The sequence below is a fragment of the Argiope bruennichi genome, chromosome X1 (assembly GCF_947563725.1).
Source record: "Argiope bruennichi chromosome X1, qqArgBrue1.1, whole genome shotgun sequence".
Lineage (NCBI taxonomy): Eukaryota > Metazoa > Arthropoda > Arachnida > Araneae > Araneidae > Argiope > Argiope bruennichi.
The window spans coordinates 70722129-70866307 of record NC_079162.1 but is presented as its reverse complement, the minus strand read 5'-3'; the positions used below and the strand labels follow the sequence as shown (position 1 = coordinate 70866307).

The following is a 144179-nucleotide window of genomic DNA, read 5'->3' as shown; positions in this document are numbered from 1 at the left end:
GAGGCTAGCTAAATATAATTGATCATAGGTATTTCATAGTAACGATTTTAAGAGATTAAATTTTAATTAAGACATTAATAATATATGGAGAAGTCAATTTGACTCTTTGGATCAGATTTCACTTTTCAATAAAATATATATCAATAGTTTCCATTTTTAAAAGAAATTTACTGATTAGGATCTTTGATAAAAACAGATACATTAATGTCTAGTCAAAATTAATGTAAGTCAAAAATCTTGAATGATCGAAGAATTTGTAGATGTCTCTTATTAAAAACCTTTTTGGAGAAAAATTTTGACAGAACAAACCATATTAATTTGTGATTAAGATTAGGTTTGCTCTATAAATTTGTTCAATAGTTTCATATTATTTCAAATAGTTAAAGGAAATACGATCATCGTCGTCCTTTTCCTAGTAGAAGGAATGTCAGTAAGGGTTGTCATCCAGTTCAAATTTATTTAGCAAGACTGGAAAGGTAACCTTCCAGGTATAAAATGGAAGGAATATCCCCTAAAGTTTCTTGGTTCTTACTATTTTAATAAGTTTGGAATATATTTTGATGATAATATCTTCAACTATAATCCTTTCAAAGTACTGGTTCAACTTCGTGGTCATTTTTGCGTCAGTATCCGCCTTTTCATTACAGAAAATATTGAATGCCCAGGAGTTCAAATTAATATGATATTTTGGTTTATTTTTGCTCTAATTAAGATTAATTTAGCCATTCTCGGTCATTTGATTAACTTTTCAAGGATTGAAGGTTTAAAAAAACTACCCATAAGAAACAGTATCCCTTAGAACTATAGCAAAAGCTAAATTAAAATGTCCGGGAAAAGTTCAACAATGGCAAAAGCACTTGAGTGATAGAAGTAATTAAGACAGTAAAATATTTAATATTTTTATGGGAAAAAAGTTATAAAATGCGTTTAAATTCATTTAAAAAACTTAATTAAAATTGGAAAAATAGACGTTTAGAAATGAAATTCATCACACTGAAAAGCTAATTACTTAAATCTTAAGATGGTAAAAAAATTTGAGCAGTGATTTGTTCAGATGTTATGACGAAATAAAAAAAAAAATCAGAAAACAAATTCTTCTGGCTGCTAAGGCACATGTGCATCAAGTTTCGATTAAATCCGTCAAGGGGTGAGCAATTGTCTAAAGTTCAAATAATCAATACAAATTAAATAGAAAATCTGTTTAATAGCTATTGCGAAAAGCATGGTTACGGAAAAACTATTATAAGAAATAGGAGAAAAAACAAAACAAAAAAAACAGGGTTTTATCAATATTCTAAATTTCTTTTATACGATAAATTCTGTTGATGAAAACAAGAAGTATTCATACATATGCTAAATTAGAATTTCGATGACATTCATTACATATTTTAATTTTTAAGGAATGTTTAAGAATTTTTCTTTGTTTATTTTTTTCTTAATATCCATATTACATCATATTTAGTTTTAAGTGCTTCACATTATTACAATTTTTGCTTTGATCTCGAAATGATTTTAAATCACATTTTAGAACTATTAAAAACGCTTCTTAAGAGTTTTTTATATTTTAGAACTATTTAAATGTATTTTTAAGAGTTTTAACGGTTTTTTCAATTCATATTAAATTACAAGTAATCTATTATGGTAGTTTCGTTCGTCGTGTGCTATGAAACAAAGAAAAATGAGACAGTATATTATATATTCTATATACTGACGAAAAGGTTGATTTCCAGACTTAACCTTTTAATTACCAACGGGACATATACATCCCACTAACTTTTTAAAATCAGTTAAAATAGTTCTAAGTAAAAGTTAGTTTTTTTTTTGGTGGGGTGGGAAAGTGTATTTGGCCATCTTGTCTGAGCCACAGGGGTTTAAAAACATTTGAAAAAAATCAAATAGATATGTCTAATACAGAAGCTATTATCTTCATTTTCTATGCGATTGCAGAGAAAAAGATTATAAAAAATTGGCAGTCAAAGGTTAAACTTTGATTACAAACTTGCTTTGATAAGGAGCCGAGATATAGGCAAGTTACTCCACTAATTCATAAAAAATCTAGTTTCCATCGAAGTGGCTTGGTGATCTTTGATAGCAAAGCGGAATGCTTTTTTTTAAAAAAAAATTTCAAATTTACATCAGTATACATTGTATGAACCCACTTTGACACTGAAGTTATTTGTATCAAAGGGTTTATCAAAGGGAAAAGAATAAAATCTCTGAAGGGTTATCTATAATTTGTTTCAAAAATAACAATAAATATCTTAATTGCTGTTGACAATTATTCCTTAACAGTTCACTTATTTGAATATATTATTAATATATGTGAATATTCTGAATAAATGTGAATATATTAAATACCATTCTAATTTTTTTTTAATAAAATAAAATTTGTCACGCGGAACCCCTAAATTTTTTCGTGGAGCCCTAGGGTTCCACGGAACCCACTTAGGGAACCACTGCCTTAACAGTTCACTTATTTATTGTTTGTACTTGTACTGTTTAAAATTTTTTGAGCCGGTGTCCTGGCATAGGGGTAGCGCGTTTTCCCAGTGTTCTGGGCGTTCTGGCTTCGAGTCCCGGTACGGGCATGGTTGTTCTTCCTCCGTTCTATCTGTGAGATGTGTGAATGTGCCCTCCTGTAAAAAGGGGTTGTGCAAGCGAATGAGATGTGTGAGTAGCTAAGACGTACTCTTGGCCCTAGTTGGCACTACTAAAACAAGAGACGCTCCCTTGGCTTAAAATCGCTGACTTCGTCAGCGAGCTTGTGCATGGCAAGTGCCATTATAAACAACAACAACAAAATTTTTTGAACGATGCAATATGCAGCATTTCGAAATATCAAGAGCATACCTCATTTCAGTGTCCGTTGGAGGCGTTCTGCAACATAATGCTATAGTATATAACTTATCCCTACTTTTAGTATATTTCAGACGATATTTTATCCTCAAATGTTTAAACAAAAATCAGAGTTCCTCCACTGATGCAGTTATGGCAATTATCAAGACAGGGGAAAGGGGGATCATTCTACTATATTTTAAAGTGAGAATTATTGACATGCTTCAAGAAATTATATATATATTTTTATCTTCTCAGATTTTATTCAAAGTCGAAGCTTCTTAAATGTTGAGTAATAACTGCAAATAAGATTAAATTTTCTACTATACATTTATATACAGGCTGCAAAGTGAGAAATTGATGGGAAAAAAAAACCTTTTGAAAACCTTAGCAAAAAATAAATAAATAAACTAAATAAATAAATAAAAAGCATATCTATAATATCTCCAGCCATACATAAACCTGCATATGTTCTAAGCAAAGGATACTTTCTATTTTATGATAATGAAATAATTTTTTAAAATTACTTTAAATGTGTATTCTTTAAATTTTAAAATTTATTTCTGTATTTGCACAATGTCTTTTATTGCACAACAAATTATATCTTTTTGGTTTTGGCAAAAAGATCATAAAAATTTAAAAAAACTATCAATACCAAAAAATTAAGTCAACTTAAAAAAAATTAACAGTAAAGATCTGTATTCCTTAAAATAACAAAATACTAGTTTCTTTAAATAGACAGTTCATTTTGGAAAATGTCAACATTGATGTAGAAGCATAGCATAACCAAATAGTTTGTATTTCATTTTTATATCTGCAACAATAAATAAGGTTCGACATAGCTGGGATGAAAGTGAAAATTTTCTCCTGCATTAACTCGCTATATTTAGAAATTTTAGATGCAGTCTTATAATGCTAAGAACTAAGCATTCCGGGATGCTACTATCATAAAATTGATAAACTACCATGAAATCGATGATAGAACAATAATAGCATGCTCTAAATGAATTTTTTAAGTCATTTTTTTTAACAGAAAAAAATAGCAGTGTTCAGAAATGGTCAAACTATTAAAAAAAAAAAAATTGTCTTATCGCTTCTTACTTCTAAAGTTTAGTAAAGGCCTTTTTTTGAACGTTTAGCTTTCCGAACATTTAATAAACTTTCTTCATATATATATGTATAATGCTGTGAAGAAATGAAAGCGCTTTAACAAATTCTAGTTTCCATAAATAACAGAAATAAATTCGTGAAGTTAAAAAAGAGCAGTTCTGTAGTTGGAAGCAAATTGAAAAAAAAAAAAAAAAAATGCTAGTTGAAGCATTTTTTAAAAATATTTTTTAAAGCCAGAGCTAGATAGTATATCGCATTGCTTCAAAATTTAATAAAATTAACCAACTGATTTTTATCCAATGAACAGTTTTAAAACCTTTTAAGTTTCAATTAAAGCGAAGAAAGCCCTTTCCCCTTCTATCACGACGTTAACAGCGGTAAAATAACGTGACTAAACGATTGGAAGAAGCAATGAAATTGTTTTGAATATCATAATAATAAAAATCATTGTTACAAATTATGTCCGAAACTAATTTTTCAAAAATTACTAAAACTAAAGGGAAAAAATGCATTCATTCAAACAAAATTGGTTTAACTGAAGAGCTATATTTTTTAACTTTTAAAACTATGTAAAAATAATTTTTGTGTGATGCTTTAGCGTTACAGCAACAACACGTCAAAATTCTGTTTTTAATTTTTAAATTAAACTTGTAACGAAAATTTTGAAAAATCCATTCTTAATAGGCTTTTAATGTCCAAATTTCATGCTCCTAACTTCAATGATTTACGCTGTGCATTCCTCCGTCAATCAGGATAAACCTTTATATGTAAAGAGATATTTCATTGAAGGAAAAAATTCTATAAGAGTTATAAAAAAAAGAACAGGAAAAATGGTTATAAAATGATATAATCTATAACAATAAAGAAAAAAAAAGTTTGATTTTTTTTTATTTCTTAAAAATTTATGCGAAATAAAGCGAATTCGCAAAATAACTTTGTATCCCGGTTGCTAACGCCGAAGAACAAAGTTCCTAGATGAATTAAAGTTCTGGTTTTATGATTCACATAAATATGATTCGCAAATTATCCCCCTCAAAGAAAAATTGACATTAGAAAAAGATTACAATGTGCTCATAATCATATATCGTATGGTGATAAATGGATGGATGTCTTATACAAAACAAAATGAAATCTCGATAGACTTGATGGGAAAATAAAATATTGACATGATTTACGACAAGAACCCAGAACCTTTTTCAGTAGACAAAGTGGTGTTGGTGCTGTGAAAATGTGGGCGGCTTTCGGTTTCAATTGTCAAATGGGTATGGCCTTTTAACATGACAGAAAGAATTCTCCTATATACATAGAAACTTACAAAATCATTTATGCCATCTGTAGATTACATAGCAAAACGAAATTAAGAATATTAACATGATAATGCTCCCATTTGTACTAGCAATGCTAAGAAGAGTTATTTAAACTCGAAAAATGTAACGTTTCTTAACTGACCACCATTGAGCCCTGATCCATTGAGAATATGTGACGCATTATGTTTCGGAAGATAGATGTGAATTGTTATATTTAGTTAATGCTTTGAAGACAACCTCTGAAAGTGCATGGAACAACTTGGAACCAGACATATTACAAACCATGATTATGTTCATAGAAAAATGTGTATACGATGTCATACTGAAAAATCGAAAGACTTTAAACTATTAAACACACTGTATAGAGCACTTTTTGTTGAAATGTCATATATTCTATAAACTTTCGGTATACCTAATATTTCCATTTTGTTTACAGGGTGCGTAGTGAGAGATAGATGCAAAAATTAAGCACATTTTAAGCCCCTTAGTGAAAAATATTAAGCACTTTTGTACACACTTGGGTATATAAACCCACGTATTTTCGACGCATAGGATTTTTTTTTCTGTTCTATAATAAATTATAGCTTTTTTAGAAAAAAATTTAAAAAAATATATTTTTGGAAGTTTTAAATATGTGTTTTTAAAATTTTAATCTTTGACAAGAAACTCCTTTTTATATTTTAATCAAAATATTCTAATATGGTATGACAAATTCTAAAAATGGTTATAACTTTGGTGATTGAATCGAACCTCATCACTTATTCAGACTGGCAACATTATCTTAAAAAAAAGTAATACAACAAGGAAATTTTGAAATTTGAGCTATGAGCAAACAATAGAATTAATATTAGAGATTTAAATAATAGCTAAAGTAAATACATAATGGAAAAAACAGGGGGGGGGGGTATTGCACAAGTCATACTGGAAAGGGACCTCTACCATTTCCAAACAAGAACGTCTATGTTAATTGCTAGCAAACACAATTAATCAGTTAGGAATTAGTTAAGAACACGTAATATCAGATAATACTGACAGAGTTTTAAAACTATAAATTTAAGCTAAGAATGAAAAATAAATAAATAATTTTTGTCTTTATGTGTACAGTTTTTAAAAAATTGACTCATAAGAAATAACTGACTATTTTTTTCTAATCTTAAAATCATTTTAAAAATAAAATGACAAACATCTGACAGAATCATCTGATATTTATAAATTTTATTTAATGAAGTAATGCATATCACTTTTATTTTGCCTTTATTTTTATTTAACAAAAACTAGGTTATATAAATATTTATGAGAACAAATATAATAAGCAGAAAAACAAGAAAGGAGTAGAGAAACACTATTATTACAACTAGCTTTAATTTGTTTTTCAAAATTTTTCATTGGCGATTTTAGATTCTATAACTTGTACAAGTTTGTTTCTTTCAACAATTATTTTCTCTTATACGTAGTATAGTAATTGTTAAAAAAATTCGAACCCAAGCTGTTGAAAGTTTAGTAATTGTTAAAAAAATCGAACCCGAGCTGTGACAGTACAGTAATTGTTAAAAAAATTCGAACCCGAGCAGTGAAAGTACAGTAATTGTTAAAAAAAATTCGAACTCGGTCTGTTTACAAATCTCTACATTTAGATTTTCCCCGAGTTCGAAAAAAATATTTTTGGAAGATGCCCATCAATCTATCTATCTATAACAAAGAAACTAAAAAACGCTTTGAGGTAGACTGTTGAAATTTGGTATACGATCTTTACACTAGATAAGCGGATTTCTGTCAAATTTTAATTAAAATTAGTTCTGAGAAAGTCCGTCCGTCCGAATACTAGTTAATACAATAACTATAAATCGAAGAGAGCTAGATAGATAAGATTCAGAACCGAGATTTAACATCTATAGTGTAGACACATGTCAAAATTTGAAAAACGGGTTGACTGTCTGAAAGGTCTATACTTTCAGAAATATGTGAATGCGACAATTCACAAACGCAATGTCTTAAATACATTAAATTAGGTATGGGATTTTGTAATACAAGTGCAGTTTTATGTCAAAATTTTTGTTTCAATCGATTGAGAAAAATGTCTCTAAAGCCAAATTCCATTTATTATTATTATTAATCGCATGCCAAATATAAATCGCCAAGGATGACGAAATATATTCGGTAAAAATGCTAAATTTCCATCAAAATTTAATATTTCGTAAATATTTATTGCATGCCAATGCCATGTAAGGTGTTCTCTGGCAAGACAAATTTATAAAAGAGTATGCGAGAAAGTTTTTTGGGAGACCACTACAGCTGGTTTTTCTTTTAATGCTATTGCATTTTGCTAAGAGTGAAAAATCCTTTGTTTTATCAACTTTTTGTGACAATTCTTTAATTTCTCCTTTCATGTCAGAAATTTCTTTTCCTAAGTACCTTTTTTTTTTTATCCCAAAGAGCAACTACATTGTATGAATAAAATGTATTGTACTTAGTAAAATAAAAATATTTCAAATAAAAAAAAGTAATTTTTAAAAAATGCAAATTTATTTGTAAGAAATGCCACACATCTGAAATTTATTTTGAGTGGAATTGTTGAAATAAATATTATATACATATTTGCAAATCCACAGTTTACGCAAAACCAGGTTTAGTTTTTTTTTATCTATTCTTTTATTCTATCACGTATCTCTCTCAGTTTACCTTTCCTGTAACTTTTGAAAACTTAACTCATATTTCCTATGGTGTACTCTATTGTGTTGCAATATCAATTTTCTATGAAATATAATTTGCAACTATTTTACGAGACATTTAAAAAATATACCACAAAAGAAATCGCTGTTGCTGAAATGTTACGGCTTTAAACTAAAATTTCGTAACAATGATCGAATTTAACATGAATTCATGGTAATCAGAACAAAAACGTCTAAATATCAGATATATTTTTTATTAGTGTGTTTCTCCAGTTTTCGATTCATTTTGCTCATCAGACACATCTTATTTCATTCTCATTTTTCGTCAGTGGGAATCAACCTGCTTATTCTTATAAAAACCTATAAGGTTAAACATGAATTTACCAGATATGGCTAAAATAAATTCTTCGCTATCTTGAATACAAAAGAAGGTGGAGTTGCAACATGTTTGACATATTTCTTTCTATTTCGCCTCTTGGAAATAATCATTTCAATACACGCCGATGCCCACTGGTGAAGAAAGAAGTGAGGAAAAAGTTCATTAAGCATTATCTTAACACTAGTTGAAACTCCTGGATCCCTACCCCGAATTCTCTTCCTTCGTGGGTTTTCTGCCTTCATACATCCGATAAACAAAGATTTATGACTACGTTTTCGATTTATTGTACTCAATGTCTGCGGAACAAAAAACGTCTCCGGAAATAAATATTTTCTTTGGACTTTCGAGAAAATTAAGCAGTTTTAAGGACATTTTTGTCGAAATTAAATACTTTTAAGGTGATTACAAATGATTTTCAAATTAAAGCACTTTTCATGGCGCTACGCAACCTGTATTACATAATAGAAATACAAATTGTAATTTTTTTTTTTTGAAGTATTTCGTTGAAAACAAATCATATATGGTTTGAATAAACATATTTGCAATTAGCTTTTTCATGACTTTTGTTTTGCGAAAACATATATTTTATTGGAGCATACAAACTCTTGGAACAGCGTATAATATTCTGTAGTACAAATTAAGTTTAAGAGATATGATAAGGAATTTCTACAATTTTCTTTTTGAAAGTAATTAATTTGAAATGTAATACAAAAAATTATTGTAAAATATTACAAAAATCAACTTCAGATAGAAAAAAAAAAAAAAAAAAAAAAAAGAGTGCACTTTAGGATAATGGCATATATGATATTAGTAAAGAAACTGCATTGAAATTTTTGAAACAGTAATTATTTTTATTAAAATATAGTCCAACAACACATTTTTCACATTTATTCATGGTTATTCTTTACAATTTGGAAATTTGCACCTCATCTTTTTCCCTGCATAGAGGCAAATGCGCTTCAGACAAATACATTTTTCGAGCTATTAGGGAAAAAGTTGCAGAAAATATTATGGGAAAATATCTTCGATAAACACACACAAACACTTAAACACAGGAGATACGAGTTTAGATATCTCCAAAAACAAATTCTCAGATTTACATATAGAAATATAATTCGTTTAATTCAAATTTAAATCAAATATATTCAATGAATACTGATTATCTCTTACAAGGGGTGTTTAAATGAAAAAGGTACGAAACGTCGTAACAAAATAACCATTAACATATTTGCCTATGCCGCTAAGGGAGAACGTAGCGAGACATCTAGGGATGCGAGTGGAGCGTAGCCGTCGAGATAAGGCACAACCCCCGATAGACAAGGCCTCTGCGGGTTTCCGTGACGTCACGACGAGACGACACACTCCATTCCCTTAACGTCAAGTCTCTGCTCGCTAGAGAGTGAAGAGAAATTACTTTTCACTTGTTAATATCATTTCATATACTTCCATATCATGCAATTCAACACACATATATTGTAGAATTCATTAATAATTAAAATGCAGCCGCTTTCCACATCACCCTGGAGGTACGGTGCTTGGTATGCATTACCTTTTTTGCATTAAGTGCAGGGCAGGTTTCCCAGTAGGTGTATCTCCCTTAGATTTAAAACTATTTTCTTCATTCACTACATCATTAAAAATTATATCTGTTGCAAAATATTTTTGATTAGAAAATTTCAAAATTTCTTCTTCATATATGGTACATAAATTTTTAAATTATAATATAAAAAATACATTTGCAATGCTTTTGTTGATTAATTTCAAAACAATTCCATACAATAATGGTTTTATGAATATTTGCCGTGGCGTCAACTCCAAGAAAGCAATAAAAACAATATTTCACGAAACAGTATTCTATTCAAAAAAATATCCAATAAATCTTTGAAACATTAGAAGAGCTTTCTTATTTAACTATATATTTTATCATTACTTTGTTAGAAATATCTTTACTAAATTTATCAAATTTTCTTTCCTTTCCGGTTTTAGAAGAGCTTTTCAAACTATCATGTAATTATTCAATAATGCATTGACTGCAGACCAGATTGCCAATCTATAAACATTTTCCGGTTTATGTCCTGAAATGCCTTTGCCATAATGATGTACTTCTTCTTCATTCACTATATCATTAAAAATTATATCTGTTGCGAAATATTTTTGATTAGAAAATTTCAAAATTTCTTATTCACATAAGGTACAGAAGTTCTGAATTATAATCAGAGCCGGCCTTAAATATAAAAGAGATTGGGTGCAAGAAACCATTTGGAGCCGCAATTTTTTTTTAAGTAAAAAAAAAAAATTACAAACATTATATATAATGCTATTGCGTGTATATTTGTTAAATGAATTTGTTTTTGCTTTTAATTACTTCAGAAAAATCACCATTTTTTTTCGATGATTTGTATAGCAAATGCTTGTAAGCTTCTTCACGCCTTGACCAACTACACTTCTTCCTTACTTTTAATTTGCTGAATTTAATTTGAAATTTTTTATATTAGTGATTAAATTGAAACATTTTTAAATCTACTTTATCTCTGTACAATAACAGTATCAATTGCTGTGATATTTTTAATACCCAAATTCTTTAACTTCATCTTCTTTTATTTCGGAATATGATCTTTTTCTTTTTCAAATTCGTGTTTTAAGAAAATTTTCAGAATTGTTCAAATTGCATTCTATCACTTTTAATTCATCTAAAAATGTGTTGAATTTTGTACTTAAATTTTGAACTTCAGTTTTAATTTTATTGATCAATTTAAAAGCCGAATAAAAAACAACTGTTTTTAGTTGAAATAGTTCATTGGTAGTGTTAATGTTGGGCAATATTAAAACTATACTATTAAGTATAAAATAAATGGCATTTCTTTTATTGATTCCAATATTTTTACTTCGCATACCGCTGTACTATCTCTATTTACCTCAATAAATTCTTCTAGGACATTACAAATTTTTTCAAACTGTGTATACATTGCTTTAACTGAATTCATTCTGGCTTCCCAAAGGGTATAAAAAAGCATATAGAAGTTGTAATATCCAAAAAAAAAAAAAAAAAAAAAAATTACAATATATACTGCTGGAAATGGTATCACAAATTAATAAATTTAAAAAGTATGATGTGCAAGACATATAAATTGCATGTGGATTTAGAGCCACTATTCTAAATTGCAAAACTTTGTACTTCCGTTTCGTGTTGCTATCTTTGCCTTACGCCTATCCTCTACAATTCATAATATTTAAATCCAGCTCACTTAATCTTTTCAACAGAGGTTTTGCTAATCCTTCTCCAGTCACAATGATTACTTTAATAACCCCTATAAACGACGCATTTATATTTAATCTTTTCTCTTCAATATTTTCATACCTAATAATGACTGAAGTGCGTTTGTTCTTAATGGGGAAAATCAAGATTATATTCCATTTGGTTGCTGCTGTACTTGGATGATTTTGAATAGACTTTAATTTTGCTAAGGATTTCATTTCATAATGCATGAATATTTTGTTCATTTCATCGCAGTGCTAAATGATGCCCAATTCTAATTTTCGAATTTTTAATTCTGTTTATATGATTTATTAGTACAGTTTGTATTTACTGAATTATTCGATTAAACATACAAAAATTTCTATTATTAGGAGTTTCTATTATTTTCATGGTTTCCACGAAATGAAAGGTTATTGCATGATAAATATATGGAATTGCTCCAATCACTAGTCTCGGATATAGTGACGGCTATATAGTCTAACGGGGGTCGTGGATAAGGCCTCAGTTCTGCTTCGTGACGTCATCATCACTAGGGTTATTCTCTACCGATTCGGGAATAGCGAACTGTTGCATAAATCGTTTTGTCTCCATTTTAGATGGGGGATTCATTTCCTTTCATTTTCAAAATTTGTTGGAAATTTTAATTTAAGTTCAAAGGAGATATACTAAAAGCATAACGTTCCTTTTTCATTGATATTAAAAATGCTAACTAAATGGAAATAAAAACTTACTTTGAACTTTAACAAACATGGGAGTTTTTTTTATTGTCTATCTTTAATATTCCGATTATTTAAGAAAAAGGGAGTACTTTTAATCCTTTAAAGTAAAATTTTATGATAAAAGTATCTCTTCAGAATATAAATTTCAAAATTTTCAATGCATGTAAAGAATTTTGCCTGTTTTCTTGAGGGGGAAAGATAACAAATTTCTTCCATTATCAATTAAATAAATTGACAACTAAAAATTATTATAAATATTTGTTCTATTTTATTATTAAAGTTTTATTTGATTTCAAATATATTTTTTCAGAGAGAATAATTACAAATCTGATAAACATATTTAAACTATTATTGATTAAGAGTTAAAGACCAAGATCTTGAAGAAAAATAACAGAAGTGTTTTCTTTCATTACCCCCTCAGATGCTTAACAAAAACAATCACACAGTTTACAAATTATCAGATCATGACATTCATGCAAGCTCTATAACTCCCCATGTCAAATGCTATGCCTTAAATAATGCGTAAGTGAAAATTTTTACAGCATAATTTTATTAACTTCAAAACATCAGTGAAAGATTTTAGATTTTCTCATTGATTTTACTATATGCAACATTTTAAAATTATTTCTAATGTCAACATTCTTTTTTTTCCCTGTCGAACACAAGGTCTACAGTGACAATCAGTTGATATAGCTTTTTTACCAACCTCTTTAAAATAGAAAAATAAATTAAATAATTTATTTAAATTTCTCAAAAAAAAAAAGGAAATTTAAACATAATATACAAAGATTTATTGTAAATATAATCTTTGATAAATTGTCTTTATATTTCACTAAAGTCTATATAATTTAATAAGAGAATAAAAATTCACTAACCTTACAAAAAGCCAGAAATTTCTGCTCAGTATTTGAAGATAATAGAAATGATAAGTCCTAAAAGACTAGAGCTCAAGTGAAAGCCAGATATGCCTGGTCTATCACTTAAGCCAGACCATTGGGACAACATTTCTTTCAAGCAGCATATAATATGTAACTAAAAGTATCTCCTGTATAAAAGAAAAATTTACATAAAAGCTAAACTGTAATTTCTTACAAAACAGACATGTCTTCTATATATGAAATAATGTATGTGCAAAGAATTTACAATAATCAGATTATTATGTCAGGAATCCTAAATTTTGCTTGAAAGAAAACTATTAAAACCAAGGACAATCTCTTAAACCATGGGGAATTTTAATCCCTTTATTGTAACTTTAAAATTTAAACTAAGTAAACAAAATTAAATTTTTTTAGATACAATTTATAATATTAAAAAAAAATTACTTTAGAGTTTGAAGTTTACGATTTTTTTTGTTTTGCAGTTTGTTTCCTACACTGATTTTTTTTTTATTTACAGTAATTATTTAAAAATATATTTGTAGATGACCACAGTAACATTTTGAGAATTTTTTCATCACTATGTTTATTATCACAATGTTCAAATAAGTTTTCAGAATTTAAATAATTTTCAGATAGTCCCAAAGCAATCTTTCTTGGATTTTCAGATGCAATAAAATCATCTTCAAAATTAAAACAAAGTTTTTTAATAATAATATAATTATGTACAATAGCATTAACTACATTTGGTGTAGGACTAAGAAGCTGGCCCCTGTCTAATTTAAAAATGAGCCCATAACTTTCATCAATTCCATTTCTTATTTATCTCTCGTCGGCTACGAGTGGAGTCTCCGGCGAAGATCGGAGCATGCGCAAGAGAGAGCAGAGGCTCTTATAAAGAGCGCCATCCAACTGACGTGGCAGTGCAACATCGAACCAAGTTTCCACTCAAGCCCCAGACTTCATCCACACCAGCGAATCTACCAACCCAGAACTCACCATCACTAATTGTGGGTAACAGCGCTTCGCGCTGTGGATACCACAGAATCTTTCGTCTACGTCTATGTGGCAGTGCATGTGAAGACAGGATGTCGTTCCCATTGCAAAATTCGACGATTGAGGAGCAACGCGGCGTTATCCGATTTCTGACAGCGGAGGGTATTACAACGGCCGCTATTCATCGCCAGATGGTCACCGTATACGGAGAAGACTGCGTTTCAGGCAAGTCAGTGAGAAAATGGAGTGCCCGTTTTCGTGCATGCCGAGAAAGTTTGTTTGATGATCCGAGACCAGGCCAGGCAAACACAGTCATTACGGCCAATCTCATCGACACGGTGGACGACCTAGTGAGAAGTGACCGGTGTGTCACTTTGCGAATGTTGGTGGTGAAGGTGGATGTCAGCGTTGGAACAGTGTGCACAATTGTTTACGACAGATTGCGTTATCGGAAGGTGTGTGCACACTTTGTTCCGAAGCAGCTAACCGACCAGCACAAGGAACTGCGTATGCACTTCAACATCTGTTTCGGTATCATGAAGATCCAGCTTTCCTGGAGCGGATCGTCAGAGGTGATAAGAGCTGGTGCCATCACTACGAGCCAGAGACAAAGAGGGACAGCATGCAGGGGTAGCATACGTAGTCACCTCCCCTAAGAAGTTCAAAGCCGTGACGTCAGCTGGCAAGGTGTTGCTCACCGTCTTTTTCGAAGTCAAAGTTCTGCTACTTCTTGAATTCCTCGAGCACAGAAGAACCATTAACTCCGATGTGCACTGTGAGAGACTCCGAAGACTATGCAGGTTCATCAAGAACAAAAAACCGGGGTTGCTCGCGGAGGGTATGGATCTGCTCCATGATAACGCGCGTCTATATGTCTCCAGGATCACACACGTGGAACTGGAGAAGTGCAAGTGGGAGAAGCTTGAACATCTACCCTACAGCCCGGACATGTCACCCTGAGATTTTCATGTGCTTGGTTCCCTGAAAAAACATATGAAAGGGAAGCGCTTCAACTCGGACGGGGAACTCAAGGACGCTGTGAAGGACTGCGTCTCGTCACGGCCACAAGAATTCTGGGAACAAGAAATCCTTCGGCTTGTTAATCAATGGGATCGTTGTGCTCAGGCCTATGGTGTATGCTTTGAATAAAGTCTTCATTTATACCCACAGTGTCGTTTCGTACCTTTTCATTTGAATACCCCTTGTATTATCTAAAACCAAAATGGCGCAGAATAGTTTTCTGGGCTTTAATTTTAAGTTTAATAATACCAACTGCTAATACATACAAAATTCAATTTACAACAAATATTTCAGGGTGAAATGGCCAAAGGCAGTGATAAATATAGCCTTAAATTCCTAACTTTTCAAGTAAGATTTTTTTATTCAGCAGTGCTGAATTAAATATGGCATTATCTAGCATACAAACAAAACCAAAAGGACATGAGGCCACAAGTGAAACACCAATTTATTTTTTTATCAGCACAGGATACTATGTTTAGTTTGATAAAATTTTTAGTACATATCTCATTGGCAACAATAGCCATTAGATTTTCAATTTTATTTTCATAATATTTTAGAAATTGGTTACGTTGTTTAATGACAAAAAAAAAAAAAAAAAAAAAAAAAACCTAGGAAATTTTAAATATGATCATAAATTTCTGTACAATTTACTAAAAACAATATTTCTACTACCTTGAATTACAATATTCAGAATGATGGAGTTACAAGGTCTAAATTAAATAATGATTGACAAGTTTTGTGAAACTTTAGAAAAGCGGGGAAAAAAAAAAAAAAGTTCTAAAATATAATTCCATTGCTTTCATATATTCTCTTTCATATGATGAGTATATTTATGATCACTGGATGCAAGAAAATATTCAAGGAGTTTGATAATAAAATTCTATATATGAAATTTGCAATTTCTAACGCTTCAAAATAAAAATATAATTTTCATGCTAAGAATTCCACCTATTTCTCTAATTTCTCACTTACTAAATTTTTGCAAACAAATCTAGGAAATTCCATTTCAGTTTGAAAATATGTTTTTAACATGTTATTTATTAATTAAGAACATGTAATGCAACAGAGAAATTAGAATTTTTAACTCCCACTTAATATAAGCATTTTACTAATTTTTCAGGAGGGGAAAAAAAAAAAAAATTCTTATATAATTTTCTATTAATCTCGAAAACACCCCTAAAACTAATTAATTTTCAAAAATATCCAGAGCTTAAAATTTTTTGCATCAGTTTAATGGTACTTCATTAATACTGCATATCTTAATTGTTTATTACAGTATGAAATTAAACTGAGAACTCTGAGAATGCAGTAACTGCCGATCAAATTAAAGGGAGAATAAAATACTTTAAAACGTAAAATACGAAAACTTTGGCAATATTAGCAATAATACAACTACGTTTTAAGTATATAATTCAGAGATATTTAATTAAAACATGGTGTCCCTACTTCACATGCCTACTGAAAAGATTAAAAATATTTTAAAAATATAAAAACATTTTGACTGAGAGTTCAAGTAAAGTAAAACAGCAAATGAAAACAAACGAAAAAAATTCATAATACATATTTTTTGTATGTTCAGTTCATCAGTATGTTTTGTTCCGTTCATCCAATATGTTTACAATCACAGATGAATTAAATTTCATCCTGATAAAATAAACAACCGCATTAAAACAGAATTTAATGTCATGTTTTGTGCTCTTTACATATTGCTATGAAACAAATCATAAATCTAGCATGTCATAAACACATACCTGTATTATTTTCTTAAAATAAAAGTATTAATTTTCCATACATTAGAAAAAGAGTAGAAACACAGTCTCAGCAGACATTTAACAGTGACATAAATAATATTCGCAAAGATAATTTGCGTCATTTTCCCACTTTTTGACTATCAAAAATCATTAACTATTGAAAATTTTGATAATACAATATGAAAAATTGCAATAAGTATTTTATCTCTTATAAATTAAAAAAAAAAACGTTTGAAAATTATTAATCCAGGAGTTCTAACAATGCAAGTACAATTAATAGACAGAAATAATGAAGCAAAATTTGTGAGATTCTAGATAATTTATAATGTATGCTTTCGATAAATAGTTTGTCATATAATCAAATCAAAATGATATTCATATTTCATAAAAGAGTTCATATAACTTCACTCACTTGTAAATAAGTCCAACAATACAACCCCAAAAAAAGGTATTGAGCAAAAGAATTTCTGAATTTGAATCATTATCGTCGTTTCCACTAATTAATAAAAAGGTTAAGTGACGGAAAGGCATATTTTATTTCTACGAAATTTTTCCGCTTTGTAAAAACGTTTAATGCAATTAAACCGCTCTGTCGTTTAAATATGTTCTTCTATAGAATTGAATAAAGTATCGTTGCCATTCCGATAATTATGAAAATTATCATGGTATGGCGCTCGTGCCGTTTATATTATAAAAGCATGTTATATATAACTAAACATTATTTTTCAGGATTGGTGATTTTTTTTAACAATTTGATGGCTGCGAAGAATTAGGAAATCATTAAACAATATGATGTATTTTAGAAATAATAATAAGTTCCAAAAGTTTTAATACTATGGTATGTTAAAGATCAGTTTCAAACACTTTAAAAAAACTGGATACGAGAACTTCATTTATAAAATAAATATTTTAAAAAAATGAGGATATAAACATATAACTACATTTTAGCTTCTGTATCATTTGAACAAGAGTCATATTACATAAATTAAGGTAATAAAGCTAAAATCAAAGCAGAGGTTCGTTAGAGAATGAAATTTTCAAATTAATTTAGAAGGGGAGAAACAATTCAGCGGAAGTCATCTTTGATTTAAAGGCAAACTTTGAAATATATAATTCACATGTACTTGATAAACTTCCATAGCAGATTTGCATAAAATTATATATCAGTTCAAAAACTTCACACTTTTCATGTTCTTCTTTAAACGGTTTATGTAATGTGAAAATTGCACCCGAGCCATTTCATTAATAGAACCTTTCGATTTAATTACTTGCATGATGCTTCCATCTATTGAGCTATAGTTGAAGCATGCTGTACTTTTAACCTGGAGTATTGAAAACATCTGTCCCACTTCGGTTCTATACTAAATCTTTTACGGTAACACTAAGAAACATGAAAAAACATGGACACTGCAACAATGATATATAAAAAGTAGAATTCGGAATAAAATGCTGCTTTTCTATTCTTAACAATGGTATAACTAATTTATGTACAGATAATAATTTGCTACAATAATTTTTTAATAAAAAAGAAGGAAATGTTGTTAATGCAGAGAAGAATGGCAATGAAGTAAAAGTATTTAAAAAGCATTGATTTCAAAATAATAAAAACATTAAGACCGCAAGATCAATAATACAACAAGGGTTTACGTTTATAATTCATAGATATTTAATCAAGGCATCGTGTCTAAATTTCACATATCTATTAAAATCCATAATAACATTTAAAAAATATAATTTTAAGCTTTTGCACTGAGAGTTCAAACAAAGTAAGACAATAAATAAAAGTAATCTTTATGAAAACGGAAAGAATTCATAAAATTGTAGTAAAATGAACTATATATATTTTATATGTTTATAGTTCAGTTCATCGAATATGTTTACAATCAGTTTTTTTTATATATTTAATCCTCATAAAATAAATAATTACGTGAAATTTACTTACCACGATATGGTACTGTTACCGTTTGTATTATAAAAGCATGTTTCATATAACTAAACCTTATTTTTCTGGATATATAATGTGTTAATAATCTAATGGCTGAAAATAATTAAGAAATCATTAAACAGAATAAGGTATTTTGAAATAATTATCGTTCCCAAAGTGATTTCTTTTTACTACAGTATGTTAAAAATCAATATCAAACAGTGATTTTTTTTAAAAAAAACTGAATACGATAACTTAATTCGTAAAATGAATATGAAGCCTTGAAAAAATCAAGTATGTACGGTGGGGCAGATAGGGCAAATGTCCAGGATGACATTATCAAGGGATGCAAAACTGAGAAAAAAATTTTTGAGTTCTTTTACATTTTTTATTTTTCATACTTTCAGTGGAAAAATCTAATTTTTAGCCATTGTCAAGGTGTCTTTGTCCAAATCATGGTGAAAGTAACGTAGGTTCAAGAAAAGTAAGGAAAAAAACAGGAAAAGGCGACCGTGAGAGGGAAAAAAAAAGGTTTTGAATTTATATTGGTTCAGAAAGGAATTTGTCGATTCGGCGTTTCGATTTCGTGAGAAAACGCATGGCCCGTGCAACTTAGAATTTATAGTTACAGATATGAAGTAGCTTACGTGAACAGAAAATGCTTTTAAAACCATATCTAAATTTGAAATTATTACATATATATTACTCTTACTTTCTAAATTCATAAAAATTAAAAGCGTTCAATCAAATGAGGAATATCACACACAATACAGTACTTTTAACAGGTTGGTAAACAATTCAAACTAACCTGAAAAAAAAAAATTAATAGAAACCATTAACAGATATGTAATGAACAAAACTTTATCCCTGAAAATCGAAGATCCTTTAACAAAGATGATGAGGAAGGAAAGTATATTTGAACGTGATCAGATATTTTTAGAAAGGAGAAGATAACATATTTAACTCCATTGGAATTCTCAGCGTTTCTAATGGCATATATACGGATAAAATATTATAGCTTCCATGTTCAAATCGATCGAATACTCTCTTCTTCTGAAGTTCGCGACAAATCAGGAATAAAGTATTATTCTTATTTGCAAAGAAGACGAAACAAAGTACTTTTGCTGTGTCTGTAATCAGTAAAGGAAATAAATTCTAAATTCAAAATATTTAAAATTTCTGTGGATACAAAAATGGTGTATGCAATTTTAACATTACTATTCATGTTCATAAAATTTTTTTTACAAGGTTAAATGTAATTTATATATATTAACCTAAGTTGCTTAAGTACGAGTTGAATGTAAATTTCCACAATAACACACAAGTATTCGAATAATTTCTTATTTAAACCCTTTTCATGCAGTTAAATTTATAATGTATCAAATTATCTGAACAAATACAGAAAAATTTCATAAGAGATTTTCAAAATGATTTTATAAAATTTGATTTTTAAACATTTTTGTGATATTTCCTTACACCTTTTCGATTGAAAGTCCATCTGTATTTAATATCTATTGTCCAATTATCTATGCAAATATTGAAAGACAATCCAATGTCGGAATACCAAATTCCATCTATCTAACTCAAAGCGGTATTGAGTTATCGTGTCCCCAGCTAACAGACATGATGACAAAAATTTATTTTTCTAGCTCCGGGAGTTCTGAAACGTGGAAAGTCATCCAAATTTCCACATCCAAATTATTTTTGTTGGTAATACGCGAAAAAAGAAGGGGGGGGGGAGAGATAAAGAAACTACTGACTTAGTTCAAGCAGTGATGTCTTAATACTGTATATATGTATACAAAAAGTAAACAACACTGTTTCTATATTCAGTAAATTAATAGCCATTTAAAAAAAAAAAAAGAATTCTCGCATTTCTTTTAGTTTTTGATAGAAATAATCTTCATTAATTTTTTTCCCTCTGTCATCCTATTCGAATCCAGCCTCTACTAATTCTTAATTGTAATGTAAAATTATAATATGTTTGCTATCAAAAAATCTGAAAGTGATACTGCATTTGAATCAAAATAACATTGATCGGAGATTAAACAAATTACATTCGCCGATATTAAACGTGTGCAGTGACACCTGGATCAACGTCATTCTATATATCAACCATATTATTATAAAACAATAACATTTTATTATAATACTAATTACAATTCCTGTGTAAAAGGAGAATAATATAATATATGCTGAGTAATTTTACTGTAACTATTAGGATTTCGTTATAATTAAATAAATCTTTGAGTATTTCTGTCTGTGTCTTACACTTCTGCGATTTATTGTTTTCAGTTCGAGATTTCTGATTAAATTTTTCTTTTTTAATGCGTTAATGAAAGTGGCTTTTTAAAAGTTTTTTATATTAATTTCTTTTTAACATTTCCGTAAATTTCCGAATTGACATTCTTAAGACGGATAAGAACATCTTCTATAACATTGAATTTCTCTCAAATGATAATATTTTTAAAACGTAATATTACACTTTTTTTAACCGGTTTCAACTAGACATGACTTGTATATGTTCCGTTTCCATTTCAACTTGCCTTTGGTGAAATATCCGCACGTTGGTAAGGCATGAAATTGGGTGGATATCATTATGAGTTATCGTCCTCAGCTGACATTTGTTGAAAAATAAGAGGCCTCTCCCTAACAGCCAATTGAAACGTGGTTTTAATCGAACGAAATTATATAACATGTTTCAGAATTAATTTTGATATTTAAAATTAAGTCCTGCCAAAAATATTTTGATGAGCAATTAAATTATTTTTCTTTGTAACATGGTATGATTTCTTTTAAATATCACTTGTATTCTGAGGAATATTTCGTGTTAAATAATAAAAATTTAGTTTTCAAATTTATGAGTTTCAATAAATGCTAATATTTAATAAAATTTTAATGTCCCAGAAATTGCAGCATATTACCTATTACAGATTATCTACAGAATTTCAAAGTGATTATTTTAAATGCTTAATAGAAAGACATGTTCAATTTAGTTGAAAACCATTCTAAACTGCTTGGTTGTATCTATAAAAAAACCATGATAAATTTTGAAGAAGGGAAAAATTACGAGCCAAACTGTATACTTATTTAAAGTTACTCTTTCAAGAAGGAAGCTATCATTCTTAAAACTATTATTGTAGCAGGATTTTAAATAGAATTTTAAAAATTCCACAGGTATTGCTTTAAGAAGATATCCAAAAATCGTTTCTTTTTAGTACTTCTCCAGAATAAAGGCTTTAGCATATAATTTCTGCCTTTTATGTAGTTAGTCATTTTTAGTACACTAATAAGTAATGTGAATTTTATTACTTGGCTACAATATTATTCTCCCTTTTCTAGCTTTTTAAGTAAGTGTGTGAAACTATTGCTTCAAAAAGAAGTACAGAAATAGATTAACTTCTATACAAAAATAGATAAATTTCTACAATTATAGATACTATTGTAATTCAAAAAGTATTATAAATTCTTATGATGCAAAAGCTGTTTTGGAATTTAAAAAGAAATAACTAAGAAACTGATTAAATTTCTAAAATGGTTCAAAATACGCAATGAAATATTACCCTGGTTTTCTTCAGAGTAATTTCAGTTATTTATAATTTTAGACATCTGTAGTATAGAGATAATTTGTGAAAATGTTATACCTAGACAGCAATATTATACTCTTTAATCTGGCTTTTAAAGTAAGCTGCTGCAGTTATGGATGCAAAACGAATACACATAAATTTAAAGACTTCTACGAGATTGATTTAAAGTCATTGATATCCAAAAAGTATTTTAAAATGGATAAAATAATAAATATTTAGGAAAAAATGAAGAAAACATAATTTTCACTTTACATGTGAGTTAAAATTAAAATTTAAAAATTAATTAATTTACTAACAATTACATTAAATTATTTAATTTCATAAAACTTTATAAAATAAATATAAAATTGGGATTAAAAAATTAAAATTAAGTAGTTATAAAATGTGAATATAATTCAAAATTTTCATTTTTTGTGCAAGTCGCGCAATTTCTTTTGTGAAAAATTATTAAACTGATTAATCAGCACATTCTCTTTTCTACAAAACTTAATTAAAATTCAATTTCAAATTAAGTTTTTACATCAGAACGGTCGAACTGTAGTTTTAATGCCAATCTCTATCAATAAATTTTATTTTATTAAACTAAGGCTTGTTTCATAAAGAGAAATACATCAAAAATGTAAAACTTATATGTTTTTACATAGACAAATATGACATTAAAGCTCAATATATCTAGATTTTAAGAATTCTCAGAATCGTGACGTTTCAATTTTGAACGAAGGATTATATTCAGCAAAATAAATAAAATAATTAATAGTTTCCCGTTTTTTTCTTTTTTTTTCTTGTAATTGAGAGCAAAATCCAAGAATTTAAAAGAAATAGATCACTGGAATGAAATAATATAAAAATGAAAGTGAGGCTGTTACAATTTCTAATTTTCTGTTCATACAGATCAATCTGAAAACGAAACTGATCATTTGATCAACTGATCATCAGTATTTTTGTTATAATAAATGAATCGGCATAATTCGTTTATCTTTCGAAATTTTGATTTCACCTTAATATTTTAAAAAAAGTTAAAAGTCTATTTCACTAGTACTTTAAACAGAACGATAAATATCTATTCAGACTTTTTCCATTATGAAATTCAATTATAAAGTACTATAAAAAAATGTTAGCAATGAAATTTACCCTTATTGTGATATTAGAATAGGCATTTTAAAAAGATCTCTGAAAAACAGTAAAATATTTCCTTTAATTTTCAAATTAATCACATATTTCAATATTATTCAGCGATTAGCAATTCATTATTTTCATATTCATTAAGTAAACATTACATCGATAATAGCAAAAGGGATACGACATCTAACTAATGCATTTGTGACATTTAGGAAACTCACTAAAGATTTTCCGGTGAAAGATGCTAGATTTGCTTTTGGTTTGCAAATATATATATATATATATATATATATATATATATATATATATATATATATATATATATATATATATATATATATATATAGTAAACTGGACAAACAATTAAGTGAGAAGTATATGTCAACGCAATGCTTTTATTTAAAGATTAAATTAACAGCATTTTAAAGCAGAATTACACGTTAAATATTGTTTTCGATTCCGATAGCAGTTATTGGAAAAGGAGATTGATTTATTGAAACAGGCAAACAACGCGCAGATTTGAACAATGTTATACATTCATTGTTATTCATAAATATATCATTGCATTTAAATATAAAACTGCATGATATATTTATAAATGAATGATATATTTATGGGAAATATTGTATTTATCCCAGAATATGTTCAAATAAGTAAAAAAACAAATAAATGTGAAAAAGACTGATTCACGAAAACGGGCAAACAACTTGCAATGAAAAAAAATATTTGAACAATGTCATACTTTCATTGCTATTCATAAGTATATCATTGAATCTCATTGCATTTAAATATAAAACTGGAGCTATTTATGAGAGTCGTAAAATAACGTTTGCTTTATTTTCAGCCAACAAATTTATTAACAAGTTACAGTATTCCTTCCTAAAATTAAATCTACTTGGTTTTGCAGAAATAAAATGGGAATATGTAGAAAAATTCCACCGGAAATATTCTTATAATATCTATCTATTGGAGAATATGTACAAATAAAACAACAAACCGGTAGGTTAATGTTCACTGTTTCCTTTTCGCACTGATCACCTCAAAACAAATTAAAACATTTCGGAGTATTTTTAATATTATATATGGGTAAATTTAATGCATTTGATTCTCAAATTTAAGGTGATAAATTTACTTTTAGATATTAAATAAAGTTTTATTTTTATAGGATTTTAAAACGGAATGATATAAATTTATAACTTTTATTTTTCATTTTCGCACTCTATAGCGAAATACTAAGAGAAAGACGCTCAAATGATAATTTTTCTTATTACACTTTTAGAACATGTATTTATAAAAACAAGCACAAATCATCCAGCATACAGAATAATTTTTTTTCAACAAAATTAACAAATTCATCTGAAATTAAGTTATTTGTTAAATTTGAATGGCAACAATATTCGAATAAAGTTTCTCCAACGAACGGCTAGTATTGTAATGTTGACACTTATCATTTTGCTGTAAATTTTTAAAAACAATTACATAGCTGAAATGATGCGTTGCTTGAATTTACTCAAGTATAACTGGAAATTCGCAATCGGTTTAATAATGTTGCTATTGCTTTCACTTGCTCTACTCATCTGTGGATGTATCCGGTAATACAATTCTGTTTATTAAGTTGCCGTACTACAAAACATTCGGCGTGATTTACTTCAAAATTTCACTTACCTTTCGAATCGAATTTTATGTATTTATATTCTTTCTGCTGTTCTTTCTTTGACGGCATTGGACAATTTTTTAAAATTTTTCATACTATTTCATGTATTGTAATCAGCTAGCGGTAAATCTCATATGTTACTGATATTTAATGGCTTGTAATTCCTCATTTCTTAATTATATTACTGTTTGACGAGAAATCAAAAGCAGTCGTTCAATATTAGTGTTTTATCTTCATTATTAAAGTACATATTTTGTTTATAAAAATACAAAAAATTCTTATATTCATTATTTTGACTAATTCGTTCTGTATTAGTCAAAATATTGCGAAGCGTATTTAATGTATTCATTTTGTAGGCAAATGCCAAATATTTTCTACAAAAAATATCATATATATTAGTATATTTTCGGCGCACTATGCACACAGTAAACAAATTGGTATTCAATACTTCTTTGTATACTCAGTTATATGTAGCACTAAAAAGTCGATTTCAGAAATTATATGAAAGCGTTGTTTCTTGAATTCACAGAGAACGTATTTTTGCTTTTACTTCTTTTATTTCATAAATTATTTAAAGCATTTTGCTTAGTTTTCTTCTGAAGTCTCATGAAGTTCTGTTGCATTTGGGATTTGTTGTTTCCTCTGAGATAAAAAAAAAAAAAAAAAAAAAAAAAAGGAAGCATATATACATGCATCTATTGTAGCAAGATTTCCTGATTCTAATGTTTTATTTATGTATATTATTTGAAGTTAATTTATATCTGAAAAATATAAGCATATAAGTAAGAAAGCTTGGTTTTGAATATAATAAATGGCAACAGGATAGGAGTGATGATGTTTAGTATTTGTATTTAGTGAAAAATGATTTTTGGTTTTCTCTTTATAAATACGTGTAAATTAGATAAATAGATGGCATACATGATTTTAATTTAAAAGGTTTAAATGAAATAATTTCAAATATTGAATAAAATTTCAGTCCTCCCCCTATCACTTTGTATTAATTTTTATTTTGTATGCAATCTTTCGCCAATAGATGGCAGTACCGATTTGCTTTTTACTGAATAAATACGGCAAAAATATCCGTAGATAATGTTTCTAGAAAAATTAGGTAATTTTTTTAGAAACATTATCTAATTCTTATTATTTATCAAATCCTTCTCATGGAACAAATTTTGAGTTTCATAGAAGTACAAAAAATAAATTCATGTTTATATTTCCAGAGAATGTGCATCAATAACCCAAATGCTCACACTGTTTTCAAAAAGATGTTTTAACAAATCTTCGAAAATTCATATATCTCTCTTTTATTTTCAGAATTTGGCGAAGACGAAGTCGCCGAGTTCAATTATCAGGCAAGGTGAATCGGCGAGACATAGAGGATGAAGAAAAAAACATGAACAACCCCGTGAATAATTCCGATGATGCTAGACCAAGACAAAGATCAAGCCATAGAAGATGGAGGAGATCTCAGAGAAGGCGACGAAGGCGATAATTAGTTTAGACTTCTTTGTCTATGTCTACTCGAATATTAGACATATTTTTATATTTTGATGTTAAAAATTTTTAATATGAGTAGTCGATTTCGTTTCACCTGACAAAAATATACCTTAAAATTTCTTCAGCATACATTTCCTTCATGTATTTTTTTTTTTTTTTTTGTATTTAATAAATTTTCTTTCTCATATCAGCCACTTTTTTCAATTCTCACCCTCCCTGTATATATTTATATATCTTGTTCAAATTTTCAATCGTTAATAAAAAAAAGTTTTTATTCATCCACTTGAGTTCAAACACATTTTTTAAAAACATGATGTTAATACAGTTTTTTCAAATATTAATTAATTAATTATTAAATTAAATTAATTTATAATACTTTAAATAGAGTTTTAGCAGTTTGTAAGGAAAATTGAAGTCAAAAGCAATAGCACAAGCGGTAAAATGCAAGGATTTCTGCATTTTTCACGTGAAGTTGAAGAATGCGAGTTCAATTCTTGTGAAAGTAAGAATTTACTTAAAAAAAAAATTCTATTACTTTTTAATAAGTAAGCAATTTTTTCAACAGCTTTAAATAAATGTAAAATTTTAGAAAATGTTATTGTCTTTAATTACATTTGTGCATATTGCCTTTGATTTTAATACTAAACTAATTCAGTTCAAAACATTAAAAAAAAAAAAAAAAAAAATGTATGGAATTTTCAAATATGTTATGAAATGCTAAGAGAATTTTTGAATTGAAAATATATTATTCAAAAGTTGAAATTTCAAGATATTTAATAAATACATTTCTATTTTCAATTACCTTTCAATTTAAAACTCAGCTACTAAAAATAAATCGAAATTGATATTTCACTTTAAAAATGTATCATCTTTTGTTATATATGATTTTAACTAAACTAATATTCAATTCATGTAAGATATAAACTCTTATATAAAAATGTTTTCAATCCTTCATAGAGTACTTAAGTTTATTTTTCTCCTCTTTAAAAATTTCTCTTTAAATATCAGGTGGCATTCCTTTCACTGTTACCTGCAGTAGATACCTTACATTTTTTTGAAAATGTTTGAATTATTCAAATTGTTGGAAACTACTTCAAAAATATTTATATATTATATCATACTATTAGCATCTTGAGCTATATAAGATGTTAAGTCAGATGGCATTTAGCAAAGGCACAACTATGAAGAAAAATTTTCAACTGCCTTCCTGCTTTTTAAAAGTATTTTATATTAATGGTAAGAAAAAGTGTTTAAAATGTGAATGAAGACAGATCTTACCGGAGTTTCATCTATGAGTTTCATCATCAAATATAAGATCTCTAAGCTTTCTCATATACAACGACTCCTTTATGACAGACACCATGTTTCTTCAAACTGATAATGTCGCACATTTTAAAACAAATTGAGAGTTACTACACGAGGAAGATACCCACAAATGTTTTGTCTTCAAATAAATCTAGAAAGTTAAAACAGGGTAGCGTACAGATCAACTAAAGAATGTAGCTCTAAATAAGAAAACTTATTTATTTTTTGAGACTGTTTCACAAATATATTTTAGAAATTTTATTATCAATACAAAGAGCTATTCAAAATATCTGATTGGTGATGTACCAGAAAAGGGGTAATTAAGATAAATTTCTGTAATCATAATAAACATTTTTTTTATTCATCTGTTTCAAAAGTATATCTCAGAAATTATACCAAATATATAAAGAATATATCATGAAAACAGAATATTGATGTATTGAAAAACAAAGAAGAGGAATGCAAGTATGTCAAATGCAATAAATCATAAAGTAATTTAAAAAATGAAAGAGCATGTAATTCACTTCAAATTCTTCAGATAAATGTTAAAACACTATCTAAATAAGTATATACTTTCTGATTGTTTCAGAAGTGCATTGTAGAAAAGAAATAAGGCCAAAAAAACATTGGAAAAAGAGGACAGCTTAATTTTTAAATCAATAATATACATTAAGTGAGTATTTTGAGGCAGGATTGCACTTCTAAAAATAATTGAAGTTTTACTTCATAAGAGAGCAAATAAATATTTTCTTATTCATTTATCCGGTAAAATTCATATTTTGTGATACCAAATGAAGTATTAGAGGTTTGAAAAGAAACAAATTTCTAAAAATGGAGGTATTTGTTTCAGACACAATTCATCAATTTAAATGTTATCCTCTTGTTAAGTTTCTCTCTTTGGGTATTTTTTTTTTTTTTTTTTTTTTGTTAATAACAGACACATAATAGTAAACTTATTCAGCAATTCCTGCAAAACTTAAAAAGAGAGAGAGAGAGAAATAATTCTCTGCCAAAAATTGTAGGCTGACACTATTGAAATTCAAAGAAATATTTTGAATTGATAGAATGTAGAAAATGTTAAGAATTATAAATAGAAATCTTTGAAAAATTTACTCAATTGAAATACAGTCTTCTAAATTATGCTGAGAAACGTTGCCTCACTTATATTCAGAATAATTTTTGCTTTTCATATTATTATTACTTATTTGTTGTACAATCATAAGTAATGTAAATTTTATGTCTAGTCCATAATATTATCCACAACTACCTTTCTTTAAAGTAAACTTCTGTTGATATTACTGTAAAATCAAAGCACAGGCATGTAAACAGTCTACACAAAAAGAGTTGATTTGGTATCTATGAAATTGAAAATGTGTTAAAATTTGATAAAATATAGAAGTTGTTTAAAATTATAAATACAAATCACTGAAAAATTTATTAAATTGAAATGCAGTCTTCTATAATAATTCAAAATATGCAGAAGAAGGTTGTCTCCATTATAATATGAATAATTTCTAACTTATAACATGTTAATAATTTGTAGTACAGCATTTAAGAATGTAAATTGTATGCCTCTAACTGAATATTTAAATGTCTAATTTACATTTACTGTAAATATATCTAGCTGCTGCTTGAAAGCTAAATTAAAGAGGGTATGTACTTTTAAACTAGATTAGATTAATTTGATACTTCTGAATTCCAAAAAACATTGTTAATTGATATTATTTTTAATTCTTATTAATTTCTACATTACGATTAAAAATTTGCTAAATTGAAACATAGTCTTCTAAACTCTTGAAAAAAAAAAAATTATTACCCATATTATTTATAAGAATAATATCTGCCTTATATATTGTTGTTTTTATGTAGCATAATGATAAATAATTAGGATTTAATGCCTAATTCTAATATTATCTTCTCTTATATCATTTAACATTAAACTTGTACAGGTATTGCTTTAAAATTAAAGTAGTGAGATAGAAATAATATTATGCAGAAAAAAAGATTACATTGATGTTATTGAAAATAAAAATATATTATGAATTGCAGGTATGATGCAGAAACTGTATAAAATTATAAATAGAAATCACTAAGTAATTAATTAAATTAAAATGAAAACTAATTCATATTATGCAGAGAAATGTTTCCCTAATAATTTTCACAATAAATTCTCCTTTTACATAGTTGGTGATATGTAGTATAAGAACAAATAATTCATATTTTATATCTAAATAATCAAAATATCACATTTTAAAGTGAACTTGTGCAGTTATTAGAACAAACTCAAAGGACAGACATAAAAATATTCCTTGAAGAAAGAGAGAAAGAAAGAAAAGATTGATTTAATTTTACTGAAATTTTACTAATTATTATGATATAATGTAGGAACTGTTCAGGATTTTAAATAGAAATCAATAAAAAATTTATAAAATTGAAATTCTGCCTTTCAAACTAATGCAAAATATACTGAAAAATATTATACAAACTATTTTCAAAATTATATATATATATATATATATATAGTTGGTCATGTGTAGTATAAATTTAAAAAAAGAACTGAAAATATTAAATCCTGTATCATATGAAACATCAGGATTCTTAACAAAATTCACACTAATATATTAAAATAATGATGTTCATGTTATGAAATTTGGCAAACTATACAAAGGCAATTTTAAGTGAAATGATTCACTAAAACATGCAATTGTGGAAATGAGATTTCAATTAACCATTATTCTCCATGCTGAAGAATTGGCTTTTAATAGCAAGAGATAATTTTATTTTAGTAATTTGAGAGTTTGCTTCTCTAGTGTCTATTTATCAGATTTTTTGTGATTAACAAAAGGATGAACATATAATTTAATTTATACTTTTTAAATTCCTGTGTTTTCACAAGAAAATCGTCAAAAATTCCGGAAAACAGTACAATTTTAATTAAAAGAATGATTTATATTAAAAGCACTTTTTTTTATAGATATTTTTGACTTCTCAGCTATAAATCGCAAAATTAAATGAAATTAAAATCGTTTAAATTAATTGAAAATATGCTGAAGAATGGCGCCTTTACCATTTTCTGGAAAATTTCTGTGTTTTATATTATTAGTCATTAGTAATTTAATGTAGTTATGTAATTTTATGGCCAGATAACAATATTATCCCTCCCCCATCTTACTTTTATTGTAGCTTTCCAAAGTCACTGATTCAGAACAAAGTACACAGACAGAAATATCTTTGTTAAAAATATATATTGGAGGAATAATACTAAAATTCATAATGTATTAGTAATTGACATAATGTATAATATGCTGCAAATTGTAAATAAATATAATTGAAAAATTCCCGAGATTGATATGTCGCTTTCATAAATGATTCAAAACACGTACAAAAATGCTACCACAATTGTCTTCAAATTTCTGCCTTTTATATTTTTAACTATCTGAAGTATAAAGTGGGTTATCATTTTGTGATGAAAACTAAAAATATTAAATTCTGGTACACCATTTCTTTTTTTAAAAAAAGAGGGGTTTTAGGGTAAGAACGAATATCTAAAAGTATAAAGCATTTTTCTCAATTTTTAAAATTATTTGTAGTATGATGTAGTATTTTGAAATCCATATAAAAATTGAAGTACATTTATTCACCACTGAACTGGGTAATCTCGAATGCCATGAATTATTTAAAAAATGAAATCATAACAAGACCTCAAATAACTATCAAGATCCTATGCTCAAAAAAATTGTGCTTCTTTAGCATGCAGAATGGTAATGGTAATCATGGAATAGGTAATTTTATTTTAATAACTAGGCAATTTATTTATCTGTTGATTAACCATATTTTTTCTGATTAATAAAGGACGAAGGTACTTTTGACATTCTGGTTTCTTAATTCGTGTTAATTTAAAATGAAACAAGTCAATGATTTCACAATATTGTTGTACTTTATTAAAATAAATTAATATAATGTAACAGCTTTTTTTTTTTAAAAAAAAGTATCATCAAATGTGCAATTTATGAAAAACAATTTTTTACTGTTCACCTCTAAATTGTAAATTCATTAAAAATATTTTAATATAAAAAGTTAAAATAAATACAATGAATTTATTTAAATATTCTATGATTAGATGATAAAATAATTTATTAATATTTATAGCTTAAATTATTCTCATTAACGTTAAGAAACAAAATCTCCGATGATTTACATTGAACATTTTATTATTCTTTAGAAGCCATTTAAATTAAAAATTTGCATTTCTTGATGGGGGGGGGATTTTTTTTTTTTTATATGTCTGAATATTTCTTGAACACCAAGATTTGTTAAATACAATTTTACACTTATTTTATCCAATATCAACAAGAAGTTTTAAGCATATTGATATGCTTTCATTCAAATTCGTCTCTGTTGGTGTGGTGAAAAAGAGTTAATAAGTGAGGTGCTGGTATTGTGTGTGTTCCTCCTTCATTTTCTTTGTTTCAAAATTATGAGGCTCATATTCAAACACATTCACTGACATAGTTTTAAGCTATAGAAATCAATACACAAGTTTTAAGTTAATTTTAATTGTTAAAATTTTAACTCCGAATTACCCCCCCCCCCTTTTTTAACTGAATTATGATACGGGGTCTATTTAATTTCCTTTATATTATTGAAGAGTATGAAATTTTTAAGGATCAAAATTTGAGGTTTAAATGTAATAAGTTTAAAATGACAATAAAATTTATTTAATTAGTTACATTTTTGAATCTTAAAAACCACAGTATAGCAACCTTTATCTTGCCTGCACACCCTGACAAAATCTTTTCAAATTGCTTTATAATTATCATTTATATTTCCATATCACATGTTTGAAAAAAAAATTACAATCTAACGGATTTTGTATTACCCATCGATAGGGGAAACTGGATCGGAACCCGAGGTTGTCGAATCTTTAACCCAAACTCTGCTATCAGTCGACCAGATTGATATGGTTTTTGCTACTTTTGTCTGGAGAGCACTGTGAAAAAAAAAGTGTTGTAATATTAAAAAAAAAAAAAAAAAAAAAAAAAAAAAAAATAACGTAGAGGATATTAAAAACATAAGCCGTTGAGCATAAAAAGAAAAAAAATTAACTCATTTTTCAACGCGTAAATTTATTGCCACAAGTTATATAATTGAGAGTTTGAGGTGATTTCACTTTATGACATAGTGTTAGTTAAAATCTTAATATTCAAATGAAATGTTGAATATTATGTTCCATATAATATTACATTGCTTTATAAAGTCTAATCTGGGAAATTCAAATTTAACGACAACATAAAAAAAATAAAACCGGGTAAGCAATGAAATAGTATGTCACTGCAATGCATTGTCAAAATATTCAATTTGCAGCATTTTACAGCAGAATTACAAAGGAAATATTGTATTTATCCCGGAATAAGTTCAAATAAGTAAAAAAACAAAATAAAAAAATAAATGTGAAAAAGATCGATTCATGAAAACGGGCAAACAACTTGCAATGAAAAATATTTGAAATTAATCACATATTTCAATATTATTCAGCGATTAGTAATTCATAATTTTCATATTCATTATCAAGTAAACATTACATCGATAATAGCAAAAGGGATATGACATCTAAGTAATGCATTTGTGACATTTAGAAAACTCACTAAAGATTTTCCGGTGAAAGATGCTAGATTTGCTTTTGGTTTGCAATATATATATATATATATATATATATATATATATATATATATATATATATATATATATATATATATATATATATATATATATATATATATATATATATAGTAAACTGGACAAACAATTAAGTGAGAAGTATATGTCAACGCAATGCTTTTATTTAAAGATTAAATTAACAGCATTTTAAAGCAGAATTACACGTTAAATATTGTTTTCGATTCCGATAGCAGTTATTGGAAAAGGAGATTGATTTATTGAAACAGGCAAACAACGCGCAGATTTGAACAATGTTATACATTCATTGTTATTCATAAATATATCATTGCATTTAAAAATAAAACTGTATGATATATTTATAAATGAATGATATATTTATGGGAAATATTGTATTTATCCCAGAATATGTTCAAATAAGTAAAAAAACAAAATAAAAAATGTGAAAAAGATTGATTCATGAAAACGGGCAAACAACTTGCAATGAAAAAAAAATATTTGAACAATGTCATACTTTCATTGCTATTCATAAGTATATCATTGAATCTCATTGCATTTAAATATAAAACTGGAGCTATTTATGAGAGTCGTAAAATAACGTTTGCTTTATTTTCAGCCAACAAATTTCATAACAATTTCAAGTATTCTTTCCTAAAATTAAATCTACTTGGTTTAGCAGAATTCAAAAGAAAATATGCAGAAAAATTCCACCGGAAATATTCTTATAATATCTATCTATTGGAGAATATGTACAAATAAAACAACAAACCGGAAGGTTAATGTTCGAAATTTAGGTTTCGCACTGATCACTTCAAAATAAATGAAAACATTTAGGAGTATTTTTAATATTATAAATGGGTAAATTTAATTTGATTCTCAAATTTATGGTGATAAATTTACTTTTAGATATTAAATAATATCTTATTTTTATAGGATTTCAAAAAGGAATCATAAATTTATAATTTTCATTTTCGCACTCTATAGCAAAATACTAGGAGAAAGACGCTCAAATGAAAATTTTTCTTATTACACTTTTAGAACATGTATTTATAAAGACAAGCACAAATCATCCAGCATGCAGAATAATTTTTTTTAACAAAACTCACAAATTCAACTCAAATTGTGCTATTTGTGAAATTTGAATGGCAACAATATTCGAATATATTTTCTGCAACGACTCGCTAGTATTGTAATGTTTACACTTATCATTTTACTATAACTTTTTACATATTGATAAGTATAGGGATGAAATGACGAGTTGCTTGAACTTTCTAGATGATAACTGGTAATTCACAATCGGTTTAATAATTTTGATTTTACTTGCATTTTCTCTACTCGTCTGTGGTTGTATCAGGTAATATAATTGTCTTTATTAAGTTGCCTGACTACAAAACATTCGACGCGACTTACTTCAAAATTTCACTTACCTTTCGAGTAGAATTTTATTTACTTATATAGTCTTCTGCTGTTCTTTCGCAGACGGTCTTGATAATTTTTTTTTAAATTTTAATATTACTATTAACTATTTCATGTATTGTAATCAGCTAATGTTAAATCTCACATATTACTAATATTTAATAGCTCGTAATTCCTCATTTCTTAATCATATTACTGTTTGACGAGAAATCGAAAGCAGTAAACTAATATTAGTGCTTTATATTCATTATTAAAGTACATAATTTGTTATAAAAATGCAAAAAATCTTATCCTCATTATTTTGACTAATTCGTTCTGTATTAATTACAAATGTATTTAATGGGTTCATTTTGTGGGAAAATCCCATGTATTTTCTACATAAGATATCATACATTTCATTGTACTACATAAAAAGTAAACAAGTATTTAATACATCTTTCTTTACTCAGTTATATGTAGGAGTAAAAAGCCTATTTCAGAGTCTATACGAAATCTTTCATGCCTGACTTCATTACGAGATTTTTATTTAGCATATTATCTAAATTTAATTCATATGTAATATATGCATATAAATAATAAATCTTCCTTTTAGATAATGCAGATGGCAGCAGGATAGGAGAGTAATGACATTTAGTATTTCATTTAAAATAAAATTTTTTAAAAACAATTTTCGAGTTTAATATAAGTACAAAAAATAAATCCATTTTTGTATCTCCATTTAATGTACATCAATAACGAAATTTTCCCATTTTTTTTTCCTTCCAAAAAGTGGTTTAACAAATCTCCGAATATTCAAATATCTCCCTTTTATTTTCAGAGTTTTGCGCCGACGAAGACGAAGAGTTCGATTCACCTTGCCTGATAATTGGCGAGACGTAGAGGATGAAGAAGAAAACACGAATAACCCCGTGAATAATTCAGATGATGCAAGACCTAGAAGAAGGCGAAGCCGTCGAAGCAGGAGGAGATCTCGGAGAAGAAGTAGAAAGCGATAGTTATTTTTAGATCTCTTTGTCAATGAAATATTGAAAAATAATATTATTTTCTACGTCTTTGAAAATGTCTATTCAAATGTAAGACATATCAGTATACTTAATAAAATCTATTTCTTCTCAATAAATATAATGTTTTATATTTTGATGTGAAAAACTGTTAATATGATTAGTACATTTTGTTTCACCTGACTAAAAATCATCTTGAAATTTCTTTAGTCTACATTAACTTCATGTAATTTTTTATTTATTTATAGTATTCCATAAATTTTCTTTCTGATACCAGCCTCTTCTTCTTCCTTTTTTTTTTCTTCCCATATGTATTATTTACCACCAGATTACTTAAAAATCTAAGTAAGCAAATTTTTTTAGGTTTAAATGAATGTAAACTTTTTTTATAAAAATAAGAAAAATGTTTAATTCTCTAACAATGGAAATGAAGACAGATCTTTCCCTCGGAGTTATATCTATTAGTTTTGACATACAATACAAAATCTCCAAGCTCTATCCTAATCTAAAATAACTCCTTTATCACAGACGCTATCGTTCTTAAAACTGAGATTGTCGCATGTTTCAAAACAAATCGAGAGCCACTGTAAGAGGAATATTCAACAAATGTTTTTGTCTTTAAATAAACGTAGAAATTTAAAATAGGATTATGTTGTTAACTATAGCTCTAAATAAGATAAATTCAATTTTACTTTTATTTATTTTTTTGAGAGGGGAGGGGCTCACTGTTTCATGAATATATTTTAGATATTTTACTATGTATACAAAGAGCTATTCAAAAATACTTGATTGGGGGTTTACATGAAAAAGGGGTAATTAAGATAAATTTCAGTAATCAAAAGTAACTATTTTTCATTCATTTATTGCAAAAGCATATTTCAGAAATTATATTATCGAAATAAAGAATATAACATGAAAAGAGATTTAACGATGTAGTGTGGAGAGGAAAAAAAAAAAAAAAAAAAGGTAAGTATTCAAAATGCAACAAATCTTATAGTAATTAAAAAACACTAAATAAGTATGAATATATTTTCTGTTAATAACAAATATATAAAAGTAAACTTATGAAACTATTCCTGCAAAAATAAAAGTGAGAAATAACACTTTGCAAAAAATTATAAACTGACATTATTGGAATTCAAATAAATATTTTAAATTGATGGAATGTAGAAAATGTTAATAATTATAAGTAGAAATCTTTGAAAAATTTACTAAATTGAAATACAGTCTTCGAAATTATGCTAAGAAACATTACATCACTTTTGCTTTTTATATTATTTCACATTTGTTGTAAAATGATAAGTAATGCAAATTTTATGCCTAGTTCATAATATTATCCACACCTACATTTCTTTAAAGTAAACTTGCAAGAAAAAAAGGAAATTTTTGTTAATAAACAGTTTGAGTACATGTGATCAAATCCAGGTGGGATGAAGAAACTGTTTACCCAAAATTCTGCTGTGACAGGTATTTCCAGTCAATTTTACTATTGAAATTAACCTTGAGTAGTTTAAGACTAAGTTAATAAAACATTCTCCTTCTCTACAATATTAATAATTTTAATATATTCTTCTTAATAACAAAATTTTTTACACAAAGAGGATAGATTTTATAAATAATAAATTTTAATTCCAAATATGTGGTGGAAAAACTTTCTAATGGTTTGGGGAAGATTTTGCCTTAATTTTCCACAAATCAAAAGAAATGTAGAAATATTTCTTAATAATAAAACTTACTAATTTATAGTTTAAAAAAAAGAAAAAAATGCCAACTGTATAAGAATATAAAAATATAGAAATTATTGCTTAGGTATTTCTTTTGACATCTCAAGGAGGGGAAAAAAAAAAAAAAAAAAAAAAAAAAAAAAAAGAACAAGCATTGTCACATCTGGACAAAAAGTTAAATGATTATGTGTGTCAATAATTATTTACCCAAAATTATGCAGTGACAGGTACTTCCAATCGTTTTCATTATTGAAATTAACTTTGAATATTTTAAAAGCAAGATAATAAAATAATAATTTTAATACATTTTATAAATAATTTTAGTTTAAAATTTGATTTCAAGGTCTCTTTTTTCAATAATTTTTTCTGTGTTCATCACCATCTTTTACAGAACTAAAGCTGAACAGAATAGGCACAATTGCAGGATAAATAGAGGAAACTATTTTCAATTTTATTCTTTAAAAAATTTTAAGATAAAACATGTATATCCTATTTAAAAAATCAAGTTTCATTTAAGTGAATATTACAAAATGTTTCATTCCTTGAAACCACTGCAATAATATATAACTTATCCTCACTTTAAGTATATTTCAGAAGATACTTTATTCTCAAAATTTAGAAATAAATATTAAAGCCTATCCACTGATGCAGTTATGGCAATTATTAAGATTAGTGAAGTATTGGTGAACTTATTACTACTTGTTATACTACTTATGAAGATTGGTATGAAGATCATTATACTAAATTTTTATGCTTGCTTTGAGGTTTTTAAAGTCATAATTATTGACATTCTTCGAGAAATTATATTCTTATCTACCAAAATTTTATTCTAACTCAAAACTTTATAAATACTGGGTCATAAACTCAAATAAGATTTTAAAAAATAATTTCAAGAATCTAAACAAATTCAATATTCTTTCTTTCAGACCATGATAATCAAAAATAATTGAAAAAATCATTTAAGTTATAATGATTGTTATTCACATTAAAGTAGAAGAAAAAGAACATTCATATTTTATTTATCTCCTATTAAATCTTATTTTGAAAGATTATTCTAATCTTTTAATTTTTGTTTGTTTGAAAAGAAAACATTGGAAGTGAGAGAACAAAATGTGTAGAAAACACCACTGAATCTCTTAATGCATTGTTAACAGAACAATATTAAATTTAAATAAAAATGTATCTTATCAACATTATTTTAATTTTAAAGAAAGTCTTGACACTATTAAAGCTTTCATTTATATTTAACATATGCAAGTCAAAATTAAAATTTTTCCTACGCTTTCTTTTATTACTTCTCAATTTAAGTTTCCAATTAAAAGTAGAAGTAGCTTTTAAATTATTTCAAAGGTCGCAACAATGAAAAAAAATGGCTTCCTCTATCCTTAAATAGTTCATTTAAAATAGTTCAAGTCCTGTAAGTCATTGTAAATCAAAAAGCAGCTATTACACTTCTCAAAAACAGAACTTTCCATTCTCATAAATGTGAAATAAATTTCATTATTAGTAAAGAAATAAGAAAAAATTTCTTTTAATAATTCATTATTAGTTTTTCTTCTTCTTTTGGATTAATATCATTAATAAAATTCCTTTCTATTCCTCAATAATAATAAGCTTTTGTAATATATTTGAAACATCCTGTGTATTCGATAATAGAAAATGAAAGCTGATAAAAAGGAGAATAAAAAATAATAATGTCTTCATTTGTATGTTTTAAATAAATATAGATTCATTAATAGTATTAATAAAAATAATGTTATTCAATAATAATTTATAAAATATAAACGTTGTTAGGGGATAAGATATTATTAAGTAGCGATTTTAATTGCAAAACTTAATTTTTGTAATCATATATTTTTTTTAATTCTTAATGTCAAAATAATATCTATTAATAATATTTATAAAATTTATTTATTATTTATATATTTACTAATGAAAATTATCAGTATATTAAAAATTAGCATTCAACAAAGGAAAATTACCATGAAAATATCACAGAGAAAAGTCAAGTAAAAGTCGTAAATAATTCTTTGAATATTAGGACTCAAAATATTTTATGCTTCCAGCTCAGACACAGTTCAAAATAAACTGATTAATGCACATATAATCAAGGAAATTTAGAAGTTAGGGCAAATTTAAGTAAGTAAAAAAATCTCGTAGAAAATTTAATTCGAAGAGAGAAATTTCCAGAGCTTCGATCTCAAATCCTTCAGATATTCAAAAAAAAAAAAAAAAAAAAAAACCGAAAAAAGACGTCTGCTCAATTTTCCACTGCCTCTAATAACAGCAAAACCTTAAAAATAATAATAATAAATGAATGAATTTTAATAAAAAAACTGTTGTTAATTGCACAAAATATTGATATTTTATTTTTTAAAACTATTTTTAAATTAATTAAAAACTATATTAGTCAAATTCATGATAAGTATTTACTTAGGATAGCAAACTATTTCTTTAATCATTCCGGCAGTACATATAATAAAGAAATATTTGAATTGCATCAATGTAATAACCCATCCCAGCTAAATAGCAAATTATAAAATCTTTAAATATAATATAAAATATTATATACATCAATATACGAGATCAATAACTAATACGAATCTGATTATTTTATTTAGTACGCAAATGTTTTACGAGCATCCATTTTGTCCAGTCAATAAAAAAATAAGTGCCATTTCACCAAATTTTTATGAAAAACATGAAAATTCAAAACATTTACCCTCAAAAATTCGAAAGCACATCATGGCTAATGATAAGCGATTATTTATTAATATATATACAATAGTCTAAATAAACATAAAATTTATACTTTATTCGTATTGAAGATCAAAATAATTTTTAAAAAGGGTCGGTATTAATTTCAAAACTGTCCGCATATTCAGTCATTCCTCAGGGGATCAGGGCCCACAGTTAAGTAGCACTGTTATTCAACAACTTTTGTTTCAATAACTGAAACTCAAATGGCAACACTCCCTTTTCTTCATTTCCACAGAAGCTGTATTCGACATTTGAAAAGTTACTGTCATATTTCTTTGAAACAACGACTTAAAGTCAATAAATAAGTGAAAATGGCAAATGAAAGTAATTATAGAAGAGTTATTGCTTCGATTCGAGAATTTTTCCAACATGTAGGCCGTCAATTAACCTCGCGAGACATTCTCGTTTGTATGGCTGCATTTGCTATGGGATTTCTTGGAGCATGGATTGATAAGTAAGCATGAAATTGAAATATCCAAGTCATTTATATTTCACAGAAAATTTATATCTACATAAATCATGTATGAAAATTACCTACAATAAATTAATTTTTACTCCCTAATCTATTGTTGAAAGCAAAGTGTCGCTCTGTTTAAAGAATCTCAGTTAAAGCCTGAATTATTACAATTTTCAAAGAAAGCAATATTACATAAGGGTTTTTTTTTTTTTTTTTATTATTATTATTATTATTATTATTCAGTATACTACAAACTGACAACGAAATAGAATCAAACAGCCCCAACCTTATGAGGTTGAGTACTGAAATGGCAACTTATTCATCTACCATGTAAACAAATGTCAACTGTAAAATGGATAACATTCATATAAAAATATCGTGATATTGGGGATAACTTCGTCTTTATATTTAAGAAGCGCATTCGGAATCTGAAGTTTAATAAAGTTTAAAACTTCATCCATATATTGCGTTTTCTTTCCTTTTCTGTATGAATCTGAAAGTAGAGATTTTTGGTAAGAAAATTGTGGTGACAGATAGCACTCATAAATTGTTTTTTAAAAAGTTCTTTCCTCTTTTTGCAGCTATTTCGAGAGAATTAATCCAGTGGAAGGAAACCAATGATTACAAAAGACCCAGCTGAACTAAATATTTAAAAACATAAAGGACACTTCTTTCAAAATTAATATAAATATAAAATTGTTGCAAATATCAATGTCTTATCTTCAAAAAATATTATTTTTCTTTTGCTTTCCTTATTTGCTCATGTATGAATCTACAATATCTTTAACAGCTGTGGAAAAATAAAAATAACTCTCAAATTTTGCTGTCTTTCTTGTTTTAGTACTGTTGTGCATTCTTTTAGTATACATTAAGTATTGGTTTAAGATGTCTGACACGTGAAATACTTCACAAATAATAGCAATATCTAATTTTATAATACTTTTCACAGATGCATACATATCAGTTTATAGTATTTCACAAAAATAATTAACAAAGATATATAAACAACCTAATTTTGTAAAAAAAACAACAATGTGATATTAATATGACCTTACAAAATAGCCTGATAGGAAAATTAAAGAAAAATATCAATTAATATATAAAAATTTTGAAGAATTGCATATCCTACATGCAATTCGTTCTAAATTATTTTTAAATTAGGGTAAAAAATACAATTTATTTAGAATTTTCACTAATTTTTGAAGCACTAAACAAAGTATAGTAAAATTAGTACTGTTAGAGTTAAAAAAAATCAAGCAATATTAGAAAAAAATAAATGCAATTGATATGAGTGAAATAAATAACAAAAAAAAAAAAAAAAGAGCAGGATACAGAAATCTCATAACAGAACAAAACAATAAGCAATGGAGTGGCTTGGAACAAAATTTTGCATGAATCAAATAAAATTTAAAAATATTTCTTATTTATAAAATTTTTAATTTATATATTCAATGAATAAATAGTGCGAATTATATAGACAACAAAAATGCAGAAATTACTGCTTAGGCTTATTTTTTTTTTGACATATGAAAAAACAATGTCATCTCTGGCCAAAAAGTGAAATCCTTATGTAATTAAGTATGTAGCTTATAAAACACTATGTATGAAGACAAAAGGGAAATTTGTATTAACAAACAGTTTGAGCATATATGATCCAGGTGGGATGCAGAAACTATTTACCCAAAATTTTGCTGCGACAGGTATTTCTAATCAATTTCACTCATTGAAATTAACCTTGAATAGTTTAAGACTAAGTTAATAAAATATTCTTCTTCTCAACAATATTAATAATTTTAATACATTCTTCTTAATAATAACATTTTTTACACAAAGAGGATACATTTTATAAATAATTAATTTTAAATCCAAATATGGATTTCAAGGTGTATTTCAGTACATAACTTTTTCTGTGTTCCTCATCATCTTTTACAAAACTACAGTTAAGAAATAAAAAGAAAATCCCTAAAATGCTGGAAAATATTTTCATATTTATTCATAAAAAAATGTGTAAGGTGAAATTATATATATAAAAATGAATGGATGTTATTAATAGTATTTTTAAACATTATTCAATATAAAATCCATGATTTTCTTATTTAAAAAATTAAGTTTATTTAAGTGAATACTAAAAAAATCCTTCATTCATTGAAAACTTTGCTATAGTAATTAACTTATCCTCACTTATAGTATACTTCAGATGATATTTTAACCTTAAAATGTTAAAATAAAAATCAGAGTTCCTCCACTGATGCAGTTATGGCAATTGTCAAGACCAGTGAAAGGTGAATCATTCTACTATCGTTTAAAATGATAATTATTGACATGCTTCAAGAAATTATATATATATATATATATATATTTAATCTACTCAGATTTCATTCTAAATCAAAACTTCTTAAATATTAGGTCACACTTCCAAATAAGATTAAACACAGTAATTTTAAGTATCTAGACATTTTCATTGTTCTTTCATTCAGATCATGATAATGAAAAAGGATTGTTATTTAAATTAAATTAGATAAAAAATAAGTCAGATTTCATTTGTCTCCTATTTAATCTTATTTTTAAAAATTATTTTAGTTCTCTACTTCTTGTTTGAAAAGTGAACGAGGTAAGTCAGAGAAAAGAAAATATGTAGAAAACAACATTGAATCTGTTATTGCCTGCTACTTGTTAATAGTATGCATGTTATTATGCTACAACCTGAAACGAAAAATGTGTGTTACGCAGAGAAAAATGTGAGCAATATAATTTCTAAAATACAGGATAGGGGAAAAATTTAGATACTGTATAGTGATTTTTCAGAAACCATGAACAAAACATTGCAAAAAGTACACGCTAATAATAAATTTTAAATAAATCAAGAAACTTTGTCACAAATCTGTGAATTGGTATGTTAATATGTTATATAAAGAAAGAAGTAAAGATTATAGACAGGTTACATTAGAGACAATGTTCATATATTTTCTAAGAACTAAGATTATGTTCTTATATGTTTCTTTTTTCTTTATATTTTAAGGTTAAAAACTTATTTACATCAAATTATTAGAGAGTATTTCCATACATTTTTTAAAGTAATAAATTCTATTTTTAATGAAGGACATAAATAAATAGTTAATTTAATTGATAGTCTATTATTCATGTCTAATAACAGCATCATAATTTACATATGTTATCAAAAATCTCAATTTTTTTTTAAATGACTCACATTAAAATCATTCAAAGAAATCATAATAATTCTTACTTATAGCTATTAATTTGGGAATTCTATAAACAAGAAAGAACCAAGAGAGTGACAGTGAGAGATAAAAACAATATCACCTATAAATTATGTAACTAAGTTTAGTTTACTTAGTTTAACATTAATTTTGAAGCATCGCAAGTGCTTTTTCGAAATAATGCTCTAAACTAATTTGTAATTAGATGATGCAGACCACATCTGCACTGCAAATCAAATTCCAAAACACACTGTTAAGACATCGGATACAAGATTGATAACTGAATTTGCAACCAGAAATTCCTCACTAACAGGCCCATATGGTTTTCATATAGAAGATAAATAAATCATCTTTACAATTTAGGATTGGTAATGTTCACTAAGGAGTTTTTATTATTTTTTAATTGACCAAAGAGCAAGGATAATCATCTTGCACAGCAATTTAAAGGAAACGAGCAAATCTCATACAATATCCTTGCATAAAGTGTTACTCTGTGGACAATGATTATTAATAAATGCAAACACCATATGGTTTAGGCAGGTACTGATTTCTTCGATTCCTATATTTCATATGCTTATAAGTGGCGATTGTCTAAATAAATTAAAACATAATTCAGAGAAACGTGACGTTTTCGAAAATATAATGTCTTTTTTTGGTGTGTGCCTGTGCAATCATTTTTTAACTTGGAAATGCAAGAGATGTCAGTATCTATGGGACTAATTCTCCAAACATGAGATGTTAATAACCAATTTTTCACTATTCATCCATTTTCGAAAAAGTTCCTTCAGTGATTAAACTCTTGTATAAAACTATTTATCCATTTTATAATGTGATTTAATAAAACAACTGTGGAATTCAATGAATCATAAAAAATATTTCTTTCACATATATGCTACGTAATCCAATAATATCTGTTTCACACTGGTCGCTTTTAGTGATGGTTGATTTGCCAAGGATATTGGTTATATTTAATTTGAGTTTATTCGTTCAGATGCAATTCTATATCTATGATATTCCATCAAATTGTCAGATATTAATGTACTATCCTTTAAATTATGTTATACGTTTTTTCATTCCGTATATGAACCGTTCAAATGTAGAGTAACCCCATGTCATCATAGTGTTATTAAAAGTATAAATGAGTACTTCATCTATCTTCTAAATTTGGTGGTATATCAACATCATTTTTTATTCGTCTTGTAAACTATAAAAATATCAAACAGAATTCTTCTTTTTTAGCTTTAAACCATGATGAAAAGCATAAGATTATTTATGTGATGAAGCAATAAATATTGTTTTAATTTCAGTGTAACAATATAATATGTTTTTAGAGATTAAGCAAAAGAACATTTTTAAAAAAATTGCTAAAATTCAGAGAAAATTTAAATTTATTAAATTGGTATCATTGCATACGCATTGTTTAAATTATGAAAAGATATAAAATTTATTTTTGTTATAATATTTTTTGATGTCATTGCATAAAACATTCAAATTCAGCTTTATTTGTAATGTATTGGAAAATAAATAAATTTCCATTACCACCCGCTTAGGTTTATATGGGTCAAATTTGGAAGCTGCAGATCATTGCAAATGGTCTGCCCTATAGAGCGATAAAACACACACACAGGCTTCTTCACTTTTAGCAGAGATCGAATACAATGACTTATGGGTGTAAACGGTTAGCCTTCTTCTAAACTATTGAATTCAGATGACATTACACACATTTGCATTTTTATTTCAGAGACTCTCATAAGTATATATATATATATTTAAAGTGTCATTTCCTGAAAAATTCTCTTTACATTCAACAGAAAGTTTCACTTTAAAATCTTTTTCTTTTTTTCAGAAAATTCTGAGCAAATTTTTTAAATTACACTTAATACTGAAAAAAATACTTGAAAATTTTACGAGATGAAAAATATTTAGAAAGGCTGTAATTACATATGTAACAGTTCAATACTAAACTGAATTAACTTCTTTTATAAAGAAATAAAGAGCTGAGAAAAGCAATTATCAAACAATTTATATTAAATATATATTTAGAATTTAATTTGTTATTTAGATATTCACTGTTACTAAGCTATTTCACAGTGAGATTTGAGCTAATATTTTTTACTTTTCCACTTCACAGAGTTTTCGCAGAGTATACAACATTTATAAACTGATGTTGGAAGATTATTTTGCTACTGAATAATTCGCAATAATCAGTTAGCAGGAAATGAACTATATAGAAATTAAAAATCATAAGATCGAATAGGGATACCTGTGTTTCAATCGATTACAAAGTAACACATAAGAATTAAAAGTCAAAAGCAATAAAACAATTTCTTACTAAATATTTAATGACAAAGCTATATACGAATGGTCATTAAAATCTCTTGCAAATAACGCACAACCAAAAACACAAGACTAAATTTAAGAATCATGTTTTTCGAATTAAGACATAGGAATCAATGTTGCACTTTTGGAAACTGAACATAAAATAGAAGTATATTTGCAATTCTGCACAAGTATGATATTTCTGCACATTAAACAATACTAGAAATTAGAATAGATGTATTTATTTTGTCAAAACCAAAGTATTAAATCAATACTTTTGCATTAGAGGGACAATGTTAAGAGAACAATATTAAATTTAAATGTAGGTTAAAACATTCTGATTTTGAAGACAATATTAAAATTTTATTTATATTTAACATAAGCAAATAAACATAAAATTTTTTCAAATGCTATTTTATCAACTCTCAATTAAATGTCTAAACTTCATGTAAAACTGGCCTTCATGGCCTCCTGAAACTGCTGATTCAGATATAAAATTAAAAAAATAATACTAATAAATATACAAAGTTTGCATTATTTTATTTTCAATATGATGCCGAATGCAATGTATAGACGTAATAAATCCAACTGCCTCCACTTGAAGGAAATGATTAGATAATTAAAGAGGTGAGTTAATTTTAACAGCATAACTCCCCCCCCCCCGCTTCAATTGGTTGGTGCCTGAATCTTCACCAAACCAGAAAATGTGCTAACAATCCAAGACTTCGGAAGCATGTCAATGACTTTTCTAATTCCATAGTCGGTTTTTTCACCTTTTTTTGGTAGAAGGGTGAAAGGGAAGGAGCAGTGCAAATCTACCGTTGAATTTGCTACGCGCCCTGAAAGGAGTTCAACTCTTATTTGAAGAAGGGGAAGCACAATAAACGCACTTCAACAATGAAAGGGAAATGCGTTTAGGGGCGGCGAAAAACTTTGTTTCAAATCTAGCAGGCAAATATTTGTGAAATTCAGGCAGTCGAAATTTAATGGAATATTTGCCGTCGAATCTATATACAACTGGATCGCGATGTATTAGAAGTAGTAATCGATCACTGGCCAATGATATTTACCGTTATTAATAACGTGCATAAAGAAAGATATGCGTTAAATTACTAAATTTTTATGTTTGCGGGAAAGTAAAGATATTTGTGAGGAGTTAAGAGATTCAAAGTCTTTTCATCTACGCCAGACGTATCAGTGAAAAAAACAAATAAACAGGACTCAAATAATTCAATGTTTCTCATTTAAGAATGAATGAAGTGATATTATGTCTATACATTTCATTCGGCGTCATTTTCAAAATAAAATAATGCAAATATACAGGTAAAAGCAGGTCAAACTTTTAAAAACGCATCTGCTTTTAAAGAAGCACACATAATAATAATGCAATACTGGTAAAAGCAGGTAAAAAAATATATGCGATTAAGAGATGATGATGAAAATAGCCATTCATGCTTTACTCATTGCCTAAGCGATTTTCAGCTTCAAAACCTCCTAACCAAAACAACATCATGGTCTCACATGATAATAAATAAATAAAAATCCATTAGGCAAGCTCGATTGCAAAGGTAGATTACTTTTCATCTAAATTACTAATTCCAAATTCCTTTCAAATCTTAAACAAAAACAAAGGAATGCTAATTTTTAAGAAAACATAGAATTTATTGCCATTGTACAATTCGGTCTTTATTAGTACAGTATTAGGTTTGTATCAGTTGGCCAAAATTAAAAACTTAACACAGGATTTTAAACATATCTGAAGAAATAACTATTGTTTGCAATTTTTCTTCTTCCATTTAAATGCAGAAAATAACGTTTTATAACAAAAAGTATGAACTTATCGTTTGATTTTCAATTACAATGTAGGGAAATATCGTGCACTTTTATGAATTAATGTCTGAATTAAGATCTTATATGGTGCGGTTTTGTATATTTCAATTACAACTATCAACTAGAGTAAAAAGAAATTTTTGAAAATCATTACTTTTAAACAAAAAAAAATATATACTTCGGTGTTGTGTATGAATTGGGAATTGCCTTAATGGCATACGGTTGCTGGACATAATCAATAAACTAAAGTGATATTTTTGACGATTACTTGCTATTATTATTTAGTACAAGTACACAAACTTTGGTAAAAGTTATAATGGATGTCTTTTTAATAATACAGCATACTCTAATTTATGCGAAGCACATCAAACAAAAGAACTGTCAAATTAACAAAATCTTCGAAATAATAAATGAATTTTAATTTTAAAAAAACTGACGTTTACTGCACAAAATATGCAGATTTAATTTTAAAAAAAATTATTTTTCCTGAATAAAATATTGCACATTATAAATCAACATTTGAGCAGTAATTTACTTTATGCTTTGGCAAGATAAATGGCATCCGGTTACTAAATTAATTAATCACTATAATAGTCAAATTCATCATAATTTCTTAGGATAGCAAATTATGCCTTTAATCATTCCTGCAGTACATATAATAAAGAAATATTTGAATTGCATCAATGTAATAACCCATCCCAGTTAATTAGCAAATTATAAAATATTATATATATCAATATACCAGATCAATAACTAATACGAATTTGATTATTTTATTTAGTATTCAAAAGTTTTACGAGCATCCATTTTCTGCTGTCAATAAAAAAATAAGTGGTTTTTCACCAAATTTTTAGTACAGTTTATGAAAAATATGAAATTTAAAAATATTTACCCTCTAAAATTCGAAAGCATATCATGGCTAACGATAAGCGATTATTTATTAATACATATACAATAGTCAAAATAAACATAAAAATTATACTTTATTCGTACTGAAGGTCAAAAAAATTTTAAAAAAGGGTCGGTATTCATCTCAAAACTGCCAGCATAATCAGTCATTCCTCAGCGGATCAGGACCCACAGTTAAGAAGCACCGTTATTCAACAACTTTTGTTTCAATAACTGAAAGTCAAATGGCAACACTCCCGTTTCTTCATTTCCACAGAAGTTGAATTCGACATTTGAGAAGTTATCATTTATTTGAAACAACGGTTTCTAAGTTAATAAATAAGTATAAATGGATAATGAAAATATTTACGGTGGAGATATTCCATCGATTAGTGAACTTTTACAAGTTGTAGGCCATCAATTAACCCGCCGTGACATCATCATTCGTGTGGTTGCATTTGCTACGGGATTTCTTGGAGGATGGATTCTTTAGTAAGTATAAAACTGAAATATCCAAGTCATTTATATTTCACAGAAAACTTAAGTGCGCATAAATACATATATTATGCATGAAACGTACCAACTATAAACTCAATTTTTACTCCAAAAGCTATTGTTGAAAGCAAAGTGTCATTCTATTTAACAAATCTCAGTTAAAGCATGAATTATTACAAATTTTCAAATAGCTATATCATACAAGATTTTTTTTTTTTTTTCATTATACTACAAATTGAAAACGAAACAGAATCAAACAACGATAACCATATAAGGTTGGAGTACTGAAATGACAACTTATTTAGCCACCATGTTAACAATTGCCAACTGTAAAAGGGGTAACATTTTAATAAATATAACATGAAATTCGCGATAACTCCATTTTTATATTTAAAAAGCGCATTCGGAATCTTAAGTTTAATAAATTCATCCATATATTGCTTTTTCTTTCCTTTTCTGTGAAAATCTCAAAGCAAAGATATTTTGTAAGAAAATTGAGGTGACAGACAACATGCTAATTTTTTTTTTTTTTTTTAAAGTTCTTTCTCTTCTCTTTGCAGCTACGTTGGGAAAACTTTTCTTTTGGAAGGAAACCAATGATGGTAGATGAAAACCCAGCTGACCAGGACGCTCCTTTCAAAAACTGTGTCAAAATTAATATCAATACAAAACATTGTTTTGAAATATAAATGTCTTGTCTTCAAAAAATATTACATTTCTTTTTGTTTCGTTATTTGCTCATGTATGAATGTACAATATCTTTAACAGCTGTGGTAAAATAAAAATAACTCTCAAATTTTGCTGTCTTTCTTGTTTTAGTACTGTTGTGCATTCTTTTAGTATACATTAAGTATTGGTTTAACATGTCTGACACGTGAAATACTTCACAAATAATAGCAATATCAAATTTTATAACACTTTTCACAGATGTTTACACATCAAAGTTTGTAAATTAGTTTTGTGAAATACTATAAACTTATAAAAACAACCTAATTCTGTAGAAAAAAATCAGTGTGCCATTAAAATGACTTTACATAGTCTGATAGAATTAAAGAAAAATATCAATTAATATATAAAATTTTTGAAGAATTGTATATCCTACATGTAATTCGTTCTAAAATATTTTTAAATTCGGGTAAAAAATTTAATTTATTTAGAATTTTTAAAATACCCAATTGTCTTGTTTTTACTAATTTTTGAAGCACTAAACAAAACATAGAAAAATTAATGCTGTTAGAGTCTGGAGTGACTTGAAGAAAATTTTGCATTGCTTTTGCATGAAACAAATAAAACTAAGAAATATTTCTTATTTATAAAACTTTTTAATCTATATATTCAAAGAATAAATACTGTCAATTATATAGACAATAAAAATGCAGAAATTACTGCTTAGGCTTTTTTTTTTTTTTTTTTTGACATTTGATAAAACAATGTCATCTCTGGGCAAAAAGTGAAATCATTATGTAGTTAAGTATTATGTATTAAGTATTAGCTTATAAAACACTATGTATGAAGACAAAGAGGAAATTTGTATTAACAAACATTTTGAGTATATGTGATCTAATCCAAGTGGGATGCAGAAACTGTTTGCCCAAAATTATTCTGTAATAGGTATTTCAAATCAATTTCACTATTGAAATTAACCTTGAATAGTTTAAGACTTAATAAAATATTCTTTTTCTCAACAATATTAATAAATTTAATACATTCGTCTCAATAATAAAATTTTTTACACACAGGATACATTTTATAAATAATTAATTTTAAATCCAAATATGGATTTCATGGTGTAATTTTGTTAACTTTTTCGGTGTTCCTCACTATCTATTACAAAACTATAGTTAAGAAATAACAAGAAAATCCCTTAAATGCAGAATAAATGGAGGAAACTATTTTCATATTTATTCATAAAAAATTTGTAAGATGAAATTATATACAAAAAAAATAAATTTGAATGGATATTATTAATTGTATCTTGAAACATTATTCAATATAAAATCCATGATTTTTTTATTTAAAAAGTCAAGTTTTATATAAGTGAATACTAAAAAAAATGCTTATTATTTTTTTAATAACTTTAATATAATCCTATTAATTACATTTTTTAAACGAAGACGATACACTTTGCAAATAATTCATTTTAATTCCAAATACGGATTTCAAGGTGTATTTTTGTTAATAATTTTTTCTGTGTTCCTCACCATTTATCACAAAACTACAGTTAAGAAATAAAAAGAAAATCCCTTAAATGGAGGAAACTATTTTCATATTTATTCAAAAAAAAAAAAAAAAATGTGCAAGGTAGAATTATATATTAAAAAAATGAATGGATATTATTAATTGTATCTTTAAACATTATTCAATATAAAATCCATTATTTTCTTATTTACAAAATGAAATTTTATTTAAGTGAATATAAAAAAATTCTTATTATTTTTCTTAATAATATTAATAATTTTAAAATAATCGTATTATTAGCATTTTTACACGAAGAGGATCTTCAGAAAACATTACTTTTCTTTTGGTTTCATTATTTCCTCATGTATGAATCTACAATATCATTAAAAGCTGTGATAAAATAAAAACAGCTTTCAAATTTTGCTGTCTTTCTTGTTTTAGTACTGTTGTGCACTCTTTTAGTATACGTGAAGTATTGGTTTTAGATGTCTGACACGTGAAAAACTTCACAAATAATAGCAATATCAAATTTTATAATACTTTTCACAGATGTTTACACATCAAAGTTTGTAAATTATTTTTGTGAAATACTATAAACATATATAAACTACCTAATTATGTAGAAAAAATCAGTGTGCCATTAAAATGACTTTACAAAATAGTCTGATAGGAAAATTAGAGAAAAATATCAATGAATATATAAAAACTTTGAAGAATTGTATATCCTACCTGTAATCCGTTTTAAATTATTTTTAAATTAGGGTAAAAAATTTAATTGATTTAGAATTTTTAAGAATGGTGACATTGGCGATAACTTCGTCTTTACATTTAAAAAGTGCTTTCGGAATTTTAAGTTTAAAATTTATTTATTTGTCAAACATAATATTTAAGTTTAATAAATTCATCCATATATTGCCTTTTCTTTCCTTTTCTGTATAAATCTCAAAGCAGAGATTTTTTGCAAGAAAATTGTGTTGACAAACAGCATTCATGAACTGTTTTTAAAAACTTTTTCCTCTCTTTTCAGCTATATATGAGAGAGTTAATCTTAAGGAAGGAACTAAGGAATCCTGAGGACAGAAGACCCAGCTGAACTAAATTTTTAAAAATATAAAGGAAGTTTGTTATTAAATTTTTTTTTAAATTTATATAAAAAAAATGTAAGCTTGTTTCAAAAAAATTTTCGAAATTCGCATAAATACAAAAATGTTCAATTGTTGCAAATGTTTTCAGAAAATATAACTTTTCTATTGGTTTCGTTATTTGCTCATGTATAAACCTACACTATTTTCAAAAGCCGCGGATCATATAAAATTAACTCCTCAAATTTTGCTTGCTTTTTTTTGTTTTGGTACTGTTGTGCATTCTTTTAGTATTGGTTTAAGATGTCTTACACATGAAAAATTTCACAAATAATAGCAATATCAAATTTTATAATACTTTTCACAGATGCCTCCACGTCAAAGTTTGTTATTTATTTTTGTGAAATACTATAACGATATATAAATAACCTAATTCTGTAGAAAAAAAATGTGACATTAAAATGACTTTACAAAATAGCCTGATTTGAAAATTAAAGAAAAATATCAATTAATATATAAAAATTTTGAAGAATTGCATAACCTACCTGTAATCAGTTATAAATTATTTTTAAATTAGGTTAAGAAATTTAATTTATTTAGAATTTTTAAATATTAAATTGTCTTATTTTCACTAATTTTTGAAGCACTAAACAAATTATAGTAAAATTAATACTGTTAAGAGTTAAAAAAAAATCTAGCAATATTAGAAAAAAAGAAATGCAATTCATGTGAGTGAAATAAATGATAATTAAAAAAAAGGAGCAAACAGAAATCTCATAACAGAACAAAATAATAAGTTATGGAGTGGCCTGGAAGAAAAGCTTGCATGAATGAAATAAAATTCAGATATATTTCTTATGTATAAAACTTATTAATCTAGATATTCAAAAAATAAATATTCAAAATTATATAGACAATAAAAATGCAGAAATTATTGCTTAGGCTTATTCTTTTTGACATTTGAAAACAAATAAATGAAAACAAACAATATCATCTCTGGGCAGAAAGTGAAATCATTATGTAGTTAAGTGTGTAGCTTATGAAACACTATGTATGAAGACAAAGGGGAAATTTGTATTAACAAATAGTTTGAGCATATGTGATCTAATCAAGGTGGAGTGCAGTAACTGTTTACCCAAAATTATGCTGTGACAAGTATTTTCAATCAGTTTCCTCTATTGAAATTAACCTTGAATAGTTTTAGACTAAGTTAATAAAATATTCTTCTTCTCAACAATATTAATACATTCTTCTTAATAATAACATTTTTTACACAAAGAGGATACATTTTATAAATAATTAATTTTAAACACAAATATGGATTTCAAGGTGTATTTCTGTACATAATTTTTTCTGTGCTCCTCACCATCTTTTACAAAACTACAGTTAAGAAATAGAAAGAAAATCCCTTAAATGCAAGAAAATATTTTCATATTTATGCATAAAAAAATGTCTAAGGTGAAATTATATATATAAAAATGAATGGAAATTATTAATAGTATTTTTAGACGTTATTCAATATAAAATCCACGATATTCTGATTTAAAAAATTAAATTTATTTAAGTGAATACTAAAAAAATCCTTCATTCATTGAAAACTTTGCTATAGTAATTAACTTCTCCTCACTTATAGTATACTTCAGATGATATTTTATCCTCAAAATGTTAAAATAAAAATCAGAGTTCTTCCACTGATGCAGTTATGACAATTGTTAAGACCGGTGAAAGGTGAATCATTCTACTACCATTTAAAATGATGATTATTGACGAGCTTCAAGAAAGTATATTATATATATATATATATATATATATATATTGAATCTACTCAGATTTTATTCTAAGTCAAAACTTCTTAAATATTAGGTCACACTTCCAAATAAGATTAAACACAGTAATTTTAAGTATCTAGACATTTTCATTGTTCTTTCATTCAGATCATGATAATGAAAAAATAATTCAGATTTCATTTGTCTCCTATTTAATCTTACTTTTAAAAATTATTTTAGTTCTCTACTTATTGTTTGTAAAGCAAACAATGTAAGTCAGAGATGAGAAAACGTGCACAAGACAACATTAAATGTGTTATTGCCTACTACTTGTTAATAGTATGAATGTGTTTTTATGCTAGAACCTGAAACGAAAAATGTGTAGTATGCAGAGAAAAATATGAGCAATATAATTTCTAAAATACAGAATAGGGAAAAAAATTAGATACTGAATAATGATTTTTCAAAAACCACGAACAAAAGATTGCAAAAAATACACGCTAATAATAAATTTTAAACAAATCAAGAAAGCTTGTCACAAATCTGTGAATCGGTATGTTAATATGTTGTATAAAGAAAGAGGATTCATGGCCGAGATAGTGAAGAATATATAGACAGGTTACATTAGAGACTATGTTCTTATATTTTTCTTTATATTTTAAGTTTAAAGACTTATTTACATCAAATTATTAGAGAGTATTTCCACGTGTTTTTTTAAGTAATAAATTCTATTTTTTAATGAAGGACATAAATAAATAGTTAATTTAATAGATAATCTTTTTCGAATTCAATAGATAGGGCATTTTCGAAATAATGCTCTTAACTAAATTGTGATTAGATTATGCGCACCACATCTGTGCTGCAAATCAATTTCCAAAACACACTGTTAAGACATCGGACACAAGATTGATAACTCTATTTGCAACCAGAAATTCCTCACTAATAGGCCCATATAGTTTTCATATTGAAGATAAATAAATCATCCTTATATTTCAGGACTGGTAATGTTCACAAAGGAGTTTTTATTATTTTTTAATTCACCAGAGAGCAAGGATAATCGTCTTGAACAGCATCTTAAAGGAGCATCTTAATCTCGGACAATATGCTTGCATATAGTTTTACTCTGTGGACAATGATTATTAATAAATGCAAACACCATATGGTTTAGGCACGCTTTGATTTCTTAGATTCCTATATTTCGTATGTTTACAAGTGGCGATTGTCTAAATAAATTAAAACAAAATTCAAAGAAACGTGTTGTTTTCGTAAATATATTGTCTTTTGTGTGTGTTTGTGCGTAAGTGTCTGTGCAATCATTTTTTAACTTTGGAAATTGGAAATGCAAGAGATGCCAGTATCTCTGAGTAAACTCTTGTAAAAAACTCTTTATTCATCTTATAATGTTATTTAATAAAAGAACTGATGAATTCAATGAATTTTTAAAATATTTCTTTCACATATATGCTACATAATTAAAGAAATGTTCCCAAAAACATGGGACCTTTTGCGTCCACTGCATGGATCATAATGATGTTCATCCCACCACAAAATAATGATATTCAGTAATAATGTATGAAATAGAGCACCTTTAACACTGTTAAGAGACAGTTATATTATTATGTAGAGATTTTAACTGAAAAATATATATGATTACAAAATTATTAACGTAAAATTAATATTTATTAATAATAATTATCAGTAGATTAAAAATTAGCATTTAAAAATTGTATAATTAGAATGCAAAATATATCAAAGAAAATTAACTAAGTTGTAATTAATTATTTGAATATTAGAACTCAAAATATTTAACACTTTCAGCTCTGATACGGTTTCAAAGAGCATAATATAATTTGTTGTCTTTATATGAACTTGAAGACAAGTTTGAAATCCACTGATTAAGGAAATTTAATAGTTAGAGCAAATTTAAGTACGTAAAAACTTCAATTCGAAGAGCGAATTTTCAAGAGCTTGGATCTCAGATGCTCTAGATATTCAAACTGCCAAAAACTACACATCAAGTAAATTTTCCAACTCCTTTAATACCAGTACAATTTACAAATAATATAAATTGATTAAAAAATTACAACATCGAATGTACATAAGATTAAAATGCCGCAATATTTATTCAAATTTTTAGCCTCCTGAACGGCCGATTCAGACATAAAATTAATAAAAAATTAAATAAATATACAAAATTTGCCTTATGATATTTTGAAAATGACGTCGATAGAAATATACAAATTATACAAAATTTGCATTATTTTGAAAATGACGTTGATAGAAATGTATAGACATAATAAATCCAACAGTCCCCACTGGAAAGAAATGCTTGGTTAATTAAGGAAGGCAGTTAATTTTAACAGCTTTCCCCCCCTCCCCCCAATTGGTGAATGACTGAATGTTCACCGAAAACCAGAAAATATACTAATTATCCAAGACTTCGGAAGCATGCCAATGACTTTTCTAACTGCATAGTGTTAGGTTTTTCTACATTTTTTGGTAGAAAGGTGAAAGGGAAGGAGCAGTGCAAATCTGACTTTGAATTTCCCACGCGCCCTGAAAGGAGTTCCAACTCTTATTTGGAGAAGGGGGAGAGGGGATACACAATAAACGCATTTCAACAATAAAAGGGAAATTTGTTTAGGGGCGGGGAAAACGTGTGATGTGCACTGCAACGCTTGCGCGAAAAAATTCGATAAGATGATTTTATGAACTACAATATTTGCAATATATCGTACCTTGCATTTCCCTCACAGATACGTATTGTATATCTAAAAAAAAGTTATCCTTCCCGTATAAAAGTTTTTGTAATTTTTATTATTTTTTTTATAAAAGACGGCGCTCTTCGAATTTAAACGAATTTGGCTACCGATCTATGTTTTGATGTAAAACTCAATTAATAGCAAGTTCAAATTAACAGCGTCTGATTTATGAAATTCAAATGCGCACACACACGAAAAAAAAAAAAATCCAAAATTCTGTTTGCGAAATACGGTATTAATAAATGAATATGAGAAACGACTAAGTTAATGCTTTATTCCTGAAACTCAGTAATTCCAAAAGTCAATCTAGCTCTCTTGTTTCAAATCTAGCAGCCAAACATATGCAAAATACATGCAGGCGAAATTCAACGGAATGTTTCCCTTCGAATCTGTATACAACTGGATCGCCATCAATGTATTAGAATTAGTAATCGATCACTGGTCAGTGATATTTATCGTAGTTCTTTACTTCTTGCTACAATCTAGATGAAAGGCGCAATTTCTATTTCTTATTACCTCAATTCAATGCTTGCTGCCATCTGAAATGATTCGAGCTGACGGCCAGAATCAATACCCACCTGTCATGGATTTTCCAATTATCTTTCGATTACTGCTAGATTTTTAAATACAAATTTTAAATTTACCCAAACTCGGTGAAACAAGAAAATTATTAGGTTAATTAATCTGTTATATCAATTGATATCAATAATATTAGGAAGATTATTACCCGTTTAGCTCAACTTCTTCCAACCAGTGGTGGAAAAATAATCCTAAATGCGTTCAGTGTATTTTGGCCATCTATTATTAATCTTTCAATTACCTGTTCATAAATTAATTCAGAAATTATCAGAAAAATTTATTTTCTGATAAATCACTTTCCATCGCAAGGAAGAAAAATCAAACTATTTCATGTTGCCTGTAGAGTTTTTAAGAAATCAACAGTAGTTAGCATTCGTTGATAAGACATTTAATTGCGACCTTGAATCTAATTGTTATTTCCTTGGCATGGAAACCATATGTTTAGTTAACCTTTTAATGCCGAACGAAAGTATCATATCTTTGCGAGGAAAACGGTCCAATTTGACTTTGCTAGGATTTGAGAAGATGCTCATAAAAAAATAAAATAAGAATGTTTGCAAATTCAAAAAGAAACATATTACGAAATAACGACAGAATAAATTGATACCTGTAGTATTTCAATAATTTTTGAAAATTAAGGCACTCGCCTACATAACGATATCTCGTCGTTAGCATTTCCCCCAAATAGTTTAAAATCATCGTTTTCGATAAATCGAATTAATTTTGTAGCCCACATTGAAAATTTTCTAAACCATCTATGTGAATTACAAATGAAGTTAAAGTTGTTTTATTTCCAAGTCCCGAACATTGTTTCGCGTCTCATTGAAATTTTAAATGCATTTTCTGGAAAACGCTCTGAAATGGGAGACTGCTCTCTGTAGTTAGATTTTAGAGAAAAATTTAGAACAAAGATCAATACTGAATATAAGTAACAATTTTGCGTATAAATAAAAAGCAATTTTATAAAAAATTGCTAATTTAATAACTTCGTCAACTATACCTCAAAATTATTCTTTGAATTGCATGAAATACTTTAGAGAATGTCACAGATTCTATCATAAAAATGCACTCCTGCAAGGTTTTATGCTTGTTTAGAATATAATTTTACCTATGACTGTTTACCGTAAGGCTGATAGATAAAAAAACTTTTTTTTTTTCAATCTTCTCAATTTTTTTTTATATATTTGGAAAGCATAATTTAACCATATTTTCAAAGTTTTGAAACATATGGAGTTGAAAAAATAACATTTAAGTTATTGTTAAAAAAAAAAAAAAATTCCAAACACAGTCGGATATTTTAAGAAAAATGCTTCGTTTTAAGGTTACACGGCCAACAATTATTTTCCGACGAACGTAGTAATTTTGAACAGATGATAGAGGACAGTACATGAGCATACAGTCCCCTTTCCAAACTTCTACATCACACCAATGGGAGAAAGTTTGCATGCCCCTGACCGGTATAGAGTACAAAAAATATTCTGTACAACACATATCCAGACCCGTCATGAAACATCAATGGAGCAACATAAATGCAAGACTAAATTCTTTTAATTTAAATATAATTATTAAAAACCATTTCATATACTGCTCAAAGAGACTCACTTTTTTTTTTTTTTCATAACTTCACATTTGAATTTTTTTCTTGAGGTGGGGGGGGGGGGACTGGTACAGTTTCTTTGTATCAAACAGGATAACTGAATAGAAAAATGCACCCTTTCAGAACTGGATAAAAATTAAAAAGACGACAAATGATCCTGCACTTCCCTCTCCAATTTTTCATATCATACCAAAGGGGAGGGGGAAGAGTTTGCGAACGTGTAGATATTGTTGGCCAAATTTCTCTTCTGCTTACCTTCTAACACCTGCGGTAGATTTATCCAGAATACGTCACGTCATTGACGGATCGAAGATTATTAAAAACTGCTCTAACGTATTAGAAGAGAAATTTCACTTTTTTTGTATACGAAGAAATACAAAGAAAAAGTACCGTAAACGTCTCAAAAAATTCGGACTCGAGATTTTCATAAATATGCTCGTTTCAGACCACCAAGAGTTCGAAAAACTCATTTTTGGAATGTGTGTCTGAATACGAACACTCAAAACGCCTTGAAATTTGATGTGTTGTCTCTAAGCTAACTCATAGACTCCAACTAAATTTTGAAGAATATGCATTCACAGAAAGTTTGTGTGTCCGAGAGTACAGGAACGCAATAAATGCACAATGCAAAGTGCTAGGTGGGTAAATTTCAATAAAGTTTTAGCATTTAAAATGTACATCCGAATCAAATTCTGAAACCAAATCCGTAAAGGAGTTGACCATCCGTAAGTCTGCACATTCTCAAGCATGTAAAAGTGATAACTTTAAAAATTCAACAATTTAGATTTACCAAAGTATCAGATTTGTGTAGAATTTCGATTTCGATCGACCAAGAAAAAGGTATCCCAAATGCCTACACAATTTTCTTCACAAAAACTACGAAGTACAAAAGCTCATGTACAGGACTCGCAAAAATAAAAATCTGAGCACTAGTGGCCATTCATGATTTTGCCTAAATGCCCCAATTTTTATGCAGGATGGAGAGGGTAACACTTTTATTAGGGAATTTGTAAAAAAGTTTCGGAAAAAAACACTCCCACTGGCATCAACATTAACTAAAATATCTTAATTACAGCCAGATTAAAAAATAAATTTTTTAAATTGTCCAACTGGGCAGAATTACAAAAATATTGACTTACTGACTGAATGAAAAATTCTAAATATGGACTTCATAATGTTGGGGAAGGGATCGTCAGTCGTTAATATATTAAGATGTTTTGCAGCTACACACGAGGGAGATTTAGGGTCGTACCTCATAATTCTTAGTAGTGATCAGATGACTAGGACGATTTCTCCAAACTTCCACACTATACCAATGAGAGGACGGATCTTCCGACGAGTAGATGTCAAATTCGAGATCTCCTTTTCACGAAGTCGAAACTGGGCCACGAGACTTCACATCCTGGAAAACTTTCTTAGAGTCGTTTATAAAATACATTTATGTGCCACTAAAATGAAGTTCGTGGTATGTTGAAAAACTAGAAGTATATCGGTAAGAAGAGAACTAACGGAAAATCCACAATAGTTAGCGGTTCGGCTGTATTGCTAAGTGGGATGAAGATTCATCACAAGTACATAACAGCCGTTCAAACTGTAATATTGGGGGGGGGGGGGAACAGACAACAGATATTGTTTTCTTAAAATAAAAATTTTGTGAAACAGCTTAGTTCACCTGAAAAATTATTAAACGTGAAATTATTAAACAATTAAACTATTAAACAGTAAAATTATTATTCAAAAAATTATTAAACGTGATAAATGCAAAAAGAATAAATTACATTTAGTTTATTTATATTAACGCACCGTTAAGAAGCAACAATAGTCCTATTTTGGGTCGGACCTCGTAATTTTAAATTCCGGTCAGGGGATGAGCACGACACCTGGAATGGTACCTTCCTTTCCAAACTGGCGCATCATACCTGCAGGAAGGAATTTAGGCTCTAAGAGTTTAACTAATACCAAAAAAACCTACGCCATGATTTTTCGGTGGAATCGGGTTTCGAACAGGGAAACTTCTGGTTCTGGTGTCCACGACTAAACGGTTGTAAAATACCGAGGCATATTGTACTCACAAAATATGTCTCGCGTTTTGAAAAATACGCCTAGGATGAAATATGATACATTGCGAAAATCTTAGAGTTGACAAAAAAAAAAAATCCAGAGTTCACATACAAGATAAATGTCATGTTTTTAAATTACCTACAGATTATGGTGTAACTATATATTATGATCTGTGATCATATGAAAAAGACGACATCTGATAAGCGATCGCACTCTCCTACCTTACAATCCATATCCAATATAAGGATGTGTGATACCCGACAGATCTACAACGTGCAATAACTTTTTAAATGGGTCTCGATCGGGAAAGGGTATCGAATGGGATTAACTATCTTAACAGCCCGCTTGAAAGCAATAATAGGGCTATTACGAAACGGACTTTATAATTTTGAACCAAGGGTCAATTGACGGGAATGATACCTGAGATAGAACCCCCCCCCTCATCGCAGTCCTGAAAACATAACTAAAATTAGAAGATGGACTTCTATGTATTGAATCATTAACTCAGAAAAACACACAATTAGCAAACGGAACGACGATGACTATGAATTAATACCATAAACAGTTTTAACGGAAAATCATCCCCGTCAGGCCCCGTCCAAATGGATGGGGCCCATTCCAAGTACTCAATCCTTACTTAAATAATTTAAGGACAGTTTGGTTAAATAAAATTTCTATACAAAAATATTTTCTAAAATTTTCATAATATTAATTTTTTTACAATATTAAATATTATTACAACAGTCATGACTTTTTGCATTGGCGTAATCGAAGTGCTTACACGTGCGACAAAGATGCCCAGGAAATCGCGATCCCCCCCCCCTCCCTTATCCACACACATCTTGCATTCTTCACGATAGGAGTCGACAAAGACAACGGGAAAGGGCGAAAAATAAAAATAATTGCTCGGCACCACCTATCCTCCCTATGACTTCGTCTCCATCAAATCTTACACAAAATTCCCTAAGAGTGGAAAAAAAAAAAAAAAAAAACATGGAATGCTCTCCCTGAAGTTTCCTTGCAATAAAAGTGCGATTACCATCTCTTCCGCATAAAATTTTGGGCCTTGGGGCAGAAAAGTGAACGCCACGAATATTCAGCTCTTATTATTTTCAGATTCCCAAGAATGAGCGTTTTGTGCTTCGTAGTATAGTGAAGACAATCCAGTATACATTTTGGACGCCATTTTGTTGACTTATTGAAGCCAAAATTTGACACAGAACGGCAACTTTAGTAACAAAGTTAAAAGAAATATGATATTTAATTAAAGCGAATATTAAAAAGTCATGCGAATTACAGACTGTCACCTCATTTAGGGATATAGTTCAAAATCTGATACCGATCTACATTTTAAACGCTAAAATTATGTACCAAATTTTATACACTTAGTTCTTAGTAGTTAACAGATTTTTTCGAAATTTGAAAGAAATCTGCAAATTTTGTATATTGCACATGTCCAATTTCATTGGAGTATGAAGATCCAATATAAAGGTAACTTTTGTACAAACATTGCTTATTTTTGTCTTATTTGCTGAAAAAACGCAGCATGGCATAAGCCAGGGATGGCGAACGAATGGCACGCATGCCATTGATGGCACGGGGTACAATATTTTGAGCACGCCGCCAATCAAAACGGTTTGCATTTTAGTTCAAAATAACAATGTTCATTACAAAGTATTATGAACAAACGCAAGTGTTCCCATTCCATTTAAAAAGGGCACAGATATTTGTACCGCAGTTAAAAATTCGCTTACCGAGAAAGAAATTGATTTGAAAAGAAATATTTCAGTAATTAATGGTATTCCAAACATGGTGGGAAAAAAAAAAAAAAAAAAAAAAGGTTTCAGTAGTTTATTTCAAACAGACGTAGGTCATTCGATTCTTTAGCTCCACTGCATTATTCACCAACAAGCCTTGTGTTCTAAGAGTGGTTTAACATCTCTTGTTAATATAATGGCAGTAGTCACAAAAACAGTCAACCTCATATCGTCGCAGGCTTTAAATAAGTGAAAGTTTGAGGCTTTGTTGGATGAAGTCAACTCGGTATATAATGGCTTACTAATATATAATAATGTTCGCTGGTTGAGCAGCGGGAACGTACTTCAAAGATTTGTTGACTGCTTGAAAGAAATCAGACTGTTTCTGCAAAATGTGGGGGAAATTCAACAAATCCACAGTTGTTGGATGTTATGTGGCTCTAAAAATTGATGTTTTTTATAGACATGTGCCAACATTTCAACGAACTGAATGTAAAGCTTCAAGGCATAAATAAAACAATTATCATCATGATGGATCTCATTCGCGCTTTTGACGCTGGATTGCATGTTTTAAGAACGATATTATTAAAAAATATTCAAGTACTTCCTATATATATATATATATATATATATATATATATATATATATATATATATATATATATATATATATATATATAATCAGAGATTAGATGTACATGAGAAACCAGACGAAGAAAAAGTTATTGAAGAATTTAATTCTGTAATTGATTCGTCAATCAAGGAATTTTCAGCCAGATTTTCTCAGTTCAAAGAATTATCGGAAACTTTCAAGTTTATTATGTACACTGATGTGATTTCATTTGATAAACTGAACTTGTCTCAATTCGATTAGTTGCAAATTGGAGAATTTGAAATGCTACTGATTGATTTCCAGTCTAGTTCAATATGGATTCAAAAATTTATTGAAACAACGAAAAAGTTGGAATTGGTTTAAACAGAAAAATTAAAAGCAATATTCGTAAAAATGCCAGTATCGAAATTTTGGAAACTTGGAATGCGATTCCAGACAAATTTAACTGTTTGGAGAAGCTGGCTCATGCTATTTTAACCATAATTTCATCTACCTATGCCTTTGAGTCGTTATTTTAACAGATGAATAACATGAGACTCTCTTAGAAACCATTTGGCAGGTGACTCCAATTCAGCATGGATACTGCCAAAAGTAACAACTTGCAATCCTAATATAAGTTATTTGTCATCTAATATGCAACATAAGAAGTCACACTAATGTTACTTTGATTTGAATTACACGTATAACTAAAGCCTTTACTATTATACAGTGCAAAATGTATTTTTTCGTTGTAAATAAAGAGTTTTGAGTTGTTAGTATTTAGTTTTATTATTTTCCCAACAATCACAAGTCAAAATGGCTGACGGCACGTCTATACCTCATTAAACATTTCTTTAGAAAAAATGGCATACTGATCCATAAAGGTTAGCTACCCCTGGCATAAGCTGAAGCATAAAACGACATCACATCAAGGTGACGGAACTCTCAATTTTGACCGATACTTGCATGAAGGAACAGAATAATCAACCCACTCTCCAAACTTCGATTACAACGCCAGGACATTAGACCAACAAATCGTTACAGCAGCGATCCATATACTGTGTTCATATTTTGATGAATGTGATCAATTTAAGACCCTCCAGTCACAAATTAAAGATTCTGAAAATATGACGGCCCTAGGAGAAAAAATTCTCAGCTTGTTCCCGTAAGCGAAAATGTAGTAAATAGTCTTATTCTTTCAAATGCCAACGCTAGATAAGGGAAAACCTTACACAAAATAATAATCAATTTTAAAACATTATTCTGTGAAATATTTCAAAATTAGTTAGAGCCGGATAATTTTGAAATATTCGGTTATATTATAAGCGCCCTTGTATTTTCTGTTTTAGATACTGAAAGAAATGAGCACTTAGAAAAATTTTTTAGAAAGATATAGGAGTTAAAAATAGGGGGGGATTGGAGGGGGGAGAAAAAGAAAAGGGGTTTGAACAAAGAGGCTAAAAAAAAAATGAAAAAAGAGTGAAAGAAAAGGGAGTTTTAAACTAGCACTAGATTTTTAATTTTCTAATGCTCCACTGCAACACAAATACTCCACAAAAAAGTTAAATGCTTTATAGCCAGTCACTTCCCAACCCACTCGGATCAAAGAATTAGTCGTCAAAATTAATATCACGATAATATATCATACAATAATTTTTTCATACACTTTATAAGAATAAATGAAGGTCAGGATAATTTTTTTTTTTTTTGTCTCACTCATCATATTTGATTTTAAAATGATGTAAAAGGCTTGATATTTAAAAAATTTGAAGTAAATGTTTTTATATTTTCCTTTCGCCACTCCAACAGTGGCAAATGGGGCATCAATACGCTTCTTATTCTCATGTCACAACACCACTGCTCACATTATTAAATGGGATGCAACATGTTAAAACGTGTTTTCGGTTTCGATTCCACTTTATGCAACTTCCTAAAAATTTAAATTTTAGAATTCAAAATTTTTTATCATCAATTTTTAAAATGCACGAATCTTCATATTTCATTGTTAAGATTAAGTATAAAAATTATTAAAATCAAAACCTTTTATTAAAAAGTTTATTATTAAATGATTCATCACTGAAAAAATTTAACGATTTTTCACTGTGTCACCAACTAATGGGAAATATAAAACAATTCCTTATAAAATAAAAATCACCTGGAAGATTTTTCAAACACTAATACCAATTTTCCCCCAAATCACTTGAATGTTTGTTCATCATTAACTAAAGAGTGACGTAACCACAATAGGAAACCGGAAACAAATATCACCACCAACTTCGTATAAAATAGATCACCTGTCAAATTGAGACGCGTCCAAGTCAAGGGGTCGAGGGTGAAACAATGAACTTCCAAAAGATAAATTAATTAAAATTACACCAAAATTGCTCCCAAAAAGCGCTAGATGATATTTTTACCGCCATTTACGTTCAAAACGGAAATTTTTAACATATTAAATAATACAATTTGTAAAAATAATTTTTTTTATTAAAATTAATTTTTTTATCAAAATATTATCGATATTGTGATTATAATTTCCGCCGAATAACGGTTTTTCGGCATTTCAATTTTTGACTTTAATGCTTAGTATAAGCATTTTTTAGTGAAACTCTGAATTGATTTCGCTTTTTAGTTTCTAAGGCTGTTGGTAAGTCCTTTTAAAATTTTAAAGTGCATTGAATTTATTTATGCTATCAAAAGAATTTATGTTACTATTAACGTTTTGTGACACATGGGTCTATTGAACATTCTTATAAGCCATGTTTTTGTATTACTAAATTTTGAGGCTGTTTATTCTATTTTTGAAGAATTCTAGGGATTTCTTTTCTAGGCATTCACCAAGTTAATAATGGGAATTAAAAGCCGTTACTTATTATAAAGTATTAGTAATCGAAATAAGCGTTATTAACATGAATTAGATTATTGAATGTTAATTGAATGAACATAAATTCTTTCATACTTCTTTTACGTACTTTGAAATCGATATAAATTACATCTTTAAATATTATTTGAATTAATATAAATGATTACTATATTGTATGTTGTTATAAATTTTTTTGCTTGCTGCATTTAAGTATGAGCATTTCCGTTTCGTTTTCATATCTCTTAAGCAAAGCCAGCGTTATAATGATCTAGCCTTATGTACTTAAAACTAAGTATTTTTTTTTTTTCAAGCATAAATTTCAAGGAAGGATTAGTAATTTTTCCCTCCCTTCAGAACCAATAAATACAATTTCAAAATGAATACTCATTCCACGTAAGAGCCGCTCGATAGTGACATTTTTATTTCTAAGAATTTAGATATTGTAGTATTAAATATTTTGTCAAATTGATTTGTACTAATCCAATTTATAACCACCCACCTTTTTTTTTTTTTTTGTAAAATCCACAATTTTGTAAGGTTTTAAGAATATGTAGTATCACTACAATATAGAATATTAACATTGAAATAGGCATTTGGTATATTGATAGACACAGTAACATATTGCTGCAGTTTAGAAACTGGAGCATCAGGTTAAGTAGTCTTGTCATATGACCAAAATTCCAAATTACTAAGCCCATTCTTCACAGCACTTCAGTAGCTTTAAAATTGGGTTTCATTAAAAAATTGCTACAGATGATAAAAGTTAAATATCAAATTTTTGATTTCATAGCTCATAGATACATTTCATGCATCTTCCCTTCTTAAAGACAGGAATCAATCAGGCATTAAAAAGTCTGATTTGAATTTACATTTTCACAAATGAGTCTCATTCTCAATGGATTAAAACTTAGAAGTATTTAACTAATAAAATGTTAGTTTAAATGTTGTGAAATTTTAATAATTTTGGGTTGCGCAGCTTAACATAATCCAGGGATGATATTGCTTTTATATTTTGATGTCATTTTATCACATTTTATAATTCTAGAATTTCAATCCTATTTTTGGTTATTTAACAAAAAAATCATTTTTAATTTGAAAATCTTAATTTTTAAACTGGAATGATAAAAATGGAAATAATAGAATAATACGGATGGACATATTTTGAGTACATAATGCTACATAATTCAATTTCATTTCAAATACTTGTAATTTAATGCAGGCCTTTAATGATAACATTCAATGAAATATATGAAGAAAATCAGTTTCCATACTATAAGGAAATTCAAATTCATGAATTTTTTTTCAAGATTTAATAATCAATATGAGTTTTAGTTTCATAGATATAGTTTTAGAGAAGATTTTGTAACAATTATTTTTTTATTACGAACAAAACTAAATAAAAATTAAATGAAAGTATTTTTTTCTTAAACCACAATGGTTATATCATTAATCACCAAGATGTTTTCTATCAGATTGCTGGTTTAAAGAGAAAGAGTTGATTTGTAATACTTTTAAATCTATCTTCAATCTGTACAACAATAATAACAATTGCAATGTTAAAAAATGACATCTCGCTCTAACGGGTTTTCTATAACTTCGTCTGCCATTTCGGAATATAATCTACCTTTTTGAAATTCATTAGTTAAATTGTGCTCTTAGATTTTAGATTTAATAATAACATAATTAAATTAAGTCAATCAAGAAAAACTGTTTTTGCTCGAAATAATTTATTGATAATGTTAATTTTGAGCAATACTGCCAACCAATTAAACATAAAATAAATAGCATTTCTCGTATTGAAACCAAAAGACTTTGAGCTTCGCCTGCTGCTGCATTATCAGTATTTGCATCAATAAACTCTTCTAGGGCATTACAAGTTTGTTCAAACTGTGTGCAAATTGCTTGAACCGAATCTATTTTGCTTCCCAAGGAGTGTCGCATAATGGCTTAAAAGTAATTTTTTAAATGATTTCGTAGAATTTATTTTTTTTATAAGAAGAAAATTATAAATGTTGCAATATCCAACAAAAAAAAACATATACTACTGGGTACATCACAAATTAATAAATTAAAAGAATGTGATAGGCAAGGCATATAAATTGTATTAGGGTTTATAGCAATGATTTTAGATTGTACATCTTTTATATTTCCCTTTCATGTTGCAACCGTTGTCACATGCCTCTTCTATAAAATTCATAATATCTAAAAAAATTTCACTTATTCTTTTCAATAGAGTTTCGCTAGTGTTTCTCGAGTTACATCAGTTACTTAAACGGATCCTATAAATGATTCATTTATAGTTAGTCTTTTTCTTCAAAATTTGTATAGCTAATAATGACTTACTTTGTTCCTTATGGGAAATATCAAAATTACAATCCATTTGGACACAGTAATACGTGGCTACTTTTGTATCATTGATTTTGTCAAGAGCTTCATTTCCTAATGCAGGAATAGTTTGTCCTTGTGATCTATGTGGTAATTATGCACAGTTCTATTTTTTGAATTTTTTATTCTGTTTATATGATTCATTAACACAGAGTCATATTTACTTAATAAATCGATTAACTTAAATTTCCATTATTAAGAGTACTTATTATTTCATGGGTATCTCGAAGTGGAAGATTATTACATGTTAAAAGCAGAATCATATTTACAATTTTTTGAAATAGTAATTTTAATTGTTCCGTTTCTTTATATATAGTAACTTGATTTGTTGTATCAATAGTCAAACTTAAATTTCGTCATTTTAGTAATTCTTTCCCAGCAATAAACGAATTAAAGTGTCGAATGCACATAATTTTGAATTACATTAGTCTGCTATCTCCAATTACTATAGCCACTTATAATATACGCTTTTCATTTCTTCTTCTTTTGGAAAATAGTATACAACTAAAGCAAGATACAGAGTCTCGGGTATTCGAATACATTAAGCAGCTGCAAAGCAGGGGTTCACCATTTGGCATTTTTCTTAAACCATCATGTAGTGAAAATGGTCTACCTTCAGCATTCTTTGCTAACAGCTGATCAGATATACGATAGCTGCAGCCATTCAAATATATTTTATTTATAGTTATTTATTTTTTTTCAAAAATAAGTTTCTGTAAAATTCTAAGAAGTCGCCACTAGTGAAAAAAAGTACAAAACTAAAATAATGAGAAATTTCATTTAAATTTAAAAGCTAATAAAATTGGCTGGTTATTGCACTTTAATATTTTCATGAAGGAACATTCTAAATGTATACTACCATTTTAGTGCATCTCATCTTCAACTCGATTTCCCATCTCGTCCTTCCCTTGTAAGACCTTTAGCAACAGCAGCTTGTCAATGCAAAATCCATTAGTGCTGCAAAAAGATATTTTTCAAAGATTGTACATTATCTGTTCAAGACAGTGGGATAACATTTTGCAAATTTTCTTGGATATTCACACAATACGACATGCTTTGTGCTTAACCTTATATAACACAGAATCAAGTAACAATTTTGGATTTCTTTCTATTCCCTTATTGGGGGTCGAAATTTACAATGTTGATGTCGATTACAAATATCAAAATTCATTTAACTCCAAAATACAATAAGTATGGTAAAGTGTTTACATACATGATGATTAAAGTCTATCCAATTGATGGATATGTCAAAAGTTAGGGACATACCAATAATTTTAAAATATTATATACCAAAATTACTTCATCTAGCTAGTTGCAATTGCGAGTTACCGCATTACACTTAAACAAACCAATCAACTATCTTCCGACAGATTTGTACCTAAATTTGATATAGACTTTAAATTCTAGTTACAAAACCACATATTTAATTTCTTCTATCTAACTTGCAATGCTTTTGAGATACTGTTCTCACATGAATGGTCATGAACATAATTATTTTCTTTCAAAAAAGTTTTGATCGATTGGTCTTTTGGCAATTTAGTTTCTTCACAAAAGAGCATATTAATTATTTATTATTAAAATGCAACATGAAATTTATTTTATGTGAAACTTATCAAAAGTGTCAACTTATTACTTATCCAGAACTATGTTTTTAGATCATACAAATTTTGTCTTAAGTCTGGTAGGTTCTACTAGATGTTATCACTAACATAAAGACTCCAGTTTAATGTTCGATCATTTCAGTGAAACTGTTTATTATTTCTGAAAAAAATATGTGTTATAATAAATTCCACAAGCAGTTATATATATATATATATATATATATATATATATATATATATATATATTATTAAAACAAATGTTTCTTTACGTACATTTGTTAGTTATATATTTTTAATATATTTGAATACTGCTATTAATTGATATATTTCAATAATATTATAAAGAGAGTGACTTGTAAATTAATTTTTATTTCTTAAAGGCTTTAAGAGTAATGTATTATATAATTATATTATTTATAAAGTTATATTAATTAAATTATATTTTATAATTAAATTGTATAAAAAACCGCAAAACTATAAGACAGTTAAAGATAGAAATAGAAATTGCATGTTTGAAAATTTTTAATTACAAAGTATATTAGATACAATTTTTAAGTCAACTTCTTGTCCAAGTTTCACCTCGGCTTTTTCAATATGAAATTGCCTGTTTTAAAACTGGGGGAGGAGGGATTGTCATAGTACGAGATAAATTCTCATTGCAGGATTTATTACCACAATGACATATACTTATTATACCAAATTAAATGAATTTTACAGCAAAAATTTAAAATATTTACAAATATTTTTATTCCATTCAAACCAACTGGGGTGCAAATATATATATAGTTCACCATCCGGTTCCATAAAAATTTTCAAACATGCGATTTCTATTTTATTGCTTATTAGGATTATATTTATGATTTATTTATTAAGAGTCTATAAATTTAGAAGTGTATCTGACCCATTGTCACTGCAGTTTTTAAATGTGAAATGCCGTTTAGAAACTGGGGGAAATATTGTCATTGTACAAGATAAATTCTCATTGCAGAATCTATTGCCATAATGCCATACACTTATATATCAAATTAAATGAATTTTACAGCAAAAATTTAAATGTTTTTAAAAAAATTTATTACATTTAAATCAATTGGGTTGCAACTATATACAGTGAGAGAGAAAAGGAAGTAAAAACCCATAATTGATATAGAAAATGTTTTATATTAGATATATTATTGACATGTACTATAAAGTAGATATATACAAATGTTAACTTATTCATGTAGGATACAACAATTTGTAAACATCTAATTAAATCAAAATGCAAGAAGAAATAATTCAACTGAAACGGAAAAACATCAAATTTCATGCATTAAAAAAAGAGGAAACAGAGAACACTGGTACCGACAAAAACAATAAAAACTGTAATATTAATAATCTGTTTGTAGTCCTTTAGATTTTATAACTGCCTTTAATCATCTAGGCATACATAAGATCCAGTTTTTTCGTTAGTTTGAGAGGGATTTTTTGACATTCTTCTGTGACAATTTGTTTCAATTTTTCTTTGCTAGAAATAATTCTTCGACACATATTTTTCTCAAGTTATGACCATAAATTTTCAATGGGTTTAGATCTGGTGATTGTGGATGATGGTCAAAAGTCTTCGCAACACGATAGAGTTACCATTCTTTCACAATCTTTGATGTGTGTTTGGGATCATTATCATGTTGGAAAATTCAGCTTCTTGACAGTATCGAATTCGTAACATTATTTTTAAAAATATTTAGGTAATCCATTCTGTTCATTGTAGATTTGACAAATAAATTCCCAACTCCTGCAGCCACCATACACCCGTAGATAAAAGCAAATACACCTCCATGTTTAATTGCCTTAACTGAATACTGATTGCTAGATTCTTCATTCTTTAGTCTCCATATTTATGAAAATTTCTGTGTGCCTAAAAATACAATATTTTTTCCTCATCACCAAATAAAATGTTATTTCAAAAATCTAAATTCTTCTTAAGGAGCTTTTTGGCAAAGAGCAGGCACTTTTTCTGGTTCGATTTTGTGGTGAATAGATTCGTACGTTTAATCCTGCTATGTAACCCATGTTTATGAAGAGTCCTCCTTATAATGCTTGCTCTTACTGTCTTCGCTAATCATTGCAAGATGCTTTGAGATATTTTAAAAGCACTCGCAATTGGATTACCTTTGACTTTTGAAATAGAAAGAGTTATGAATGTTTACTTTTTTTTTTTGACACATAAAATCTGATGATGTTAGTTTCAAGTTGATTTATTTCTTAATGTATTTTACCTTAATTCAATGTTTCAAACTTGTTCAATTCTGTTTAAATAATTTCATAATTTATATATATATATATATATATATATATATATATATATGTTACCGTTAAAGTATGAAATCCGTTATTTTATAGAATACCTAGTTATTCCATGAAATAACTGATTGTGTCCGTTGAAGAGTAAAACTTTCTTGTATTTCATGGTTTAACTAGTTATTTCATAGAATAACGATCCGAGTTACGTTAAAGTGTAAAATAATGTATATCATATATCTCGCACGACAAATATATTTACCTTCCACCCCTACTGCATTTATGTTTTTGTTTGTTTTAGAAATAAAAAATGTTTTTGTTTTAGAAATAATGTTCTTTGTAATTCTAAGTGTCATTTTAGTAATCCTTGTTGTAACAAATGATTTTATGGTACGCTTGCATAAATACCATTTATATGCTGCATAAATTAGATAAATTGCTTCTTTTTCATTTTAATTGTCTATCATTCGTTTAATTTCATTTTCGATAAATCGTTTATTTTATACTTTAACTGTCTCTAATTAGTTAATTTATAGAATACCTAGTTATTTCATAGAATAACTAGTTAAAGTGTCAAATTAATAACATATTACACACTTTAACGGACACGATCAGTTATTTCATGGAACCACTAGGTATTCTATGAAATAACTGCATTATATACTTTAACGGTAACATATATATATGGGTCATTTTCAAAATTCGGTGCCATTTGTTGTCCATGTGAAACACATTTTTTTTACAAGATGTTATAAAGTTTAAATGATTTTTCTTTGTACCATGCTTTTTAGCAGGCAATTTCCAGTGGAGAAAGAATAAAATTAAAATAATTCATCTGATTTTTCTTTTTTTTTTTCTAATAAAGAAGTTGAGAGGAAACAAAAATTCAGCTGTCCAAATCATAAAAGTCAAAATGTTTTTTGCTGCATTACTTTCCAAAAATTAAAATTTTTATTCTGACATATTTTTTTATTGTGAAATATACTTTTAATTATGTTATAAAGAAGGTTTTAATAACCTTTTAAGAAGAATAGATGATTTTTACCAATTAAATACAGCTGTCCAGACATTAAATCATGTCTGATACCATACAATATTTTCAACATTTTAAGCAACAAGATTGAAATTTTGAAATGACAACACTTGTATACCAGTGGAACATGTTCTAATAAAGAAATGCAAGCAGCCATCTTGAATGTTTGATGTTTGATTGAAGAAGCTGAAGCCTTTTTGTGTTAAGTATTTTTATTGCATGTCATGTCTGTTACCTTAATATTTTGTATAAAATATATTTATTTATTAATTTATTCAACTGATTAATTTAGATTTTTAGGTTTTTAATTTTAATTAAAATTTATTTTCATGTTTTTATGGAATTATTTAGTTTCCTTAATTTTTGTACTCTGAAATGCCATGTCTGTTACTCTATATAGTAACAGACATGACAATCTTAGTAACAGACTTGACATGTTTCAAGATTTGAAATATGGTTCAATTTTTGGGTGTGTTTTGTTTAAATTTTAGTTGATATTTTAGGAAGAATTTTTTAAGGGTGGGGGGGGGGGAATAAATGTAAGTTCTTACTTTTTAAAAGCGCATGTTTGTTTTTCATTTTTTCTCTTATCTTCTTTGTTTTTTATTATCACATTGTATTTACTGAATTGATTAATGTTTGCAATGTTATCAAATCATTTGCTTTATTAAACTTTATTTCTGAAAATTACGTGTGCAAACATGCTACAGAAGTGCAGGCATTTCATTTCGGAGGATCGAGAAAGCAGGCAACTCTGCATACTGGTGTTTTATATCTAAGAAACCAGCATGAACCAATTTCGTTCTGCACAATTTCCAAATGTTACGACCATGGTCCTGCAGCAATTTGGGCTCACCTTCAGCCAATATTCAATGAGCTTAAGAGAATTTCCCCCGAAGTTGAAATTATCCACTTTTTTTCTGATGGCCCTACCACGCAATATCGGCAGAAGAAAAATTTCTTCCTTTTGAATGAGCATATAGCAAATAATGGTTATAAGTATGGATCATGGTCTTTTTTTGAGGCTGGTCACGGCAAGGGTGCTGCTGATGGAATAGGGGTAGCCATTAAGAGAGCTGCTGACAAAATAGTTGCACAGGGGACAGATATACCTGATGCAAAAACTCTGTTTAATGTTTTAATGAATAAAACAAACATTCAGCTTCATTATATCTGTGAAACAGATGTAGAAATGTTTAAAAAAATAATTCCATCCGATATTCCGGTTTTAAAAGGAGCGATGAGCGTACATCAAATTTTTTCTTTTGGGAATGACTCAATGTTTTTTAGGGATTTAAGCTGTTTCTGCAGACAGAAAAATGTCTGACTGCTTTACAGTTAATGTATTTGCATTAAAAGAAAATGAACAAGAAAGCACAGCCATGACAATAAATAACGCAGAAAATAATTGTAAATCTTTTTCTTCTCCTTTATCCAACAATTTTCAACAAGATATTCAAGAAGGAAGCTTCGTACTTGTAAAATTAGAAGGTAAATGATCGATAAAATATTTCGTCTCAGAAATAATCGACATCCAGGACAACAATTTTACAGTTAAATATTTAAAAAAAGTCAGGAATCATGCAAAGTTCTTTTGAGAGGATGATAAAGAATATAATATTGAAGCAGAGGATATTGTAATGAAACTTCCAAATCCAAATCTAACTGGATGCTCTTTTCGCCAATTATAATATTTGATGTGGATCTCTCCAAATATGATGTTGAATAAATAGCATTGTAACTCAAGAAAATACTAAAAAATAAAATGTGTACACATGTTCCAATTCTGTATCTGTGAATTTCAAATAATATATACATATTTTTTTTTTTTTTTTTTTTACAGTAAAAAGTTATGTACTAAAAGAGAAACACATTTTAGCTTAGTTTTATCTTTCAAACTTTACATCAAAATTTGGCTCCTGAATTTATGTCATGTCTGTTACTCAGTGTCACGTCTGTTACTTTGTGTCATGTCTGTTACCATTTCAAAATTTTCCTTAAAAAGTTTAAATTGACATAATATTGCTACAATTAGAGTTACATATTAATTGACTCTGCCTAGTATATATAAGAATGACAGACATTTTGCATTAATTGTTTTTTATAGTATTTTATACTAAAAAAATCCTTGTAAGAATTCTATATTAGTAACAGACATGACAAACAAAAGTATAAAAATACCATAAGAAATATTTTTTTATTCGAAAGTCTTTATTATATGGGTAAAATGACCCTATACTTATATTAAATATAGCTTTACATTATTGTACACTGAACTTAAATACTAAAATTACAAGAAAAATGTCCGGTAACAGACATGACAATTTTATCTGACCAATTCATATCTGACCAAAAAAACATCAATTAAAAATATATAAAAGAAAAAAATGTATGAAAAATATTCTAGTAATATACAGAAATAATGTCTGTTTAATAATATTAAAAAAAAATTACTAATTAAAAATTTTTTATTTTTGTCTTTTCAATTTCCAAATGGCACCGAATTTTGAAAATGACCCATATATAATAAGTCAATAATATATTTGAAATAACACATTTTCTAAATTAATCATGGGTGTTTACTTTCATTTGACTCTCACTGTATATATAGTTCACTGTCCTATTCCATAAAATTTTTTAAACATTAATTTTCATTTATGCTGGTTATTATGACAAATTTTATAATTTATTAACTAGAGTTCCTAAAACGTGCAAGTGCCAAAATTACTTTTACAATGTATTAAATATGATATCATGTATAAATATAGACCCAGTTTCACTACAGCTTTTTCAATGTGAAACTACTTGTTTTAAAACTGGGGGGGGGGATGTCATTGTACGAGATAAATTCTCACTGCAGGAGTTATTTCCACAATGACATACACTTATTACAACTTTCACTAATTTCACTGAAAAAATTTAACATGATTAATTCATCTAGTATTTGGTTTCAGTTTAATATATATTTACCAAAATGTTTTGCATGATTCATATAGAAAATGAAATATATTATAAGAACTATTCATTGATTGTACTTTTGATTCAATGATGAATATGAATAATATTGACATGTAGAATTTATTTAATAGTTTTAATAAAAATAATACTCTTATTTATCATCTATGAAGTCTAAGTCTGTATATCTAGTTTATAACTAAAGAGATTATTGTACTCATAGGTATAAATACTTAATAAAGCTTTTGTCTAGGGTCTTCCAGCAGAGTTTATTTCTAAAAGCTAATTGCCCCCCCCCCAAAAAAAAGGCAACATTAATTGGCATCATAAATTCTGTCTGCAGTATTTATTAGAAGTTACACAAATAATTATAAGAAAAAATATTAATGAATTTTGAGAAAAAAAATCTGAAATCTTATATTTCTTTAACTTTATATTTATATATAAACAGAAATATATGAACAGATAACAGAATTTACCCAAAGGCATTACAATGTTTGAAAACTATTGTACTTTATTTTATATGCTCTTTTGTGAATGCATCCAAGGTTACATTAACCTCAGATTCTATCTTTCAATAATTTGAAAATACAGAAAGTACATTTCTTTTTCTCCGCTAAAATCGTCTTCTTAAAAGCTAGGCCATAATCTAAAGTCAACAAATAAATACACAAAGGTATTTTTGATCCCACTATTTCTCTCATGAAAACTTTGTTTTTGTTTTGGAGTAACATATGTTTTAAGAATGAAAATTTGACTAAAAAAAATTTCAATAAAACAAAACTGAAATCAAAAGTATTATTTGAAGATAAGTACTTTAATTTACGAATAATTAAGATAATATGAAACATCAGTAATCATGTTAAGGAAGATCTCTTTTCAGTAAATAGTTCTTTAAAATAAGCTAAGATTTCACGATGAAGATCAAAACTTATTTAATGCAAATTAATGACTCGACATGTACATTTTTTCATTAATGAATAGACAAAAAATTCTTAATAAATAATTACTACTTAGAGATATAATGGAGATACAGTAGAATAATAAGTCTAATTCTTTTTCAACTATGAATTCCTGTTATTACATACAGTGCTAAAGATACTTTCTAATTGTTCCTGCATAGTTTCTACCTTTCGAATTTATGATTATTCTAATTATTTGCTTCATTATATTTTTTATGCTCTACATGTTGAAACTACAGAAAAAACTGAATTTTAAATAGGTAGCATTTATAAAGTCTTGAAAAATATAAATTTTTAACAAAATAAAAACTCATTCATATTCCAAATTTAGCAAAACTAAACATTTCATTTGATGTAAATTCAGAAAAACTAAAGTTAATTTCCCTCTACCCCTCCTTTTAAATGTCTGCATTCAAGATATTTTTAGTATTAACATAAAAAAATTTATCAAAATTTTCTTATGAAATGGTATAAAAATTTAAATATTAAAATTTATTAACATTTCTTTTCAGAATTTAAAATAGCACCATTTAAGTGATTTATCATTTTTTAATGTCAAATTATCTTCATTTTGTTTTTAACAACAAGAAAGGGCACATTAAAAATTTATTTTCCCCCAATGATTTAAAGTACCATTAAGTTTGTACTTCGCCGAAGGTACAGAATATTTCAAAATTATAGTCAACAGCAAACTTCATTAATTTATTAACTAAAACTTACGATTAAATCGTATAACTTGCTTCATTTTTTGAAGATGATGGGCCAGCAAAGTAATTAGAAAAAAAATATTTTTCAAGCATTTAAGTAAAAGCAATGAGATATGAATTAGAAATGCAGTTAAACTGAAAGACTTGATTAGGATATATTTTTTTCATAAAACTATAGAAAAATTTGCTTCGACTAATGATTTCATCACAAATACACTTTGTAAAATAGAAATCTATATGCTTAATAAGTAGGATGATATCTAAAGGCATAAATTATTCAATAAATTGTTTGGCTTTTATTTCATGGTAAAGAATGACGATCAGAAAAACTGACAGCTAATCCAATTTCGCATAGAAAAATCTTAATTAATTCCAATTATTTAAAATTATCAAAAAATTCAAAAATAAAATAAAACTGCTCATTTCTTTAGAAAATGTGAAAACAGAAAAAAAGATCGAATAATTGATTTTTATTTAATCATTCAATTTAAATTTAAATACCAGTTTTTTTAAAAAAATACCATGATATGTTTACAATAAATAGAAAGTTGAATTCATAGATCAAACCATAGTTAAATATAATTACCTTTTATGCCGGAAATTCTTCACGTGCAGAAAAATTTGAATGCCGGTTATGGAGAACGGCTTCCCTTCTACTTTTGTATTAGTAAACAAACATATAATTTTACTCAGTATTCGACCGCCAGTTATACTTTCGATGAGTTAGAACTTTAAATATACACCGTTTTTAAAATTATATTCAAATTCAACAAATTTTGTTTCGAGAATAATCAGCAGAATGTTGAGCATAATTGAACTTTCCGTAACTTAAAAATCGAACTATCTCTCGAGCGTAATGATACAGTGTTTGAATGGAGAGTGAAATGGCTAAACCTTTGTAAATAGAGGAGGGAAGCAGTTACTCGGCAATTATGCTTGTGCAATAACTTAAATTTGTGTTGAAATTTAAAGTGATGATGTTAAAGAGTTAATTTTGTGATTATTTATTTCGGAATTGCGTTTTCCACAAAAATTTAATAACTTTGAAACCTGATTGTATTCGTTAAAAATAATTCACGATATACTAATTCAAATTATGAAGGAGGGTTGCATTCAACAGAAATTAATATAAATCCATGCTCGAATTAATTATAAAAAATTTCACTAACACATAATTTAGGTGTTATATTACTTTTTAGTAAAAAAAAATCTTTCTGTTGACTTAATCTATTTTCTTATTTGCGCACACTCAGTTATGCAATATTAACTCCCTCTTGAAATCATAAGTTTTAATAATTTATTACACTATTCTGTTGCCAAACATCTGTGAACAGTTTAAATTTAACAAATTTTGCTGAGGGGGGGGATGTCCCACTTATTGTGGAATAACTTTTTCAAAATTGTGTCTCAAACTTAAAATGTTGTAATTAACAAATTTTCCTACTTATTTACAAAAGAAGCTTATCTGAAATATAAATGCATTCCATGCTTCAGCAAATGGATATTTCATTATTCAGAATAACTCTTGGATACTCGCGTTAGTTTGAGACGGGCAAAAGGGGGGGGGGATTGTATGTGAATCGATGGTTATTGCTTCATTTTCAGTTATTCTTATTTTTATCGAGAAATTGGTATACTTTCTAGATGTGTTGGAATTTATATCTTAATGCTTCATTAGCGATCACATAATTGCGCTTCTAAAGGAATTACTCAAAACGACAGTCTTTAAACTGGCGATACATTACTAGAGTTATATGCTATACTGAGTACTATATATTACTTGAGGAAATTTAATCGCAGTCATTTGCATAGTGCATCAAAAATGACATTCAGAAGGAATTTATCTAAATTTGGATTTGTATATTTATGGTTAAGTCATGTGTACACAATTTTTTGATTAAATCAAACAATTATTGTAAAATTAGAAACAAATGTTGTAACTGCATTGGCAGAAATTCTTCCAATTAAGCAAAATCTTTACTCACTTAAGAATGTTAACATTTTTTTATAGCTATATGGAAATGGCACGATTTCTGCAAACGAAAGCCTTTCTAAGCTCAAATTCCAAGACACTACTATACGAATATATACTATTGTTTAAAGTCACCTATATCTAAGTTTTAAGCCGTTGTGATTATTTAAAGAGACTCATCAAATGTTGTGTTCATGTATCGCAATTATACTCGTTTCTTTCTAAATAATAATCTAAGAAATAAAAAATAAAAAAAATACGCGAAAATTATTAGACAAGAATCGGTCTACTCAAGAAATATTTACGTCTTTAACTATAATCACAGATAACAAAGCACATGATCACTACTATTGTTTACAAGGGAGATTATAATTATTACTAATGTGCGTTATAGCAGTATGTGAGAATTTCAAATAATATTCGACAATTTATGATGCTTACGACTTAAGTAATTATATCATTCTACAATTTTATATACGACAATAGAATCATAATGATTTTTCAATTTTTGTAAATCAAATCAGATAAAATAAACAACTTGGAAAGCACTTCTCCAAAAATTTGTTCAATAATAAAATTTATTTTTAATAATTTATAATAATTATTAAATAAATTTTGTACTTTTATCTTTTTATTAAAATAATTGTCCTAGTTTGTAGTTTTATATTTATTATATGGATGGCTGAAATCCTTCCAAAGGGAATGGAAAATTTTGCAATAGATGTATATGGTCATTCTTAATCTTAACAGATGGTTTGCAAAATGTACAAAATTAACAAACGTTTTTATATAGCTCTTAACCCTTTGCACTCAAGCTATCTAGAATATAGAAAATTTGAGCGGCTACTCATGATCACGAATTGAGACGTGACCGAAAAAGTTTCTAGAATTACATATTATATATAGTGTTGTAAGAAAAAGACAGGGTGAAGTTTTAAAAATTAAACTACACCTTGTATTTTATACCCCTTATCAATGAAATGACCTTTTTTATTTTGTTAATAATCATGCATTTAATTATTTTTCCGAGTGCAAAGGGTTAATAACTAGGTAGTATACCCGGTGTTGCTTGGGCTGGAAGTATTTTTATATCCCTAGTACTTCAATATAAAATCTTACAATGCAGGAAAAAACCTTGTGTTTAAAATTTTATTTTTTATTTAAAATAAGATTTGTATCCGGCTCATTTTTGAAATCACATAGCTTCTCAAAAATTACTGACTGTGCAGAAAAAAAAATTTAAAAGCAGTCAAAAACTTACTTTTTGATAAATTATAATTTTTTTAAAAAGAATGTTGTAATATTTCATTAAATACAGCATTTTGCAATTGCAGGGAATTAAATCAAGTACCTTAAAATAACTATATTTTTATTTCACAGGAATGACATTACTGAAAATATTTTCAACATAGAAAAACAGCTTTTAAGTAATAATAGTAACTAATTGTAACAAAACTATTACTAAAGCCTTTAACTATGAGACATTTATTGTGAGTTACTGGCTGGCAAGGAAATTAATCTAGAGGCACTAATTTCGCATTGACGCTACAGAAAAGTCATTTTTGACAAACCTCTTACTTTTGAACCGTGATGAGATAGTAAGAGACGATGACGAGAACGACACCAGAGCCGGCATCACCATAATCCTTGCATACCGGTTTTTTGGGGTGGAATCGTGCATCGAACCCCTGACCCTCCATCCAAAAGCAGAAAATTCTAAAACCAATCCAACGATGTCTCAAGATTAATAAATTTGGCGTGAGAAAATAGAGACTGACTACTTCAAGGCGACAGAAAAAATATTTTGTTAAAATACGAGTTTTCTTTGAAAGAATTTCCAAACAAAAGATAATCCTTCTCAATAGAAAAATATGTTGGAATGATTTGTTTCAGGGGACTAGCAAGTGACGATACATTTTCAAAAATAAAATGATTACCATGTCAAAGAACAGAAATAATACTGCGATCGTAGTATATGATATTCATTATATATATATAATACTAGCCGCCTTTGGCGACCAGTCGGTTCGCCCATCTTAATGTTCTTTAAAATTTTAATAATTAAATATTTTATGCAATTCCAACTTTAATAGCTTCTTCATCAAAATATTTTAAAACTTCAAATTTTGATTGTCATATAATTCATTCATAATATTATAAAGGCCTTCAGTCACAACGTAATATGTATCTCTCTTATTTTCTGTTAGTTCCTGTAGAATTTATACTATAAATTAAAGTGGAAAGGATTAATCTGCAATTAATATAATAATATTTTTTACTGAAACAAAGTATTTTTTTTGTAATATGATTACTGAAAAGAGTCACTGAGCGTTTAAACTTTATGGGCACTAAAGAATATCTTTCCTAATTTATGTAATATTTCAAGAATTTGTCAACAAAATATTCTCAGATTCATCATGCCCAAAACGATTCATTAACAATGTTTAATTTTAAATGCATCAAACATTAAGAAAATAAAACGAATCGTTTAAAATAATCGGTTGAAAACAGGTTAAAAAAAACTACTTAAAAAACGATGTACTTAAAACTATAAGCGTATACAAAAAATATATAACTAACTTAAATACAATTTAATTACAAAAACATGCAACGAACCTAAAAATAATCTAAATCGAATCCGCTTCCGTTGAAATGTAAACAATCATAATACAATGCGCATGCATGAATTTTCAACGCCAGTTACGGAACGCAAATGCGTGAGTTTTTCTACGCCAGTTGGGGTAACGCTATGCAGATTAGAAATTTTTAATTTCCTTTATTTTGTTTTATTTTAATTCAAAAGTACTTCAGAATGAATTTGAAAGATCGATTCATTAACAATGTTTAATTTTAAATGCATCAAACATTAAGAAAATAAACAGAACCGATTGAAATAATCCGCCGAAAAATTTTAACCCTAGCCTCATTACTGTTGGGAAAAAAAAAGTGAAGCCGTATTCATTTGGCGATGGGAAAAATGAAAAGATTTTTTTGGCGGGAAAGTTTGTTTTTAATTAATGATTAAAATTCTAATTAAAAATTCAAAAAAAGGGCTATCCTATCTTTTAAGTTAGATCAAACTGCACACGGTGTGCAAATTTGATTAAAATCGGTTAAGTAGTTTAGGAGTCCATCGCGGACAAACAACGTGACACGTAATTTATATATATTAAGATACTACACAATGTGTGTATGGATGCTTAATTTGTTTTTTCTTCTTTTTCAAACAGGATAAAATATCGCATTTTAATATCCCTTTTTGGCCTGTTATTCCCTCCAATAATCGGACTGAAGCAGCTGCCGTGGAACTGGAACACGAGTTAGAAGAGGAAGCTGTTACCATGGAAAGATTGGAACATCGTAATATAGAAACTCTTTATAGAGCTCTGTTACGACGATTTGACGACTCACCCGATTCCCGGTAAGTTAGTATTTATCTTACCACTTGATACAATTCTTGTAGTTGTTATGTCAAAATTTATAAATTTAAAGATGGATGCAAACAACTGTAGAGAGAAGATTTTTTTCTTTGTCAGATACCAACAAATTTATGACCATATACTGATTGTTTGCAAATATATTCTGCGATTCAAAATGCGATTTCTAAAATGAACAAAACAGCAAAACATTTGTTGAGCAGTACTTTGTTTCCACGGTATAAATAGCTATAATGGAATCAGCTTGAATATAGTGCTATTTGCAACTAGGATCAATCGGTGATTGCAAGTAAAATTTCATCACACGTCAAAATTTCTAACTGGAAAATTTAGATACTAAACGTTCTGCTTAAGATACCTGTTACATCCTCACTCAGAGCATTTTAAAATTGTAAAATTAAATTGCTTTTACTAGCTAAAAATGTTTTTGTTCTGGGTCTTTAAGGATTTTTTAAAAAAAGCGAATAATTTTGTAAGACCCTTTATTCATTAATTTTATATATTTAAAAAAAGAATGAAGAAATTCGCACTTTAAAAAATTGAGTATTCCAGATTTAAATGCGCTTTTTATTTTTAAATTTTATAGCCCAATTGTTGCACTCAGAATGTTGTATACTTTTCATTATAACAATTATTAATTTATATTTCATAAATAATTAGAATTTTTTAAATAAATTACTGTTTATTTATTATTTTATATCATTCATTATATCTGTGAGCTTAAAAATCTTTCATATTTTATTTTTGTTATGTTTATTTTTATTTATTTATTGAAAATTATGGCAATCCTTCTAGATTTTAATTTTAGCTCCAGTTTCTCTTAATTCATATTCTGGCTAAATATTTTTTTTTAATTATTTTTTTGCGATTCTGTCAACTTCGAATGAACCATGTTCCTGAGATCCATATATAAGATAAACGTTATAAAACAGCAAGAAAAATGTTGCCAAAATTTCATTTCATTTTTTATAAAGTTATTATCCTGAAATGCGTCTCTTCATTTGTAATGCAATGTTCTTTTCACCCTTTAGATGGTATGTGCGAAATGTCAGGCGAGACATCAGATGCTGCAAGCAGGCTTGGATCTTCCTCTTCGCTGTCATAGGAATCACTTTGTTCATTGTCGCCGCCTTGCAATGGAGTCCTTACGTGTTTCTTACAATCCCGACAATAATAGTTTTGTATTTCTTTGTGAAATTAATGAAGCGTGTCTGCTTGTGGAAGCATCAAGATGAAGACAACCAAAGTTTCTTCACCGCCAACTACCACCGATTCCATAATCGCTCTTCTACTGTACTTGTTTAGTATATTCATTGTACTAGACAAGAACCTTGACAGAATAAAATTTTACGCCAACAGTTTTTCTTCTCTTATTTGTGTATTCTTTTTTTATCAATGCAATTAATACGTTAACTGCCCCATGACTCACCTTCTGTTTAATTTCACTAAACGATCTATCTCTCTTTTCTACTAGTCAAGAGATTACAAGAAAAGTGTCTAATTAAAAGGTCTGAACAGCAAGTTCGAGTCGTGGCAGCGAACGTGTTAAATGTACTTGTAAACATTTCACGCGATCAACTGTGCAATTTTTGATACAAGTTTTTATTTTATTTTATTAGTTTCAAAATGCTTCACATTCAAGATCTGATCTAGCCATTAAAGTTTTTCAAAAATTTACAGTAGATCTTATGCTGTAAATCATCGTACTTAGCTATTTAAGCTCACTAGCCCCTGTACCCTGTATTGATTTGTTCTCTATTTTTGTATGAAAACCCTTAATTCATGCGTACTAATTATTCAACTCTAATTGCTAATTACTACTCTAAGGAATCAGTATAAAAAACGATTTTAATGTCAGCGTTTGGCACATGTATGCAAAAATGCTAGAGGCTAGCTAAATATAATTGGTCATAGGTAGTTCATAGTAACGGTTTTAAGAGATTAAATTTTAATTAAGACATTAATAATATATGGAGAAGTCAATTTGACTCTTTGGATCAGATTTCACTTTTCAATAAAATATATATCAATAGTTTCCCTTTTTAAAAGAAATTTACTGATTAGGATCTTTGATAAAAACAGATACATTAATGTCTAGTCAAAATTAATGTAAGTCAAAAATCTTGAATGATCGAAGAATTTGTAGATGTCTCTTATTAAAAACCTTTTTGGAGAAAAATTTTGACAGAACAAACCATATTAATTTGTGATTAAGATTAGGTTTGCTCTATAAATTTGTTCAATAGTTTCATATTATTTCAAATAGTTAAAGGAAATACGATCATCGTCGTCCTTTTCCTAGTAGAAGGAATGTCAGTAAGGGTTGTCATCCAGTTCAAATTTATTTAGCAAGACTGGAAAGGTAACCTTCCAGGTATAAAATGGAAGGAATATCCCCTAAAGTTTCTTGGTTCTTGCTATTTTAATAAGTTTGGAATATATTTTGATGATAATATCTTCAATTACAATCCTTTCAAAGTACTGGTTCAACTTCGTGGTCATTTTTGCGGTAGAATCCGCTTTTTCATTCCAAAAAATATTGAACGCCCTGGAGTTCAAATTAATATGATATTTTGGTTTATTTTTGCTCTAATTAAGATTAATTTAGCCATTCTCGGTCATTTGATTAACTTTTCAAGGATTGAAGGTTTAAAAAAACTACCCATCAGAAACAGTATCCCTTAGAACTATAGCAAAAGCTAAATTAAAATGTCCGAGAAAAGTTCAACAATGGCAAAAGCACTTGAGTGATAGAAGTAATTAAGACAGTAAAATATTTAATATTTTTACGGGAAAAAAATTATAAAATGCGTTTAAATTCATTTAAAAAACTTAATTAAAATTGGAAAAATAGACGTTTAGAAATGAAATTCATCACACTGAAAAGCTAATTACTTAAATCTTAAGATGGTGAAAAAATTTGAGCAGTGATTTGTTCAGATGTTATGACGAAATAAAAAAAAAAAAAAAAAAAAAAAAAAAAATCAGAAAACAAATTCTTCTGGCTGCTAAGGCACATGCGCATCAAGTTTCGTTTAAATCCGTCAAGGGGTGAGCAATTGTCTAAAGTTCAAATAATCAATACAAATTAAATAGAAAATCTGTTTAATAGCTATTGCGAAAAGCATGGTTACGGAAAAACTATTATAAGAAATAAGAGAAAAAAAAAAGAAAACAACAAATAAAACAGGGTTTTATCAATATTCTAAATTTCTTTTATACGATAAATTCTGTTGATGAAAACAAGAAGTATTGATACATATGCTAAATTAGAATTTCGATGACATTCATTACATATTTTAATTTTTAAGGAATGTTTAAGAATTTTTCTTTGTTTATTTTTTTCTTAATATCCATATTACATCATATTTAGTTTTAAGTGCTATTAAACATTATTACAATTTTTGCTTTGACCTCGAAATGATTTTAAATCACATTTTAGAACTATTAAAAACGCTTCTTAAGAGTTTTTTATATTTTAGAACTATTTAAATGTATTTTTAAGAGTTTTAACTGTTTTTTCAAATCATATTGAATTACAAGTAATCTATTATGGTAGTTTCGTTCGTCGTGTGCTGTGAAACAAAGAAAAATGAGACAGTATATTATATATTCTATATACTGACGAAAAGGTTGATTTCCAGACTTAAATTTTTAATTACCAACGGGACATATACATCCCACTAACTTTTTAAAATCAGTTAAAATAGTTCTAAGTAAAAGTTAGTTTTCTTTTGGTGGGGTGGGAAGGTGTATTTGGCCATCTTGTCCGAGCCACAGGGGTTTAAAAACATTTGAAAAAAAAATCGAATAGATTTGTCTAATAGAGAAGCTATTATCTTCAATTTCTACGCGATTGCAGAGAAAAAGATTATAAAAAATTGGCAGTCAAAGGTTAAACTTTGATTACAAACTTGCTTTGATAAGGAGCCGAGATATAGGCAAGTTACCCCACTAATTCATGAAAAATCTAGTTTCCATCGAAGTGGCTTGGTGATCTTGGATGGCAAAGCCGAAAGCTTTTTTTTTTAAAAAAAATTTCAAATTTACATCAGTATACATTGTATGAACCCACTTTGACACTGAAGTTATTTGTATCAAAGGGTTTATCAAAGGGAAAAGAATAAAATCTCTGAAGGGTTATCTATAATTTGTTTCAAAAATAACAAAAAATATCTTAATTGCTGTTGACAATTATTCCTTAACAGTTCACTTATTTGAATATATTATTAATATATGTGAATATTATGAATAAATGTGAATATATTAAATACCATTCTTATTTTTTTTAATAAAATAAAATTTGTCACGCGGAACCCCTAAATTTTGTCGTGGAGCCCTAGGGTTCCACGGAACCCACTTAGGGAACCACTGCCTTAACAGTTCACTTATTTATTGTTTGTACTTGTACTGTTTAAAAGTTTTTGAGCCGGTGTCCTGGCATAGGGGTAGCGCGTTTTCCCCGTGTTCTGGGCGTCCTGGGTTCGAGTCCCGGTACGGGCATGGTTGTTCTTCCTATGTTCTATCTGTGAGATGTGTGAACGTGCCCCGCTGTAAAAAGGGGTTGTGCAAGCGAATGAGATGTGTAAGTAGCTAAGACGTACTCTTGGCCCCAGTTGGCACTACTAAAACAAGAGACGCTCCCTTGGCTTAAAATCGCTGACTTCGTCAGCGAGCTTGTGCATGGCAAGTGCCATTATAAACAACAACAACAAAATTTTTTGAACGATGCAATATGCAGCATTTCGAAATATCAAGAGCATACCTCATTTCAGCGTCCGTTGGAGGCGTTCTGCAACATAATGCTATAGTATATAACTTATCCCTACTTTTAGTATATTTCAGACGATATTTTATCCTCAAATGTTTAAACAAAAATCAGAGTTCCTCCACTGATGCAGTTATGGCAATTATCAAGACAGGGGAAAGGGGGACCATTCTACTATATTTTAAAGTGAGAATTATTGACATGCTTCAAGAAATTATATATATATTTTTATCTTCTCAGGTTTTATTCAAAGTCGAAGCTTCTTAAGTGTTGAGTAATAATTGCAAATAAGATTAAATTTTCTACTATACATTTATATACAGGGTGCAAAGTGAGAAATTGATGCAAAAAATAAATAAATAAATAAATAATAATAAGAAATAAATAAATACTTTTAAAAACCTTGCAAAAATAAATAGATAAATAAAAAGCACATCTATAATATCTCCAGCCATACGTAAACCTGCATATGTTCTAAGCAAAGGATACTTTCTATTTTATAATAATGATATAATTTTTAAAAATTCTTTAAATGTGTATTCTTTAAATTTTAAATTTTATTTCTGTATTTGCACAATGTCTTTTATTGCACAACAAATTATATCTTTTTGGTTTTGGCAAAAAAGATCATAAAAATGAAAAAAACTATCAATACCAAAAAATTAAATCAATTTAAAAAAAATTAACAGTAAAGATCTGTATTCCTTAAAATAACAAAATACTAGTTTCTTTAAATAGACAGTTCATTTTGGAAAATGTCAACATTGATGTAGAAGCATAGCATAACCAAATAGTTTGTATTTCATTTTTATATCTGCAACAATAAATAAGGTTCGACATAGCTGGGATGAAAGTGAAAATTTTCTCCTGCATTAACTCGCTATATTTAGAAATTTTAGATTCAGTCTTATAATACTAAGAACTAAGCATTCCGGAATGCTAATATCATAAGATTGATAAACTACAATGAAATCGATGATAGAACAATAATAGCATGTACTAAATGAATTTTTTAAGTCATTTTTTTTTTTAACAGAAAAAAATAGCAGTGTTCAGAAATGGTCAAACTATTAAAAAAAATTGTCTTATCGCTTCTTACTTCTAAAGTTTAGTGAAGGAGTTTTTTTGAACGTCTAGCTTTCCGAACATTTAATAAACTTTCCTCATATATATATATGTATAATGTTGTGAAGAAATGAAAGCGCTTTAACAAATTCTAGTTTCCATAAATAACAGAAATAAATTCGTGAAGTTAAAAAAGAGCAGTTCTGTAGTTGGAAGCAAATTGAAAAAAAAAAAAAAGCTAGTTGAAGCATTTTTTAAAAATATTTTTTAAAGCCAGAGCTAGATAGTATATCGCATTGCTTCAAAATTTAATAAAATTAACCAACTGATTTTTATCCAATGAACAGTTTTAAAACCTTTTAAATTTCAATTAAAGCGAAGAAAGCCCTTCCCCCTTCTACCACGACGTTAACAGCGGTAAAATAACGTGACTAAACGATTGGAAGAAGCAATGATATTGTTTTGAATATCATAATAATAAAAATCATTGTTACAAATTATGTCCAAAACTAATTTTTCAAAAATTACTAAAACTAAAGGGAAAAAATACATCCATTCAAACAAAATTGGTTTAACTGAAGAGCTATATTTTTTAACTTTTAAAACTATGTAAAAATAATTTTTGTGTGATGCTTTAGCGTTACAGCAACAACACGTCAAAATTCTGTTTTTAATTTTTAAATTAAACTTGTAACGAAAATTTTGAAAAATCCATTCTTAATAGGCTTTTAATGTCCAAATTTCATGCTCCTAACTTCAATGATTTACGCTGTGCATTCCTCCGTCAATCAGGATAAACCTTTATATGTAAAGAGATATTTCATTGAAGGAAAAAATTCTATAAGAGTTATAAAAAAAAGAACAGGAAAAATGGTTATAAAATTATATAATCTATAACAATAAAGAAAAATAAAAAAAGTTTGATTTTTTTTTATTTCTTTAAAAATTTATGCGAAATAAAGCGAATTCGCAAAATAACTTTGTATCCCGGTTGCTAACGCCGAAGAACAAAGTTCCTAGATGAATTAAAGTTCTGGTTTTATGATTCACATAAATATGATTCGCAAATTATCCCCCTCAAAGAAAAATTGACATTAGAAAAAGATTACAATGTGCTCATAATCATATATCGTATGGTGATAAATGGATGGATGTCTTATACAAAACAAAATGAAATCTCGATAGACTTGATGGGAAAATAAAATATTGACATGATTTACGACAAGAACCCAGAACCTTTTTCAGTAGACAAAGTGGTGTTGGTGCTGTGAAAATGTGGGCGGCTTTCGGTTTCAATGGTCAAATGGGTATGGCCTTTTAACATGACAGAAAGAATTCTCCTATATACATAGAAACTTACAAAATCATTTATGCCATCTGTAGATTACATAGCAAAACGAAATTAAGAATATTAACATGATAATGCTCCCATTTGTACTAGCAATGCTAGGAAGAGTTATTTAAACTCGAAAAATGTAACGGTTCTTAACTGACCACCGTTGAGCCCTGATCCATTAAGAATATGTGACGCATTATGTTTCGGAAGATACATGTGAATGGTTATATTTAGTTAATGCTTTGAAGACAACCTCTGAAAGTGCATGGAACAACTTGGAACCAGAGATATTACAAACCATGATTATGTTCATAGAAAAATGTGTATACGATGTCATACTGAAAAATCGAAAGACTTTAAACTATTAAACACACTGTATAGAGCACTTTTTGTTGAAATGTCATATATTCTATAAACTTTCGGTATACCTAATATTTCCATTTTGTTTACAGGGTGCGTAGTGAGAGATAGATGCAAAAATTAAGCACTTTTTAAGCCCCATAGTGAAAAAAATTAAGAACTTTTGTACAGACTTAGGTATATAAACCCACCTATTTTCGACGCATAGGATTTTTTTTTTCTGTTATATAATAAATTATAGCTTTTTTAGAAAAAAATTTTAAAAAATATATTTTTGGAAGTTTTAAATATGTGTTTTTAAAATTTTAATCTTTGACAAGAAACTCCTTTTTATATTTTAATCAAAATATTCTAATATGGTATGACAAATTCTAAAAATGGTTATAACTTTGGAGATTGAATCGAACCTCATCACTTATTCAGACTGGCAACATTATCTTAAAAAAATGTAATACAACAAGGAAATTTTGAAAATTTGAGTTATGAGCAAACTGAATAGAATTAATATTAGAGATTTAAATAATAGCTAAAGTAATACATAATGGAAAAATCACGGAGGGGGGGGGTATTGCACAAGTCATACTGAAAAGGGACCTCTACCATTTCCAAACAAGAACGTCTATGTTAATTGCTAGCAAACATAATTAATCAGTTAGGAATTAGTTAAGAAAACCTAATATCAGATAATACTGACAGAGTTTTAAAATTATAAATTTAAGCTAAGAATGAAAAATAAATAAATAATTTTTGTCTTTATGTGGGCAGTTTTTAAAAAATTGACTCATAAGAAATAACTAACTACTTTTTCCTAATCTTAAAATCATTTTAAAAATAAAATGACAAACATCTGACCGAATCATCTGATATTTATAAATTTTATTTAATGAACTAATACATATCGCATTTATTTTGCCTTTATTTTTATTTAAAAAAAACTAGGTTATATAAATATTTATGAGAACAAAAATAATAAGCAGAAAAACAAGAAAGGAGTAGAGAAACACTATTATTACAACTTGCTTTAATTTGTTTTTCAAAATTTTTCATTGGCGATTTTAGATTCTATAACTTGTACAAGTTTGTTTCTTTCAACAATTATTTTCTCTTATACGTAGTATAGTAATTGTTAAAAAATTCGAACCGAAGCTGTTGAAAGTTCAGTAATTGTTAAAAAAATTCGAATCCAAGCTGTTGAAAGTTTAGTAATTGTTAAAAAAATCGAACCCGAGCTGTGACAGTAAAGTAATTGTTAAAAAAATTCGAACCCGAGCGGTGAAAGTACAGTAATTATTAAAAAAATTCGAACTCGAGCTGTTTACAAATCTCCACATTTAGATTTTCCCTGAGTTCGAAAAAAATATTTTTGGAAGATGCCCATCAATCTATCTATCTATAACAATGAAACTAAAAAACGCTTTGAGGTAGACTGTTGAAATTTGGTATACGATCTTTACACTAGATTAGCGGATTTCTGTCAAATTTTAATTAAAATTAGTTCTGAGAAATTCCGTCTGTCCGAATACTAGTTAATACAATAACTATAAATCGAAGAGAGCTAGATAGATAAGATTCAGAACCGAGATTTAACATCTATAGTGTAGACACATGTCAAAATTTGAAAAACGGGTTGACTGTCTGAAAGGTCTATACTTTCAGAAATATGTGAATGCGACAATTCACAAACGCAATGTCTTAAATACATTAAATTAGGTATGGGATTTTGTAATATAAGTGCAGTTTTATGTCAAAATTTTTGTTTCAATCGATTGAGAAAAATGTCTCTAAAGCCAAATTCCATTTATTATTATTATTAATCGCATGCCAGATATAAATCGCCAAGGATGACGAAATATATTCGGTAAAAATGCTAAATTTCCATCAAAATTTAATATTTTGTAAATATTTATTGCATGCTAATGCCATATAAGGTGTTCTCTGGCAAGACAAATTTATAAAAGAGTATGCGAGAAAGTTTTTTGGGAGACCACTACAGCTGGTTTTTCTTTTAATGCTATTGCATTTTGCTAAGAGTGAAAAATCCTTTGTTTTATCAACTTTTTGTGACAATTCTTTAATTTCTCCTTTCATGTCAGAAATTTCTTTTCCTAAGTACCTTTTTTTTTTTTATCCCAAAGAGCAACTACATTGTTTGAATAAAATGTATTGTACTTAGTAAAATAAAAATATTTCAAATAAAAAAAAGTAATTTTTAAAAAATGCAAATTTATTTGTAAGAAATGCCACACATCTGAAATTTATTTTGAGTGGAATTGTTGAAATAAATATTATATACATATTTGCAAATCCACAGTTTACGCAAAACCAGGTTTAGTTTTTTTTATTCTTTTCTTTTTGAACAAAACACACTGCGTTTTCTTAAAAATATCTATGTATCTCTCTCAGTTTACCTTTCCTGTAACTTTTGAAAACTTAACTCATATTTCCTATGGTGTACTCTATTGTGTTGCAATATCAATTTTCTATGAAATATAATTTGCAACTATTTTACGAGACATTTAAAAAATATACCACAAAAGAAATCGCTGTTGCTGAAATGTTACGGCTTTAAACTAAAATTTCGTAACAATGATCGAATTTAACATGAATTCATGGTAATCAGAACAAAAACGTCTAAATATCATATATATTTTTTATTAGTGTGTTTCTCCAGATTTCGATTCATTTTGCTCATCAAACACATCTTATTTTATTCTTATTTTTCGTCAGTGGGAATCAACCTGCTTATTCTTTTAAAAACCTATAAAGTTAAACATGAATTTACCAGATATGGCTAAAATAAATTCTTCACTATCTAGAGTGAACATGTCTGGAACTACTTGGAGTTGCAACATGTAGACATATTTCTTTCTATTTCGTCTCTTGGAAATAATCATTTCAATACACGCCGATGCCCATTGGCGAAGAAAGAAGTGAGGAAAAAGTTCATTAAGCATTATCTTAACACTAGTTGAAACTCCTGGATCCCTACCCCGAATTCTCTTCTTTCGTGTGTTTTCTTCCTTCGTACATCCTATAAACAAAGACTTATGACTACGTTTTCGATTTATTGTATTCAATGTCTTCGGAACAAAAAAACGTCTCCGGAAATAAATATTTTCTTTGGACTTTCGAGAAAATTAAGCAGTTTTAAGGACATTTTTGTCGAAATTAAATACTTTTAAGGTGATTACAAATGATTTTCAAATTAAAGCACTTTTCATGGCGCTACGCAACCTGTATTACATAATAGAAATACAAATTGTTAATTTTTTATCGAAGTATTTCGGTGGAAGCAAATCATATATGGTTTGAATAAACATATTTGCAATTAGCTTTTTGATGCCTTTTGTTTTGCGAAAACATATATTTTACTTGAGCATACAAACTCTTGGAACAGGGTATAATATTCTGTAGTACAAACTAAGTTTAAGAGACATGATAAGGAATTTCTACAATTTTCTTTTTGAAAGTAATTAATTTGAAATCTAATACAAAAAATTATTGTAAAAGATTACAAAAATCAACTTGAGATAAAAAAAAAAAAAAAAAGAGTGCACTTTAGGATAATGGCATATATGATATTAGTAAAGAAACTGCATTGAAATTTTTGAAACAGTAATTATTTTTATTAAAATATAGTCCAACAACACATTTTTCACATTTATTCATGGTTATTCTTTACAATTTGGAAATTTGCACCTCATCTTTTTCCCTGCATAGAGGCAAATGTTCGTCAGAAAAATACATTTTTAGAGCTATTTTCGAGCTATCAGGGAGAAAGTTGCAGAAAATATTATGGGAAAATATCTTCGATAAACACACACAAACACTTAAACACAGGAGATACGAGTTTAGATTTCTCCAAAAACAAATTCTGAGATTTACATATAAAAAAATAATTAGTTTAATTCAAATTTAAATCAAATATATTCAATGAATACTGATTATCTCTTACAAGGGGTGTTTAAATGAAAAAGGTACGAAACGTCGTAACAAAATAACCATTAACATATTTGCCTATGCCGCTAAGGGAGAACGTAGCGAGACATCTAGGGATGCGAGTGGAGCGTAGCCGTCGAGATAAGGACTCAGTTCTGCTTCGTGAAGTCATAATCACTAGGGTTATTCTCTACCGATTCGGGAATAGCGAACTGTTGCATAAATCGTTTTGTCTCCATTTTAGATGGGGGATTCATTTCCTTTTATTTTCAAAATTTTTTGGAAATTTTAATTTAAGTTCAAAGGAGATATACTAAAAGCATAACGTTCCTTTTTCGTTGATATTAAAAATGCTAACTCAATGGAAATAAAAACTTACTTTGAACTTTAACAAACATGGGAGTTTTTTTTATTGTCTATCTTTAATATTCCGATTATTTAAGAAGGGAGTACTTTTAATCCTTTAAAGTAAAATTTTATGATAAAAGTATCTCTTCAGAATATAAATTTCAAAATTTTCAATGTATTTAAAGAATTTTGCGTTTTCTTGAGGGGCAAAGATAACAAATTTCTTCCATTATCAATTACATAATTTGACAACTAAAAATTATTATAAATATATGTTCTATTTTATTATTAAAGTTTTATTTGATTTCAAATATATTTTTCCTGAGAGAATATTTACAAATATGATAAACATATTTAAACTATTATTGATTAAGAGTTAAAGACCAAGATCTTGAAGAAAAATAACAGAAGTGTTTTCTTTCATAACCCCCTCAGATGCTTAACAAAAACAATCACACAGTTTGCAAATTATCAGATCATGACATTCATGCAAACTCTATCCCTCCCCATGTCAAATGCTATGCCTTAAATAATGCGTAAGTGAAAAATTTTACAGCATAATTTTATTAACTTCAAAACATCAGTGAAAGATTTTAGATTTTCTCATTGATTTTACTATAGGCAACATTTTAAAATTATTTCTAATGTCAACATTCTTTTTTTTCCCTGTCGAACACAAGGTCTACAGTGACAATCAGTTGATATAGCTTTTTTACCAACCTCTTTAAAATATAAAAATAAATTACATAATTTATTTAAATTTCTCAAAAAAAAAAAAAATCCAAACATAATATACAAAGATTTATTGTAAATATAATCTTTGATAAATTGTCTTTATATTTCACTAAAGTCTATATAATTTAATAAGAGAATAAAAATTCACTAACCTTACAAAAAGCCAGAAATTTCTGCTCAGTATTTGAAGATAATAGAAATGATAAGTCCTAAAAGACTAGAGCTCAAGTGAAAGCCAGATATGCTTGGTCTATCACTTAAGCCAGACCATTGGGACAACATTTCTTTCAAGCAGCATATAATATGTAACTAAAAGTATCTCCTGTATAAAAGAAAAAATTACATAAAAGCTAAACTGTAATTTCTTACAAAACAGACATGTCTTCTATATATGAAATAATGTATGTGCAAAGAATTTACAATAATCAGATTATTATGTCAGGAATCCTAAATTTTGCTTGAAAGAAAACTATTCAAACCAAGGACAATCTCTTAAACCATGGGGAATTTTAATCCCTTTACTGTAACTTTAAAATCTAAACTAAGTAAACAAAATTAAACTTTTTTAGATACAATTTATATTATTAAAAAAAAATTACTTTAGAGTTTGAAGTTTAGGATTTTTTTTCTTTTGCAGTTTGTTTCCTACACTGATTTTTTATTTTTTATTTACAGTAATTATTTAAAAATATATTTGTAGATGACCACAGTAACATTTTGAGAATATTTTCATCACTATGTTTATTATCACAATGTTCAAATAAGTTTTCAGAATTTAAATAATTTTCAGATAGTCCCAAAGCAATCTTTCTTGGATTTTCAGATGCAATAAAATCATCTTCAAAATTAAAACAAAGTTTTTTAATAATAATATAATTATGTACAATAGCATTAACTACATTTGGTGTAGGACTAAGAAGCAGGCCCCTGTCTAATTTAAAAATGAGCCCATAACTGTCATCAATTTCAATTGTCTTATCTATCTCTCGTCGGCTACGAGTGGAGTCTCCGGCGAAGATCGGAGCATGCGCAAGAGAGAGAGCAGAGGCTCTTATAAAGAGCGCCATCCAATTAACGTGGCAGTGCAACATCGAACCAAGTTTCCACTCAAGCCCCAGACTTCATCCACACCAGCGAATCTACCAACCCAGAACTCACCATCACTAATTGTGGGTAACAGCGCTTCGCGCTGTGGATACCACAGAATCTTTCGTCTACGTCTAGGACGTGGCAGTGCATGTGAAGACAGGATGTCGTTCAGAGGCGGCGGTAGAGTCTTGCCGACGGGGGGGCAAGACATATCCGACAGGGGGGCAATCACAATTTCTCCAATTTCGTTAGAAAATAACTCATAATAATTAATTTTTACATTTAATTAAAGGAAATTAAGTATTTTTTAGCTTCTTTTTTATTGAGATACTGACCTTTCTTTGATTGATAAAAATTTACAAAAAAAATGTTTTTAGTTGTTTTTTTTTTTACTGACCTTTAAAAAATTGTCAATATTTGAATCTATATTTTTATGAGATTCTTGAGATTTACTTGCACTAAGATCTAATTTTGGAAAAAATACAATTATATTTATTCTAGACTGTAGTATATAGATAGAAACACAGGCTGAGGTAGAATGGGGTGTCATTGCAAATTAAACAAATACATGTTCTCATCATGGAAGCTATTTAAAATGAATGTAGAAATTATATTCAAAAAGGTTTATAAAAAATTTTTTTTTAGAAATCCAGCATGATAAATAAAAAGGAATATTCAGTGTTTTCGCCAAAAACCGATTTTTTTCCGCTCCTTTGTATAGTCTCCTACCTAAAATAATTTTTATAAGAATTGCAACAACGAGAGGGAATTCAGATATATTTCGAAACCGAGGCGAATAAGCGAGCGCATACAACAAAAATTTAATATAATTCAGACACGAACGATATAGAATGCTGAAAAGATACAATGATGTTTCTTAAGAAAGTTGAGGAAGATATTTTGTAAAGATATGCACAAACTTAACTATTTTATGTAAGATTGAAAAATGAACGTGTGAAAAATGAGTGGCTTAAGTATTAGGTTTCCCATGTATTATGTATATGCTAAAAAGCTATCAGACTTAAAAAGACAAAGCGTTTTATTAAAAAAACATTTAGATCTAGAATATGAACTCCTCTATCTTCATTTTTAAGCACGTGTTCTTGTGGTTAAGTACTTGTTTCCCTCAAAGCTATTGCAAGCTAATATTCCTCTAAAAAATTATTTTTATCCCCTCAGTTGCATGCATTGGTTTTTCTTAACCACTTCGTATACAATGACGAGTCTGGATCGCGCATCGAATTACTAAATTTTTAATCTACAATTAAGTTAAAGTATTGAGTAATTTAAAATGCAAAAATCATTTGAAAACTTATCAGTGCCTCAAATGACTTTATATTATTTTAGGAATTAAAATAATAATAATTGTCCTTAATAAGATATACCAGTTAAGTAAATTCGTTTGTCAAGGTATTAATATATCATATATGAATATTCTATGAATAAATATTTTAATCAAGACATTATCATTTTATCAAGATATCTTTATCTAAAGTCTATTAAAAATTTAGAAGCACCAGAAATTATATAGATTTTACTGTAAAGAGTATTTATAAAAAAATGAAAAAGAAGTTTTTTTAAAAATACTTTTTCCCATTACATAGTTATAATACTGAATGCAGAATCTTAAGAATTTAGGTAGTAATTTATTTAACAAATTTAGTACATACTTGGATAAGCTCTTAGCGTAGCTAAAAAGCTACCATAACATATATTTATTTTTTGTCGTCATTTTCAGCCGGTGATATTTCTTTAATAATTGTAGCCAGTAAATTAGATTGCATAAAAAAGATATTTTACTGTTAAATAATTTACTAAAATACAATTTACTTATTCCAGTAATTTATAATGAATCACATAACCTGGCTACAGCAACCTAACTCTTCTTAGCATGCATAAAATACAAGAGTATCGAGAGAAAAGAGTGTTTATTAAATTTAGTTTAACCATAAACTAGATTTTAATCAGAGAATTCTCAGTGAAGTAAAATAAAATAAATTTACCAATTCATCACCGAAGAATTTAGATAAAAAAATGATTCATTTTATAATCTAAAATCTCATAAAATGATTCATTGAATTCCGAATTAGGGAAAGCTATCGCCCTATTCATGTTTATAATGGCACTTGTCATGGACAAGCTCGCTGACGAAGTCAGCGATTTTAAGCCAAGGGAGCGTCTCTTGTTTTAGTAGCGCTAACTAGGACCAAAAGTATGTCTTAGCTACTCACGCATCACATTCGCTTGTACAACTCCTTTTTAGAGGGGGGCACATTCACACATCTCAAAGGTAGAACAGATGAAGAACAACCATGCCCGATCCGGGACTCGAACCCAGGACGCCCAGGTCACGTGGAAGACACGCTACCCCTATTCCAGGACGCCGGCCCTATATCTTGTGAAATATAAAAGTATTTTTCCCTAATAAATCCTCTTGCAAATAATCGAAGTACTCGATAAAAATTTTTTTTCTCATAACTTATGATAACATCTTAGCCGAAAGACAAATATAAATCGGAAAAATTTGACTTCTTACTCACTTGACACGTTGTCGGTTATTCTGCCAAAAGTAATGCAAATTATTAGCCGAATGAACATTTACATAAGATGTCTGAAAATTAGCGAACTTCCATCGTATTCAGTTCATAGTCGGCAGAATGAGATAACTTATTCACCCTGTCGGATATACTGCCAAAAGTAATGCTAATTAGAAGCTTGATGAACAACATTTCAATCAAAAGCCTTCAAATGTGTGAATTTAACTTCTACATCTATCAAACTGAGTTCATAGTCAGGCGATCAAAAATCGTCCACAAAATGCGGCATCTTATTGACCTGCCACACTATTGATTATTTTACCAAACATAATCAAACCTCTTTAACAGCTACTTAATTGTTTACAACATATTAATTTTAAAATGGTTTTTAAATTTTCATATTCGAGAATGTGTGCTTTTCCACAGCCATTTTGAAGTAGTGAAAAATTTTGCCGACGAAACTCTCAGTCTCTCGCCGACGGGGGGGGGGGGCAACGCGGCGTTATCCGATTTCTGACAGCGGAGGGTATTACAACGGCTGCTATTCATCGCCAGATGGTCACCGTATACGGAGAAGACTGCGTTTCAGGCAAGTCAGTGAGAAAATGGAGTGCCCGTTTTCGTGCATGCCGAGAAAGTTTGTTTGATGATCCGAGACCAGGCCAGGCAAACACAGTCATTACGGCCAATCTCATCGACACGGTGGACGACCTAGTGAGAAGTGACCGGTGTGTCACTTTGCGAATGTTGGTGGTGAAGGTGGATGTCAGCGTTGGAACAGTGTGCACAATTGTTTACGACAGATTGCGTTATCGGAAGGTGTGTGCACACTTTGTTCCGAAGCAGCTAACCGACCAGCACAAGGAACTGCGTATGCACTTCAACATCTGTTTCGGTATCATGAAGATCCAGCTTTCCTGGAGCGGATCGTCAGAGGTGATAAGAGCTGGTGCCATCACTACGAGCCAGAGACAAAGAGGGACAGCATGCAGGGGTAGCATATGTAGTCACCTCCCCTAAGAAGTTCAAAGCCGTGACGTCAGCTGGCAAGGTGTTGCTCACCGTCTTTTTCGAAGTCAAAGTTCTGCTACTTCTTGAATTCCTCGAGCACAGAAGAACCATTAACTCTGATGTGCACTGTGAGAGACTCCGAAGACTATGCAGGTTCATCAAGAACAAAAAACCGGGGTTGCTCGCGGAGGGTATGGATCTGCTCCATGATAACGCGCGTCTATATGTCTCCAGGATCACACACGTGGAACTGGAGAAGTGCAAGTGGGAGAAGCTTGAACATCTACCCTACAGCCCGGACATGTCACCCTGAGATTTTCATGTGCTTGGTTCCCTGAAAAAACATATGAAAGGGAAGCGCTTCAACTCGGACGGGGAACTCAAGGACGCTGTGAAGGACTGCGTCTCGTCACGGCCACAAGAATTCTGGGAACAAGAAATCCTTCGGCTTGTTAATCAATGGGATCGTTGTGCTCAGGCCTATGGTGTATGCTTTGAATAAAGTCTTCATTTATACCCACAGTGTCGTTTCGTACCTTTTCATTTGAATACCCCTTGTATTATCTAAAACCAAAATGGCGCAGAATAGTTTTCTGGGCTTTAATTTTAAGTTTAATAATACCAACTGCTAATACATACAAAATTCAATTTACAACAAATATTTCAGGGTGAAATGGCCAAAGGCAGTGATAAATATAGCCTTAAATTCCTAACTTTTCAAGTAAGATTTTTTTATTCAGCAGTGCTGAATTAAATATGGCATTATCTAGCATACAAACAAAACCAAAAGGACATGAGGCCACAAGTGAAACACCAATTTATTTTTTTATCAGCACAGGATACTATGTTTAGTTTGATAAAATTTTTAGTACATATCTCATTGGCAACAATAGCCATTAGATTTTCAATTTTATTTTCATAATATTTTAGAAATTGGTTACGTTGTTTAGTGACAAAAAAAAAAAAAAATAAAAATAAAAACCACCTAGGAAATTTTAAATATGATCATAAATTTCTGTAGAACTTACTAAAAACCATATTTCTACTTCCTTGAATTACAATATTCAGAATGATGGAGTTACAAGGTCTAAATTAAATAATGATTGACAAGTTCTGTGAAACTTTAGAAAAGCGGGAAAAAAAAAAAAAAAAAAAAAACTCTAAAATATAATTTCACTGCTTTCATATATTCTCTTTCATATGATGAGTATATTTATGATGATTGGATGCAAGAAAATATTCAGGGAATTTGATAATAAAATTCTATATATGAAATTTGCAATTTCTAACGCTTCAAAATAAAAATATAATTTTCATGCTAAGAATTCCACCTATTTCTCTAATTTCTCACTTACTAAATTTTTGCAAACAAATCTAGGAAATTCCATTTCAGTTTGAAAATATGTTTTTAACATGTTATTTATTAATTAAGAACATGTAATGCAACAGAGAAATTAGAATTCTTAACTCCCACTTAATATAGGCATTTTACTAATTTTTCAGGAGGGAAAAAAAAAAAATCTTATATAATTTTTTATTAATCTTGAAAACACCCCTAAAAATAATTAATTTTCAAAAATATCCAGAGCTTAAAGGTTATCTGCATCAGTTTAATGGTACTTCATTAATACTGCATATCTTAATTGTTTATTACAGTATGAAATTAAACTGAGAACTCTGAGAATGCAGTAACTGCCGATCAAATTAAAGGGAGAATAAAATACTTTAAAACGTAAAATACGAAAACTTTGGCAATATTAGCAATAATACAACTACGTTTTAAGTATATAATTCATAGATATTTAATTAAAACATGGTGTCCCTACTTCACATGCCTACTGAAAAGATTAAAAATATTTTAAAAATATAAAAACATTTTGACTGAGAGTTCAAGTAAAGTAAAACAGCAAATGAAAACAAACGAAAAAAATTCATAATACATATTTTTTGTATGTTCAGTTCATCAGTATGTTTTGTTCCGTTCATCCAATATGTTTACAATCACAGATGAAATAAATTTCATCCTGATAAAATAAACAACCGCATTAAAACAGAAGTTAATGTCATGTTTTGTGCTCTTTACATATTGCTATGAAACAAATCATAAATCTGGCATGTCATAAACACATACCTGTATTATTTTCTTAAAATAAAAGTATTAATTTTCCATACATTAGAAAAAGAGTAGAAACACAGTCTCAGCAGACATTTAACAGTGACATAAATAATATTCGCAAAGATAATTTGCTTCATTTTTCCACTTTTTGACTATCAAAAATCATTAACTATTGAAAATTTTGATAATACAATATGAAAAATTGCAATAAGTATTTTATCTCTTATAAATTAAAAAAAAAAACGTTTGAAAATTATTAATCCAGGAGTTCTAACAATGCAAGTACAATTAATAGACAGAAATAATGAAGCAAAATTTGTGAGATTCTAGATAATTTATAATGTATGCTTTCGATAAATAGTTTGTCATATAATCAAATCAAAATGATATTCATATTTCATAAAAGAGTTCATATAACTTCACTCACTTGTAAATAAGTCCAACAATACAACCCCAAAAAAAGGTATTGAGCAAAAGAATTTCTGAATTTGAATCATTATCGTCGTTTCCACTAATTAATAAAAAGGTTAAGTGACGGAAAGGCATATTTTATTTCTACGAAATTTTTTCGCTTTGTAAAAACGTTTACTGCAATTAAACCGCTCTGTCGTTTAAATATGTTCTTCTATAGAATTGAATAAAGTATCGTTGCCATTCCGATAATTATGAAAATTATCATGGTATGGCGCTCGTGCCGTTTATATTATAAAAGCATGTCATATATAACTAAACATTATTTTTCAGGATTGGTGATTTTTTTAACAATTTGATGGCTGCGAAGAAATAGGAAATCATTAAACAATATGATGCATTTTAGAAATAATAATAAGTTCCAAAAGTTTTAATACTATGGTATGTTAAAGATCAGTTTCAAACACTTTAAAAAAACTGGATACGAGAACTTCATTTATAAAATAAATATTTAAAAAAAATGAGGGTATAAACATATAACTACATTTTAGCTTCTGTATCATTTGAACAAGAGTCATATTACATAAATTAAGGTAATAAAGCTAAAATCAAAGCAGAGGTTCGTTAGAGAATGAAATTTTCAAATTAATTTAGAAGGGGAGAAACAATTCAGCGGAAGTCATCTTTGATTTAAAGGCAAACTTTGAAATATATAATTCACATGTACTTGATAAACTTCCATAGCAGATGAACAATTTGCATAAAATTATATATCAGTTCAAAAACTTCACACTTTTCATGTTCTTCTTTAAACGGTTTATATAATGTGAAAATTGCACCCGAGCCATTTCATTAATAGAACCTTTCGATTTAATTACTTGCATGATGCTGCCATCTATTGAGTTATAGTTGAAGCATGCTGTACTTTTAACATGGAGTATTGAAAACATCTGTCCCACTTCGGTTCTATACTAAATCTTTTACGGTAAAACTTAAGAAACATGAAAAAACATGGACACTGCAACAATGATATATAAAAAGTAGAATTCGGAATAAAATGCTGCTTTTCTATTCTTAACAATGGTATAACTAATTTATGTACAGATAATAATTTGCTACAATAATTTTTTAATAAAAAAGAAGGAAATGTTGTTAATGCAGAGAAGAATCGCAATGAAGTAAAAGTATTTAAAAAGCATTGATTTCAAAATAATAAAAACATTAAGACCGCAAGATCAATAATACAACAAGGGTTTACGTTTATAATTCATAGATATTTAATCAAGGCATCGTGTCTAAATTTCACATATCTATTAAAATCCATAATAACATTTAAAAAATATAATTTTAAGCTTTTGCACTGAGAGTTCAAACAAAGTAAGACAATAAATAAAAGTAATCTTTATGAAAATGGAAAGAATTCATAAAATTGTAGTAAAATGAACTATATATATTTTATATGTTTATAGTTCAGTTCATCGAATATGTTTACAATCAGTTTTTTTTTTATATATTTAATCCTCATAAAATAAATAATTACGTGAAATTTACTTACCACGATATGGTACTGTTACCGTTTGTATTATAAAAGCATGTTTCATATAACTTAACCTTATTTTTCTCGACATATAATGTGTTAATAATCTAATGGCTGAAAATAATTAAGAAATCATTAAACAGAATAAGGTATTTTGAAATAATTATCGTTCCCAAAGTGATTTCTTTTTACTACAGTATGTTAAAAATCAATATCAAACAGTGATTTTTTTTAAAAAAACTGAATACGATAACTTAATTCGTAAAATGAATATGAAGCCTTGAAAAAATCAAGTATGTGCGGTGGGGCAGATAGGGCAAATGTCCAGGATGACATTATCAAGGGATGCAAAACTGAGAAAAAAAATTTTGAGTTCTTTTACATTTTTTATTTTTCATACTTTCAGTGGAAAAATCTAATTTTTAGCCATTGTCAAGGTGTCTTTGTCCAAATCATGGTGAAAGTAACGTAGGTTCAAGAAAAGTAAGGAAAAAAACAGGAAAAGGCGACCGTGAGAGGAAAAAAAAAAGGTTTTGAATTTATATTGGTTCAGAAAGGAATTTGTCGATTCGGCGTTTCGATTTCGTGAGAAAACGCATGGCCCGTGCAACTTAGAATTTATAGTTACAGATATGAAGTAGCTTACGTGAACAGAAAATGCTTTTAAAACCATATCTAAATTTGAAATTATTACATATATATTACTCTTACTTTCTAAATTCATAAAAATTAAAAGCGTTCAATCAAATGAGGAATATCACACACAATAAAGTACTTTTAACAGGTTGGTAAACAATTCAAACTATCCTGAAAATAAAATAATTAATAGAAACCATTAACAGATATATAATGAAAACTTTATCCCTGAAAATCGAAGATCCTTTAACAAAGATGATGAGGAAGAAAAGTATATTTGAACGTGATCAGATATTTTTAGAAAAGAGAAGATAACATATATTTTAACTCCATAGGGCATCTCAGCTTTTCTAATGGCATATATACGGATAAAATATTATAGCTTCCATGTTCAAATCGATCGAATACTCTCTTCTTCTGAAGTTCGCGACAAATCCGGAATAAAGTATTATTCTTATTTGCAAAGAAGACGAAACAAAGTACTTTTACTGTGTCTGTAATCTGTAAAGGAAATAAATTCTAAATTCAAAATATTTAAAATTTCTGTGGATACAAAAATGGTGTATGCAATTTTAACATTACTATTCATGTTCATAAAATTTTTTTTACAAGGTTAAATGTAATTTATATATATTAACCTAAGTTGCTTAAGTACGAGTTGAATGTAAATTTCCACAATAACACACAAGTATTCGAATAATTTCTTATTTAAACCCTTTTCATGCAGTTAAATTTATAATGTATCAAATTATCTGAACAAATACAGAAAAATTTCATAAGAGATTTTCGAAATGTCTTTATAAAATTTGATTTTTAAACATTTTTGTGACATTTCCTTACACCTTTTCGATTGAAAGTCCATCTGTATTTAATATCTATTGTCCAAATATCTATGCAAATATTGAAAGACAATCCAATGTCGGAATACCAAATTCCATCTATCTAACTCAAAGCGGTATTGAGTTATCGTGTCCCCAACTAACAGACATGATGACAAAAATTTATTTTTCTAGCTCCGGGAGTTCTGAAACGTGGAAAGTCATCCACATTTCCACATCCAAATTATTTTTGTTGGTAATACGCGAAAGAAGAAGGGGGGGGGGGGGAGAGACAAAGAAACTACTGACTTAGTTCAAGCAGTGATGTCTTAATACTGTATATATGTATACAAAAAGTAAACAACACTGTTTCTATATTCAGTAAATTAATAGCCATTTAAAAAAAAAAAAGAATTCTCGCATCTCTTTTAGTTTTTGTTAGAAATAATCTTCATTAATTTTTTTCCCTCTGTCATCCTATTCGAATCCAGCCTCTACTAATTCTTAATTGTAATGTAAAATTATAATATGTTTGCTATCAAAAAATCTGAAAGTGATACTGCATTTGAATCAAAATAACATTGATCGGAGATTAAACAAATTACATTCGCCGATATTAAACGTGTGCAGTGACACCTGGATCAACGTCATTCTATATATCAACCATATTATTATAAAACAATAACATTTTATTATAATACTAATTACAATTCCTGTGTACAAGGAGAATAATATAATATATGCTGAGTAATTTTACTGTAACTATTAGGATTTCGTTATAATTAAATAAATCTTTGATATGATTGATATAGGAGTGAATATATTTTAAATTTCATAAAAATCAAAAAATAATAGCATAATATATATCTATTATTAAAATTATCAGGAACAATCATTTTTCATTATACAAAAATTAGAAAACATTATATACATGATTACATTTTACTTTGAGTATTTCTGTCTGTGTCTCACACTTCTGCGATTTATTGTTTTCAGTTCGAGATTTCTGATTAAATTTTTCTTTTTTAATGCGTTAATGAAAGTGGCTTTTTAAAAGTTTTTTATATTAATTTCTTCTTAACATTTCCTTAAATTTCCGAATTGACATTCTTAAGACGGATAAGAACATCTTCTATAACATTGAATTTCTCTCAAATGATAATATTTTTAAAACGTAATATTACACTTTTTTTAACCGGTTTCAACTAGACATGACTTGTATATGTTCCGTTTCCATTTCAACTTGCCTTTGGTGAAATATCCGCACGTTGGTAAGGCATGAAACTGGGTGGATATCATTATGAGTTATCCTCCTCAGCTGACATTTGTTTAAAAATAAGAGGCCCCTCCCTAACAGCCAATTGAAACGTGGTTTTAATCGAACGAAATTATATAATATGTTATATTATATAATATTAATTATATAATTTTGATATTTAAAATTAAGTCCTCCCAAAAATATTTCGATGAGCAATCAAATTATTTTTCTTTGTAACATGGTATGGTTTCTTTTAAATGTCACTTGTATTCTGAGGAATATTTCGTGTTAAATAATAAAAATTTAGTTTTAAAATTTATGAGTTTCAATAAATGCTAATATTTAATAAAATTTTAATGTCCCAGAAATTGCAGCATATTACCTATTACAGATTATCTACAGAATTTCAAAGTGATTATTTTAAATGCTTAATAGAAAGACATGTTCAATTTAGTTGAAATCCATTCTAAACTGCTTGGTTGTATCTATAAAAAAACCATGATAAATTTTGAAGAAGGGAAAAATTACGAGCCAAACTGTATACTTATTTAAAGTTACTCTTTCAAGAAGGAAGCTATCATTCTTAAAACTATTATTGTAGCAGGATTTTAAATAGAATTTTAAAAATTCCCCAGGTTTTGCTTTAAGAAGATATCCAAAAATCGTTTCTTTTCAGTACTTCTCCAGAATAAAGGCTTTAGCATATAATTTCTGCCTTTTATGTAGTTAGTCATTTTTAGTACACTAATAAGTAATGTGAATTTTATTACTTGGCTACAATATTATTCTCCCTTTTCTAGCTTTTTAAGTAAGTGTGTGAAACTATTGCTTCAAAAAGAAGTACAGAAATAGATTAACTTCTATACAAAAATAGATAAATTTCTACAATTATAGATACTATTGTAATTCAAAAAGTATTATAAATTCTTATGATGCAAAAGCTGTTTTGGAATTTAAAAAGAAATAACTAAGAAACTGATTAAATTTCTAAAATGGTTCAAAATACGCAATGAAATATTACCCTGGTTTTCTTCAGAGTAATTTCAGTTATTTATAATTTTAGACATCTGTAGTATAGAGATAATTTGTGAAAATGTTATACCTAGACAGCAATATTATACTCTTTAATCTGGCTTTTAAAGTAAGCTGGTGCAGCTATGGATGCAAAACGAATACACATAAATTTAAAGACTTCTACGAGATTGATTTAAAGTCATTGATATGCAAAAAGTATTTTAAAATGGATAAAATAATAAATATTTAGGAAAAAATGAAGAAAACATAATTTTCACTTTACATGTGAGTTAAAATTAAAATTTAAAAATTAATTAATTTACTAACAATTACATTAAATTATTTAATTTCATAAAACTTTATAAAATAAATATAAAATTGGGATTAAAAAAACTAAATTTAATTAGTTATAAAATGTGAATATAATTCAAAATTTTCATTTTTTGTGCAAGTCGCGCAATTTCTTTTGTGAAAAATTATTAAAGTGATTAATCAGCACATTCTCTTTTCTACAAAACTTAATTAAAATGCAATTTCAAATTAAGTTTTTACATCAGAACGGTCGAAATGTAGTTTTAATGCCAATCTCTATCAATAAATTTTATTTCATTAAACTAAGGCTTATTTCATAAAGAGTAATACATCAAAAATGTAAAACTTATATGTTTTTTCATTGACAAATATGATATTAAAGCTCAATATATCTAGATTTTAAGAATTCTCAGAATCGTGACGTTTCAATTTTGAAAGAAGGGTTATATTCAGCAAAATAAATAAAATAATTAATAGTTTCCCGTTTTTTTTTTTTTTTTTTTTTTAATTGAGAGCAAAATCCAGGAATTTAAAAGAAATAGATCACAGGAATGAAATAATATAAAAATGAAAGTGAGGCTGTTACAATTTCTAATTTTCTGTTCATAGAGATCAATCTGAAAACGAAACTGATCATTTGATCAACTGATCATCAGTATTTTTGTTATAATAAATGAATCGGCATAATTCGTTTATCTTTTGAAATTTTGATTCCACCTTAATATTTTAAAACAAGTTAAAAGTCTATTTCACTGGTACTTTAAACAGAACGATAAATATCTATTCAGACTTTTTCCATTATGAAATTCAATTATAAAGTACTATAAGAAAAATGTTAGCAATGAAATTTACCCTTATTGTGATATTAGAATAGGCATTCTAAAAAGATCTCTGAAAAACAGTAAAATATTTCCTTTAATTTTCAAATTAATCACATATTTCAATATTATTCAGCGATTAGCAATTCATAATTTTCATATTCATTATCAAGTAAACATTACATCGATAATAGCAAAAGGGATATGACATCTAACTAATGCATTTGTGACATTTAGAAAACTCACTAAAGATTTTCCGGTAAAGATGCTAGATTTGCTTTTGGTTTGCAAATATATATATATATATAGTAAACTGGACAAACAATTAAGTGATAAGTATATGTCAACGCAATGCTTTTATTTAAAGATTAAATTAACAGCATTTTAAAGCAGAATTACACGTTAAATATTGTTTTCGATTCCGATAGCAGTTATTGGAAAAGGTTGGTTGTTTGTTTGTTTCTTATGGCACTTGCCACTGACAAGCCCGCTGTTACGAAGACAGCGATTTAAGCCTGAGGGGAACGTCTCTTATTTTTTATAGCAGCGCCAACTAGGGCCAAGAGTACGACTTTGCCACTCACGCATCATTCATTCGCTTGCACAACCCCTTTTTACAGGAGGGCACATTCACACATCTCACAGATAGAACAACAGAAGAACAACCATGCCCAAACCGGGACTCGAACCCGGGACGCCCAGATCACGGGGAAGACGCGCTACCCATATGCCAGGACGCCGGCATTGGAAAAGGAGATTGATTTATTGAAACAGGCAAACAACGCACAGAGTTAAAGCAGTATTTTAACAATGTTATACATTCATTGTTATTCATAAATATATCATTGCATTTAAATATAAAACTGTATGATATATTTATAAATGAATGATATATTTATGGGAAATATTGTATTTATCCCAGAACATGTTCAAATAAGTAAAAAAACAAAATAAAAAATGTGAAAAAGATTGATTCATGAAAACGGGCAAACAACTTGCAATGAAAAAAAATATTTGAACAATGTCATACTTTCATTGCTATTCATAAGTATATCATTGAATCTCATTGCATTTAAATATAAAACTGGAGCTATTTATGAGAGTTGTAAAATAACGTTTGCTTTATTTTCAGCCAACAAATTTCATAACAATTTCAAGTATTCTTTCCTAAAATTAAATCTACTTGGTTTTGCAGAATTCAAAAGAAAATATGCAGAAAAATTCCACCGGAAATATTCTTATAATATCTATCTATTGGAGAATATGTACAAATAAAACAACAAACCGGAAGGGTAATGTTCGAAATTTAGGTTTCGCACTGATCACTTCAAAATAAATGAAAAAATTTAGGAGTATTTTTAATATTATAAATGGGTAAATTTAATTTGATTCTCAAATTTATGGTGATAAATTTACTTTTAGATATTAAATAATATCTTATTTTTATAGGATTTCAAAAAGAAATCATATAAATTTGTAATTTTTAATTTCCATTTTCGCACTCTATAGCAAAATACTAAGAGAAAGACGCTCAAATGAAAAATTTTCTTATTACATTTTTAGAACATGTATTTATAAAAACAAGCACAAATCATCCAGCATACAGAATATTTTTTTTTCAACAAAATTAACAAATTCATCTCAAATTAAGTTATTTGTTAAATTTGAATGGCAACAATATTCGAATACATTTTCTCCAACGACTCGCTAGTATTGTAATGTTGACACTTATCATTTTGCTTGAATTTTTTAAACACTAATAATTATATAGCTGAAATGATGAGTTGCTTGAATTTACTCAAGTATAACTGGAAATTCGCAATCGGTTTAATAATGTTGATATTGCTTTCACTTGCTCTACTCATCTGTGGATGTATCCGGTAATACAATTCTGTTTATTAAGTTTCCTTACTACAAAACATTCGGCGTGATTTACTTCAAAATTTCACTTACCTTTCGAATCGAATTTTATGTATTTATATTCTTTCTGCTGTTCTTTCTTTGACGGCATTGGACAATTTTTTTAAATTTTTCATACTATTTCATGTATTGTAATCAGCTAGCGGTAAATCTCATATGTTACTGATATTTAATGGCTTGTAATTCCTCATTTCTTAATCATATTACTGTTTGACGAGAAATCGAAAGCAGTAAACTAATATTAGTGCTTTATATTCATTATTAAAGTACATAATTTGTTATAAAAATGCAAAAAATCTTATCCTCATTATTTTGACTAATTCGTTCTGTATTAATAACAAATGTATTTAATGTTTTCATTTTGTGGGAAAATCCCATGTATTTTCTACATAAGATATCATACATTTCACTGTACTATATAAAAAGTGAACAAATAAGTATTTAATACATCTTTCTTTACTCAGTTATATGTAGGAGTAAAAAGCCTATTTCAGAGTCTATACGAAATCTTTGATGCCTGACTTCATTTCGAGATTTTTATTTAGCATATTATCTAAATTTAATTCATATGTAATATATGCATATAAATAATAAATCTTCCTTTTAGATAATGTAGATGGCAGCAGGATAGGAGAGTAATGACATTTAGTATTTCATTTAAAATAAAATTTTTTAAAAACAATTTTCGAGTTTAATATAAGTACAAAAAATAAATCCATTTTTGTATCTCCATTTAATGTACATCAATTACGAAATTTTCCCATTTTTTTTTTTTTTTTTCCCTTCCAAAAAGTGGTTTAACAAATCTCCGAATATTCAAATATCTCACTTTTATTTTCAGAGTTTTGCGCCGACGAAGACGAAGAGTTCGATTCACCTTGCCTGATAATTGGCGAGACGTAGAGGATGAAGAAGAAAACACGAATAACCCCGTGAATAATTCAGATGATGCAAGACCTAGAAGAAGGCGAAGCAGGAGGAGATCTCGGAGAAGAAATAGAAAGCGATAGTTATTTTTAGATCTCTTTGTCAATGAAATATTGAAAAATAATATTATTTTCTACGTCTTTGAAAATGTCTATTCAAATGTAAGACATATCAGGATACTTAATAAAATCTATTTCTTCTCAATAAATATAATGTTTTATATTTTGATGTGAAAAACTGTTAATACGATTAGTACATTTTGTTTCACCTGACTAAAAATCATCTTGAAATTTCTTTAGCCTACATTAACTTCATGCAATTTTTTATTTATTTATAGTATTCCATAAATTTTCTTTCTGATACCAGCCTCTTCTTCTTTTTTTTTCTTCCCATATGTATTATTTACCACCAGATTACTTAAAAACTAAGTAAGCAAATTTTTTTAGGTTTAAATGAATGTAAACTTTTTTTTATAAAAATAAGAAAAATGTTTAATTCTCAAAACAATGGAAATGAAGACAGATCTTTCCCTCGGAGTTATATCTATTAGTTTTGACATACAATATAAAATCTCCAAGCTCTATCCTAACCTAAAATGACTCCTTTATCACAGACGCTATCGTTCTTAAAACTGAGATTGTCGCATGTTTCAAAACAAATCGAGAGCCGCTGTAAGAGGAATATTCAACAAATGTTTTTGTCTTTAAATAAACGTAGAAATTTAAAATAGGATTATGTTGTTAACTATAGCTCTAAATAAGATAAATTCAATTTTACTTTTATTTATTTTTTTGAGAGGGGAGGGGCTCACTGTTTCATGAATATATTTTAGATATTTTACTATGTATACAAAGAGCTATTCAAAAATACTTGATTGGGGGTTTACATGAAAAAAGGGTAATTAAGATAAATTTCAGTAATCAAAAGTAACTATTTTTCATTCATTTATTTCAAAAGCATATTTCAGATATTATATTATCGAAATAAAGAATATATCATGAAAAGAGATTTAATGATGTAGTGTGGAGAAAAAAAAAAAAAAAAAAAAAAAAAAAAGGTAAGTATTCAAAATGCAACAAATCTTATAGTAATTAAAAAACACTAAATAAGTATGAATATATTTTCTGTTAATAACAAATATATAAAAGTAAACTTATGCAACTATTCCTGCAAAAATAAAAGTGAGAAATAACACTTTGCAAAAAATTATAAACTGACATTATTGGAATTCAAATAAATATTTTAAATTGATAGAATGTAGAAAATGTTAATAATTATAAGTAGAAATCTTTGAAAAATTTACTAAATTGAAATACAGTCTTCGAAATTATGCTAAGAAACATTACATCACTTTTGTTTTTTATATTATTTCACATTTGTTGTAAAATGATAAGTAATGCAAATTTTATGCCTAGTTCATAATATTATCCACACCTACATTTCTTTAAAGTAAACTCGCAAGAAAAAAAGGAAATTTTTGTTAATAAACAGTTTGAGTACATGTGATCAAATCCAGGTGGGATGAAGAAACTGTTTACCCAAAATTCTGCTGTGACAGGTATTTCCAGTCAATTTCACTATTGAAATTAACCTTGAATAGTTTAAGACTAAGTTAATAAAACATTCTCCTTCTCTACAATATTAATAATTTTAATATATTCTTCTTAATAACAAAATTTTTTACACAAAGAGGATAGATTTTATAAATAATAAATTTTAATTCCAAATATGTGGTGGAAAAACTTTCTAATGGTTTGGGGAAGATTTTGCCTTAATTTTCCACAAATCAAAAGAAATGTAGAAATATTTCTTAATAATAAAACTTACTAATTTATAGTTTAAAAAAAGAAAAAAATGCCAACTGTATAAGAATATAAAAATATAGAAATTATTGCTTAGGTATTTCTTTTGACATCTCAAGGAGGGGGAAAAAAAAAAAAAAAAAAAAAAAAAAAGAACAAGCATTGTCACATCTGGACAAAAAGTTAAATGATTATGTGTGTCAATAATTATTTACCCAAAATTATGCAGTGACAGGTACTTCCAATCGTTTTCATTATTGAAATTAACTTTGAATATTTTAAAAATAAGATAATAAAATAATAATTTTAATACATTTTATAAATAATTTTAGTTCAAAATTTGATTTCAAGGTCTCTTTTTTCAATAATTTTTTCTGCGTTCATCACCATCTTTTACAGAACTAAAGCTGAACAGAATAGGCACAATTGCAGGATAAATAGAGGAAACTATTTTCAATTTTATTCCTTAAAAAAATTTTAAGTTAAAACATGAATATCCTATTAAAAAAACCAAGTTTCATTTAAGTGAATATTACAAAATGTTTCATTCCTTGAAACCACTGCAATAATATATAACTTATCCTCACTTTAAGCATATTTCAGAAGATACTTTATTCTCAAAATTTAGAAATAAAAATTAAAGCCTATCCACTGATGCAGTTATGGCAATTATTAAGATTAGTGAAGTATTGGTGAACTTATTACTACTTGTTATACTACTTATGAAGATTGGTATGAAGATCATTATACTAAATTTTTATGCTTGCTTTGAGGTTTTTAAAGTCATACTTATTGACATTCTTCGAGAAATTATATTCTTATCTACCAAGATTTTATTCTAACTCAAAACTTCATAAATACTGGGTCATAAACTCAAATAAGATTTTAAAAAATAATTTCAAAAATCTAAACAAATTCAATATTCTTTCTTTCAGACCATGATAATCAAAAATAATTGAAAAAATCATTTAAGTTATAATGATTGTTATTCACATTAAAGTAGAAGAAAAAGAACATTCATATTTTATTTATCTCCTATTAAATCTTATTTTAAAAGATTATTCTAATCTTTTAATTTTTGTTTGAAAAGAAAACATTGGAAGTGAGAGAACAAAATGTGTAGAAAACACCACTGTATCTCTTAATGCATTGTTAACAGAACAATATTAAATTTAAATAAAAATGTATCTTATCAACATTATTTTAATTTTAAAGAAAGTCTTCACACTATTAAAGCTTTCATTTATATTTAACATATGCAAGTCAAAATTAAAATTTTTCCTACGCTTTCTTTTATTACTTCTCAATTTAAGTTTCCAATTAAAAGTAGAAGTAGCTTTTAAATTATTTCAAAGGTCGCAACAATGAAAAAAAATGGCTTCCTCTATCCTTAAATAGTTCATTTAAAATAGTTTAAGTCCTGTAAGTCATTGTAAATCAAAAAGCAGCTATTACACTTCTCAAAAACAGAACTTTCCATTCTCATAAATGTGAAATAAATGTCATTATTAGTAAAGAAATAAGAAAAAATTTCTTTTAATAATTCATTATTAGTTTTTTTCTTCTTTTGGATTAATATAATTAATAAAATTCCTTTCTATTCCTCAATGATAATAAGCTTTTGTAATATATTTGAAACATCCTGTCAATTCGATAATAGAAAATGAAAGCTGATAAAAAGGAGAATAAAAAATAATAATGTCTTCATTTGTATGCGTTAAATAAATATAGATTCATTAATAGTATTAATAAAAATAATGTTATTCAATAATAATTTATAAAATTTAAACGTTGTTAGGGGATAGGATATTATTAAGTAGCGATTTTAATTGCAAAACTTAATTTTTGTAATCATATATTTTTTTAATTCTTAATGTCAAAATAAAATCTATTAATAATATTTATAAAATTTATTTATTACTTATATATTTACTAATGAAAATTATCAGTATATTAAAAATTAGCATTCAACAAAGGAAAATTACCATGAAAATATCACAGAGAAAAGTCACTAAGTCGTAAATAATTCTTTGAATATTAGGACTCAAAATATTTTATGCTTCCAGCTCAGACACAGTTCAAAATAAACTGATTAATGCACATATAATCAAGGAAATTTAGAAGTTAGGGCAAATTTAAGTAAGTAAAAAAATCTCGTAGAAAATTTAATTCGAAGAGAGAAATTTCCAGAGCTTCGATCTCAAATCCTTCAAATATTCAAAAAAAAAAAAAAAAAAACCGAAAAAGACGTCTGCTCAATTTTCCACTGCCTCTAATAACAGCAAAACCTTAAAAATAATAATAATAAATGAATGAATTTTAATAAAAAAACTGTTGTTAATTGCACAAAATATTGATATTTTATTTTTTAAAACTATTTTTAAATTAATTAAAAACTATATTAGTCAAATTCATGATAAGTATTTGTCCTGTCAATAAAAAAATAAGTGCCATTTCGCCAAATTTTTATGAACAACGTGAAATTTCAAAACATTTACCCTCAAAAATTCGAAAGCACATCATGGCTAATGATAAGCGATTATTTATTAATATATATACAATAGTCTAAATAAAAATAAAATTTATACTTTATTCGTACTGAAGATCAAAATAATTTTTAAAAAGGGTCGGTATTAATTTCAAAACTGTCCGCATATTCAGTCATTCCTCAGGAGATCAGGGCCCACAGTTAAGAAGCACTGTTATTCAACAACTTTTGTTTCAATAACTGAAACTCAAATGGCAACACTCCTTTTTCTTCATTTCCACAGAAGCTGTATTCGACATTTGAAAAGTTACTGTCATATTTCTTTGAAACAACGACTTAAAGTCAATAAATAAGTAAAAATGGCAAATAAAAGTAATTATAGAAGAGTTATTGCTTCGATTCGAGAATTTTTCCAACATGTAGGCCGTCAATTAACATGGCGAGACATTGTCGTTTGTATGGCTGCATTTGCTATGGGATTTCTTGGAGCATGGATTGATAAGTAAGCATGAAATTGAAATATCCAAGTCATTTATATTTCACAGAAAATTTATATCTACATAAATCCATAAATTATGTATGAAAATTACCTACAATAAATTAATTTTTACTCCCTAATCTATTGTTGAAAGCAAAGTGTCACTCTGTTTAAAGAATCTCAGTTAAAGCCTGAATTATTACAATTTTCAAAGAAAGCAATATCACATAAGGTTTATTATTATTATTATTATTATTATTATTCAGTATACTACAAACTGACAACGAAATAGAATCAAACAGCACCAACCTTATGAGGTTGAGTACTGAAATGGCAACTTATTCAGCTACCATGTAAACAAATGTCAACTGTAAAATGGATAACATTCATATAAAAATATCGTGATATTGGGGATAACTTCGTCTTTATATTTAAGAAGCGCATTCGGAATCTTAAGTTTAATAAAGTTTAAAACTTCATCCATATATTGCGTTTTCTTTCCTTTTCTGTATGAATCTGAAAGTAGAGATTTTTGGTAAGAAAATTGTGGTGACAGATAGCACTCATAAATTGTTTTTTAAAAAGTTCTTTCCTCTTTTTGCAGCTATTTCGAGAGAATTAATCCTGAGGAAGGAAACCACTGATTACAGAAGACCCAGCTGAACTAAATATTTAAAAACATAAAGGACACATCTTTCAAAATTAATATAAATACAAAATTGTTGCAAATATCAATGTCTTATCTTCAAAAAATACTATTTTTCTTTTGCTTTCATTAGTTGCTCATGTATGAATCTACAATATCTTTAACAGCTGTGGAAAAATAAAAAACAACTCTCAAATTTAGCTGTCTTTCTTGTTTTAGTACTGTTGTGCATTCTTTTAGTATACATTAAGTCTTGGTTTAAGATGTCTGACACGTGAAATACTTCACAAATAATAGCAATATCAAATTTTCTAATACTTTTCACAGATGCATACATATCAGTTTATAGTATTTCACAAAAATAATTAACAAAGATATATAAACAACCTAATTTTGTAAAAAAAACAACAACAGTGTGATATTAATATGACCTTACAAAATAGCCTGATAGGAAAATTAAAGAAAAATATCAATTAATATATAAAAATTTTGAAGAATTGCATATCCTACATGCAATTCGTTCTAAATTATTTTTAAATTAGGGTAAAAAATACAATTTATTTAGAATTTTCACTAATTTTTGAAGCACTAAACAAAGTATAGTAAAATTAGTACTGTTAGAGTTTAAAAAAATCAAGCAATATTAGAAAAAAATAAATGCAATTGATATGAGTGAAATAAATAACAAAAAAAAGAAAGAGCAGGATACAGAAATCTCATAACAGAACAAAACAATAAGCAATGGAGTGGCTTGGAACAAAATTTTGCATGAATCAAATAAAATTTAAAAATATTTCTTATTTATAAAATTTTTAATTTATATATTCAATGAATAAATAGTGCGAATTATATAGAGAATAAAAATGCAGAAATTAATGCTTAGGCTTATTTTTTTTGATATATGAAAAAACAATGTCATCTCTGGCTAAAAAGTGAAATCGTTATGTAGCTTATAAAACACTATGTATGAAGACAAAGGGGAAATTTGTATTAACAAACAGTTTGAGCATATGTGATATAATCCAGGTGGGATGCAGAAACTATTTACCCAAAATTTTGCTGTGGCAGGTATTTCTAATCAATTTCACTCATTGGAATTAACCTTGAATAGTTTAAGACTAAGTTAATAAAATATTCTTCTTCTCAACAATATTAATAATTTTAATACATTCTTCTTAATAATAACATTTTTTACACAAAGAGGATACATTTTATAAATAATTAATTTTAAATCCAAATATGGATTTTAAGGTGTATTTCTGTAAATAACTTTTTCTGTGTTCCTCATCATCTTTTACAAAACCACAGTTAAGAAATAAAAAGAAAATCCCTTAAATGCTGGAAACTATTTTCATATTTATTGATAAAAAAATGTGTTAGGTGAAATTATATATATAAAAATGAATGGATATTATTAATAGTGTCTTTAAACATTATTCAATATAAAATCCATGATTTTCTTATTTAAAAAATTAAGTTTATTAAGTGAATACTAAAAAATCCTTCATTCATTGAAAACTTTGTTATAGTAAATAACTTATCCTCACTTATAGTATACTTCAGATGATATTTTATCCTCAAAATGTTAAAATAAAAATCAGAGTTCCTCCACTGATGCAATTATGGCAATTGTCAAGACCAGTGAAAGGTGAATCGTTCTACTATCGTTTAAAATGATAATTATTGACATGCTTCAAGAAATTATATATATATATATATATATAATCTACTCAGATTTCATTCCAAATCAAAACTTCTTAAATATTAGGTCACACTTCCAAATAAGATTAAACACAGTAATTTTAAGTATCTAGACATTTTCATTGTTCTTTCATTCAGATCATGATAATGAAAAAGGATTGTTATTTAAATTAAATTAGATGAAAAAATAAGTCAGATTTCATTTGTCTCCTATTTAATCTTATTTTTAAAAATTATTTTAGTTCTCTACTTCTTGTTTGAAAAGTGAACGATGTAAGTCAGAGAAAAGAAAATGTGTAGAAAACAACATTGAATCTGTTATTGCTTGCTACTTGTTAATAGTATGCATGTTATTATGCTACAACCTGAAACGAAAAATGTGTGGTACGCAGAGAAAAATGTGAGCAATATAATTTCTAAAATACAGGATAGGGAAAAAATTTAGATACTGTATAGTGATTTTTCAGAAACCATGAACAAAACATTGCAAAAAATATACGCTAATAATAAATAAATGTTAAATAAATAAAGAAAGTTTGTCACAAATCTGTGAATTGGTATGTTAATATGTTATATAAAGAAAGAAGTGAAGATTATAGACAGGTTACATTAGAGACAATGTTCATATATTTTCTAAGAAATAAGATGATGTTCTTATATTTTTCTTTGTATTTTAATGTTAAAAACTTATTTACATCAAATTATTAAAGAGTATTTCCATATATTTTTTAAAGTAATAAATTGTATTTTTAATGAAGGACATAAATAAAAAGTTAATTTAATTGATAGTCTATTATTCATGTCTAATAACAGCATCATAATTTACATATGTTATCAAAAATCTCAATTTTTTTTTAAATGACTCAGATTAAAATCATTCAAAGAAATCATAATAATTCTTACTTCTAGCTATCAATTTGGGAATTCTATAAACAAGAAAGAACCAAGAGAGTGTCAGTGAGAGATAAAAACAATATCATCTATAAATTATGCAACTAAGTTTAGTTTAGTTAGTTTAACATTAATTTTGAATCAACACAAGTGCTTTTTCGAAATAACGCTCTTAAACGAGCACTAAATAAACGAGTACTTCATCTATCTTCTAAATTTGGTGGTATATCAACATCATTTTTTATTCGTCTTGTAAACTATAAAAATATCAAACAGAATTCTTCTTTTTTAGCTTTAAACCATGATGAAAAGCATAAGATTATTTATTTGATGAAACAATAAATATTGTTTTAATTTCAGTGTAACAATATAATCTGTTTTTAGAGATTAAGCAAAAGAACATTTTTAAAAAAATTGCTAAAATTCAGAGAAAATTTAAATTTATTAAACTGGTATCATTACATACACATTTTTTTAATTATGAAAAGATATAAAATTTATTTTTGTTATAATATTTTCGGAAGTTATTGCATAAAACATTCAAATTCAGCTTTATTTGTAATGAATTGGAAAATAAATAAATTTCCATTACCACCCGCTTAGGTTTATATGGGTCAAATTTGGAAGCTGCAGATCATTGCAAATGGTCTGCCCTATAGAGCGATAAAACACACACACAGGCTTCTTCACTTTTAGCAGAGATTGAATACAATGACTTATGGGTGTAAACGGTTAGCCTTCTTCTAAACTATTGAATTCAGATGACATTACACACATTTGCATTTTTATTTCAGAGACTCTCATAAGTATATATATATATATTTAAAGTGTCATTTCCTGAAAAATTCTCTTTACATTCAACAGAAAGTTTCACTTTAAAATCTTTTTGTTTTTTTCAGAAAATTCTGAGCAAATTTTTAAAATTACACTTAATACTGAAAAAAATACTTGAAAATTTTACGAGATGAAAAATATTTAGAAAGGCTGTAATTACATATCTAACAGTTCAATACTAAACTGAATTAACATCTTTTATAAAGAAATAAAGAGATGAGAAAAGCAATTATCAAACAATTTATATTAAATATATATTTAGAACTTAAATTGTTATTTAGATATTCACTGTTACTAAGCTATTTCACAGTGAGATTTGAGCTAATATTTTTTACTTTTCCACTTCACAGAGTTTTCGCAGAGTATACAACATTTATAAACTGATGTTGGAAGATTATTTTGCTACTGAATAATTCGCAATAATCAGTTAGCAGGAAATGAACTATATAGAAATTAAAAATTATAAGATCGAATAGGGATACCTGTGTTTCAATCGATTACAAAGTAACACATAGGAATTAAAAGTTAAACGCAATAAAACACTTTCTTACTAAAAATTTAATGACAAAGCTATATATGAATGGTCATTAAAATCTCTTGCAAATAACGCACATCTAAAAACACAAGACTAAATTTAAGAATCATGTTTTTCGAATTAAGACATAGGAATCAATGTTGCACTTTTGGAAACTGAACATAAAATAAAAGTATATTTGCAATTCTGCACAAGTATGATATTTCTGCACATTAAACAATACTAGAAATTAGAATAGATGTATATTTTTTTGTCAAAACCAAAGTATTAAATCAATACTTTTGCATTAGAGGGACAATGTTAAGAGAACAATATTAAATTTAAATGTAGGTTAAAACATTCCGATTTTGAAGACAATATTAAAATTTTATTTATATTTAACATAAGCAAATAAACATAAAATTTTTTCAAATGCTATTTTATCAACTCTCAATTAAATGTCTAAACTTCATGTAAAACTGGCCTTTATGGCCTCCTGAAACTGCTGATTCAGATATAAAATTTAAAAAATAATACTAATAAATATACAAAGTTTGCATTATTTTATTTTCAAAATGATGCCGAATGAAATGTATAGACGTAATAAATCCAACTGCCGCTACTTGAAGGAAATGATTAGATAATTAAAGAGGTGAGTTAATTTTAACAGCATAACCTCCCCCCCCCCGCTTCAATTGGTTGGTGCCTGAATCTTCACCAAACCAGAAAATGTGCAAACAATCCAAGACTTCGGAAGCATGTCAATGACTTTTCTAATTCCATAGTCGGTTTTTTTCACCTTTTTTTGGTAGAAGGGTGAAAGGGAGGGTGCAGTGCAAATCTACCGTTGAATTTGCTACGCGCCCTGAAAGGAGTTCAACTCTTATTTGAAGAAAGGGAAGCACAATAAACGCACTTCAACAATAAAAGGGAAATGCGTTTAGGGGCGGAGAAAAATTTTGTTTCAAATCTAGCAGGCAAATATTTGTGAAATTCAGGCAGTCGAAATTTAATGGAATATTTGCCGTCGAATCTATATACAACTGGATCGCCATGTATTAGAAGTAGTAATCGATCACTGGCCAATGATATTTACCGTTATTAATAACGTGCATAAATAAAAATATGCGTTAAATTACTAAATTTTTATGTTTGCTGGAAAGTAAAGATATTTGTGAGGAGTTAAGAGATTCAAAGTCTTTTCATCTACGCCAGACGTATCAGTGAAAAAAACAAATAAACAGGACTCAAATAATTCAATGTTTCTCATTTAAGAATGAATGAAGTGATATTATGTCTATACATTTCATTCGGCGTCATTTTCAAAATAAAATAATGCAAATATACTGGTAAAAGCAGGTCAAACTTTTAAAAACGCATCTGCTTTTAAAGAAGCACACATAATAATGCAATACTGGTAAAAGCAGGTAAAAAAAATATATGCAATTGAGAGATGATGAAAATAGCCATTTATGCTTTACTCATTGCCTACGCGATTTCCAGCTTCAAAACCTCCTAACCAAAACAACATCATGGTCTCACATGATAATAAATAAATAAAAATCCATTAGGCAAGATCGATTGCAAAGGTAGATTAATTTTCATCTAAATAACTGATTCAAAATTCCTTTCAAATCTTAGACAAAAACAAAGGAATGCTAATTTTTAAGCAAACATAGAAAATGAATTTATTGCCATTGTACAATTCGGTCTTTATTAGTACAGTATTAGGTTTGTATCAGTTGGCCAAAATTAAAAACTTAACACAGGATTTTAAACATATCTGAAGAAATAACTATTGTTTGCAATTTTTCTTCTTAAATTTAAATGCAGAAAATAACGTTTTATAACAAAAAGTATGAACTTATCGTTTGATTTTCAATTACAATGTAGGGAAATATCGTGCACTTTTATGAATTAATGTCTGAATTAAGATCTTATATGGTGCGGCTTTGTATATTTCAATTACAACTATCGACTAGAGTAAAAAGAAATGTTTGAAAGTCATTACTTTTTAACAAAAAAATATATACTTCGATGTTGTGTATGAATTGGGAATTGCCTTAATGGCACACAGTTGCTGGACATAATCAATAAACTAAGGTGATATTTTTGACGATTACTTGCTATTATTATTTAGTACAAGTACACATACTTTGGTAAAAGTTATAATGGATGTCTTTTTAATAATACAGCATACTCTAATTTATGCGAAGCACATCAAACAAAAGAACTGTCAAATTAACAAAATCTTTGAAATAATAAATGAATTTTAATTTTAAAAAACTGATGTTTACTGCACATAATATGCAGATTTAATTTAAAAAAATTATTTTTCCTGAATAAAATATTGCACATTATAAATCAACATTTGAGCAGTAATTTACTTTATGCTTTGGCAAGATAAATGGCATCCGGTTAGTAAATTAATCAATCACTATAATAGTCAAATTCATCATAATTTCTTAGGATAGCAAATTATGCCTTTAATCATTCCTGCAGTACATATAATAAAGAAATATTTGAATTGCATCAATGTAATAACCCATCCCAGTTAATTAGCAAATTATAAAATATTATATATATCAATATACCAGATCAATAACTAATACGAATTTGATTATTTTATTTAGTATTCAAAAGTTTTACGAGCATCCATTTTCTGCTGTCAATAAAAAAATAAGTGGTTTTTCACCAAATTTTTAGTACAGTTTATGAAAAATATGAAATTTAAAAATATTTACCCTCTAAAATTCGAAAGCATATCATGGCTAACGATAAGCGATTATTTATTAATACATAGACAATAGTCAAAATAAACATAAAAATTATACTTTATTCGTACTGAAGGTCAAAAAAATTTTTAAAAAGGGTCGGTATTCATCTCAAAACTGCCAGCATAATCAGTCATTCCTCAGCGGATCAGGACCCACAGTTAAGAAGCACCGTTATTCAACAACTTTTGTTTCAATAACTGAAAGTCAAATGGCAACACTCCCGTTTCTTCATTTCCACAGAAGTTGAATTCGACATTTGAGAAGTTATCATTTATTTGAAATAACGGTCTTGAAGTTAATAAATAAGTATAAATGGATAATGAAAATATTTACGGTGGAGATATTCCATCGATTAGTGAACTTTTACAAGTTGTAGGCCATCAATTAACCCGCCGTGACATCATCATTCGTGTGGTTGCATTTGCTACGGGATTTCTTGGAGGATGGATTCTTTAGTAAGTATAAAACTGAAATATCCAAGTCATTTATATTTCACAGAAAACTTAAGTGCGCATAAATACATATATTATGCATGAAACGTACCAACTATAAACTCAATTTTTACTCCAAAAGCTATTGTTGAAAGCAAAGTGTCATTCTATTTAACAAATCTCAGTTAAAGCATGAATTATTACAAATTTTCAAATAGCTATATCATATAAGATTTTTTTTTCATTATACTACAAATTGAAAACGAAACAGAATTAAACAACGATAACCATATATGGTTGGAGTACTGAAATGGCAACTTATTTAGCCACCATGTTAACAATTGCCAACTGTAAAAGGTTTAACATTTTAATAAATATAACATAATAATAAACATTCGCGATAACTCCATTTTTATATTTAAAAAGCGCATTTGGAATCTTAAATTTAATAAATTCATCCATATATTGCCTTTTCTTTCCTTTTCAGTGTAAATCTCAAAGCAAAGATTTTTTGTAAGAAAATTGAGGTGACAGACAACATGCTAATTTTTTTAAAAAAAGTTCTTTCTCCTCTCTTTGCAGCTATGTTGGGAAAACTTTTCTTTTGGAAGGAAACCAATGATGGTAGATGAAAACCCAGCTGACCAGGACGCTATTTTCAAAAACTGTGTCAAAATTAATATCAATACAAAATATTGTTTTGAAATATAAATGTCTTGTCTTCAAAAAATATTACATTTCTTTTTGTTTCGTTATTTGCTCATGTATGAATATACAATATCTTTAACAGCTGTGGTAAAATAAAAATAACTCTCAAATTTTGCTGTCTTTCTTGTTTTAGTACTGTTGTGCATTGTTTTGGTATACATTAAGTATTGGTTTAACATGTCTGACACGTGAAATACTTCACAAATAATAGCAATATCAAATTTTATAACACTTTTCACAGATGTTTACACATCAAAGTTTGTAAATTAGTTTTGTGAAATACTATAAACTTATAAAAACAACCTAATTCTGTAGAAAAAAATCAGTGTGCCATTAAAATGACTTTACATAGTCTGATAAGAAAATTAAAGAAAAATATCAATTAATATATAAAATTTTTGAAGAATTGTATATCCTACATGTAATTCGTTCTAAATTATTTTTAAATTCGGGTAAAAAATTTAATTTATTTAGAATTTTTAAAATACCAAATTGTCTTGTTTTTACTAATTTTTGAAGCACTAAACAAAACATAGTAAAATTAATGCTGTTAGAGTCTGGAGTGACTTGAAGAAAATTTTGCATTGCTTTTGCATGAAACAAATAAAACTAAGATATATTTCTTATTTATAAAACTTTTTAATCTATATATTCAAAGAATAAATACTGCCAATTATATAGACAATAAAAATGCAGAAATTACTGCTTAGGCTTTTTTTTTTTTTTTGACATTTGATAAAACAATGTCATCTCTGGGCAAAAAGTGAAATCATTATGTAGTTAAGTAGTATGTATTAAGTATTAGCTTATAAAACACTATGTATGAAGACAAAGAGGAAATTTGTATTAACAAACATTTTGAGTATATGTGATCTAATCCAAGTGGGATGCAGAAACTGTTTGCCCAAAATTATTCTGTAATAGGTATTTCAAATCAATTTCACTATTGAAATTAACCTTGAATAGTTTAAGACTTAATAAAATATTCTTTTTCTCAACAATATTAATAAATTTAATACATTCTTCTTAATAATAAAATTTTTTACACACAGGATACATTTTATAAACAATTAATTTTAAATCCAAATATGGATTTCAAGGTGTATTTTTGTTAATAACTTTTTCGGTGTTCCTCACTATCTATTACAAAACTATAGTTAAGAAATAAAAAGTAAATCCCTTAAATGCAGAATAAATGGAGGAAACTATTTTCATATTTATTCATAAAAAATTTGTAAAGTGAAATTATATACAAAAAAAAAATTTGAATGGATATTATTAATTGTATCTTTAAACATTTTTCAATATAAAATCCATGATTTTCTTATTTAAAAAGTCAAGTTTTATATAAGTGAATACTAAAAAAAATGCTTATTATTTTTTTAATAACTTTAATATAATCCTATTAATTACATTTTTTAAACGAAGACGATACACTTTGCAAATAATTCATTTTAATTCCAAATATGGATTTCAAGGTGTATTTTTGTTAATTTTTTCTGTGTTCCTCACCATTTATCACAAAACTACAGTTAAGAAATAAAAAGAAAATCCCTTAAATGGGGGAAACTATTTTCATATTTATTCAAAAAAAAAAAAAAAAAAAAAAAATGTGCAAGGTAAAATTATATATAAAAAAAATGAATGGATATTATTAATTGTATCTTTAAACATTATTCAATATAAAATCCATTATTTTCTTATTTACAAAATGAAATTTTATTTAAGTGAATATAAAAAAATTCTTATTATTTTTCTTAATAATATTAATAATTTTAAAATAATCGTATTTTTAGCATTTTTTACACAAAGAGGATCTTCAGAAAACATTACTTTCCTTTTGGTTTCATTATTTCCTCATGTAACTTTCAAATTTTGCTGTCTTTCTTGTTTTAGTACTGTTGTGAATTCTTTTAGTATACATTAAGTATTGGTTTAACATGTCTGACACGTGAAATACTTCACAAATAATAGCAATATCAAATTTTATAACACTTTTCACAGATGTTTACACATCAAAGTTTGTAAATTAGTTTTGTGAAATACTATAAACTTATAAAAACAACCTAATTCTGTAGAAAAAAATCAGTGTGCCATTAAAATGACTTTACATAGTCTGATAAGAAAATTAAAGAAAAATATCAATTAATATATAAAATTTTTGAAGAATTGTATATCCTACATGTAATTCGTTCTAAATTATTTTTAAATTCGGGTAAAAAATTTAATTTATTTAGAATTTTTAAAATACCAAATTGTCTTGTTTTTACTAATTTTTGAAGCACTAAACAAAACATAGTAAAATTAATGCTGTTAGAGTCTGGAGTGACTTGAAGAAAATTTTGCATTGCTTTTGCATGAAACAAATAAAACTAAGATATATTTCTTATTTATAAAACTTTTTAATCTATATATTCAAAGAATAAATACTGCCAATTATATAGACAATAAAAATGCAGAAATTACTGCTTAGGCTTTTTTTTTTTTTTTTGACATTTGATAAAACAATGTCATCTCTGGGCAAAAAGTGAAATCATTATGTAGTTAAGTAGTATGTATTAAGTATTAGCTTATAAAACACTATGTATGAAGACAAAGAGGAAATTTGTATTAACAAACATTTTGAGTATATGTGATCTAATCCAAGTGGGATGCAGAAACTGTTTGCCCAAAATTATTCTGTAATAGGTATTTCAAATCAATTTCACTATTGAAATTAACCTTGAATAGTTTAAGACTTAATAAAATATTCTTTTTCTCAACAATATTAATAAATTTAATACATTCTTCTTAATAATAAAATTTTTTACACACAGGATACATTTTATAAACAATTAATTTTAAATCCAAATATGGATTTCAAGGTGTATTTTTGTTAATAACTTTTTCGGTGTTCCTCACTATCTATTACAAAACTATAGTTAAGAAATAAAAAGTAAATCCCTTAAATGCAGAATAAATGGAGGAAACTATTTTCATATTTATTCATAAAAAATTTGTAAAGTGAAATTATATACAAAAAAAAAATTTGAATGGATATTATTAATTGTATCTTTAAACATTTTTCAATATAAAATCCATGATTTTCTTATTTAAAAAGTCAAGTTTTATATAAGTGAATACTAAAAAAAATGCTTATTATTTTTTTAATAACTTTAATATAATCCTATTAATTACATTTTTTAAACGAAGACGATACACTTTGCAAATAATTCATTTTAATTCCAAATATGGATTTCAAGGTGTATTTTTGTTAATTTTTTCTGTGTTCCTCACCATTTATCACAAAACTACAGTTAAGAAATAAAAAGAAAATCCCTTAAATGGGGGAAACTATTTTCATATTTATTCAAAAAAAAAAAAAAAAAAAATGTGCAAGGTAAAATTATATATAAAAAAAATGAATGGATATTATTAATTGTATCTTTAAACATTATTCAATATAAAATCCATTATTTTCTTATTTACAAAATGAAATTTTATTTAAGTGAATATAAAAAAATTCTTATTATTTTTCTTAATAATATTAATAATTTTAAAATAATCGTATTTTTAGCATTTTTTACACAAAGAGGATCTTCAGAAAACATTACTTTCCTTTTGGTTTCATTATTTCCTCATGTAACTTTCAAATTTTGCTGTCTTTCTTGTTTTAGTACTGTTGTGAATTCTTTTAGTATACGTGAAGTATTGGTTTTAGATGTTTGACACGTGAAAAACTTCACAAAAAATAGCAATATCAAATTTTATAATACTTTTCACAGATGTTTACACATCAAAGTTTGTAAATTATTTTTGTGAAATACTATAAACATATATAAACTACCTAATTATGTAGAAAAAATCAGTGTGCCATTAAAATGACTTTACAAAATAGTCTGATAGGAAAATTAGAGAAAAATATCAATTAATATATAAAAACTTTGAAGAATTGTATATCCTACCTGTAATCCGTTTTAAATTATTTTTAAATTAGGGTAAAAAATTTAATTTATTTAGAATTTTTAAGAATGGTGACATTGGCGATAACTTCGTCTTTACATTTAAAAAGTGCTTTCGGAATTTTAAGTTTAAAATTTATTTATTTGACAAACATAATATTTAAGTTTAATAAATTCATCCATATATTGCCTTTTCTTTCCTTTTCTGTATAAATCTCAAAGCAGAGATTTTTTGCAAGAAAATTGTGTTGACAAACAGCATTCATGAACTGTTTTTAAAAACTTTTTTCCTCTCTTTTCAGCTATATACGAGAGAGTTAATCTTAAGGACGGAACTAAGGAATCCTGAGGACAGAAGAACCAGCTGAACTAAATTTTTAAAAATATAAAGGAAGTTTGTTATTAAATTTGTAAAAAAATTTATATAAAAAAATGTAAGCTTGTTTCAAAAATTGTAACAAAATTCCTATAAACAAAATGACGCTTGTTTCAAAAAAATTTTCCAAATTCGCATAAATACAAAAATGTTCAATTGTTGCAAATGTTTTCAGGAAATATAACTTTTCTATTGGTTTCGTTATTCGCTCATGTATAAACCTACACTATTTTCAAAAGCTGTGGATCATATAAAATTAACTTCTCAAATTTTGCTTGCTTTTTTTGTTTTGGTACTGTTGTGCATTCTTTTAGTATTGGTTTAAGATGTCTTACACATGAAAAATTTCACAAATAATAGCAATATCAAATTTTATAATACTTTTCACAGATGCCTCCACATCAAAGTTTGTTATTTATTTTTGTGAAATACTATAACGATATATAAATAACCTAATTCTGTAGAAAAAAGAAAAAAAAAATGTGACATTAAAATGACTTTACAAAGTAGCCTGATAGGAAAATTAAAGAAAAATATGATTTAATATATAAAATTTTTGAAGAATTGCAGATCTTACATGCAATTCGTTCTAAATTATTTTTAAATTAGGGTAAAAAATTCAATTTATTTAGAATTTTCACTAATTTTTGAAGCACTAAACAAACTATAGTAAAATTAGTACTGTTAGAGCTAAAAAAAATCTAGCAATATTAGAAAAAAATAAATGCAATTTATGTGAGTGAAATAAATAACAAAAAAAAAAAAAAGAGGGGGATACAGAAATCTCATAACAGAAAAAAACAATAAGCAATGGAGTGGCTTGAAACAAAATTTTGCATGAATCAAATAAAATTTTAAAATATTCCTTATTTATAAAATTTTTAATTTAAATATTCAATGAATAAATAGTGCAAATTATATAGACAAAATGCGGAAATTACTGCTTAGGTTTATTTTTTTTTTGACATATGAAAAAACAATGTCATCTCTGGCTAAAAAGTGAAATCGTTATGTAGCTTATAAAACACTATGTATGAAGACAAAGGGGAAATTTGTATTAACAAACAGTTTGAGCATATGTGATATAATCCAGGTGGGATGCAGAAACTATTTACCCAAAATTTTGCTGTGACAGGTATTTCCAATCAATTTCACTTATTGAAATTAACCTTGAATAGTTTAAGACTAAGTTCATAAAATATGCCTCTTCTCAACAATATTAATAATGTTAATACATTCTTCTTAATAATAACATTTTTTACACAAAGAGGACACATTTTATAAATAATTAATTTTAAATCCAAATATGGATTTCAAGGTGTATTTCTGTACATAACTTTTTCTGTGTTCCTCACCATCTTTTACAAAACTACAGTTAAGAAATAAAAAGAAAAACCCTTAAATGCAGGAAACTATTTTCATATTTATTAATAAAAAAATTAGTAAGGTGAAATTATATATATAAAAATGAATGGATATTATTAATAGTATTTTTAGACGTTATTCAATATAAAATCCATGATATTCTTATTTAAAAAATTAAATTTATTTAAGTGAATACTAAAAAAATGCTTCATTCATTGAAAACTTTGCTATAGTGATTAACTTCTCCTCCCTTATAGTATACTTCAGATGATATTTTATCCTCAAAATGTTAAAATAAAAATCAGAGTTCCTCCACTGATGCAGTTATGACAATTGTTAAGACCGGTGAAAGGTGAATCATTCTACTACCATTTAAAATGATGATTATTGACGAGCTTCAAGACATTATATATTTTATGTACTCAGATTTTATTCTAAGTCAAAACTTCTTAAATATTAGGTCACACTTCCAAATAAGATTAAACATAGTAATTTTAAGTAATTTTAAGTAAGACATTTTCATTGTTCTTTCATTCAGATCATGATAATGAAAAATAGTTGAAAAAGGATTGTTATTTAAATTAAATTAGATGAAAAAATAATTCAGATTTCATTTGTCCCCTATTTAATCTTACTTTTAAAAATTATTTTAGTTCTCTACTTATTGTTTGAAAAGCAAACAATGTAAGTCAGAGATGAGAAAATGTGTACAAAACAAAATTAAATGTGTTATTGCCTAATACTTGTTAATAGTATGCATGTGTTTTTATGCTAGAACCTGAAACGAAAAATATGTAGTATGCAGAGAAAAATATGAGCAATATAATTTCTAAAATACAGAATAGGGAAAAAAATTAGATACTGAATAATGATTTTTCAAAAACCACGAACAAAACATTGCAAAAAATACACGCTAATAATAAATTTTAAACAAATCAAGAAAGCTTGTCACAAATCTGTGAATCGGTATGTTAAAATGTTAAATAAAGAAAGAGGATTCATGGCCGAGATAGTGAAGAATATATAGACAGGTTACATTAGAGACTATGTTCTTATATTTTTCTTTATATTTTAAGGTTAAAAACTTATTTACATCAAATTATTAGAGAGTATTTTCACATGTTTTTTTAAGTAATAAATTCTATTTTTTAATGTAGGACATAAATAAATAGTTAATTTAATAGATATTCTTTTTCGAATTTAATAGATAGGGCATTTTCGAAATAATGCTCTTAACTAAATTGTGATTAGATGATGCGCACCACATCTGCACTGCAAATCAATTTCCAAAACACACTGTTAAGACATTGTACACAAGATTGATAACTCTATTTGCAACCAGAAATTCCTCACTAATAGGCCCATATAGTTTTTATATTGAAGATAAATAAATCATCCTTATATTTCAGGACAGGTAATGTTCACAAAGGAGTTATTATTATTTTTTAATTCACCAGAGAGCAAGGATAATCGTCTTGAACAGCATTTTAATCTCAGACAATATGCTTGCATATAGTTTTACTCTGTGGACAATGATTATTAATAAATGCAAACACCAAATGGTTTAGGCACGTTTTGATTTCTTAGATTCCTATATTTCATATATTTACAAGTGGCGATTGTCTAAATAAATTAAAACATAATTCAAAGAAACGAGATGTTTTCGTAAATATATTGTCTTTTTTGTGTGTGTGTGTCTGTGCAATTATTTTTTAACTTTGGAAATTAGAAATGCAAGAGATGCCAGTATCTCTGAGTAAACTCTTGTAAAAAAACTCTTTTATTAAATAACATTATAAGGTGAATAAAGAACTGATGAATTCAATGAATTTTTAAAATATTTCTTTCACATGTATGCTACATAATTAAAGAAATGTTCCCGAAAACATGGGACCTTTTGCGCCCACTGCATGGATCATAATGATGTTCATTCCGCCACAAAATAATGATATTCAGTAATAATATATGAAATAGAGCACCTTTAACAATGTTAAGAGACAGTTATATTATTATGTAGAGATTTTAACTGAAAAATATATATGATTACAAAATTATTAATGTAAAATTAATATTTATTAATAATAATTATCAGTAGATTAAAATTTAGCATTTAAAAATGGTATAATTAGAATTCAAAATATATCAAAGAAAACTAAGTTGTAATTAATTATTTGAATATTAGAACTCAAAATATTTAACACTTTCAGCTCTGATGCGGTTTCATAGAGCATAATATAATTTGTTGTCTTTATATGAACTTGAAGACAAGTTTGAAATCCACTGATTAAGGAAATTTAATAGTTAGAGCAAATTTAAGTACGTAAAAAATTCAATTCGAAGAGCGAACTGTCAAGAGCTTGGATCTAAGATGCTCTAGATATTCAAACTGCCAAAAACTACACATCAAGTAAATTTTCCAACTCCTTTAATACCAGTAAAATTTACAAATAATATAAATTAATTAAAAAATTACAACATCGAATGTACATAAGATTAAAATGCCGCAATATTTATTCAAATTTTTAGACTCCTGAACGGCCGATTCAGACATAAAATTAATAAAAAATTCAATAAATATACAAAATTTGCATTATTATATTTTGATAATGACGTTGATAGAAATTTATACATAATAAATCCAACAGTCCCCACTGGAAAGAAATGCTTGGTTAATTATTGAAGTCAGTTAATTTTAACAGCTTTAACCCTCCCCCCAATTGGTAAATGACTGAATGTTCACCGAAAACCAGAAAAAATACTAATTATCCAAGACTTCGGAAGCATGCCAATGACTTTTCTAACTGCATAGTGTTAGGTTTTTCTACATATTTTTGTTGAAAGGTGAAAGGTAAGGAGCAGTGCAAATCTGCCTTTGAATTTCCCACGCGCCCTGAAAGGAGTTCCAACTCTTATTTGGAGAAGAGAGAGAGGGGATACACAATAAATGCATTTCAACAATAAAAGGGAAATTTGTTTAGGGGCGGGGAAAACGGGTGATGTGCATTGCAACGCATGCGCAAAAAAATTTGATAAGATGATTTTATGAACTACAATATTTGCAATATATCGTACCTTGCATTTCCCTCACAGATACATATTGTATATCTAAAAAAAAGTTATCCTTCCCGTATAAAAGTTTTTGTAATTTTTATTATTTTTTTTATAAAAGACGGCGCTCTTCGAATTTAAACGAATTTGGCTACCGATCTATGTTTTGATGTAAAACTCAATTAATAGCAAGTTCAAATTAACAGCGTCTGATTTATGAAATTCAAATGCACACACACACGAAAAAAAAAAAAAATCCAAAATTCTGTTTGCGAAATACGGTATTAATAAATGAATATAAGAAACGACTAAGTTAATGCTTTATTCCTGAAACTCAGTAATTCCAAAAGTCAATCTAGCTCTCTTGTTTCAAATCTAGCAGCCAAACATATGCAAAATATATGCAGGCGAAATTCAACGGAATGTTTCCCTTCGAATCTGTATACAACTGGATCGCCACCAATGTATTAGAATTAGTAATCGATCACTGGTCAGTGATATTTATCGTAGTTCTTTACTTCTTGCTACCATCTAGATGAAAGGCGCAATTTCTATTTCTTATTACCTCAATTCAATGCTTGCTGCCATCTGAAATGATTCGAGCTGACGGCCAGAATCAATATCCATCTGTCATGGATTTTCCAATTATCTTTCGATTACTGCTAGATTTTTAAATACAAATTTTAAATTTACCCAAACTCGGTGAAACAAGAAAATTATTAGGTTAATTAATCTGTTATATCAATTGATATCAATAATATTAGGAAGATTATTACCCGTTTAGCTCAACTTCTTCCAACCAGTGGTGGAAAAATAATCCTAAATGCGTTCAGTGTATTTTGGCCATCTATTATTAATCTTTCAATTACCTGTTCATAAATTAATTCAGAAATTATCAGAAAAATTTATTTTCTGATAAATCACTTTCCATCGCAAGGAAGAAAAATCAAACTATTTCATGTTGCCTGTAGAGTTTTTAAGAAATCAACAGTAGTTAGCATTCGTTGATAAGACATTCAATTGCGACCTTGAATCTAATTGTTATTTCCTTGGCATGGAACCCATATGTTTAGTTAACCTTTTAATGCCGAACGAAAGTATCATATCTTTGCGAGGAAAACGGTCCAATTTGACTTTGCTAGGATTTGAGAAGATGCTCATAAAAAAATAAAATAAGAATGTTTGCAAATTCAAAAAGAAACATATTACGAAATAACGACAGAATAAATTGATACCTGTAGTATTTCAATAATTTTTGAAAATTAAGGCACTCGCCTACATAACGATATCTCGTCGTTAGCATTTCCCCCAAATAGTTTAAAATCATCGTTTTCGATAAATCGAATTAATTTTGTAGCCCACATTGAAAATTTTCTAAACCATCTATGTGAATTACAAATGAAGTTAAAGTTGTTTTATTTCCAAGTCCCGAACATTGTTTCGCGTCTTATTGAAATTTTAAATGCATTTTCTGGAAAACGCTCTGAAATGGGAGACTGCTCTCTGTAGTTGGATTTTAGAGGAAAATTTAAAACAAAGATCAATACTGAATATAAGTAACAATTTTGCGTATAAATAAAAAGCAATTTTATAAAAAATTGCTAATTTAATAACTTTGTCAACTATACCTCAAAATTATTCTTTGAATTACATGAAATACTTTAGAGAATGTAACAGATTCTATCATAAAAATGCACTCCTGCAAGGTTTTATGCTTGTTTAGAATATAATTTTACCTATGACTGTTTACCGTAAAGCTGACAGTTTTTTCTTTTTTTTCTTTTTTTCAATCTTCTCAATTTTTTTATATATTTGGAAAGCATAATTTAACCATATTTTCAAAGTTTGGAAACATATGGAGTTGAAAAAATAACATTTAAGTTATTGTTAAAAAAAAAAATCCAAACACAGTCGGATATCTTAAGAAAAAAGCTTCGTTTTAAAGTTACACGGCTAACAATTATTTTCCGACGAATGTCGTAATTTTGAACAGATGATAGAGGACAATACATGGGCATACAGTCCCCTTTCCAAACTTCTACATCACACCAATGGGAGAAAGTTTGCATGCCCCTGACCGGTATAGAGTACAAAAATATTCTGTACAACACATATCCAGACCCGTCTTGAAACATCAATGGAGCAACATAAATGCAAGACTAAATTCTTTTAATTTAAATATAATTATTAAAAACCGTTTCATATACTGCACAAAGAGACTCACTTTTTTTTTTTCATAACTTCACATTTGAATTTTTTATTTGAGGAGGGGGGGGGGCAGGTACAGTTTTCTTTGTATCAAACACTATAACTGAATAGAAAAATGCGCCGTTTCAGAACTGGATAAAAATTAAAAAGACGACAAATGATCCTTCACTTCCCTCTCCAATTTTTCATATCATACCAAAGGGGAGGGGGAAGAGTTTGCGAACGTGTAGATATTGTTGGTCAAATTTCTCTTCTGCTTACCTTCTAACACCTGCGGTAGATTTATCCAGAATACGCCACGTCATTGACGGATCGAAGATTATTAAAAACTGCTCTAACGTATTAGAAGAGAAATTTCACTTTTTTTGTATACGAAGAAATACAAAGAAAAAGTATCGTAAACGTCTCAAAAAATTCGGACTCGAGATTTTCATAAATATGCTCGTTTCAGACCACCAAGAGTCCGAAAAACTCATTTTTGGAATGTCTGTCTGAATACGGACACTCAAAACGCCTTGAAATTTAATGTGTTGTCTCTAAGCTAAATCATAGACTCCAAATAAATTTTGAAGAATATGCATTCACAGAAAGTTTGTGTGTCCGAGAGTACAGGAACGCAATAAATGCTCAATGCAAAGTGCTAGGTGGGTAAATTTCAATAAAGTTTTAGCATTTAAAATGTACATCCGAATCAAATTTTGAAACCAAATCCGTAAAGGAGTTGACCATGCGTAAGTCTGCACATTCTCAAGCATGTAAAAGTGATAACTTTAAAAATTCGACAATTTAGATTTACCAAAGTATCAGATTTGTGTAAAATTTCGATTTCGATCGACCAAGAAAAAGGTATCCAAAATGCCTACACAATTTTCTTCACAAAAACTACGAAGTACAAAAGCTCATGTACAGGACTCGCAAAAATAAAAATCTGAGCACTAGTGGCCATTCATGATTTTGCCTAAATGCCCCAATTTTTATGCAGGATGGAGGGGGTAACACTTTTATTAGGGAATTTGTAAAAAAGTTTCGGAAAAAAACACTCCCACTGGCATCAACATGAACTAAAATATCTTAATTACAGCCAGATTTAAAAATAAATTTTTCAAATTGTCCAAATGGGCAGAATTACAAAAATTTTGACTTACTGACTGAATGAAAAATTCTAAATATGGACTTCATAATGTTGGGGAAGGGATCGTCAGTCGTTAATATATTAAGATGTTTTGCAGCTACACACGAGGGAGATTTAGGGTCGTACCTCATAATTCTTAGTAGTGATCAGATGACTAGGACGATTTCTCCAAACTTCCACACTATACCAATGAGAGGACGGATCTTCCGACGAGTAGATGTTAAATTCGCGATCTCCTTTTCACGAAGTCGAAACTGGGCCACGAGACTTCACATCCTGGAAAACATTGTTAGAGGCGTTTATAAAATACATTTATGTGCCACTAAAATGAAGTTCGTGGTATGTTGAAAAACTAGATGTATATCGGTAAGAAGAGAACTAACGGAAAATCCACAATAGTTAGCGGTTCGGCTGTACTGCTAAGTGGGATGAAGATTCATCACAAGTACATAATAGCCGTTCAAACTGTAATATTGGGGGGGGGGACAGACAGCTGATATTTTTTTCTTAAAATAAAAAATTTGTGAAACAGCTTAGTTCACCTGAAAAATTATTAAACTTGAAAAACTGAAAAACTATTAAACTGTAAAATTATTATTCAAAAAATTATTAAACATGATAAATGCAAAAAGAATAAATTACATTTAGTTTATTTATATTAACGCACCGTTAAGAAGCAACAATAGTCTTATTTTGGTTCGGATCTCGTAATTTTAAATTATGGTCAGGGCATGAGCACGACACCTGGAATGGTACCTTCCTTTCCAAACTGGCGCATCATACCTGCAGGAAGGAATTTAGGCTCTAAGGGTTTAACTAATACCAAAAAAACCTACGCCATGATTTTTCGGTGGAATCGGGTTTCGAACAGGGAAACTTCTGGTTTTGGTGTCCACGACTAAACGGTTGTAAAATACCGAGGCATATTGTACTCACAAAATATGCCTCGCGTTTTGAAAAATACGCCTAGGATGAAATATGATACATTGCGAAAATCTTCAATTGACATTGCGAAAATCTTCAATCAATTGACGGGAATGATACCTGAGGTAGAACCCCCCCCCCCCTCATCGCAGTCCTGAAAATATAACAAAATTAGAAGATGGACTTCTATGTATTGAATCATTAACTCAGAAAAACACACGATTAGCAAACCGAACGCCGATGACTATGAATTAATACCATAAACAGTTTGCATGGAAAATCATCCCCGTCAGGCCCCGTCCAAATGGATGGGGCCCATTCCAAGTACTCAATCCTTACTTAAATAATTTAAAGACAGTTTGGTTAAATAAAATTTCTATACAAAAATATTTTCTAAAATATTCATAATATTAATTTTTTTTCCAATATTAAATATTATTACAACAGTCATGACTTTTTGCATTGGCGTAATCTATGTGCTTACACGTACGATAAAGATGCCCCGGAAATCGCGATCCCCCCCCCCCCTTATCCACACATATCTTGCATTCTTCAGGATAGGAGTCGACAAAGACGACGGGAAAGGGCGAAAAATAAAAATAATTGCTCGGCACCAAATATCCTCCCTATGACTTCGTCTCCATCAAATCTTACACAAGATTCCCTGAGAGTGGGGAAAAAAAAAAAAAAAAAAAAAAAAAAACATGGAATGCTCTCCCTGAAGTTTCCTCGCAATAAAAGTGCGATTACCATCTCTTCCGCATAAAATTTTGGGACTTGGGGCAGAAAAGTGAACGCCACGAATATTCAGCTCTTTTTATTTTCAGATTCCCAAGCATGAGCGTTTTGTGCTTCGTAGTATAGTGAAGACAATCCAGTATACATTTTGGACGCCTTTTTGTCGACTTATTGAAGCCAAAATTTGACACAGAACGGCAACTTTAGTAACAAAGTTAAAAGAAATTTGATATTTAATTAAAGCGAATATTTCACAGCCATGCGAATATACAGACTGTCACCTCATTTAGGGATATAGTTCAAAATCTGATACCGATCTACATTTTAAACGCTAAAATTATGTACCAAATTTTATACACTTAGTTCTTAGTAGTTAAAAGATTTTTTCGAAATTTGAAAGAAATCTGCAAATTTTGTATATTGCAAATGTCCAATTTCATTGGAGAATGAAGATCCAATATAAAGGTAACTTTTGTACAAACACTGCTTATTTTTGTCTTATTTGCTGAAAAAACGCGGCATGGCATAAGCCAGGGATGGCGAACGAATGGCACGCATGCCATTGATGGCACGGTGTACAATATTTTGAGCACGCCGCCAATCAAAACGGTTTGCATTTTAGTTCAAAATAACAATGTTCATTACAAAGTATTATGAACAAACGCAAGTGTTCCCATTCCATTTAAAAAGGGCACAGATATTTGTACCGCAGTTAAAAATTCGCTTACCGAGAAAGAAATTGATTTGAAAAGAAATATTTCAGTAATTAATGGTATTCCAAACATGGTGGGGAAAAAAAAAAAAAAAAAAAAAAGGTTTCAGTAGTTTATTTCAAACAGACGTAGGTCATTCGATTCTTTAGCTCCACTGCATTATTCACCAACAAGCATTGTGTTCTAAGAGTGGTTTAACATCTCTTGATAATGTAATGGCGTTAGTCACAAAAACAGTCAACCTCATATCGTCGCAGGCTTTAAATAAGTGAAAGTTTGAGGCTTTGTTGGATGAAGTCAACTCGGTATATAATGACTTACTAATATATAATAATGTTCGCTGGTTGAGCAGCGGGAACGAACTTCAAAGATTTGTTGACTGCTTGAAAGAAATCAGACTGTTTCTGAAAAACGTGGGGGAAATTCAACAAATCCACAGTTGTTGGATGTTATGTGGTTCTAAAAATTGATGTTTTTTATAGACATGTGCCAACATTTCAACGAACTGAATGTAAAGCTTCAAGGCATAAATAAAACAATTATCATCATGATGGATCTCATTCGCGCTTTTGACGCTGGATTGCATGTTTTAAGAACGATATTATTAAAAAATATACAAGTACTTCCTAAATTTAAATATATATATATCAGAGATTAGATGTACATGAGAAACCAGACGAAGAAAATGTTATTGAAGAATTTAATTCTGTAATTGATTCGTCAATCAAGGAATTTTCAGCCAGATTTTCTCAGGTCAAAGAATTATCGGAAACGTTCAAGTTTATTATGTACACTGATGTGATTTCATTTGATAAACTGAACTTGTCTCAATTCGATTAGTTGCAAATTGGAGAATTTGAAATGCTACTGATAGATTTCCAGTCTAGTTTAATATGGATTCAAAAATTTATTGAAACAACGAAAAAGTTGGAATTGGTTTAAACAGAAAGATAAAAAGCAATCTTCGTAAAAATGCCAGTACCGAAATTTTGGAAACTTGGAATTCGATTCCAGACACATTTAACAGTTTGGAGAAGCTGGCTCATGCTATCTTAACCATAATTTCATCGACCTCAGCCTTTGAGTCGTTATTTTAACAGATGAATAACATGAGACTCTCTTAGAAACCATTTAGCAGGTGACTCCAATTCAGCATGGATACAGCCAAAAGAAACTTGCAATCCTAATATAAGTTATTTGTCATCTAATATGCAACAAAAGAAGTCACACTAATGTTACTTTGATTTGAATTACACGTATAACTAAAGCCTTTACTATTATACAGTGCAAAATGTATTTTTTCGTTGTAAATAAAGAGTTTTGAGTTGTTAGTATTTAGTTTTATTATTTTCCCAACAATCACAAGTCAAAATTGCTGACGGCACGTCTATACCTCATTAAACATTTCTTTAGAAAAAATGGCATACTGATCCATAAAGGTTAGCTACCCCTAGCATAAGCTGAAGCATAAAACGACATTACATCAAGGTGACGGAACTCTCAATTTTGACCGATACTTGCATGAAGGAGCAGAATAATCAACCCACTCTCCAAACTTCGATTACAACGCCAGGACATTAGACCAACAATCGTTACAGCAGCGATCCATATACTGTGTTGATATTTTGATGAATGTGATCAATTTAAGACCCTCCAGTCACAAATTAAAGATTCTGAAAATATGACGGCCCTAGGAGAAAAAATTCTCAGCTTGTTGCCGTAAGCGAAAATGTAGTAAATAGTCTTATTCTCTCAAATGCCAACGCTAGATAAGGGAAAACCTTACACAAAATAATAATCAATTTTAAAACATTTATTCTGTGAAATATTTCAAAATTAGTTAGAGCCGGATAATTTTGAAATATTCAGTTATATTATAAGCGCCCTTGTATTTTCTGTTTTAGATACTGAAAGAAATTAGCATTTAGAAAAATTTTTTAGAAAGATATAGGAGTTAAAAGGGGGGGGGATTGGAGTGGGGAGAAAAAGAAAAGGGGTTTGAAAAGGGAGTTTTAAAAAAAAATGAAAAAAGAGTGAAAGAAAAGAGTTTTAAACTAGCACTAGATTTTTAATTTTCTAATGCTCCACTGCTACACAAATACTCCACAAAAAAGTTAAATGCTTTATAGCCAGTCACTACCCAACCCACTCTGATCAAAAAATTAGTCGTCAAAATTAATATCACGATAATATATCGTACAATAATTTTTTCATACACTTTATAAGAATAAATGGCGGTCAGGATAATTTTTTTTTGTCTCACTCATCATATTTGATTTTAAAATGAAGTAAAAGGCTTGATATTTAAAAAATTTGAAGTAAATGTTTTTATATTTTCCTTTTGCCACTCCAACAGTGGCAAATGGGGCATTAATACGCTTCCTATTCTCATGTCACAACACCACTGCTCACATTATTAAATGGGATGCAACATGTTAAAACGTGTTTTCGGTTTCGATTCCACTTTATGCAACTTCCTAAAAATTTAAATTTTAGAATTCAAAATTTTTTATCATCAATTTTTAAAATGCACGAATCTTCATATTTCATTGTTAAGATTAAGTATAAAAATTATTAAAATCAAAACCTTTTATTAAAAAGTTTATTATTAAATGATTCATCACTGAAAAAATTTAACGATTTTTCACTGTGTCACCAACTAATGGGAAATATAAAACAATTAATTATAAAATAAAAATCACCTCGAAGATTTTTCAAACACTAATACCAATTTCCCCCCAAATCACTTGAATGTTTGTTCATCATTAACATCATAAACTAAAGAGTGACGTAACCACAATAGGAAACCGGAAACAAATATCACCACCAACTTCGTATAAAATAGATCACCTGTCAAATTGAGACGCGTCCAAGTCAAGGGGTCGAGGGTGAAACAATGAACTTCCAAAAGATAAATTAATTAAAATTACACCAAAATTGCTCCCAAAAAGCGCTAGATGATATTTTTACCGCCATTTACGTTCAAAACGGAAATTTTTAACATATTAAATAATACAATTTGTAAAAATAATTTTTTTTATTAAAATTAATTTTTTTATCAAAATATTATCGATATTGTGATTATAATTTCCGCCGAATAACGGTTTTTCGGCATTTCAATTTTTGACTTTAATGCTTAGTATAAGCATTTTTTAGTGA

The 144179-nt window shown here is 27.9% G+C and overlaps 2 long non-coding RNA genes across 3 annotated transcripts; one reads left to right on the top strand and one right to left on the bottom strand.

Moving 5' to 3' along the window:
* Positions 1-32698: 32698 nt before the first annotated feature.
* Positions 32699-79869, bottom strand: LOC129958093 (uncharacterized). 2 transcript variants are annotated; one of them, XR_008783138.1, is made up of 4 exons: positions 79528-79869; positions 70266-70363; positions 61004-61153; positions 32699-32993 (listed from the first exon to the last, which is right to left on the bottom strand). It is a non-coding gene; the product is annotated as an uncharacterized LOC129958093 (long non-coding RNA). The 2 variants fall into 2 exon arrangements; XR_008783137.1 differs by lacking the exon at positions 61004-61153 and having other exon boundaries at positions 79528-79867.
* Positions 79870-117884: 38015 nt separating this feature from the next.
* On the top strand, positions 117885-118919 carry LOC129958095 (uncharacterized). Its single transcript, XR_008783140.1, has 2 exons — positions 117885-118097; positions 118678-118919. It is a non-coding gene; the product is annotated as an uncharacterized LOC129958095 (long non-coding RNA).
* Positions 118920-144179: the final 25260 nt, after the last annotated feature.